We start from the raw sequence: 144,179 nt of genomic DNA, 5'->3' as shown, positions 1-144,179 counted from the left end.
GGAGGAGCATAGTGAGGCAGGAAGGAGGACTTTCAGATGTATAGGAGTGATGTGGTGAGATGAACTGATTCTGAATCAGTTATAATATGAGACAGTTTGGGGTTTAACAAACTGAATCTGTGAACAGTGGTTAAGAAAAAGGCTTGTGACATGAGCAAAACTAAGTGCAGGAATCTTAAAGGAGTGATATTTTGCCTTTTTTTTTTTTTTTAATGGAATTATTTTCAAACATTTCCCTGTGGTCTACATAAACTGTAAATGCTCTGCTTGGGTCGGAATTCTTCATTCATTCAACTCCACAGGTCCATCTTCAACCCTATTTCTGAGTAATGACACCAGAAAGGTCGTTTTGAGCGCTGGCCCTTTAAATGTACATGAGCCACTTCAAGCCCCGCCCCTTCCAGGTTGTTGACTGTGCTGCTCTGTCCCGTTCAACCAACAACTGAACATTTTAGGTCAGGGGTGTCAAACTCATTTTAGTTCAGTTCCACATTCAGCCCAACTGGATCTCCAGTGGGCCGGACCAGTAAAATAATACCAGTGAAAAACGTAAAATTCTAATATGATCAGGTTTACGTCTACAAAGTTTCCTTAAAAATCTGAATAATATGAACAACTCGAATTGTCTTAAGAAAAACAAGTGCAATTTTAACAATATTATGACTCGTTTTATCAGTTCATCATTTACACATGTGCATTACAATCGCACAAAACATTTAGTAACAGGCAGAATATTGGTCAACTGCAAGACATTTCCGTTTGTTCATATTTGTTCAGGTTATTCACATTTTTTGTAAAAGTATCATTTGGTAATCTAAATATTTTCATGTAATTTTACTTCTTCACACCAAAAAAAACAAAGAGAATATGTGGTTGTCATTATTTATAGGTTATTATGATAATATTTTACTGGTCTGACACACTTAAAATCTAATTGGACTGTATGTGTCTGTTTGTGGAACCTGAATTAAAATGATTTTGACACCATTGATCCCGCAGGCCAGATTGGACCCTTTGGTGGGCCGGATTTGGCCCCTGGGCCACATGTTTGACACCTGTGTTTTAGGTAATCGGCTTGAAGTTTGGACATATTTTCAGTTTGGACTACAACCGCTGCTGACAAACAATTATGTCGTACTCGGAGAAATGTTCGTCGGAAGTCTTGACCTTATATGAGCAAATGTCATAACTGAAGTTGTTATAAGATGCCAAAAATTAAGCAGGAATTGAAACAGGTTTTAGAAATCCACTTGATTTTTGCCAAAATGAATATAAAGATAGCTGTGCAGCACCTGGAGGGTTCAAATTCAAACTTTTGGAACTGTTAGGGTCCAAATACACACATAAATGAACCAAAGACTAATAAAAGTGGGTTTAGCAAAATATGACCCCTTTAAAATATTCTCTGTCATTATTAAAAGTGGCATTTACAGATGCTCACAGATTAGGCAGGTTATTTATTTTTGTGTATTTGTGCCTGAGTAAAGCTTTATTTTATATTTTCGAAGCATTACTGCAGACACTGACCCTTTGGATCTGTTTTTACTCCTACCGATCATTACATCTACTGCACAATCAGGATTTCTTATTTTCAGGAAAGTCAGATGTAATGCCCCTACTCATCATCAGAAATCACAGTTTGTCTTAAAGAGTCCTACATTGTAAAGCTGCGTTCTGTATACGAGGATCAGGAAAAACTCCCCAGGCTTCACTTCACATCAGCTGCTTTTAGGCTCTTACCGACGCTACACTCTGATGTGGGCTCGACTGACATTTCCAGTGGCACCTCAAGTAATCTATCGCCTTCATCAGAGTCTAATGGCACCTATTAAAGTAAAGTTCACTTTTATTTTCCCTGTAGGGTAGTTCAACCTCTGCATTTCACACATCCAGGTTCTCACAAGGAGCAGTAGCTGCTCTGCCAGATCTCCTCAGTACCCTTGAGCCCTTTAATCTAACACTTGGACTGGGTTCAAGGTTTTAGATCTTTGCCAAATGTGACATTCGACAAAGACGTGTGACATTCTTCATGTATGTATTGGCGGAACATAAGCAGGATGAATCAGCACCATATTCCATATTGAACCTGTACAAATAAAACGTGATATGTAGGATAGAATCTGGGAAGAAAAACTGGGGAATCTAAAAGAACAGAGTATTTGTTTTTCAGGTAAATTCAGTTCAAATAGAACTTGGCCATTTGTGACATGAAAATATAGCATTAATTGTGATGAAATTGGACATTTTTGAGCTGAAAACATAGTTCATATGAGCATCAACATGTTGAACAGAATTGAAATCCTGTACATTTGCAGAACTTGCATTTACCAACACAAAGTTCCTTGAGATTCCATGAGATTTTAGGAGCAAAAGTGTCATGAAATTGAATTGTGACTTCAGTTACATGCATATGATAAGTTTCTGTAGTGGAAAGTTTTAAGATGAGTTTTTCAGAGCTGTTGTGACTAGACTCAAATACTCATTCAGTCATGTTCCAGTTTTTAATTCTGAGATTTGTATATTTACTCATTAAATTGCACAGTGTGAAGCATTACTTTACCTATTCCAGAAAACAGCAAAAAACACTGTTTACATTTTCAAACTGGACTTTAATGTGATTAATGATGAGAGGTTCCTGTCACACTTTATCTTTGTTAAGATAGGAGGTTTCTCTTCAACCCACCAACCTTTTCCAGTCACGGTGTCAAGGCCAGATAACTCCAAGATGAATTGAACTACACGAAGAACAAAACAGAGTAAAGTAACATGGCAAAATTTACTGTCGAAGAGATGATCTTCCTCATCCAACATCCTCTCACTACAGCAAATATAGATTTACACAGTTATGACAGATGACAGCCTCATTATTTTTAGTAGAAAGATAAGGGAAGGGAGGAGTAACTGTGATGGGAGCTGCGTAGGTGCTATGAGGCTTTACCTAACACTGCTTCACAAACACAGACTGATTGTCTCTAAAAGGCAGAAGTATTTAATCTGTACTTACCTAAGTGAATGTAGAATGTAATTCCACAGTGTTATGGTGCTGCAGATGAAGTTGGACAGAAAAAACGGTCTGGTAACATGCCTTAACTATGATAAAAAATGAATCAGTAGGCTGTATTCTTTCTGCAGCTCAGTGTTCGCGAAGTCAGCAAATGATTGTAAACCAGCATCAGTACAGCTTCTTCTATTGATTAGAAATCTGATATCATGAAATCTGTTATTAGCTGAGACATTAAATGGAGCAGATGAACAGACACCGCCCCACCCCTGCCTTTGGGGATTTGCTGTCAACTGGTGCCAAAAGCTATTTAAGCCACATGCATGTCATTAATATGTTAATATAATAACCCGCAGTCACTGTTTCAATGACTCTAACACTTCCATGCAAACAGGTTAAAGGATACCTGTAGTGAATTTTCATTGTTAGCTATTTCAAAAGATTAGGGGTGTAACAGTACAGTAAAATTTTTGTTTTGGTACGTTTTCGGTACAGTGAAGGAGACCGGTGAACGGGGGAGTATTGGGGGGGTGCGCTCCGTAACGACCTGTGGGACACAGGACATTTCTACAAAATATTGCTCAGTCATTTGTGCATTAACAGGCACCCCACATGTTATGTATTTTCATATTGTTGAATGTTCAATGTTTGTTTATGGCAAACACTAATTTACGGAGTGTTTTTGAATGCCTCGAAAATGTGTTGGTATAGCACGCCAAATGCCATAAGAACTAATGTGACATTCAACGCCATTTATTGAGATCAGCTTAATCAGTCAGCGCTGCATTCATGGCAGAATGGCAGAATGCTAAGCATACAACTGTACAAACAATAAGCGTGAACACGTGCTTTCCACTCAGTCTCACTCACTGACTGCTGCTTGTTTACTCGTACTCCAACACCCAGAATCAACAAGGGTGCATCACTTGCAGCCGGCAATGGCTGCTCCCCATAGGTTCTGCCCCCGCCTTTAATTCATGTAATAAAAAAGTCCGGTGTGGTGCATTTATGGTGATTTTTTATTTTTTTTTATACTGAATTTGCTCGTCTCTTGCTTATAAGTATAAGTATTTAATCATTATTATGTTATTTGATGATGGGAATGGGGATGGGATTAGTAAGTTTTTCTTCTTCCCACTCCTTTTCGAGTGTAGATGAATGATTTTGGAATTTTGAATTTGCATGTATTCTGTAAATGCTCGAAATATACAAATAAAATGAAATTAAATGAAAAATATGTAATACACAAAGTACAATTAATGTCGTAAGCATGACCAGTACAGCTACAATTTAAGCCAGTTTTGCACATTTTTCTTCTGCAGCTTTCTCCTCTCAGTCCAAACTAATGAATAAACTCAAAGATAGATGAGCCTGAGACTGAATTATAAAACACTGAAAAGTAATTTGGAATTAAAGAGCATTGCAGCTTTAAAATTAAACAAACAAGTAATACACAAGACACATTTAATGATGTAAGCATGACCAGTACAGGTATGCTTTAAGTGTTTAGACAAATATTCCCATTATGGAGTCTGCAGAAACCCATCCCAGAATGCACACACATGTCCAGACAGACACTAGTTGGCCGGTTGAAGGCCTGTCAGCCACAACGACCACATTTCCTGCTGTCACAGTTCAGCTCCTCTGCTGACATATGATGGCAGACAGGGCACCATACAGGCAGCACTCACACTTATAGGGACAACGGATGACAGCTGGAACCACACAGGGCACTCAGGTACAGCTCTGCGGTCTTATTCACAGTCTTTCCATCTGAAGCACTGTGTGTTTGGAATATGTGTGCATGATTACAAGTTTAGAAAACGCAGCAAAATCATACAACCTGTACTGTAATTATTTATTTATTTATTTATTTGCACATAATAAAAACAGCTATGAAAAAAACAGCAACATTCAAACAAGTAACAAAATTGTGCAGGAGAGGTTAGAAGCCAAAAAAAGGCTTATATGAATACCTCCCCTGAAATGAACAATACACAAAAAAAGAATATTAACCCTTTCATGCATAGTGGTCACTCCAGTGGACAGTTACTCTCCAGCTGTTCTCTTGTATATTCATGGGTTTTGTTGTTTTAGTTCCATATCAACCAACACAGTGGACACTTATGCATCATCTCATAAACTGCAATTCACACCATTATTGTAACTGTGCTGTTCTTGGTTGGTTCTTGAGTGGAAATCAATTGTTAATATTTATTTTTTGCATATTATTTCCATGAAGTGAGTAATAACTAGTATTAGAATATGTTAAAATGTGAGAAAACATCAGATTAGCTGCATTAAACATGGTTTCATTTCACTGTTTTCATATCACTTTATGATATTGGGTTTTAAATACACGTTTCTTTGCTTCAAGAATAAAATTCATGGTGTAGCTGAGTGGACATTTTTGTAACTCCATGAAAAACAGGTTGATTTAAAAAAAAAAAAATTCACTCACATTGTTTTTTCTTCATGCCTAAAGAGGAATAAAAACACTCAGGAAAAAAAAAATCTTGATTAAGGTTCTCATAATTCATGCATGAAAGGGTTAATAGTATTTAATTGTATGACTGAATAAATGTGTGTAACATCTAATAACAGTAGTCACAAGTTAGGGGTCTAAGAAAATATTGGTTTTGCAATATATCGCAATATTTCATTTCACAATACTGTATCGATATTAAAAAGTACTGTATCGATATTTTTAGGTATTTATTCAAATGCAGATATTGTGGAGGTTAATTTTTGTTTTTTTTTGTTTTTCTTTTTTATTTATATTTTATTTTTTATTATTTAACACTGTTTTATTAAATAATGTTAGTTCCTTTGTTGGTATCGCACAAAAATACTGTTCTGATGTTAGTTCTGAACTAATAGAATTTAAACATTTGAACAGGATCTTAAACTGTAATGTCTGAAAAATATAATTTCAGTTTGAACACAGGAAAATTTTGTGATCTAGCATTAGATCCTGTTCTGATCACATAAAAATGTGTTTAGTATTTGTGCAGATTTCTGGTGTAATTCAATTCTTCAAGGAAATAATCATTTTTTTAAAAAAAAAGAAACAAAGAAAAAATTGCCTTTTTATCAGTATCATGATATATCGTGATATATCATATTGTGATCCTAGTGTTGTGATTTGTATTGTATCGCCAGATTCTTGCCAATACACAGCCCTATAACAAATAGGAACTGACAAGATTTGATTGATTCCTCTTAAGTTTTCTCAGTATGGAAATTAGTAAAAAAAAAAAAAAAACATTCCATCCCTGGAATTTAAACCCATGTTGCATCAAATTTATTCATTTTATTTTTTTTATTTATTTTATTTGCACAAAATAAAAACAGCAATAGAAAAAAACAACAACATTCAAACAAGTAACAAAATTGTGCAGGAGAGGTTAGAAGCCAGAAAGAAGGCTTATATGAATACCTCCCCCGAAAAGAACAATACACAAAAAAAAAGAATTAAAAAATACAATATGACTGAAATAATAAACTAAAGTAAAAACAATAAAAATGTAATCCACATTACAAATCATCAAATACAAATCAAGTGATACACAGCCTTACATTTTTAATGAATTAAAGTCCTTTTCAGATGCTTTTCAAACAATGATAAAGTAGATGTTGACTGAAGTTCAGGTCTTAGATTATTCCACAGATTTGGTCCACGATAAAATGTAACATGGACTAATGTAATTTTTACCGTGGACTTTTTCTTCGTCTAAACCAGGGGTCTAACTAAATAAAATGGCAAGAGGTCCATGAAGTCAGCCCCCCTCTGCACCTGAATTAATTTTTCAGTCAGTGTGCATTACTTTAACCCTCAGAGATATAAACAGCGCCCATCTACTGATCTAAAATGTTTAACAACTTCTGAACCACTAGTCCTATCAATACATTTAAATAATTTAAGTAAAATGCAGATTCTCAGCTTTTCACTTGCATTAGATATGACCCATTTGAACGTCCAGAGGCTTTGAAGTTAACATAATTCACCAGTAAAACCTGTGTAATTTGGGTGCAGATACTTGTTTAAAGAGTCACTTTTCCTTCAGTTTTATCTGTTTTGACGAAATAACCTATGAATTTATTCAGAATTTTAACCCTTAAAAATCCAAACAGCCATCGATGACCAAAATCCTCTACTGATGTAAAATGTTTAATACCTGTTGATTAGGAATGTAACAATTATCGGTATAATGATAAACCGCGATAAAATTGCAGACGGTTAGTATTACCGTTTAAATTCTAATTATCATGATAACCGTGTTTGACTTTTAGGTTAAAAAAAAACATGTACATATCTGCTTTTATGTCAAATATTTGAGTATAATTTTAATTTAGTACAATTTTAATTTTATATACCTAATATTTGGAACCAATTTTCACTTTTAAAGTCTTTGAAAAGGTTCGTTAAGCATCTGTGTGTTATTTATGCAATAAAGTATAAACATTTTTCAAATCGGATTTTATATTTTTTAGTGTTTTCTGGCCTTTTATGTTGATATAGTAGGTTAAAGTGAAAAAAATAATAGGCAGATTATATAGATGAAGTTGTGCTGAAAAAAAAAAAAAGATACCAAACATGAGTATAGTAAACATTTCTTTATATAGTATATAAAGGCAAAATGAAAAGTACTGAAAAACGGCCAAAATAGGCTCAGACTCCTAAGGGTTAATACTTGAATGTTTCTTCCAACAGAAAGTACATTGTGCCAATTATTTTATTTATTTTTTTCAAAATACAACTTGGTTAAATTATTTCAGTGTATGTATCAGTACTTTTTGAACATTCTGAACACAATTTCAATAATACCGCGATAATAATGATAACCGTGATAATTTTGGTCACAATAACCGTGATATGAAATTTTCATATCGTTACATCCCTACTATTGATCCACTAATCCTATCAATACATGTAAATAATGCAGTTTGCCATCTTTTCATGGTCATTAGATATGACCCATTTGGACGTTCAGAGGCTGTGTAGTTACCATGGGAACACCATCATCTTCTACAACATTGATTCACCAGTAAAACCCATGGATTTGGATCAATGTTTAGTTAATGATATACTGTACATATTTTACTGAAAAACTCACTTTTTCTTCATTTTTCAGGTTTTTTTTTTTCATTTTTCTCTGAGTTTTTATGAACATCTACATAATCTGTGAATGAAATATAGGAAAAAACAGGATTTACACAGAAAAATACAAAATACAGAGGATAATATTCTAATAAATGGTGATAAATTACTTAAGAAAGGGTAAATAGAGAGAAAAATTTATTTGGGAACTGCCTTTATTTGGGACTTAAGCATAAAAATCTACATGGTCGGGTAGATTAAATGTACAAAAATACCTGATGTTCACTGAAAAAATGTAGACTGTAAACCAATAAATGTTGATTAGTCACAAATGAAACTAATTCTTGTCTCTAAGGGTTAACTGGAAAAATCAAACAGAGGTTTTCAGAATTACATGAGCGTAACGTCCATGAGTCAGGAGGGGAGACTGTGCATGCTCCTGTTTCTGCTGTGATGCTGCTCCGTGGACACTGACAGGTCAGGTGTGGAGTTTTAATGGGATGGGGTTACCTGTCAAACCTGAACATAGGTGTCCTGACATGAGCTGACGAAGGATAAAAACAAAACAGCCCATCTGTGAAGACAATAAAAGTCGTAACTGAAAAGTGTTTTTTGTCATAAAGCTTCGCAGTCCGGATGAAAACCTCTCGTGGTCCTGATTTGGACCAGATTCCACCCTTTGGGTAAAAATGCATGATTTTACACATTATGTGCAATTGTGTTTTTGTTGTACGTAATATTTAGAAATCATCTGTATTCAATGTCTGTCTGAATATTTGCACAAACAACACTTAGTGCACCATCTGAACTGAATTGACCTTAGAAAAAGTGATTTTATCAAGAAGCTGCCTGCATCACCCCTACATGACTCTAAAAACCTCCTTTAAAAACTCAGATTTGCACTCTGTACATATTACAACACAAATTCACTGTAAATAATACATACATAAACATATATTTTTAATGGACTGGATCCCTTTACACATCCACTCCCTGTATAAAACTCCAATTTGCACTCTGTACATATTACAATATAAATCCACTGTAAAGCTCAACCCATTGTTGTCCTTGTCTCTAGTCGAATGTTTGTTTATATTAGGTCTACATTGAAGTGTGTTTGGGTCCATGTTGAAATTGTACGTTGTGAGCAAAGAAAAAACGAAGCCACATTCCTTGTACGTGTTCACATACTTGGCCAATAAACCTGATTCAGATTCTGATTCTGATGACATTTGTATCACTGTGTTGCTGCATTACACTATTTACCATGTGTTGCTGCTGCTGGTCTTATTTACTACAATGAGTTGGTATGTTATCAATGTGATTTAATTTTATGGAAAGTTTAAGCAGTTATAAGTAGGCCTGTAACGGTACACGTACCAAACTGAACCGTTTCGGTACACACCTGTTCAGTTAAGTACACAGCTGTACCGAAATGGCACAGTATGATGAGAAAAAGAAAAAGGAACGAAAGACGTCGTTCGATGTAGAACTTTAAATCCGAGCAAGTTCCACACGGACATATTGAAAGACATTGACCCGAAATATGAAATAGCAGCTGATATAAGGTTTAAAAAAACAACAAATATGATGTGAACCTGGAAGGAAGAGACTGAAGACCCTCCACCATCAGTCCAGTCCAGTTTGGGATCACATCAGGTCTCGGTGAAAGACAACAGCGAGGAAAGAGATGTTAATAAGACGAACGCTATTTGCCCCGTATGAGCTACGGTAGTTCTAAAACACACTAGCTCTGTCTGTCTGTCTCTCTCTCTCTCACACGCACGCTGTATAATAGAGGAATAGAACCCGGAGTTGGACGTTGAAAGGATGTAAATTTTCATTTTCATTTCATGCCAGCATTAGTTATGCCCCCCCCCCCCCCCAGCCCCGGCTCCGACCCCAAAAAAAAAAAAACCAAACAAAAAAACCCAAATTGTGCGTGCACGTACGCACAAGTACACAAAATGTGTCCTAAACAGTTTATCTGTCCTAAAATAAACTAGAAGCACTCGGAGAGCGCAGACCTCCACCAAGGCTGATCAGTGGCCCCCCCCATGGGCCCCCCCCACCCAGGGTTTGTTTGTCTGTCTGTTTGTCTGTCCGTTAGTGTGCAACATAACTCAAAAAGTTATGGACAGATTTTGATGAAATTTTGTGGTCTGTGCCCCCCCCACCCCCACCCCCGTGGGCCCCCCCACCCCCGATCACCACCAAAATTTAATCATTTCTTCCTTATCCCATTTCCAACAAACCCTGAAAATTTCATCCAAATCTGTCCATAACTTTTTGAGTTATGTTGCACACTAATGGACAGACAAACAAACAAACAAACAAACAAACAAACAAACAAACCCTGGCAAAAACATAACCTCCTTGGCGGAGGTAATAATTTGGTTCACTGTGTTGTCAGTGTTGCTCTTCAGTTTGTTTCAACAGAATACCAGTTTGTCCTCTTGTTAATGTTGGTCTTCATGTGGAGTTTTTTTGTTGTTATTTTTCTGCAGAATGTGAACTAACAGAACTGTGATTAGATTTTTCTTGTTTGTTCAAAACTACCTTTCAGGGAAAAGTGCAATACTAATGTTTAAAATACATTTAGTAATATTAATAATTTATTTTACTTTCTATTTGATTCATAGCAGCAGAATTATATTATTCCTGTTTTTCTATATGCTATTGTGTCCAAAAATTGAGGGAAAAATGTTCAAAAATTCATAAATGTATTAAAGACATTTTGAGGGGTTTTCTTTCTTCCAGTACCGAACCAAAAAAATCCGAACCATGGCTTTCAAAACCGAAAACGTACCGAACCGAAAATTTTGTGCACCGTTACAGGCCTAGTTATAAGACTTTCATTCAAGAATTTTCATGTCTGTCACGTAAAAGATACCAGTAATGTAAGATATTGCTGACATGATGGTAGTCTCTTTTAATCAGACTATCAGTACAGCTTTACACCATTTTTGTTGTGAGCCAACTGTTGTATTTTATAAACGACAACCTTCTCTGCAGTGCTTGACATGCGCTTTTATTACAGCCAGTATGACCTCTCCAATCTGTGAACACGGGGTCGAAATGAAAATTGACAGGTAACACGACTACCAAACATGCAAGAGGCATGAAAGGAATTCAAGGTGAAGGTTTCTGGTTGCAGTGAATGGGCAGTTTGCAGTCAGTTCTCAATATCCATCCCTGTCAGTAGTTAAAGCTGCAGAGGCCAAAATCAGGGAGAGAAAACAACAGCGTCTGAAAACCCTCACCTCCCTCTGCAGCTCTTTCCTTTCAGTCCAAATCAAAAGACTAAATACAAAGATAGATGACCCATCATTTCATGCTGTTATGAAAAAAGTGAAGCCACTATTCTAAGAGGAGAGCAATAAAATTGGATCCAGGTCACATAAACTTACCAGCAATTGGTAATTACACTTGTCAGTCACACATTAGTCCCGCCTACCTGTCTGGAAACACCTCTGATTGGACAAAATCTGCATCACAGGATTTTACAGGATGCAGAAGTATCATGTCATCTCAGACCACATGAATTACAATACGCTGAAAAGTAATTAATGATTAGATTACATTAGATTAGATTCGACTCAACTTTATCGTCATTACACATGCACAAATAAAAGGTAACGAAATACAGTTTAGCATCTAACCAGAGGTGCAGTCAGTAGATATACAGTATGTGCATGAATATACAGTATAGATTTTTGGGGTGGTATCAATTAGGGATGCAAATTATTGATTAATCCATTAATCATTAGTTGGTTGACCTTATCGATCGATTAACGATTAATTGATGAGCGCGGCGATTTTCCTTAGAACCTGAATTTCTCTTTCGACAGGGTCTATAAGAATAGAAGTTAAATATTGTTTATATACTTCATGAAAACAGCATGTCATATTCCTTAATGATTGATTTATTGAACCATTGGATACAGTACAGGTAATGACATTTATGGAGCAGAACTAAATAAATTCAACAGAGAAATTCAATAAAATAAATGGATCTGAAGAGGGGCAGTTTAGAAAAAATGGGCATTTCTGACTTTGTATCACTGACATGATGGAGCGAGATTTCAGTGGAGAATTAACCGACAAGTAATAATTTAATTGAGCAAATTCTTTGTGACAATTAACTGATAGTCGATTAATTGTTTACATCCCTAGTATCAATATACTATATGGATTGTTATATACAGATGAACAAACAGTACAATACACAGTATTAAAGTCCAATGAATATGTTAATAGACATAATAATGGATATATTTGAGTGGCACAGACATAATATAGAGATTATTGACTCTTAATACATTTAGTATTTTACAGATTTTTAAATTAGAAATGTTTTGTTTATAGTATTGTACAGCAAGTTTTTAAAGTATATCCTAACCTGATTGTTAATGTTAATCTAGTTACTAACCTGCCTGTTTTGTCTTATTGCTGTTGTAAGTAAACTGCTAAATATTTGAATTAATAAATTACCTATCTATCTATCTATCTATCTATCTATCTATCTATCTATCTATCTATCTATCTATCTATCGTTCTATCGTTCTATCGTTCTATCGTTCTATCGTTCTATCTATCTCTAGTTCTATCTTTCTATCGTTCTATCTATTGTTCTATCGTTCTATCTGTCGTTCTATCTATCTATCTATCGTTCTATCGTTCTATCTATCGTTCTATCTATCGTTCTATCTATCGTTCTATGTATCGTTCTATCATTCTATCTATCTATCATTCTATCGTTCTATTGTTCTATCTATCGTTCTATCGTTCTATCTATCTGATGCTAAAATACTAATATGCAGTGCAGCTCAAAACCACTGGGAAAAGTATTCTGAAGTATTTATTGTAGTGGGTAGGACACTGTTATGCATTTGTTCAGCCACTGTTGTAATAAAAAGGTTCTGTTACTATGAGAGCATACTCAGCCTGTTACCATGAAAGCTGAGCTAATAAATTTTGGAGAGAAGGTCAAAGGTGAAGGATGGTGCATGCCTACTAGAGTCTCAGTATCCCAACAGATGTTCTGTTTTCTGTAGCTTTTTCATTTTCAAGGAAACAAATAACAGGATGGAGGTGTAATGATACTGTAGCCCGCCTTTTACTTTGGCCTTCTTTGGCTCTGTGTCTCTCTGCTGATTTTACACAAGGATCAATTTTCTTGTCATTTGCTTCTTGTTTTCCTGAAAAAAGATTTGTGTGTTAGTTCTGAGGGGAGCTCTCTTAAGTTTAAGAAAATAATCTTAATGATATTGTTTTTATCTTCCTCAGCCTTCAGGGCATTCCAAGCACCAGGAAGCCAATGAGAAGTGCAATAAAGTTTCTAGCTGAGGATTGTTGTATCCATAACAAATAGACTGTGACCCCGACTTGGACAGGACTAAGGGTGAGGTTGTTTGTTCTGTGTGAACAAGTGGATGAGTTGGTAAACCTGGTGTTTTGTCCTCAGGGTTCAGTTAAAGCAAACCAAAATGCATGACATCAGGGCAGTGATGTTCTCCTGCTCATTAGTTAGATGTGGGTGGGAGAGGGAGAGAATGTAAACACAGTAAGACTGTCCTGAAGAAGCTAATAACCATTGATTTTGTTCACACACGCATTCCTGGCTGCAGAGCTCACTTGGCTGCTGGAGTTTAATGTGCAGAATAAACCTGGTTTTATTGAACCAATGTGAAAATGCAGGGTGTTTGCAGATCCTTAGACTCGATTGTCCTAAATTAAGGCTGTAATTATCCTTAAAACTGATAATTTATCCTTAAATCTGGCACTCGTGCATTTCAGGAAAAAAAACTGAATGTGGTAGAAGTGATATGGGATCATCTGGACCATGAAAGAAAGAAGGTGTGAAGTAAAACACTAGATTATTTAAGATAAGATAACACTTTATTGATCTGACTATGGGGAAATTTCACAGTTGACAGTAGCAACATAAAACACACCAACGCAAAAGACAGGTAGAAAAAAAAAAACACACAAGTGAGAGTGAAAATATAAAGGAAAATGAGTAATTTGGTATTTATATATAAATATTTATATAAATAGAGAATTTAGAATTAAAGAAAAGATCAACAGTCGACCCAAGATAAAAAAGATTTAATGAATTTAAATCACACTAATACTGACTTCACCTGCAGAAGCTAAGTGCTGATTGGTGTGTGTGTGTGTGTGTGTGTGTGTGTTTGTGTGTGTGTGTATTGTGCACGTATTTCTCGTTAGAGCTAAAGACACACATAAACAACTGAGCTAAAGGCTGCCTTAGACTTTTGCACAGTATTATATATCTGACAGATCATTAAGTTACTATAATGTCTTCAAAAATCCCTTCACCAGTTCTCGTCCTCAAACTAAAACACACAATATATTATTATCAGTCTGTATATTAGTGTCTGTGGTCAGTAATGAACATCTTTTTTTAAAAATTCAGGCGGTTGTTTAAGCTTCAGAAAAGAAAAATTACAACAACATTCTCCTCTTAACCCTAAAACATATCTACTGTCAGACTTACAGGTTCCATCATAAATAATAGAAATGATCCAAATAGAAATTAATATGTAAATGACTAAATGTGGAATGTCAGTGGGTCTTTGTTGGCACTTTTAGCTACATCCTATTAAATGATGACTAGTAATAGAAATGTTGATGTAATGTTTCCAGTTGATAACAGACATTAATCATAGGTGAAGCATTAAGTAATTGAACATTGAGCTGTTTATATCTATGAGCTCCATTCACATGAAGCTTTGCAGATGTTCTTTACTTAGTAATGGCTGCTAACACAGGATTGGACAGGAGCCATTTTTGGGAGGGGCTTAGCATAAGGTAATTCAGTTTTACATCACAAAACAAATACGCTAAATCATATTAAAACAGGTTTCTGGCTGTATTCTGGTGTTTGTTCAAAGGATTTTTTGACTAAATAAATGTACCAGCACGAACACATACTTTCCACTCAATCTTGCTCACTGATCGCTGCTTGTTTACTCGCACTTGTTCACCAGGAAACAACAATGGTATGTCACTTCTGTCTGGCAATAACTGTGTCCTATAGGTCTCTAAATTTGCACCTCTTTTGCTTATAAATAATACACAAAGCACAATTAATGTCATAAGCGTGACCAGTACTTCAGATGAAAATGGAGTGATTAACCTTACAGGGTGAGTCAGAAAAAAGGCTCTTTCCATTTAAAGAAATTGTACTGCTAAAACGGAAACACTGATTTTCCTTTTGACCATACAGTCATATTGATGTGGTTATTGAGCATGTCTGGTGATGTAGTCATAGATTTATTGCATTGCATAAGAGAGAGAAGGTCCATTGTTTATTGGGCACTGAAATACCTGCCAACACAATGTATGCCACAGTGAACAAACTTGAAATTGACAACAGTTACAGGAGTCGGGGCTTTGCTTTCACACTCAGGACATAGGCCTACATGACAGTGCCCAGGGTGTATCAGACTGTTCCACAAACTCTTCAGGAACTCCGAAATCGCATCACGGCTGAAATCCAAGCCCTACGACAAACACGAATGGCGAGAAGAGCTGTGTCAGAGATGCGACAACGAGCACAGATTTGCATCAGTCTGAATGGTAGCCAGGTTGAAGGTCGTGCCGGACGACTTCGTTGAGACAAAACATTTTGATGGTGAGTAAACATGCTGTAATGGTTGACAATTTCAATTTCATTCACGGTGGCATAAACTGTGTTGGCAGATATTTCGGTGCACAATAAACAATGGACATTCCCTCTGTTATGCTATGCCATAAATCAATGATTCAATCGCCAGACATGCTCAATAACCACATCAATATGACTGTATAATCAAAAGAAAAATAAGCATTTCCATTTCAGTGGTACAATTTCTTTAAATGAAAAGAGCGTTTTTTCTGACTCACCCTGGATAACGCCCAACGTATCATATTTGATACATGACTTTTGAAGCCCTCTACATGATCAGTGTGATTTTTTTTCTTGGAAATCCTGATGTATATAATTAGATACATGCAATACACAGATAATCCACCAGGGGGATGAATTCATTCACCAGAGGCCTTTTCAGTGACACTACAAGACTGACTTTAATATGGAAGGAGGCAGAAGTTTGCCAATTTTGAAAGGGAATGACCAATTTGTTAGACATGTTTGTTATATTATGTTTTTTTTTTTTGTTAAAAAATAATAATATTTGAGCACTGAGACCCGATGTATCAAATATGATACAAAATTTAAACATATATGGAAATTGATATTTGAAAAAAAAAAAAAGTATTTGGTTGTTCAGAAGGACAAATAAAGGCTCCAGTTTTAAAGAACTGGAATTTTCTGTCAATGATTTAATGGTTCAGGCTTTACAGGGTTAAAAGCTTATGCATGCACATGAATTTGAAGAGTTAAAAACAAAATGTACTCCCATGCAGGCAGTGTAACCTCTCCATTAGAACATTTAACCTTCTTCACAAAGGCAGAGCTCATCACAAACTGATTTAATTCATGTCAGATTTTGGCTTTGTAATGTGACGCGACAGATGCTTTCCAGAAGAGAAAGTTGCTGACAGGAGGAACAGGACAGAGTACCGCTCGCATTTCCCTCAACAGGATGAGAAGAGTTGGGTTTCGTCTTCAGAAAGCGTCGCTGTGGAAGTCGTTTAGGCGTGTATGTGAAGTGTACGTGGAAATATGTGAGAGTATAGAGGTCATGCTGTATGCTTGCCAGTACATTAGCTGGTCCACACGTCTCTGCCTACACGTTTCCAGCTGTGTCGACCCTCGCCCTCGTGTGCTTCTCTATGTATCACGCCACAATGTGCTTATATCATATTGATTCACATGACTTCAGCTTTTTCCACAACCCACTGGTGTATTTTTCTGCCTCTGGCGTTTGCCCTTGAGCGAGCACAGTACATACAGCATCATTATTCCTGATGTCCTTCATTTCTTTACACTCTGCCCTTCATATGTTCATTCTCCGACTGATTGGTTCAGTTTCCAACCAACTCCTATGAGCCGCACTTTCACTGAGGTCTTTCTTTTTCATGACAGTGAAAAGCAAACTGCAGCCAGAGCCGCCATATGGATTTATTAACTCATATCTCAAGTATTTTAGTCACATTTTTAGCTTACAAGCTGACAGGCCGTAAGCTATTGTCGTCGTCTGTCGTCTGTTACAAAAATTTCAATCGTCTTCTTCTCCGAAACTACAACTCCGATTGACTTCAAACTTGGTATACAGCTTCTTTATGATGATGTCAACAAAAGTTAGTGAAATTATTTGGATCCGGATCTGATTCTGGATTTGGTGCGACTTTGAAAAATTTCCCCATTATAAGAGATAGGAAGTGGATGGATGCAATAACTCAGTAAATATAAATGATCTCCAGTGTAAATTTCTACAGTCCAGCCCTGATGGGGAGATGACCAAAACATAATGTCCTCATGCTGATCAGGATCTTCTTCTGGATCTGGAACTGACGGAAAATTTAACATGGGCTCTTATGGGGAAAAAATTTCAATCGTCTTCTTCTCCGAAACTCCAGTTCTGATTGACTTCAAACTTGGTATACAGCTTCTTTATGATGGTGTCAACACAACGTATTGAAATTATTTGGATCCGGATCTGATTCTGGATTTGGTGTGACTTTGAAAAATTTTCCTATTATAAGAAATAGGAAGTGGATTGATCCAATAAATCGGTAAGTATCAATTATATCAAGTTGGAATTTGAATTTTTTACAGATCTGATCGGAATATGACGAAAACATGGACTATTTCTGTAATAGAATAAATACACAGAACTGGGTTACAATAAATGGCATCTGGATGCATTTCCCAAAGCTTTTAATTTGGCCGGTAAGATACAGGGCCATTGGTCTGATTTTTCCTTTCGTGCAAATGTTCAGGGACAAAATCCTAGCCTGGCCAGCCATCCATCTGTGTCAATGAGAAATCTGTCTGGAATCGCAGGACTTGAATCTGAATATGAAGGCGGGACTAACAGGCGCAGAGTAAACCAATTACAGATAAGACAGACGTGACTCTTTTGTCAGAGAAACATAAGAATACAGGGTGTAATCTGTAATTCCGTCCTTATTTTTGAATCAAGTAAACAACCGACAACAGTTGTAAAGAGATTTGCGGACTTGGAACTGACTTTGACTCGCAACAAAAAGAAGTCGGTACATATGACGCATTGCAAAACACCCGACCCCCAGACTTGTGACTGGTCGGTATGGAATAGATCATTCATATTTCACAGCGACTGGCCCAATTCTAGATTGTTTTCTCAGTATCGAATACACTGAGAAAACCGGATGAGTGGCCAGACTAGACAAATGCATAATTTCATTGCAAAATACAGCTCCCCAAGATTAGGTAATAAGATAAAATTAGATAAGATAAGATAAGATAAGGTAATATAAGATAAGGTAACATAAGATAAGATAAGGTAATATAAGATAAGATAAGGTAAGGTAATATAAGATAAGAACTAAATTGATCCCACCACAGTTAATGGCAGCAACATACAGCAAGCCAGTGCAGAGAAAAGTAATGTTAAGTAAGTGTTATGTGACTACTGAAATTATACTCAGATTTGATTGAATACTGATGTAAATGCAAAAGAACTGATGGGAAAACTAGATCTAAACGTACTTGTGATGCTCATAAAAGCTTAAGAGATGTTTTTTAAAGATGAAAATGAAGCCATGTCTGCACATTTAGTGTTTTGTGTTTACCTAATTGACTTTTTGTCGGTGCAAGAAAATATTTATTATATGAGAGTAGAGATGAATAAACACATTCAGACATTTTCTCATTCAACACTACAATACGTGTGCAATATAGTGTATTAATACTTGTACCTTGAATCCGTGTTTGAAACTGAGATTGAAAGCAAAATTAGAAATGAACAGATAATGTCAACAGTGTCATGAGACTCCCATAAGGTTATAACCACAAACTAAACATGTTAAGAACTTACATATTACACATTAAAGTTTTACCTTTATATCTCCAGACAAAACTTGAAACATAGTCGGAAGACTCTCTCCTTTTTTGGAGAATGTCGTTGACTAGCTATTCTTTGGTATGTCCTGAAATAAAGATGTGAAGAACGTTGTAGTTATCATTATAACCACAAAAAATTACCTGGGTGGTTTAGCAGAACCTAGATGTTAAGCGTTAAAGTTTATAGATTAACTCACTTTATTATTTCTGTAGGGAAATATGAGGCGTTTCTCATACAAGCTCTTGTCTGTTCTTCTAGTCTCGCTATCTCTTGAAACGTCATCAGTCGAGGCCCAGGTACTGTTCCATTTAAACATTTGCATTGCAACATCTTGCACCATTCTTACCAAGACCAAACTCTTGATATTCAAAAACATCTACTGTCTCTGCATTTCACTTATCCTAATGCACACAGTACCAAGCATTGGCATCGGTACTTTTATGTGTATAAAGCTTATTTGTGAGTTTGGTTGAGATCTAGTTTAATTTATAAATAAGTCACATAACTATTTTTGTCACATGACTCTTGTGAATACTTAGTGCGTGTCTTTGTTCTATTAATCTGTAAAAAAAAAAAAAAATTTACTGTGAAAGTGTTCCTTCATTTTCTTGGCATTCCAAAAAACAAATGCTGGCCTTGTTTTAGGTATGAATGTTTCAGTGGTCCTTGGAGAGTAGTTTGGTTTTGGGCTGACATCTAGTGTTTTAACATCTTTAACTCCACTCAGAAGTGATGTAACACTTTACTGATGGTAAATGTGTCTGCAGAGGAGCAGGAAGTATGAACACACACCAGTTAGAGCTATGTATTACTACTGTTTCCTGAAATGGTTCAGTCCCAATTCACAAGGTTCTAATTTAATAACATTTCTGATTCAATTTGACCCAATTTGACTTAGTTGGGGATGTTATTGTAGTATTAATGCTTGGAAATGTAAAAGATGCTCTGAGAGGTAACGCTGCAAATTATATAATAGACCTTCAAACCTTGTAAAATATTAAAAACCTTAATGACCCCACGGCAGGTGCATTAAAGCTGAAGGAACTGAGGTTAAAATTTGACAATATTCACCTTCCTCTGAGTCCAAATCTAAAGACTAAATGTAAGGATGGACTGATGACAAAGCCCAGATCAGAGCAGTAGCATCTTATCTTACTAATTAATGAGCGATTAGTACCGATGTCAATCACATATTTAACTAGGGCTGCAACTAATGATGATTTTAATAATCGATTAATCTGTAGATTATTTCAATAACTAATCAATTCATCAGATAAACACAAAAGAAAAGGGGGGAGGTATATACGTGGGGGTGTGTTCCATAGGTGCTGCAACTACCGTAACTGGCGTGAAACCGAAAATGAAACTTAACTTTGGACGTCTGACTCCTGGTTTCTATGCCTCTGTTTTACTTCGGAGCTTACATGAAATTTTCAGAAGTTCTAGCCTATATCCTTGGCCTGATAAACAGAGATGGATGAAAGCATTATAATTACGACAATAGCGTCTAACTAGTGTTACGTCCCGGCCTAGAGGTTTACCAGGGCGAACATAATATTGCTCACTTTTGTCCCCTCCCAGCTCCCAAGCACACAAGTCAGTCAAAAAAAACTAAAGTTCACAGTATTTATTTTTAAATCAACTAAAGAAGGGTTAGGGGAGGGTACAGCTAAAACAACAAACAAAATATCTTCTTTGGGAGTTCCGACTAAATTACCTACTTCAAAATGAATGGAAGAAATAAAATACAGAAAACTCACCTAAACTCCCTAACCAAAAACAGGAGAAAACGGGAAAAGCCGCTCTCCCCTACCAGAAAAAGGATCAAATCTACAAAAATACTATTTACAGCTATATACAATCTCGAATTAACACAAACACACGAAGACTGACAGTCACACATGCAGGAACACAGGGTTGGAAACTGGCAGGAGGCAAAAGAGAGAGGACCAGCTGAAGATCCAGGGCCGTTTTTAAGCCCTTTAGCCCTATCAGCCCCCCCGCGGGCTGAAAAAATTATATTAATATTCACCTACTATAAAAATATAATAAATCAGGACAATGAATGTTTTTTTCAACTTTTGCTCAAAGTTTAGACCCTAATGTTAATAAAAGTACATCAAAAGTGTATTTTAGTGCAAACTTTAATGTTCAAACATGATTTTTAATCTTTGTGGGGTGAAATATACGCTATTAAAAATCTCCGACACGAACAATGAATTTATGCATATCATCGTCAATCCAGCCGAAAAAAACAGGCGAGGATAAAAAATTCCAATTTCTCTTTTAGTTTGTTCCAGTTTACTCAGGCAGAGTAATAGATACAATATTTTAGACAATGGGAATCGATTCTGTGAGGTCTGTAAATGTTCATAGACACCAAGAACATCCATATGAACCTTATTATTGTGAAGGAATTCTTCATTTACTTTGGGTATGTCTGTTTAGGCGTCTTTCCCCTGAAAATATGGTCAGGGTTTAACAGGTTAAAGGGGCCGGGCAATCATACTCCACCAATCAGCTTCCTGTAAAGCAAACAGACACAAAAGGGCACAGCACACCTACAGGACGGGAAAAGAACACACACACTAAACAGAAAACATATATACACATACACAAAAATAGGCAAATTATGACCCAGGGTCATAACACTAGCTAGCGGGCTAAAGTAATCACGACACGTAGGCTATCTTAAAATAGGTTTATGTTAAGGTCCCGGTGGCCACAGCAGCCCCATTTGTCTGAAACGTACTGCGCGTAGCCATTTTTTTCTCCATATCCTAGTTTTTCTTCATAAACGGTGTGCTACATTTTGGCCAAACGGGGCGGCCCGGCATCCGAAGCCTCAGCCATGCTCCTCTGTGTTTTCCTCTTTTGTGCTCAAGACCGAACAAATCGACTACCGAATTCATTGCCAAAATGTTTTAAGAATCAGTTTGGATCGATTTAATCAATTCGTTGTTATAGTGCTATATTTAAGGTCTACCTCTCTGAAAATCCCACTGAATCAACAAAATCTGTGCCCCTAAATATCCTGGCTCACTGGAAGTCCTCTGGCAGATAAGGGTGAATGTTTCCATCATGAAGTGGAGAGCTTGACATTCATTCTACTCACTATCTGTTGCATTATCGCTTTGAAATCCCCCTCGCTATGTGAAAGAGCAACAACCTCCGAGCTGAGGATGTGAGACACTCATCTCTTTATGTACCATTGAATTTCGTAGGGATTTATTCATTGTAATGCACATGAATTATACTAAAACAACCTCTCTCCAGATACTGTTTTGCAGACACACTGTTAGAGTATTCTACAGTCTGCATAGCCCAAGAATGAGCAAATCAACCCAGATGACTTCTAGCCTTATAGCAGATCCATAGATGAGTGTAGCAGTGCTGTAGACAGCTTTGTGCCAGAGTTAACAGAGTATGAAGATAGATGTGGATGTATGAGACTACCCCTAAAATCAGACGAGCTGTAGATACAGAAGTATTGTTCAATTACAATAAACTGACAGGTAATGATGGCATTTTTGTCAGCTGATGTTAAAAAACTATGAAGCACTGCAGCTTTAATGCACTTTTTGATGTAACATGACAAGCCAGTTCTTTCTTTATTACAACGGTGACAGATTTAAAGCTCAATCTTTACTCGTCCACGGGAAAAGGCATATATTCAATGATTTATCTTGTGTTTTATTACTGGGGCCGGTGGACATCAGCAGAGGGAACATTTTCAACTACACTTGAAAAAATCGGGAAATTGGTGCCATAGAGGTGTCCGGTTTATTCCAGAGCAAGAGGATGAGGAGGCACGAGTGAAAGTACTGTTGTATTCTGGTATTATTGTACATTATATGGACAAAAGTATTGGGACACGTTGAATTCATTTATGCATTTGGCAGATGCTTTTTTCAAAAGCGACTTACAGGGGAAAACCAATCAAATCACTCAATCAATCAAATTTTATTTATATAGTGCCAGATCACAACAAAAAAGTTATCTCATGACACTTTATATATAGAGTTGGTCCAAACCAGACTCTAAGCCAATTTACAGAAACCCAACAGAATCCTCCAGGAGCAAACACTAGTGAGTGCTGACAGTGGAAGGAACAACTTCCCTTTAACAGCAGAAACCTGGAGCAGACTCAGACTGAGGAGGATGGCCGTCTGCCTGGACCAGTTGGGTTTAAAGAGAGAGAGTAAAGAAAGAGAAAAAGAGAGAGCGATAGAGATAGAGAATGGGGGAGAGGGGGAGAAGAGGGGAGTAGGGAGAGACACATGGAGGCAGTTATTGTTAAGTGAGTGATGATGATGAAGGCAGGAGAGAGGCAGGACCACCGCAGCAGGTCCAGAGATAATCCTGGGAAAATCTGTGATAATCCTGGAAAAACCTTATTAAAATATTTAAAATGGATTCAGGTGTTTCTTTTCTAACAGGGGTCTGGGATACAAACAATAATGACAAACTCTATTATGATAATAGAGTTTTATATTGGGATAAATATCATTGCATTGCACTAGTGAGGTTTTGTTTAAATTGTTACTTCCGCCAAGGAGGTTATGTTTTTGCTAATGTTTGTCTGTCTGTCTGTCTGTGTGCAAGATAACTCAAAAAGTTATGGACGGATTTGGATGAAAATTTCAGGAAATGTTGATACTGGCACAAGGAACAAATGATTGAATTTTGGTGGTAATTGGGGGTGGGGGCGGCCACCGATCTGCCTTGGTGGAGGTCTGCGCTCTACGAGTGCTTCTAGTTATCTTTGTGTCAACATTTTTTTTTTTTTTATCCATGACTATGATTACCGCCAAGGAGGTTAAGTTTTTGCCGGCATCGGTTTGTCTGTCTGTTTGTCTGTCCATGTGCAAAATAACTCAAAAAGTTCTGGACGGATTTGGATGAAAATTTCAGGAAATGTTGATACTGGCACAAGGAACAAATGATTGAATTTTGGTGGTGATCGGGGGGGGGCACTGATCTGCCTTGGCGGAGGTCTGCACTCTCCAAGTGTTTTTCTAGTTTTAAATGTTCTACCTCTTCATTTCTAAAATATTTTTCATGCTGTGACTGTAAATAAGCCTAATATTTTTCTCCCACAACTAGCCATCTACTTTCTTCACATCTCACTTAGGAAGACCATTTCAAACCATGTTTTCAAAATAAAATGCACTGACACCTAGGTAGCTTTTCCTGTCCCAATTTTGGTCTTATTTTTGGCTTTAATATTTTTTAACAAATTCATTAATTTTGGGATGGCTCAGAGCAAGAGTATAATTTTTTGCATTTATCTGAGGTTATTATTGGGTACATCCTGGGGGTAATATGTCTAAATTTCTCTTTTATTATTGGGTCTAAAAAAGCTGGAAAAGTGTCAGGTACTAAAATAAACCCAGTTTCATAGAAAGACTCACATACGCATGAACTATGGATGTTTAGATTATCGTCTGTGTAAAAAATACAAACCAGGTTTAGTGTCCACATGTTTTGTTAGATATTCTCCTGTGCAACTCAAAGAATATTTGCTCGTCAAAATGCCCAGTGGACATTTATGAGGCAGCATTCATTTAATTGACTCCTCAGTCATCACACAAATAATGTTTTCCTCTACATTGTAAGTGCTCTTATTGTCATCCATGTACATTTCTGAAAGCTACCAGGCTGGGATCTACGCGACAGCTGCACGCTTTTTTTTTTTTTTTTTTTTTTTTTTTTTTAATCTTTCATGTGTTGTCATCATCCTCAGAGTCAAACACTATGAGACAATGAACGGAGCCGTGGCTGAATGCATTCAACGTCTTGCTACATCAGTTTGCTTTTGTTGCATTGCCTTTGCATCTCTTTTATCTCCGCTGCTCTTATCTGTACTTGTGGATGTGAGAGAGTGTGTGCAGAGAGGGAGAGGATCTGACTGGTTTCATTAAGGTTTGGTCTGGACTGACAGCTGAGGGAGGACACACACATTTCCTCTGCAGTGGATGTGTTCAGATGGGGAGATGGGTTTTCGCTTCCATATATTCCCTACTCTCATTACTCCCCCTTATCTCACTGCCCTCTTTTCTCCTATCTCTTTAAAATGATCAGCACTGATTTTAAACAGGTTTTCGTAACATGAAAGTGTATTTATATCAAGTAGAATGGGCCGATCTAAAAGCATATGCATGGATTTAATTTCACTGTGGAATTTCTTGCATACAGAGCGAGAATATACAATACAAAAATGGTGACTAATAGCATCAATGACAGCAGTTTTCGGCCGTTTCTGAAGTAAAGCAACATTTGGAAAACATCTGATTAAATCCTCCTCTTCCACCTCCTCAAGGTCAGTCTTCTGAGTCACAGCTGGTTCACTGTGTTCTGTTTACAAGGTGACTTGTAGCTTGTTTTGCTGTATTGACTCTAAGAATACGATCACAGAACAGACGAGACACAGCAGAATGTTAACTTCAGAAACTCCCTGCTGTACGGCACCTGTGATAGTCGCTATCTTTTCAAGCACAATAATAGTCCAGCATTATTCTGAGTATGCCAGATAGTAGAAACGACATAATCCTTATTTTTAAAGAAGCTTTTTTGGTTGAGATGGAGGATATACCACAGGTTTCTTTGGACACGTGTGCAGCACATTCTAAATATGCGTCTCATCTGTTTGCAATATGTGGCCTCTTTGGACACAAACATACTAGCATTTTACAAGGCTTGGATAGACATACATGCCAAAATTACTAGTTTAAAAGAAAATATGGCTACTTTTAGAGAGTAAGACTCGGGCATTAACACTGAAAATCTTGAAGGAGGTGATTGAAGAAAGAAAAAAAAGAGGAAACTGTTGTCACATGGCTGCAACATGTGGAAAACTTTAAAAAATGCCTAATAAGCAGCTTAGTTTTAATATTGTCTTTTTCAGAATAAGTGCAAAAGCTGAGAAAAAGATGGAAACTACAATCACCGTCCACTTTATTGGGTACACTTTATGTGTACTTAATAAAGTGGCCAGTATAACCCATCAACTTCAAGCTTTGACATGTTGTGCATTCAGAGACGCTCTTCAGCAAACCTTGGTTTTAACCAGTAGTTATTTGAGTTGAAATTCTTTTCTATTAGCTCCAACCAGACTGGACGTCCTCCTCTGACCTCTGGCGCCATGTTCAAAGTCACTTAAACCGCCTTTCCTCTGATTTCTGATGCTCAGTTTGAGATTTATCAAATTATCTTGACTGTGTCTACATGCCTAAATGCACTGATTTGTTGATATGTGATTGACCTATTAGAGATTTGTGTTAAAATACAGTTGAAGACATGTACCTAATAAAGTGGCCAGCTAGTGTATATGATTCTCACTGTGCACCATCACATATTAGCTTCAGCTTCTATTGTACAGTTTTGCTATTTTTTCTTCCTTAAACCTGCAGTACCTCATAGTTTTTATATTCACTGGGCCAAAAAAAATCTGTAATTTCCTTTTAGCGTATTGTAATCCAGGTGATCTTAATGGATGTGCTCCTTGCCTGTGTTTTCAGGCTGTGGAAAATCTACCCAATGTTGCAGATATTGACAAATCACATGCAGGTGGGGGGAGTTCAATACATGATTGACAGATATAATTACGGTTCGCTGATCAGATTCTCTCAGGCGAAACCTGGATGTGAATCTGCTGCTCTAGTCCACATCTCAGCACAGAAGCGTGGAAAAGTGGATTCATTTTCTTCAGCGAATGAAACAGTGAAACAGCAGGTCCTCTGTCTTTACACTCAGTGTTTTTATTTGGACCCTGATTTCAGCTCCTGCAGTTTTAATAAGTGTAATAGAGCTGGAGTAGCAGAATAGTCATTACAGGCTTAACATCAGTGTGCAATCATCGTCAATGTGAACGCGTTAGCATGTTAACAGTACCATTTAACGCAAAGCACCACTTTGTCTAAATACAGCCTGTTTGTACCACATGGTTATAGACTCCAGGTTCTGTTGCAGGTTCACGTGAAATGGGTATTTTAGGAGTTTTTGATGACATTCCAGTTACTTGTGGGTCATGTGGCCCTTGTGGTTATGGCTGTTACTGTTATTTATCTTAATCATTCATTCATTCATTCATTTATTTGTTTATTTCGAGCATTTACAGAATACATGCAAGTTCAAAAATTCCAAAATCATTCATTTACACTTGAAAAGGAGTGGGAAGAAGAAAAACATATTTATTTAATCCCACCCGCATTCTCATCATCAAATAACTTAACATAATAACGTTACTCACTCAGAATAAATACGCAGTGTTTTTAAGAGGTAGACCGATATATCAGCTAGCCGATATATTGGGCCGATAAGTGTTATTGTACTTTTAGAATGTAAGCCCCTTTTTATGTATTTGGTTGTAACTGTTCAGCCTGAGCAAACTTTCCTATATCTGTCAAGTTTAATGGTTTTCTTCCAGTATATTAGTGCTTCGTAATCTATGTGATGTTTTATTATGTTGGTCGTTTGTCCAAGACAACAGATGGAAATTAGCTCCTCTGCTATATCTGGTGCATACATCTTGTTCTTTGCAGTTAATGCCAACACAGACTGTCCTGTAACTGAATGAATAAATATAAATACAAATATACTGATTTTTTTCAATGTCGGCCATCAGGCTTAATTTTATTTTGAAAGCCAATATTTGATTAGTAGTAAAAATGTTATAAGATATTTGATCAGGCACTTGTGTGGGCAGCACTTGAAGTTCAATAAATGTTAAAAGAGTACTATGTGTACATGTATTGATCATTTTATTTATATTGCTGCATAAAAATCTTAATTATCTGAGTGTTTCAATTGTATTTTATGGCCAGTGTGCTTTAAAGGGGTCATATTTTGCTAAACCCACTTTCATTAGTCTTTGGTTCATTTCTTTGTGTATTGGACCCTAATAGTTCATACAGTTTGAATTTGAACCCTCCAGGTGCTGCAAAACTATCTTTATATTCATTCTGGCAAAAATTGAGTGGATTTCTACAACCTGTTTCAATTCTTTATGTGTTTCATTTTATAACAAGTTACATCACGACATTTGCACATATAAGGACAAGACTTCCAACGAACATTTCTCCAAGTACGGCATAATTGTTTGTCAGCAGCAGTGGTTGTAGTAAAAACTAAAAATATGTCCAAACTTTGAGCCGATTACCTAAAATGTTTAGTTGTTGGTTGTATTAACAAACACAAGTGGCTGAACAGGACAGAGCAGCACAGCCAACAACCTGGAGGGGGTGGGGCCTGAAGTGGCTCATGCGCATTTAAAGGGCCAGCGCTCAAAATGACCTTTCTGGTGTCATTACTCAGAAATAGGGTTGAAGATGGACCTGTGGAGTTGAATGAATGAAGAATTCAGACCCAAGCAGAGCATTTACAGTTTATGTAGACCACAGGGAAATGTTTTAAAATGCATAATTCCATTTAAAAAAGCAAAATATCACTCCTTTAAAAAAAAAAAAAAAAATCAGCCTTAAAGGTGCAGGAGACTTTCGTGACCAATTTTTCATGAAATTTGTAAAACCTCAGTCATAACCTAAGTATCACACATCCGTAAGTCTTTCTGTGATTACTCTCCTGAATCTCTTGCATTATGGTGAACAGTTTCTTAGTTCCATCCACCAGAAACAAACCATGTGTTTACAAACAGAGCCAGGTGGGAACTCGGGCATCTTCGGAATTTTGTTGCGACATGCATTTTGGGAAAGGGAGGTTCGCATAGCCACCTGCACTGGCAGCAGCAGCGCAACCATATGATATTATATGGATGAAACAAACACGATGCGGAAATGGCTGAAACGTGGAAACAGCTGGAGGGATATGCATAGAGGGAAGGGAGTTCCTGCCGTTTCCACCTCGTGTCTGTTCCAGCTGCCACTGCCATGCGGCTGCACGAACCTCCCTTTCCCACAATGCACGTTGCGACAAAATTCCGAAGATGTCCGAGTTACTTGTCGGCTCGGTTTGTAGACACGTGGTTTGTTTATAGTGGATGGCACTAAGAAATTGTTCACCATAATGCAAGAGATTCCGGTGAGTAATCACAGAAAAACTTATGGATTTGTGATACTCAGGCTGTGACTGAGGTTTGACAGAATTGATGAAAAATTGGTAATGAAAGTCTCCCACAACTTTAAATATCGGCCTCAAAAATCGGCTATGATATCGGACATCAGTTTACCAAATTTTACAAAATCAGCATCGGCCTTAGAATAACCCATATCGACTGACCCCTAGTGGTTTTTATGTTTTTATACATGCTCAGTGAAGCAGATTTATGCTAAATTTTATAAAGGAATACAGCTAATACGATTGGCTGTGTTTTGTACTGCAGTTCCCTCCGTTCCCTGTAAAGGTCGGCTCTGTCAGCGCTTATTACACATGGTCAACAGTGTGAATTCATGTGTCAAAGTGCACCTTAGTCAGACTAAGCACAAGCGTGGTGTTAATGTGCTTAGTCTCTGTGAGCATATCAAGCCACCGCCAGGAAGTCATTGAAATGCGATGATGTTAGAATGTGCCTCCTGTTTGGAAACACACAGTTACTGTTTCATGGCGCGTGCCCATTAGGGAGTGCATGATGCCCATTAACACATGCATGATGTATCTCTCAGGGGACGAGTGTCTCTCAGACTAAATTAAGCCAAACTCTGTTAACTGATTACTCTTTCTCCACGAATCCTCTTTGATCCAGCTGGAGAGATGTTCTTTGCTCAAGCTGGGATTTGTGTGTCAGTGTGTGTCTGTGTGTTTGCCGGCTAATAATTGAAGTGAGCGCAGACAGAGACCTCCTGACCTCATAAATTTCAAACATAATTCCAGCTTTTAATAGCTCTATTAGACCAATCTTGACTACCGGCTCATATTAACAACAGTGTGTAATATCCAGCTCACAGCCCGCTAATGCTTTAATCGATGTCTTATCATTTACACCGGTTAAAGCCCCTTTTTAAACCTTTTTAAATATGTATTTCCAGCCACTGCGCAGCATCCTCATCTGTTTCATGTGTCGTCTCTCTCACTTTGTTGCCATATTTGTGTACTGTCTTACCCGGGACCATGTAGGACAGAGTTTAGAACACTCTTCAGTTGACATTTGACCTTTAGATCCTATTACATAGAACCTGAATTAAAAATAAAACTACAATGCAATGCTTTCTATCAGAGAATAAGATGAATACACAGTCTGGGCTGTAAGTGCTTGGACAGATTTAATTAATTTTGGCCACTGCACTGAAGGAAGAATGACTCACAAACAAGCTTTAACTGAAGGAGGCTGTAGTAAAGGCCTGGAAATGGAGCCCAAAAGCAAGTTCTGTGTTTGGTGAAGTCCATGGGATCCAGACTTCTGATTTATGTCAAATATTGAAACAATCTTCATATTTATAACAATCTTTGCCCAATTACTTTTGAGCCTCTGAAAATGGAGGTACATTGTTTAAAATGGTTGCAATTCTTAATAGTTAAAGGAGTCATATTTTGCTAAACCCACTTTTATTATTAGTCTTTGGTTCATTTATTTGTGTATTTGGACCCTAATAGTTCAAAAAGAATTTGAACCTTCCACGTGCTGCAGCGCTATCTTTATATTCATTCAGGCAAAAATCGAGTGGATTTCTACAACCTGTTTCAATTCCTTCTTAATTTATTACATTTTATAACTAGTTATGCCACGATATTTGCACATATAAGGTCCAGACTTCCGACGAAAATTTCTCTGAGTACGACATAATTGTTTATCAGCAGTAGCAGTTGTAGTAAAAACTGAAAATAGGTCCAAGCTTCGAGCCGATTACCTAAAATGTTCAGTTGTTGGTTGTATTAACAAACACAAGTGGTTGAACAGGACAGAAAGCACGGTCAACAACCTGGAGGGGGTGGGGCATGAAGTGGCTCATGTGCATTTAAAGGGCCAGTGCTCAAAATGACCTTTCTGGTGTCATTGCCAAGAAATAGGGTTGAAGATGGACCTGTGGAGTTGAATGAATGAAGAATTCAGACCCAAGCAGAGCATTTACAGTTTATGTAGACCACAGGGAAATGTTTTAAAATGCATAATTCCATTGAAAAAAGCAAAATATCACTTCTTTAATACAATATTTTAGTTTAACCGGTTGAAGTAAAGCTTAAAATCCACACTTCAGTCATGTGCCACTGTCCAAATACTGACAGATCTGCTGGATTTACATAAATTTCATGTGTTTTTTGATCAGTGAGCTGGAAACAGGGTGTGATTTAGCATAACACCACTATGCACTTACACTCAAGTATAATAAAAAACACTACTGGTAAATCTTAGTTATTCTTTAGTAAATAATAAGGTTTCATATATTCATAGACTAGTAATTGGAGTATATATGATCAACATTAAGTTACACAAAAATAACCAGCATTGCACTCTTGCATGTTTATAGTGTTGCTGATTGGATGGATGGAAATTAAGTGTTTTAAAGCCTTGGATTTCTGCTTCTTTCAACACTATTGTCAATGATGCCCGATGGAAACTGGTGGAGAAGCTGCCAACTTGTTCCAATATTGTTTTGTAACCCTTAACAACAGCAATCTCTGTATAATTCATTGGTCTTACCTTATTTAAGTTACTGTTTGGAGGTATGGGGAAATACATATGGAAGTTCATTACAAAGACTTTTCATACTGCAAAAAAGAGCAGTAAGAATTGTTCACAACGTTGGTTTTTGTGAACACACCAATCCACTATTTTTACTAAAACTTTAAAACTCATTGACCTTGTGCAGTTCAAAACTATTCAAACAATGTGTAAAGCAAAGAATAACTTACTGCCGGGCAATATTCAAGAAATGTTTAGTGAATGAGAGGGAGGTTATGATTTAAGGGGAAAGTTCAATTTAAAGATTCATAAAGTGCGCACTACGTTAAAAAGTTTCTGTATGACCATCTGTGTCATGAAGTCGTGACCTTTTATGTGCAATTGTCATGACGTAACTAGTTATAAAATGCAACAAGTTAAGCAGGAATTGAAACAGGTTGTAGAAATCCACTCGATCATTGCCAGAATGAATACAAGTGTTCAGAGAACGCAAACCTCCACCAAGCACCCCAAACGGTGTGCATGTGTGGATCGACTATTTATTTTTAAATTCAACAGTTTTCAGGTTGTTCCATACAGCAGAAAAAGTTGAAGCTTTGTACCAGTCAAGTGTATGTCAAATTATATTCAATTCCAATCAGTATTTGTTGAGTTCTAATTTTAAATGTGTGGCAAATGGGATTTTCAATGTTGAATGTAAATGTCCACAGAGTCCACATTCCACAGTGGATATGGACAATTTTGTACCAGATACAAGATATGATTATAATCAGGTGGATTAAATTGGAGGCTAATCGCAGGTGTTTTGAATTTTTAATGAATTTTGGAAAATTGCTCAATGATGACAGATAGGAAAATTGTAGATGTTGTGACCTTGCTGTGACCTTGAACTTTGGCCTGCTTGGCCCAAAATTGAATGGATTGGTCCCAGGGCCTAGGCCTATCTGTGGGGAAGATTTGGTAAAGATGGTTGGAATAGTTTTCCCATAAAGCTGCTTAACAAACAAACAAACAAACAAACAAACAAACAAACAAACACACAAACACACAAAGCAAAGTGATCACAGTACCTCCTGGCTGAGGTAATAAAGATACCCTTGCAGCACCTGGAGGGTTCAAATTCAAACTTTATGAACTATTAGGGTCCAAATATACAAATAAATGTACCAAGGACCAATAAAAGTGGATTTAGCAAAATATGACCCCTTTAAAATAAATGATTCAGAATTGGTTGTTTGACACATGCAGAGAGAATATGATCCAACTGCTGTTTTTCTTCCATTTAATTAGAATAAACTGTGTCACTCAGCCTAACTGGTGCAGTTATTATTCATATAGCCTATTTTTTTTTTCATCAGTTTTTGAGCTTTGGCACAACTGTACCTACAATCCCCTATCTTGTTAGCGAAGCATTAGGCGTCTTTGTTCCAGCAATGTAACACCAGCCACAGCGCAGATGGTTAGCTAATGCACTCCCAACCTGATCGCCTGTAGCCAGTTGTTGATGTGAGGACCTCCATCTGTTGTGCTTTAGCGCCTTGAAGCTCCCTAACCAAGAGTGTTACAGTGATTCCCTGTCAGTTTAATGTACAGTTTTTTGGAGAGATCACAATTATTTTTGTCAACGTGCTTTTTGATCATTGCCCGGCTTCATGTCCGTCCTGTCTCTTTAAGGAGGCTGATAAAAGGTTTCATGGATGAGACGCTGTAATGAGACAGTTTTCCACCTCCAGACATCCTCCTCCTCCTCCTCGCCGTCCTCTCCTGAGCTTCGCCGGCTGCTGGCTGTACACCTGTGGCGTGCCTCGACCTAATGCCGCATACCTCCCCTGCAGCCTTCAGCTGGGAAAGAAGAGAAGGAGGGATATTAAAAAGAAAAGAAAGAGAAAAGAGACAAGCTGCGGAGCTGTCAGATAGTCAGACACCTGGCCTAGGAGGGGGGGTGTTATAGGGGGAAGGGTATGAGTACAATGTGTGGATGTGGGTGTTTGAGGAGGAGGGAGGGGGGAGGTGCTGGCCTTCGGCTGTTGTCAAAGCAGAACAGCGAGAAGAGTGGATCCAGAAAAAAAGGGAGGAACGTAGACACAAATAACCTGTCAGTAAGAGAGAGAAGCCGGGGAGATAACAAGTGGAAAATATCTTTAGCTTGCCAGTAATAGTGTCATTTTTCTCTTTGAAAGAACAGAGAAAATGTTACAATAACTTCCGCTCTGTAACCTAATCTCTTTAAAGAAAATGTGATCCCTATCGCAGCTGAATGACTGTGTTTCCTTGCCCACAAATCTGCTCTTTCTGGATCTGTTTATGTGATGTGGTTTCAGTCTGCTTTTCTTTCAAAGTATTTATTCTGTGGGTCAAAGTGCGTGAACGCGTAGAGAAAACACAAGGAGCCTAAAGCACCGCGAGCCACATCATATAAAAACCTCCAGCGGATGGCGAAGCAGCTGAGTGCTTTCTTATCTCCAGCTGCGAGGACGGCTCTCGCCTGTTGACCTTCGCTGTTGTCTGGCTGAGTGCGATCCCTGCACGGAGGTGTTGAAGACAGAAGTATCAACAACGCTCTCTAATGTCGACACGTTGGCGCTCACCTCCAGATGCACGGACCCTAATTAGCGGCGCTTGGCGAAAACAAGCGAGAAAACAGAGGAGAGCGTGGCATGAAAGGAGAGGTGACATTAGGCCGACAGTGTACAGTTTGTTATTGTGATAATGAGCCGTGTCCTCGTGTCAGGACAGATTGCCTTTGTGCTTTTTTTATTAATACCGGTTGAATCTCGTCGGTCCGAGGCTCAGGGGAAGCGAGCAATGATGCAACGTGGCGCTAACCTCAGGTGACCTCGTGGGACGATATCAACCATCACGTGAGGGTGTAATTACAGCCCTGTGATAATTGCAGTTTATGGCAATTTAGGCTTGTTTTCATGGTTTCATCAACAGAAGCAGATTGCATGTTTCAGATTTGGAGTTTGACTGAGTACATCTCAAAACAAATTAAAAAACCTTGCAATTAAACCGCTGCTGAAATGTGTTATTTAGGCAGAAAATTAGCTGCTGTATTACCGATACACATGACATGCATATAAGTGTACAGGCACTCACAAACCTCTACTCATATGTTCTCTGAACATTTTGGATACTGATTTTTCTGGAGTTTATCTGAGACTGAGATATTCTAATGGATTTCAGAACATTTGCATGATTACTTATCTTTTCCCTGCACCAGTGGTCTTAACTCCCTCAGCTCATGAAGTATTTCTTTTGCCGCATGCATTTGGATTCTGCAGAAATGGTAGATATTGGCAGAACTGTGGTTTACAATATTCATTCATCTTCTGAACCCGCTTTATCCTCACTAGGGTTGTGGGGGTACTGGAGCTTAACCCAGCTACCTATGGGTGAAGGCATGGGGACGAGTCGCCATTTTGGTTTACAATACAGGTCTTTCCATGAAACTGGGTTTATTTTGGTATCTTTTTTAGACACAATAATAAAAGAGAAATTTAGACATATTTCCTCCTAGGATGTACCCAATAATGACCTCAGATAAATGCAAAAAAATTATACTCTTGCTCTGAGCTGTCCCAAAATTAATGATTTTTTAATAAAATATTGGGACCAAAAATGGGACTAAAAATTGCGACCGTGAAAGCTACCTAGGTGTCAGTGTATTTGATCTGAAAACATGGCTGTAAATGGTCGTATATAGCGCTATAAATAAAGACACTGTTAAATTTGGTTTTTCTAATCCAGACATGCAGGTTTTTCATGAGTCAGCAGTTTCATTCCAGAATTCATGCGTAACCCATCGTGTCCACTTGTGTTACATGCAGAACCTGCCAGTTTAAACACAAATAAATCGTGAGTGATTTTGCAACAGTGGTCATTTTTGTGAAACACTCCACCTTGCATATTTACTTAAGTTCCCAAAATGTACCTGTGAGAGAATATAAAGATATTTGAAAAAATAGTAACGTGCTTTACATTTTCACACTTTCTCTTCCTTCTGTCGTTGGTTTATCTGTTCTGTCCAGTTCAGAGGAAGGTAAATAAAGACTTATGTTGATACACAGCTGAGCATGAAGTTTAGTTAGTTTAGTAGTAGTTTATTCAGTCGTTAACTACTTTAAACAACAAACAAAACCATCATATCCATTGTTCCATACACAATGCGACCGAAAGGGTTTAGGCTGAAGTTAAGGTCCACAGGTCCATGGACTCTGTAGAGAACTTTAAGAAACACCTCAAAACCCTCCTGTTCAAAAAGGCTTTTTAGTCTCCCACCTGACCCAGGACCACCACAGACTGATTACACTCTATGTATTCATCATAACGTACTCCATGTGTCATCCCCCCCCCAGTCTCTCTATATCTCTATCGCTCTCTCTTTTCTCCTCCTTTACTCTCTCTCTCTCTCTTTAACCCCAACTGGTCAAGGCAGACAGCCATCCTTCAGGAGTCTGGGTCTGCTCGAGGTTTCTGCTGTTAAAGGGAAGTTTTTCCTCGCCACTGTCACCAATCACAAGTGTTTGCTCCTGAAGGATTCTGTTGGGTCTCTGTAAACTTAATTTGATTCTGATTTGAATTGATAAAGCACTTTGTGACTCTGTCTGTGAAAAGTGCTCTATAAATAAAATTTACTTTACTTTACTTACTTTAAGACTTATTTTGCTTAACCCTATTTACAATTAACAGAATGTTTCCATGTGACAACAAACAACCAAACAAAAACATTTTCAATGTAATCATTGCTAAATATACAACAGAAGAAATTATATATTTAATTTGATTCAGGTAAATCATGTCCTTATCTCAACTACCAATATTGATCCTAGTCTTTTAAACAACTATTTTCTTTAGTCACCCCTGAGCTCTATATTTTTGAACAATAATTAATTTGTACATCTTTTTAAAAGTTTTAATTGTTTTTGACTGTTTTAATCGATCTTCCAGGCCATTCCAAAGATTAACCCCTCTAACGGAAATACATCTACTTTTTTTATTTGTTCTTGTCTCAGCTTTTTTAAAAATGCCAAAGTGAAGTGATGCACTGCTGTAAATTAACCAGGACATTAAACAGTATTTAACCCTCCGGCATCCCGTCCAGCAAGGCCCTTACTAAGCACCAAGTGTGCGTTTTTCGCACACGTGTGTAATAGTGTCAAAAAAAAATCCTACAGTTTGTTTTTTATTCTTTTACACTTTTTACTATTTCATCAACTTGAGCCATAAATAAAAATGCCAAGTACTCAATAATTGTCACATTTTTTAACCCTTAAATGCTGTGTTTGTAATGTAAACTAACCATTTTTTTGGATGCAAAAAACACAAAAAATATTTGTTTCAATATACTACATAAAAAGTGGATCGCATATTATTTAATTTTTTCATCCTTGCATATGTCAGTGATTAACTCCAACATTGGGTAATGTGCATTATTACCTCTGCCAAGGAGGTTATGTTTTTGCCAGGGTTTGTTTGTCTGTTTGTTTGTCTGTCCGTTAGTGTGCAACATAACTCAAAAATTAAGGAGAGATTTTGATGAAATTTTCAGGGTTTGTTGGAAATGGGATAAGGAAGAAATGATTAACTTTTGGGGGTGATCGGGGGTGGGGGGGCCCACTGATCAGCCTTGGCGGAGGTCTGCGCTCTCCGAGTGCTTCTAGTTATTTTTGGCACAAGGTCAAATGTTCAAAAATACTAGCATCTGTCACCAAGTGTGCCAAAAATGCACACCTATAAATCAGACTATTAAATATTGTATATTGATTTATTTTTCTGCTCTAATTTGATTTTATTGTTTGTAATCAAGGGTCAGCCCTAATCATACAGATCAAATGGAAGAAATAGTGCGTTTTAGGCACACTTGGCAGACAGATGCTAGTCTGGTCATTTTCTTTTGTTGACAATGTGCACATTTTAGTTGGTGGCCAGAATTTTAACGATCATGCAAAAATGAACAACTTTTGAATTCTAGCCTTATTTAAATTGTGAAAAATAATATGAAGTTTTATAACACGAAGTGCAAAGTGTTCCTAAAAGACGCACCCGAATACTAGAGGGTTAAGACACTGAAAATCAAGTAAAACACTGTCTTTGGTAAATAATCACTGCATTTCAGTGATAATTTTAAGTAAATTTAACCCTCAACTCTAACTAGTGCCTCATTAAAGAAAGAAGTTAACTGTTGTTGACTGTTTGGACCCCGATTTGAGTTTTACGGTTTGATGACGTCAGACTTATTCAGATACAGTAGGTTATGAAAGAATATGTCACTTACATCTCTTTTTTATATGTATAATTTAAGGTATTGGCCACCTTAGGCTGGAGTGTGTAAAACAGGGAGGTCGGACCAGGTAGGGAGTAGGATTGTGTCGTACATAAGTTCACCATATACTCAGCACATGTAAAATACATTCATCACAAGCCATTAGTGTGCTCCAAATCCTGTCACACAGTCAGAGAAAAGCCGGAACACAGATAACTGAGCCCAAAAACTGCTGTCCACATGTCCTCCACTACAGGAAAAAAACAACTTTATTACCAGAGCAGTTATCTGAAGTTTAATGTTTTATTTTATTAGTGAGAATGCAGACACAGTGAGTTTTTCTCCTTATATCATATACATCATGTGGGTGGAAAATGTGTCCCATAAGGAGTCATCTCTGGGGTCAGAATGCATTTGTCTGCTATTCTGTCAAGTCCTTCTTCTCGGATCCAAATGGAGCAGTTTTAGATCCAGAATCCATATGGAGCAGTGGAGGGAAATTCCCAGAATGCTTTGAAAACATAACCACCATTGCAGTCAAACAAGTCTGTTAAGGTAATTGGGATTGGACCTTAGTGAGAATTTAGTTTTTCTAAGTGTGTTTTTATCCTCTGGGAATGTGGCACAGGGGATATAGGAGTCTGTATGTCTGTCCAGAGTTTTCACATTCAATATTTTTCCGCTGAGCTTTCTGTAATTTATTAGTTATGTCTTGGAGTTGTGTCTTTTGCTATTTACCAGCCTCTGAAGCCAAAGAAGGCACCAGAACAAATATAATCATTTTCTTTCCAGATCATTACAGAGAACTATTCAGTTTTTTCTGCCACTTCTTTCCACTGCTGCGGTTTATCAGTTGTGTAGAAGTGATTCCCTTTTCCGTTGTTCTTGTTTTTCCGTCTTGTGTATAGATATTGTTGGCTGATTCAAAATGCAGTTTTCTGAAACCACTGATCTCTGCTTTCAGTCGACTAAGGCAATGCAGTGTTGTAGCAATAGCAATAACACTGCAAAATAGGGTGGTCCTTATATGGGGTCAAAAAATTTTTTTTGGAAATGTTCGACTCTCACCTCCTAAATTTGTTAGGATGCCAATAAAAAAAACCTGTGCAAAATTTCAGATTGTTTTGAAAATATCTGGGGGTAGCTCAAGGCCTTTGATTCCAAAATCGTTAAATATTGCATAAATTTCACCGTTCTTACAAATGCACGCCACATTACAAAATGGAATGCAGCATAGCTTTTATTAACACTCACACATTAACTACATGTGCACAGCTACACAATATATCCATAAAAAGGAACAAACAAGCCAAAAAAGTTCATGCATGTATTCGCAAAAGATCGTAGAACTCAAGTCAGAATTATCGTCTTGTCTTCAGTTGAGCAATCATAACTGTCATCACATGTATATTACAAGTATGTTACAAAATAGCAAGAAACAAATGAACAAAAATAGTGTCCTGCATTCATGACTGAATGTTTAACTGAAAGATGCATGATGATAATGTTGATGAACAACTACTGTCACTCTGGAGCACTGAGCAGCGTGGCCTTTCTTGCATCAGAGTATTGTCTGTGCTTCACTCAGACTGATGTGTTTTTACTGCCACAGACATACCACTGCTGAAACAACTAAACAGTGATTCCACACAAACTGTGCACAACAGCACCTTTTGGGGGAAACCCAAAATTAGGAGATGAGGTCAGCAAATCCCAGTGATATGGACATTTTAAGCTTTATCTAGTGATGTGCTGACTGGGTAAAACCACCACATGTGGTTACCAACAGTCAGAATACGTAAGGCCTAGATCTACATGATCAAATGAACCAATTTCAGCCATAAATCATTAAACAGCATGGCAGAAGCCTGGCACACAATGCAGCATATAACATGCGAAAAATACCGAATACGGTTAACTGTGTTATATTTTAAACTTCTTGAGCAACCTCTAAATATTGGTTAATGTTCCTAAAATTTTGCCAGAATTTTTTTTATTCATCCTAACAAATTGGTGGGGTGAGAGCATGAACATTTGAAAGTTGAAAAATAAGGACCACCCTACTGCAAAAATCTAAATCTTACCAAGTGTATTTTTCTCATTTCTAGTCAACATATCTCATCACACTTTAAATAAGACACAGTCACCTAAAGAGTAACTTTTCAGTGAGATATAAGAACTGATTTTAAGACAATAGATTTTGAAAATCTTATTTCAAGAAATCTTACCAAGATAATTTTCACTTGTTCCATTGGCAGATTTTTTTTTAGCTTGAATTAAGCACAAAAAAAAAAAAATCTTGAATTAAGAAAAAAAAATCTGACAGTGGAACAAATGAAAATGATCTTGGTAAAATTTCTTGAAATAAGATTTTCAAGATCTATTGTCTAAAAATAAGTCCTTATATCTCACTTATATGTTACTCTTCATGTCTCTTATGTCTTAGTTTAAGTGTGATGAGATATTTTGACTAGAAATGAGAAAAATACACTTGGTAAGATTTTAATTTTCGCAGTAAAGAACCAGCTTTCAGTTTTGTGGAGGCCAGGGAGATACAGTATGCCACTGTCTAATGCACAGGTGTCAAACATATGGCCCATGGGCCAAAACCAGCCTGCCAAAGGATCCAATCTGGCCCGTGGGACGAATCTGTGAAATGCAAAAATTATACTGTAGGTAATAACAATCAAGGATGTCAAAATCATCTTAGTTCAGGTTCCACGTAAAGACCAAATTGATCTAAAGTGGATCAGACCAGTAATATACTATTATAATAACCTATACCGGGCTTTGCAAAAGTTCTGTTACACTCGGTTTCATGATCTTCAGAGACGTTTCCATGTCGGAGTGAAAAATTCCATTAAACAAACTGAAAGTTCTACCTTATAGGCAGGTGTCATTAATACAAATTTGTTCGCCGGTGAAGTTGTATCAAGATGGAAGTCAAAAGAGTTGAGATATCTGCTCTCCTTCGTGCTGGCCACAACAAGTCTGACATAGCCAAACAGCTGAACATCAGCCGGATGACCGTCCACAGAGTCGCGGAGAGGCTCAAGAATGGTGAAGACCTGAAAGATCGACCACGATCAGGCAGACCTCGAGTTGTCAAGCGTTCGGTGGTGAGAAAGGCCTTTGAAAGCAATCCGACGCTTAAAATGACTGAGTTCGCAAAGAAAAAGAAGATCTCGGCGGCCACAGTGTCCAGGGCTGTCAAGGAGGAAGGTGGCAAGAGCTTAAGGCGTGTACCAAGGCCTCTGCGAACCAACCGTATGGCGAGAACAACGCCAGGAAGCGTAGTCGTCGCCTCTTAACGACTTGAAGAGCCTGGCATCAAGTTCTGATTTTTCTGATGAAAAAGACCTTCACAGTCGATTCCAGTCATCAATAAGCAGAACGATCGTGTGGTCAGCTTCGGCCAGGATGTCTCCACAGTCCGATACGTGTCTGCGACCAAGCACCCAGCCTCTGTGATGATGCTCGGCGTTGTGGCTTCAAATGGTTCAAGACTGGCTACAGGCTCAACGCAGCTGACTACAGGGACATCTTGGCCACAAAAGTCCTGCCGTGGGTGAAAAAGATCACAAAGAAGGGAGACTATGTCTTCCAGCAGGATGGTGCACCAGCCCACACTGCCAAGGCTGTGCAAGAGTGGTTAGGGTCCAACTTGAGTTTCTGGCCGAAGGACATGTGGCCGTCGCAGTCACCTGACCTCAACCCCCTCGACTACAGCGTGTGGGCGCACGTTGAGGGTAAGGCCTGCAAGGTCCGGCACAGTAGTGTCGAGGAGCTCTAGACTTCCGTCAACCGTGTGTGGGCAGGAATGAAGAAGGACTATGTCCGCAAGGTGTGCACAGCCTTCAGGTCTCGTCTGGAGCGTGTGATTGCAGCCGAGGGTGGCCACATTTCTGATTAATATTATCATTAACACATATATTGAACTATTTGGAAATAAAAAATTATCTTATTGCACCAAAAAATCTTTGTGTTCATTTTCGTGAATGTCTTAACAAGTGTAACAGAACTTTTGCAAAGCCCGGTAAATAATGACAATTCCAATTTTTTCTCTTTGATTTAGTATGAAAAAGTAAAATTACATGAAAATGTTTACATTAATTTCAGATCATATTGGGCTGAATGTGGCCCCTGAACTAAACCCCCCCTGCTCTAATACATCCAGCTAATAGTATGGTGATGTGACTTCTACTTTTATAGCGCTTTTCGACCTTCAAAGTAGTTTACATGTCACATTCACAGATTCACACAAACACATCCACACATCAGTGAAACAGTTACTAGGAGTAACTTGGAGTTCAATGTCTTGATCATGGAGACTTCAACATGTGGACATGAGTATGGGACTGAACCACCAAACCACCGTCTGGTTTGTGGACAACCCACTCTACCTACTCAGCCACAGCCATGTCACCCATTGGTTTGTGAATTGGCTGGAACCATGTTGATTTTTGGAGCCCAAGTGACCATATTTGGACACAGATTGGCAAAACTGTGGAAATTCTCAGGGGTCAGAGGTGAGCTATGCGAACTAGCTTAGTGACTGTGTAAATGGTAACGTCATCATGTAGTTGCATAAATAATGTCGTTTTCAGTCTTATTAGTGCAGCCATAACTACAGTGAGCTGGATGGTGGGAAAATATGCATTTAGTTAATAAATGGAACTAAGTGATTTTACTGGTGAGGAAAATTGACATACAACCTGATAATAAACCCCAAGATGGCACACATCACGCTTCTATTTAAACCTGAAATCTTTTAACCCATAAGGGACCCGGTGTGACTTTGTGGCAAGTTACTTAAAGGAATTTTCTCTCTATTTAAACTTTCTCAAGGGATTTATCACCATTTATCATAATATTATCCTCTGTATTTTTGTATTTTTTTCCAGTGGAAATCATGTATTTTCCCATGTTTAATTGACTGTCAGGTAAATGTTCATTAAAGCTCGGAGTAAAGTCAAAGGTTATTATATCAAAACAGGAAAAAAAATGAAGAAATGGGGACTTTTTCAGTCCAATCTCTCACTAACTGAACTTAAACCTAATGTGGTCCATACCACTGTCAATGATACCAACTCCATGGGTTTTACTGGTCAATCAGGTTGTAGAAGAAGATGGTGTTTCCACAGTAACTACAGAGCCTCTGAACGTCCAAATGGGTCATATCTGATGACCATGAAAGGTGAATAACTGTATTACACTATTATTTACATGTATTGATAGGATTAGTGATCAACAGTTTAGATCAGGAGATACTGTTGGTCGACGGTTGGAGGTTTGTGTCTTTATGGGTTAACAGAGGAAACATTTAAAGATCGACCCTAACCCCAAGCATTTAAATAATAACTTAAGTATAAACCAGATTGAGTTTTGGAAGAAAAACTGACTTTGTATTTTTAGAGAGAAGTTCAGTATACGTATGGGAGCCAGGGTTTTGGAGCCACACCTAGTGGCCATCAGCGGTATTACAACTTTAAAATATTTGCGCGTTGGCTTTGTTTTAGTGTCTATTATTTCTGTAAGTTACATAATAAGTGGAAACAGTTACCTCTGCCTAATGAGCTCATCAAAAATGTCAAAGAATACAGTTTCCTGTAGGGATTAACGATTACTGGAATAACGATTAACTTGCAGTAAAAATTGCAGACAGTTATGTTACCATTTAAATTCTAATTATCATAATAACCGTACCTTTAGGGGAAAAAAAAAAAACCCTATGTAAAGATCTGCTTTTATGTCAATATCTGAGTATAGTTTTATTTTATTACAATTTTGATTTCTATACCTAATATTTTGGAACCAGTATTCACTTTAAAGTCTTTGAAAAGGTTCGTTAAGCATCTGTGTGTTATTTATGCATAAATTATATACATTTTCAAATCGGATTTATATTTTTTTATGTTGATATAGTCGGTTAAAGTGAAAAAATAATAGACAGATGATATAAATGAAGTTGTGCTGAAAAAAACAGATCCCAACATGGGTATAGTAAACATTTGTTTATATAGTATATAAAGGTAAAATCAAAAGGACTGAAAACAGACAAAATAGGCTCAGACCACTAAGGGTTAATATTTGAAATGTTTCTGTAACAGAAGGGACATTGCACCAATTATTTCACTGTTTTTTTTTGTTGTTTTTTTTTTAAAGTATAACTTGTTTAAATTATTTCAGTGTGTGTATCAGTACTTTTGAATATGTTGAAGCATAATTTCAATAATACCGTGATAAAATGATAACCATGATAATTTTGGTCACAATAAGCGTGATATGAAATTTCATATGGTTACATCCCTAGTTTCCTGCTAACTCTAATCTTAACCTTGAAGGTGTCGCATCTTCAGCTCCATCCATCTTCCATCATCATCACCACCAGTATCCAGGCTCTAGTGGAGTTTCCTCTGTAACTTAACTCCATATATGGTCACGTCTCACGGTCATCTTCCGTTTTTCCTTTTTTGTTCATTTTCTTTTCATTTCCTGATTGGAACTGCCAATTCTACTTCCAACACAACCAGTCGTTCCACCACAGACTTCCTGTCCTTTCCTTCTCCTCTTGCAAAGAGGATGTTTCTGATGAGAATGTTTTCTGATGGCAAAAACATGACCTTCATGGTGGAAAGCCCTGTAGAGGTCAATAGCGGCTGACAGTCCACTCTGCACTGATGCCATGTATTAGTGTAATTTAGTAAAGTGTCACAATCATTGATTCTTTTCCTTTATGCAGCGCTTTTAATGCATTTGGATTGATTAGTATTCATGGTTTGTCGTCTTTAAAGTCCTTTAATCACTGCGATAGTCCAGGTTGTTTAGCTTGGTTAAATATATGTCTGGTTCGGCACATTAAATCTCAAAGTGTGGAGACCCCCAGCTGTGTTCATACATATGTGTATGTAATATGTCAGCCACCTTCTGTGCTTATACTGCCAGCACAAGCAACCGGCTTCAGGGCATTCCAGTCCAGGGAAGAATAATGGGATCCTTTCACAGGTGGAGGGATCTGGGAATGCTGTTAACGGCTCAGAGACGGGGAAGACGTCTCAGGGGTCTTAAACATTCCTTCAGTCCGTGTTCACCCCAAATGGAGGCAAAGAGCAAGCCATGGCCAGAGCGGAGAGGCTGCAGTTATGTGGGTCATCCTAGGGGGAAACGGCAGCCTTTTCACCTATGGATGTCCTTATAGGTGAGCATCGGAAAGTGGGTCACTCAAATAGCTTCATCTTTCAGCTCCTCCTGTTACTTGGGCACCATTCCAGCTTTTAGGAATGAAAGGATGGTTCAGCATGGGCAGCCTAAACTTCCTCTATTTTCTGTTTATCTTTCCACTTGTAGGAGCTGCCAGCCTTTCTTAAACTATTTTATTTGTAGGTTCTATTCAGAAGGTTGCTGTCACATAGGATATGTTTTGCTATGAAGATTTTTTTTCCAGACAAACGCCAGAATGCAAGACAATAAATCCGTTGAAGGCTTTATCTCGGTTTTATTATTTTGATGTCAGTTTTATAGAGCCACAGTTTTGTGGCAGTTGCGCTGCCTCTGTTTGAAGGCATCAAAAGAAAGGGAGGAATAATGTGTCAGGTATTACACAGTCACACTCCGCAGTAAATAAAGGGCCAGCGCTTTGAATTCTTATAGTAAAATCATTTTTATGGAGCCTTCATTGAGCGTACTGTAAGCCATAGCAGGGCAGTGACAGCATATTGTGTGAAATATGGCTTTTCCGTTGCGGTGCGTCGCATGCAGAAGGCAGCGCTGACTTATGGACATGCCACAATAGTATTGGTCTCAGCTGGATAAGTCCAATTCTCTGCTGTAAGCCACTGGAAACACACAGCAGCCTGACACAAGCTCTATACTCTGCAGCTTCCATATTCAGATTTGTGCCGCATAAACAGGATGCTTTTAGTTGGTGATTAAATTGTTTTCTTATTCATTGCAGTTGGCAGAAGAAAATGTGCTATTGTGCATTTCCGCTAGTGATGGATATAGATAATTTCAGAACCAAAAGTGCATTTCATCTCTGCATTTCTATACAGTTGTGTGCTTATGTGAAGCCTGTGCTGAGCTAGATGTGCTAGTTGTTTGCTGATGTTGCAATTTAACAGTAATGAGAGATGCACAGTGTTGCTGCTGTAGAGGAGCAGAAGATTAGCAGCGTGAAGCATGTCATGAGGTGAACCGAAGTCACAAAATAGGAATGAGATTTAGAAGAGTTTCCATTAAGGGGTTTGGATCAAGTAAACTAGTATGTGTTGTGTTGCCAGTAGATGGTGACGTAGGCAACTTTACACATGACTAATAAACAGAGTAGAAGATGCAGTGTTGTTTTTCATTAGGGATGCTCCGATACCAGTATCGGGTATCGGCTCCGATACTCAGTGTGTGTACTCGTACTCGTAAAAATAATCCGATACAAATGCACCGATACCACTTATGGCCGTGTGACATTCCCAGTTCAGTGCAGCAGGTACGAGGAGGAGGAATAATGTGTGTGGAGTGTGAAGAGTGTGGAGATTTTTCGAAATAAGCGACGGTGATAAAAGTAACGCTGACTGCAAGTAACATTAAAGACAGACAGATACAGACGCAGCGTTCTGTCCATCCTCTGCGTACATTCCATCCGTTTTCCAGGTGCTGGCGGAGACAGAGAATACCACCGGGAGTACGGAGTGGTGCGGACCGCCACCAGTGGAAGTGAAAATGAAACTTCTCACTCATTTCTCTTTCTCTTCCTGCTGAAGTTAAGCTTTTAAACCTTACCAGTGAAAACGCTGCAATATTAGTATCACATCAGTGTTGCCTCTGTCATCTTCATGTTTGTTATTACTGACTTTCTTCTTCTTCTTCTTCTTCTTCTCAAAAAACTTTCCTCTTCTTCGTGGTATTTGTCCAGTATGGTTAATTCAGAGCGGCGCCCCCTGGTGGATTAATTGACAAACGCTCATTCCAACACATTAAATGTCAGTAGCAGCACTTTGTTCCAGTCAGACTAATGACAACGACAATAAAGCACATTTACAAAAGGAACTAACAACTGGAATAAGATTATTACGTACTCGTATCAGTACTCGGTATCGGTAAGTACTCAAATGTAAGTACTCGTACTTGGTCTGGAAAAAAGTGGTATCGGTGCATCCCTATTTTTCATGGATGTGACAGAGTAAATCGATCATTCTACACAGCTGTTCTACCGACATGTTTTTACACTTTATCAGAATATCAGGGAAGATGCAGGGAACAGCTGGTCAGTCATGTGAAATAAATGTTCACAGCATCAGAATTCAGTCAAAAAATGGTGTTTTCCATTCACTCTATGGTAAAAAAAATGGCATATTTTACCATAAAGCAAGGCAAGTTTATTTATATTTTAGTTTATTTATATTTTGCATGTCATAGACTAAGCCAATTCACTGTTTTATTTAAATAAGAAGAACATCCAGAAAATAAAAAGCAAACTGCCTAAATAGTAGGCCAAAGATTAAACGTTTTCCAGTGTTAAAGTTCAAAATGTGCCTGAAATAGAGAAGACGCTTACATGCTGTATGTAAAATATTAATTCTTGCCTGCAAAAAGGTTGTCACAAGGAACTGGTTAAAAAGTGACCCGACCACAGCAATGTCTGGACATTATAGAGGAAATATACACCATAGAAAAATTAATGTTTCATCTGAGGAGTAAGGTGGGAACTTTTAATCGCAGATGGGAGAAATGGACCGTATTCAAGGACACTAATTCTTGTTGGGAAAAGCAGATGAGTGCATATGGAACAGCACCCCCCACCCCTTGTTGTTTTGTATTCTGCTATCATTGTTACTGTGCTGTAAAAATGTTTAAAAAAGTTAAAATAAAAAGTAAAAAAAAAATAAGTTCTGGAAAATTTACTGAAGAAACCTGTGGACAAATTGATATCATGGAAAGTTGAGGAAGGTTCTAAATTTCGAGGTTTGTTACAGTCTATTCACAGTAATGCTGCACAGACCAACAGTGATGCCACCCAAATCCAAAAACTGAGCCAGAACAGTTGAATTTAAACAGATGTAGCTCCAGAGTCCAGTCAGGTTTCGGTCCCTGTATCAGTGAGAAGTCGTTCATTCAGAGTTCAGCTTCTTCCATCAGTTTGTTTATGACTGAGCCCATTTAGAAGCTGCTTCATTCATGTTTCCTGTTTGATCTGCTGTTAATTAAGGAAATAATCTGAATGGAAGCAGAAGCGTCATAACTTGAATACCCTGTACACATGTTTTTCTAATGGATATTTCACCGCTATGATGTCAGAAAGAGAAGCTGCCACTGTCTTCCACCAAACATCTAACACTCTATCCAAATTCTTGTATTTAATACTAGTGACGCTCTAAGATAAGATAAGATAAGATAAGATAACAGAAGACTTTATTGATCCCACCACGGGGAAATTTAATAGTATACAGCAGCAATATGCAACACACCAGTGCAAAAAAAAAAAAATTCTAACTCTAATTAATATTTTTCTCATTGATATATTTTGTCACCAACCTGAAGCTCATCCATGATTAGTTATAAATTCTTATAACCCAGCTTGTCTGATTTACAGGGATGTAACTGTGATCCACATGTCATTAGTTGACACATTAGAGATAAAAAAAAAAAAAAAATAATGAACACATACATTTCTTCTTGTGCTATGATGCTTTTTAACTGTATTTATTCAGTATTTTTGGTAATTATTGTACTTATGTCTTAAGCAGGACTTCAGGATTACAGGGTTCAGTTCAGTACAGAAGATCTGTACTAAAAAATGACTCAGAGTTCATTAATATTAAAGTTCAACCAACCCTTTACTTTTTCTTGTGTAAAACTAAAAAATGATTGGTGTTTGGATGTCGATTCTACTAAGTCATGTGTTTCCTTTGTCTGTCATCCCCTTAAGTTCTAACTGAAGAAAGGCAACAACCATCTGGTGACCAGGATGGTTAAAACAACACAAAGCTGACTTTTACATGACACGTATTGAACACAGCTGATACGAAGCATATTTTGGTTCATAAACATTCAGATAAAACTTATCCGTGGTTTTCAGAAACACAGAATAGTAACAGGTTTTTTCTCTGCGTTGACTTATTTCCTTTTTGGGCGATAAACTCTCAGAGGTCACATATCAGGGTTGTGATATCACACAGACTAACAGACTAACATGCCAAAAGCCGGTTTGTTTTTTCTTCTGTTCTCGAGCAGAGCAGGACTCATGTACACATTGGCTTTCCGCATGTCTGGAGCCAAGAGATCTCAGCGCAGCCTCTGGTTAACCCCGCAGGAATCTGGGCGCTCCATTCACTTCAGTAGAAAAGCTATCTCTGCAGTTTATGGAGCCGCTCGGTTATAATCATGGTTTTAGTGGCTTCGCTCTAACTTGTTTTTCTTTTCTTTTTGTCTGTTTTAGGCCTGGCGAGTGTGGGTCAAAGCTCTGCTGTGGTCAAAATGGATCCCTCCTCCTCTCCCCGCTTTCCTCTCCTCTTCCTTACGATCTACATGATGACGATCACCCTCCCTCTGCCTTCTCCTCCTTCCGACGTCGACCGGTGGCCGTCGCGGGCCCTACAGCTCCGCCCGGGAGTTCAGATCCAGGCCAGGATCGGGGACCCCCCTCCAGCTGCTGCCTTCCAGAAACCTCTCAGTCTGATTCTGCCCAGCATCCACAGCAGGGCGTGGAAAACCAGCAGCGGAAAGGAGATCTCCAGACGTTCAGTGCCAGCTAAGCCTGTTGGGGATGCTGCCGGCGATGACAAAAACAGGCTCAAGAAAGAAGTCACTGAACCTGAGGCAAAAATAAACACCAAAGTAAAGGCATTGGGTCCAAAAGAAAAGAAAGGGCAGGCGCCATCCAGCATCTAACTAGTCATCATCATCTCCATCTACCAGAGTTTACAGTCAACAACTCAAGGCCAAAGCATAGAATTAAGCAAAGCGACCACAGCTCTGTGGTGAGGAACAAAGCTGAAACATACATTCATCTTGAAAGGAGTAAATCCACAGTAACACACATCCCCTCACCGACAGATACTCTAATGAGCGACAGGAGAGCTGCAGGCAGATGGGAGGATAGACACACTAACTGGAACGCACACACACAAATACACGGCAGACACACAAACGCAAAGCCAGCGGAAAAACGCAGGCACAGTGGGAAATCTGATAGAGTCAGTAAGGAGCAGCAGGCTATGAAAAAGCCCTCCAGGAATCTGAAAAAGCACCATAATCTCTCAGAGGATCCCTCAGAACCCAAAGAGGATCCGGGGTCAGTGGACCGTACAAAGACCTCGTCCAAACTGAAGACGACCGTGAGAAGAAGATGATGGACGCTGGTGTGGGGAGCTTTAGAGAACAGGACTTCCCAAAGAGTGACCCCAGGAGGATCTGATCAGTCCCGATCTGAGGCCTGTTCACTGGTTCAGCCACGACGACATCCAGAGATGGAGCTCCTCGCAGGGGTGAGGTGGTCAGCAAGGCCAGGGTTCCTGCACACGGACAGGTCCTTCAGGTGGCGCTGGATCCCCCGACGAAGCACCAGGTAGATGTTTTACTTCATTAGAATCAGGAGATTATGTCATAGACCAGGGCTGGAAAAGTCATTCTAGTTCAGGGGCACATTCAGTCCAGTATGAGCTGAAGTGGACCAGACCAGTTAAATAGTAACAGCGAAAAAAAGTACAATTACACCATGAAAATGTTTGCATCTACAAAGTTTCCTTGAAAATGTGAGTAACATGAACAACCTGAAATGTGTTTAGAAAAATAATTGCAATTTTAACCCTTTTATGTTTCAGTTTATCATTTACAGATCACAGTGGATCTACAAATACACAAAACATTTAGTAACAGGCAGAATATTGGTTAAATTACACTTCTTTTTATTAGGACATTTCAGATTGTTCATATTTGTTCAGGTGATTCATATGTTTTAAAGGACAGTTTGTAAATGTCAGCATTTTCATGGAAGTTTCCTGTGTTTTTTAGACTAAATCAAAGAGAAAAATGTGGATTTATCATTATTTATAAGTTATTGTGATGATGTTTTCTGGTCTGATCCAATTTTTTTTTTATCATATTGGTCTATGTTGGAGCCATTTTTTGTATTTCAGTTGAAAATTCATATTTATATTTGGATTTGATATCTCATTAATATTTTATGTCTAATATATGAATATTTGAGTAATAATAGTATCAGTCTTAATGTCATATATAGGATGCAATCCTGTTGGCTGATGAATTTATAACTACGTAATGAAAGAGAAGCCTGAAGCCCAGGAGCATCACAGTCTGTTGACCGTCATGTAGCTTAATTTAGGAATTCATCCTTTGTTTTACATCAGTTTGAGTTTATAGTAAAGAAAAAAAAACTGAAAACTTTGGATTCCAGGCCTTTTATTTTCTGATACGTGTCGCGTATAAAAGAACTCCGAGGTCCAAGGTCCACGCTGCACTCACAATCTATAACGTGAACCTGAACTAAAAAGATTTAACATCCTTGGCTGTTAACGTCAGTTGTCGCTTTTCCATTGGCCCTCAAATTGTGCGAGTATAACATAAAATTTACCTAATGGAAAAAACATCAATTTTGCCAAAACTCTCGTTTATCGATTAAACATTTTTGTGCTGGCATGAGGTGGTTTTTCGGGCGTAGCGCAAATGGTATATCACACAAAACTGCAATGGAAAGACCTTTTTCTGCAACTACAGTTACGTGAATAAAACAACGGATGTTGACGGACATTACAACAAGTGAAGAAGAAGAGTTGTAAAAGAAATATGGTGCGGTGTATGTGGACACACCAGGAAACCCAATCATTTTGTAATTTAGTATGGGATAGAGGGGTAATATTTAATAATAATAATGAATATATCTGTAAATCAATATGATATTTACGTTGGTCACCATGTTTGTGGAATAACTTCTTGTGTCATCTCGTGATAATAAATAAACAAATCATCGCATTTGTGATTTAATGGAAAAACCAACATTATGCACTTCTGTTTTTTTGATATTTTGTAAATATTGGTAAAGTTTTGCACAGATGTCCAATGGAAAAGCGACTACTGTAATTTTTGCATTTCACAAATTCATCCCACGTGTTGGATTGGACTCTTTGGTGGGCCAGTTTTTGTCCACAAGCCGTATGTTTGACACCTGTGTTACAGATTGTACAGTAGATGAACGTCTTTTAAAATGTGCAGTGATTGATGAAAAAGTGTTGCGTGTTCGTCAGACATGACAGACAAACAGCCGGTTTCATCCTGGTTTAAAGCGGCCTGTGCAGACGGTGACTCAGGGATTTGTGCGACTACTCAAGGTTGACAGTGCATGTGGCAGGAGAGATGTTGTGGGTGGTGGAGGAAGACTGACTCGAAAATGAGCTCATTGAATACAAAAATATCCAGACACATTTTTTGGACATGTCTTCATCTTACTCTGAAACAGCATTTTTTTGTTAAAGCTGCAGGAGATGAAATCATAGGGAAAAAGACCAGATTCCTTCATTTTGGTCCAAAATAAAAAAAAAACAAAACTAAATATAGAAGGAAAGAAGAAGAAGCCATGGAGTACAGACGTGTAATGACATTTGAGGAAATCTTAAGAATAAATGGAAAACACCTGTGATTAGCTAAACATCTGCATCCACAGGGTTCCTGCAGGGTCTTAAAAAGTCTGAAAAGTCTTGAATTCACACATTTGCATTTATTACCTTAAATAGTCTTTAAAAGGTGTTAAATTTGATATTCTAGGTCTTAAGTTATGTTGCCATAAACTTGTTGGCTGTATTGTGTTTGAATGTGTCTGTTAAATGTCCAAGCTGCAAAGAAGGTAACGTTAGTTTATTCAGTTCCAACCCAACAATTTATATTGAAATTAGGAACCAGTTATCTCTAACTTTGCAGCCCCCTATGAAAAATGACTCGGAACATTCAGTTGTGTGTACGGTATGTATGCAATATTAAAAATCTACTGATATAAATAAATACATTTTAATAAATTCTAGGAGTTATGGATTTTTGTGGCAAATGGGCTGTGAAATGGGCGTTAAATTTTGTTCTAAATAGTCTTAAAAAGGCCTTAAAAAGTCTTAAATTTAACTTGTGGAATCCTGTAGGAACCTGCATCCATAGACATTCATAGGTGTGACTCATTTCACCTCAGACCACCTGAATTGAAGACACTAAAAGCTAATAACTGAATTTCTGCCCAGTGACACTGAAAAATATTAAATTATCATTCATTTGTCTATTTATACAACATGTACACTGGAAAAAATCTAAATCTTACCAAGTGTATTTTTCTCATTTCTAGTCAAAACATCTCATCACACTTATAATAAGACATAATCACCTCAAGAGGAACTTTTCAGCGAGATAGAAGAACTTATTTTTAGACAACAAATCTTGAAAATCTTATTTCAAGAAGTCTTAAAATATAATTTTCACTTGTTCCATTGGCAGATTTTTTGCTTGAATAATGCAAAAAAAAATGTTGAATTAAGCAAAAAAAAAAAATCTGCCAGTGGAACAAATGAAAATGAACTTGGCATGATTTTTTAAAATAAGATTTTCAAGATCTATTGTCTAAAAATAAGTTCTTATATCTCACTGAAAAGTTACTCTTTAGGTGATTATGTCCTTTTTTAACCCTTAGGGGTCCACGGTCATGGACGGAAAACTGGAGAAAACGCCTATGTAAAGATATCTAGTTTAAATATGGATATATGAATATATTATTACTATATTACTATAGAGGACAATATAGAGTATTATATATATATATATATATATATATATATATATATATATATATATATATATACATACATATATATATATATGTGTGTGTATATATGTGTGTATATATATATATATATATATATATATATATATATATATATGGTTTTTTTTGTTTTGTTTTTGTTTTTTAGTTTCTATTAATATCTGGAAGGATAACTTGTGAATGGGTATTATCATATTAGTGTATATAGGAAAAAGGATGTATGATATTGTTAAACTATTTATTATTATTATTATTATTATTATTATTATTATTATTATTATTATTATTATTATTATATTCATGCAAAATAATAATCGCCATATAGTGATCATAAGGAATAGTAATTGGGGGTAGGAGTACATAAGTTTTTACTTCTTCCTACTCCTTTTCGAGCACGTATAATTCCATTTCCTTTGTTTTCTTTATTATTATTATTATTATTATTATTATTATTATTATTAATAATGTATTTATTTTTGTGGTTTGTTTGCTTATCAATCATTTATGTACCAGTACTTATATTTTGCTGGTTGATTTTTGTTTTTATTTCATTGTCTACATGTTCGAAATAAAAATTTAATTCATTCATGCTTTTATGTCAAATATTTGAGTATAATTTTAATTTATGACCATTTTGATTTTCTATACCTAATATCTGGAACCAATATTCACTTTCAAAGTCTTTGAAAAGGTTCGTTAAGCATCATTGTGTTATCTATACAATAAATTATATACATTTTTCAAATCGGATTTTATATTTTTTGTGTGTTTTTTGTCCTTTTGTGTTGATATAGTAGGTTAAAGTGAAAAAATAATAGGTAGATGAGATAGATGAAGTTGTGCTGAAATCTTTTTTTTTTTACCAAACATTGGTATAGTAAACATTTCTTTATATAGTATATAAAGGCAAAATCAAAAGTACTAAAAAAGGCCAAAATCAACTCAGACCACTAAGGGTTGAGAGTGATGAGATATTTTGACTAGAAATGAGAAAAAATACACTTGGTAAGATTTAGATTTTTGCAGTGTAAAGAAGCAACATTAGCATTTTTGGCCAACTCTCATCTCTGTTTTCTCCATCTTTCTACTAAATAAAGTCACGTCTGTCTTCTGTTGATGGTTTCCCAGTGATTCCAGCCTCTAACACTGGAAGTTGCTCTCGTTTCATGTAAAACTGACACAAAAAAGGCCAAGTAAGAGTTAATAAAAAATGTATGATAGGTGATGCAGGTAGCTCATGTCACATTATGAATGCATGTCATGAATGTAAAAAGGCCGATGCAGCTTTTAAAAAAATATGGGGTTTACGTCAAAAGAATCAAGGAAAGAAAAGCAGGATAGACGTTGTTGTATGCGCCTGTTTACGAAACAACATATGCACGAACTGAAACAGCAGAAAATGTGTTTATGAATTTTTAATGACTACATCTCCAAATGTCTGAATAATGCAAAAAATTGCTTTCCATCTGGATGGAGTGTGTCAATATTTGTGTCGGGACAAAGTTTAGATCAGATGACGGGTATTTTATGGTATTGGGCATCTGTTGTCTGCTGTTCGTCCAGAACGCAGCGACACGACTTTAAACAGGGGCCGAAAACATGAACGTATTAACCCGATCCTTGTATCTTTGCACTGGCTCCTTGTTAATTTTTAAATTGATTTTAAGATTTTATTGTTCGTTTTCAAAGCTTTGAATGGACTGACCCCACAGTACATCACAGACCTCATCCAAATTTATAACCCAGCGTCCACTGAGGTCCAAGGGCTCATGGTGCTCTGACGTATGAATAGTCTGTTCTTTATTTGGTACTGTATAGATACAAATTTTTGGTTGATCTATTGAAATGCACTTAATACAGTAATGGTAAGTGTTGTGTTAAATGTCCCACTGTACATAAATTGACATGTTTTATTTTTTTTAATGTTATAGTTAATGTTATAGTCTAGTCTGCATATTTATTGTCATTTTCTCAAGGCAGTAAATAAACTCTGACAGCTGTTTTTCACTACTGGCTAAAAATATGTTAGTGATTTTTTAATGTAAATATATAGAACAGAATAGAATAGAATAGAATAGCCTTTTTGATCATTGTGTGTACACTAAAGCAATATGTACAAACACCAGTGCTACAGAAATAAGAATAGAGCGAATATAAAATTATAAATACAAAAAAATAAGATAAGAAAATTTAATTAAAAAATTGTACAGTTTAGCAAAGTAACATAAGAAGCTCTAGCTTAGTAGAATAAAAAAATTAAAACTGGATAAAATATGAATAGGCGCAATTTACAATGTAAACAGTATGTATATCTGTGAATAACAGTCTGTGTTTGGGTCAAAACACGATGTTTGAAATCTCTCTGAAGGGACATTTTAAAGACAATTTGACAGATTAGTGTTGCTAAATGACCCACATTTTACTTTTAAATTAATTTATGCTTTAGTTGGACCATAAGGGATTATCCAAAACAAGGAGCTACTTTATATTGAAATAAATGTTGGAATGGCAATCAATTCAAGTTCGCTCTCTGACGGGACATTACTGTGTTTTGACCCGTTTCCTATAAAAACAGTATGTATATCTATGTTAAACAGTATGTATACCTATGAAGCAGGTCTATATAAAAGCAGTGCATTTATTTTTGTTAACTCTCTGGTATCCCGTCCAGCTAGGCCCTTACTAAGCACCAAGTGTGCCTTTTTGGCACACTTGTGGAATAATGTCAAAAAATTCTCATACAGTTTGTTTTTAATTCTTTTACACTTTTTTCTATTTCATCAACTTGAGCCATAAATAAAAATACCAAATACTCAATAATTGTCACATTTTTTAACCCTTTAAATGCCATGTTTGTAATGTAAACAACACTTTTTTTTTTTTTTTTGATGCAAAAAACACAAAAAATTAATTTTTTTCAATATACTCCATAAAAAGTGATCACATATTATTTGATTTTTTTCATCCTGACATATGTCAGTGATTAACTCCAACATTGGTTAATTTGCATTTTTATTTTTGGCACTAGGTCAAATGTTCAAAAATACTAGCATCTGTCACCAAGTGTGCGTAAAATGCACACCTATAAATCAAACTATTAAATATTATATATTGATTTATTTTTCTGCTCTAATTTGATTTTATTTTTATAAATCCAGGTCAGCCCTAATCATACAGATCAAATGGAAGAAAGTGCGTTTTAGACACACTTGGCAGACAGATGCTAGTCTGGTCATTTTCTTTTGTTTACAATGTGCACATTTTAGTTGGTGGCCAGAATTTTAAAGATCATGCAAAAATGAACAACTTTTGAATTCTAACCTTATTTAAATTGTGAAAAATAATATGAAGTTTTTTTAAAACGAAGTGCAAAGTGTGCCTAAAAGTCACTCCTGGATACCGGAGGGTTACATTTTGTATAAATATTGCATTGTTATTGCAGGACAGAAGATTATTGCAGTTATATTTATTGCATATAATTCACATTTGGGGGATTATTGCACATACTGTGTCATAAGTGCGTAAATGTGTTTTTCTGAGGCCTGAGGCTCTATACTGTGTTGTGTTTTAATGAACAGGGAATAAAAGGGGAATGTTTAATAAGTCTATCCTCACTAAACCCTCTTCAATCCTGCAGACGAAGAGTCCTGATCCTGATCCTGATCCTGATCCTGATCCTGATCCTGATCCTGATCCTGGTCCTGGACTCGTACGAACCCACAGTGATCGCTGCCATCGGGGACGCTGCTCTCTGATCAAACGCACAGACGACTGGTTCGAGGTGTTCGCCTTCCACCTGGACCGGGTTCTGGGACTCAACAGGAGCCTCCCCGCCGTTCTGCGGACTTTCCACAGCGAGATTCTGCCGTATCGGTACACCAGTGGGACCCCGAGACCCGTGGTGTGGTGGGACCCGGATATTCAACACCTGGACGACAGCGACAACGACCAGAACTCGGTGCCGCTCAGTTTTGTCCAGTACCAGAAGCTGCTGAAGGTCGGATGTGGGCGGGAAGTGGATCTGAGGTCAGCGCCGTGCGTGGGAGTCCACCACTCGGAGTGGGGCCGACTGGCGCTGTTTGACTTCTTATTACAGGTAAGAGATTGAAAGATTCCCATGCTGCGACTGCATCCCGTAGGAAAGACATTTAACTCCACACATGATCTTTTAATTATTGCACTGCGGAGAATAAACGCCTTTTATCCTAAATGGGAAGGAAACTGTGGTGAGGATAGACCAGAGTGAGGCAGCTGTTATTAAAATATGGAAAAAGGCAGAGACAATTATTACAAAGAGGAATTCATAATAAGCAAGTAGGGTCAGGGAGAGCTTTGGTAACCATGTGAACCTCTCATTCCCTTTAAAAACTGATAAAACGAAGCTTGAAAGAAAGAGACTGAGATCTTTGTGGAAGAAAGAAAATCAAAGATTCCGTCTAGACATATTGTATGAAAACAGTATTCTGATTTTTCCGACACAAATAGTATAATTACCTTGTTAAAAAATGTGAAAATGACATGTCCTCCTCCTCTTTTGCTGTAAAATTCAGACTTTCTAAATGTGCAGTTTTTGTGTTTTCAAAGTCTGAAGCAGCGGTGGAAGTGGTCGTCTGATCCTTTCCTTAAAACTGCAGGGTTTCATTGTTTTTTAGTATCATTGGGTGTAAATTCCATAATTACTTTTCTGAATCGTGCAGTTGAAGGGTTCTGTATCTTGTCTTGCTGCTGTAGAAAATCTACCCCGTTATAGACTTACATTTGTTTTATCTCCATAAATACTAAGTCAGCAATTTTTCCAGGATTCATTCCGGTCTCATCCATTTTATAAGTGATTTGGTTCGTCTTTACATTTTTTTCTGTTAACACTGGTCTACAGTTTTTTAGAAATGATCTGCTTCAGAGATGAATGTTACGTATTTTAATCAGATTAATTGGAAAACAAAAAAACAAATGACAAAAGTGCTGGTCTGATGATGTTTTCAAGGTATATGACACTGGTCTACAAGGAAAATGCTTCCAGAATAAAAGTAATGAAATTTTACCACATGAGAGTCACTGATAAAGAAAAATCAAGTCAAAAATGCTGGTTGGCTGAACTTTCCAAGATACAGCCTTGGGTCAAAATGTGAAATTCAAGAATTATCGAGAGAATGGGTTTGACTCAAAAGGAATATTTGTCTCAGAGCTACAAGATCTACTTCAAAACACTGTCTGCACATTAGAATACATTCACTTTACAGGTTCTATTTAGTGGAAGATTTATAAAACTATTATAGAAATGTACATAAACCAATATATATGTGTAATAACACTTAATCATATACCTTGAAAACATCAGCAAACCGGCACTTTTGTCATTTATTTTCCAATTAATCTGATTAAAATACGTAACATTTAGCACATTTAATGTCTGAAGCAAATCATTTCTAAAAAATTATAGACCAGTGTGATAAAATGTTATTACACATATATGTTGGTTTAGGTACATTTATACAATAGATTTATAAATGTTCCACTAGATAGAACCTGTACAGTGAATGTATTGTCATGTGCAGACAGTGTTTTGAAGTAGATCTGGTAGCTCTAAGACTAATATTCCTTTGGAGTAAAACCCATTCTCTCGTTAATTCTCAAATTTCTTTATATTGTTAACCTGTTTTTTGTTGGAAACTCTAAGGACGAGTCTGGATTCAGATCGGTCTCAAAGTTGACAAAATTTATTCAGATCACAAATAAGGTGGACACTCAGCTCTGAGGACTCAGAGAACAATGAGCCCCGAACATTAGGTGAAGTGTACATTTATGGACCCTATGGGCGGGCTGACCCGTACAAATGGGTTGGTCTTTAACTCAGCGTTATCTAAAAAGATCAAACAGATGTGGGGCCTGAACTCTAAGTAAACTTATGCCAACAATAAGTTTACCCTTATCACCTATATTTGACAACACTATGTGTGTGAATGTGTGTGTTCAGACGTGGATCTAGAAGAAGAACAGAACCTAATTAACTCTTGTGTAGACAGATGGTTCCTATCTTACCAAGCTTAACCTAGAGATAATATACATAAACTACAACAGAGTACAACATAATCCTGGTCACAAAGAAGTCACTATTAACATTATTGAAGTAAAACAGATTAAACAAAAGAATCCTGTGTTAAAACAATAACTACTTAATATTAAAACAATTCATCCTAAAACTTCAATATCTAAAGTAAAATATATTTCAGTATTCTTTTATTTTGGTTTTATTTATTCTTCTGTACAGCACTTTGGTCCACCGTGGTTGCTTTAAAATGCTTTATAAATAAAGTTGGATTGGAATTTCACATTTTGATCCAAGACTGTATCTTGGAAACTTCAGCTGACCAGCATTTTTTTTTTTTTTAACTCAGTTTTTGTTAGATTTTCTTTTTTATCAGTACAATACAACGTATACATTTAAATACAGTTCAGTTAGTTTCTTTTCCTTTTTCTCAGCTGTATGTATATTCCTACAAACCTCCATAGGCAACCAGCATTTTGACTGGATTTTTCTTTTTTAGTGACTCACACATGGTAAAAATTCACAACTTTTTTTCTGGAAGCATTTTACTTGTAGACCAGTGTAATCAGATCGAACAACAGCTTTGACTGACAGGTTGGTGTTAACCCTTTTATAGTTCACTCAGAAATACTCTGAAATTCAAAATTTCAACCTTAAAGTGTTATTAGAGGGCATAACAAGACTTTATTACTTTTGTGAAATTTTTCCAAATTTTTTATTATGTAGAAAATCAAGGTCAAGGAAGTTACCATATTTGGTTCCTTGCCCGTAAGTGGTAAAAAATAAATAAATTAATTAAAAAATCCAAGAAGTATATATAAAAAATACCAAAAAAAAAAAAAAAACACTTATAAGGTGAAAGGAACATGTGTTTTAGAAAATTGGAGCATCACTTATAGAACATTAGAACATAATCACATGATCCCTTTGAACACCATTCCTTACATTAGTACCATTACTTCATGGTACCGAACAAAGCAGGTCCACTCACTGTTAATAATAATAAATAATAATAAACTTTATTTGTATAGCACCTTTCATACAGAAATTGTAGCCCAAAGTGCTTCACATTGATTGAAAAAAATACAATATTAAAATACATTAAGATTTGATTAGAAATACAATAAAATAAAAATAAATATAAAAACAGCGCATATTAAAATATTTGATTATGCATAGAATTTTTGAAGTGCAAGAAATAATAATGTCAGAATAAATAATGTAAATGTAATAAATGTAATAAATAATGTTCATGCAGAGGTGGACCTCACAGACCCTGGAGACCACATTGGACCTCACTGTCACTGTCGCTGTCACTGTCTTGTAATGTGTGTGGAAATTACCAAAAACAGTCACTTACCTGATAAAGGGTTAAGGCTGACTTTCCTGCTGAGTCGCACTTTCAGATTTTTAGTTTTTATCTAACAGGAAGCTCCGCTGTACTTGTGTTTGCTTAGTTTCTCTAACTACTTTGCTACACAAATGTTTGATGAAATCAATAAGCTAGCATTTAGCATTAGCTCACCTCTGACCTCTTGGTTTCCTATTGTCCAGCCCATTTTGTCCAAATATGGTCACTTCAGGCTCCAAAAAAAACCACACTGTGATGGCCAAATTCTAAAGTACTGGCTTCAAAACTACAGTTCATAAACCAATGGGTGACATTACAGTTCCACTAATTATATACGCTCTCTGTTTGGCACAATGTGATGATTTGGATGATCCGTCCTTGAGCAGATGTAAATATTACATCATACCTCATTCTGCTACATCTGCTGTCATGAAAAACCTCTATTTTCAACCACATGCACCAAAAATGAGCAGGTAGAATTAAATTACTTCCATCCTTTTCGTTTCAGTTGTGAAACTCTACATACATGACAGGTCTTATGAGATTTTTCCGAAGCCTCGTCTTTCAACTAAGCTAAATTTAAGATAAAAGGTGCCCACTGGAGGCACAAAATTTGCATCCAAATGGCACCGGGGAAGCTAAACTGACTGAGGATTATTCAGTACTGTATAATTTGCACCACCACTACCTTTGTGCCCGCAGAAAAATGAGATTCTTTCACAGCCCTAGTCAGTGTTGTAAGTCATTTTTCTTCATTTCTTGTCCTTTCTAAGGTTCTGGCAGTCATTGCTCAGACAATGACTGGTGCGTTACAGGATACAGGTGTTGAAAAGGCTGGTGCAATGGCTTCATATTGTGGCTATCAAAGCATACAAAGCACATGGGTGTATAAAGCCCACTCTTTGATTCTGTTCAGCGAATGTGAAGAGAAGAGACTGAAGAAAACTGAACATAACTCATATCGGCAAGAATACACAGTGCATGTACCCACGTGTCTATGCCGGCTTCTAAAATGTAGGATTTTAACCTTATAACGCCAAACGTGCCATATTTGATACATGAGTTTTGAAGCCCTCTGCATTAGGGGTGTCAAACTCATGTCAGTTCAGGGGCCACATACAGCCTAATATGACCTGAAGTGGGCCGGATCATTAAAATAATAACATAATAATATATAAATAATATCAGTTCCAAAATTTGTATGTCTAACTTCTATGTTTTAGAGTGAAATTACAGGGTGGGGAAGCAAAATTTACAATATTTTGAGGCAGGGATTGAAAGACAGTTTATGACCAATTAGTTTATTGAAAGTCATGAGAATTTATTTGCCACAAGAAAATTTCCATAATAGAAAATGTTTTTATTCTATGTGTCCTCCTTCATCCTCAATAACTGCCTTCACACACTTCCTGAAACTTGTGCAAGTGTTCCTCAAATATTCCGGTGACAGCTTCTCCCATTCTTCTTTAATAGTATCTTTAAGAAAGTCGACATTGCTGTGTGATGTTCTATTGGTAGCATGTTCTAAAACGCCCCAAACAGCAGAATCCAGAGGGTTTAGATCTGGGCTAGAAGGCGGACATAAACATGATTCCCAAAAATTGCTCAAGTTGGATTTGCACAAATCTTGTATTTTTCTAGCTGTGTGGGCTGGAGCACCATCCTGTGTCCATACATAATTTCCATCTGGGTAGTTTGCTTTAAGCCATGGCAATACCTGGTATCTCAGAGTCTTGTAGTAAGTATTAACATTGATTTTTTCATCAGCTTTGTAGAATTTTATAGGCATGTTCTTTCCATCGGAAGCCACAACACCAAAAGCCAGAACTTGAGCAGGATGTTTTGTTCTTAATGTCCTCTTAACCTCAGCTTTCAATTTTGCGATAAATCTGTCATTTCTGCGGTTCAGAACAGCATTGACAGTGAAGATCTTTTCATCTGAAAAGATCGTTACAATGGAGGACTTTTTCTTGAACCGTGTAATAATTTTCTTGCGCCTTTCCAATCTCTTTTCCTTCATAGCTGTTGTCAACAAGTGTTTTGGTGTTCTTGTGTAAGATTTTAACTTCAAATCATATTTTACTGCATTTCTAACGGTCTTGTTGTCTACCTCAAGTTCAGTTGCCATTTTTCTCATGGATTTGGTTGGATCCTTTAGGATTTTGGATTTGAGAGCTTTAATAAAAGCTTTGGTACGTTTTTTGTTGCTTCCTCCACTTCCAGACTTTCTGGTAATAGTTTTGCTCATAGTCATTCTCTTCTTTCCATTATAAACAGTCTTTATGGACACTCCAACTATTTTTGAAATCTCCTTTGGTGTGACGAGTGCATTCAGCAAATCACACACTCTTTGACGTTTACTTTCCTGATTACTCATATGGGCAAAATTTTATGAAAAGGTATGGATAATAGTGTTAGGTATGATTATGACATCAATATATGTTTGGGTTCAAAACAACTGACGTAGTGCCTGCTGAGAAAAAAAAACTAAATGTTCATTGTAAATTTTGCTTCCCCACCCTGTATATTATCAAAATGTTTATGTTTACAAACTAACCTTTAAAAAAATGAAAAACACGAATAACCATGAACAAAATGAAATTTATTAAGAAAAAAAAGTGCGATTTTAACAATTTATGCCATTATTTGGCCTCAGCTTCTCATTTTCACATGTTCATTACAACTTACAGTGGATCTACAAATACACAAAACATTTATTAACAGGCAGAATATTAGAACAATTACACTTAATTCTCTGAAGACATTTCAGGTTGTTCACATTGGTTCAGGTTTTTCACATTTTTTGTAAAACACTAGTCTGTAAATGTAAACATTTTTGTGTAATTTTATGTTTTTCTACACAAAAACAAAAGAAAATTTGTTTTCATTTCATTATAGTTTATTATGATAGTATTCACTTTAGATCAAACTGACCTTTATTTTAAAATCCTTGATTGTTAATGTTTTCAGTGTAAATTCTGTATTTCACTAATTCATCCCGTGGGCCGGATTGGACCCTTTGGCGGGCCGGTTTTGGCACCCGGGCCGCATGTTTGAAACCCCTGGTCTACATGATCAGTGTGATATTTTTTTTCTTAAAAAACCTGACGTATACAATTAGATACATGCAATACACAGATAATCAACCAGGGGGAGGAGTTTATTCACCAGAGGCCTTTCCAGTGACACTACAAAACTGTCATTAATGAGGAAGGAGGCAGAATTTTGGCAATTTTGAAAAGGAATTACCAATTTGTTACACATGTTTGTGTTATGTTTTTGTTTGTTCAAAAATAATAAAATTTGAGCATTGAGACCCGTTGTATCAAATATGATACAAAATTGAAACTCATACATAGAAATTGATATTTGAAAAAAAAAAATGTTTTGGTTGTTCAGAAGGACCAATAAAGGCTCCAGTTTCAAAGAACTGGAATTTTCTGTCAGTGGTTTAATAGTTAACTCAGGGGTGTCCAAATCCAGTCCTCAAGGGCCGGTAATCCTGCATGTTCCGGGTATTTCCCTCTTCCATCACACCTGGAAGCCATTACATCGTTATCAGACTTCTGCAGAGCTTGATGATGAGCTGATCATTAACTGACCCAGGTGTTCTGGAAGAGGGAAATACCCAAAACATGCAGGATTCTGGCCCTCTGGCCCTCAAGGACTGGACTTGGACACCCCTGATTAAGGCTATACAGGGTTAAGCATTTTTGAGATATTGTTCATGACTTACCCTCAGATGCTTCTTCTCCATCTGGTCTTCAGTGAAAGCAGCAGAGCGTCTATGATTCACTAATGCCTTCTCGTGTCTTTAATCTTACTTTAATGTCATAAAACATCACATTTACAGGGTAGCACATTCTACAGTCAGTAAAACATCTAAGTAATTAGGACTGAAACAACAATTAACTCTGTTTTATGGAACCATTTAAGGATTGTAATGGTGCTAATGGGTAGTATAGATCCAGCAAATTAATAATTGATTAATAATAAACCTGTGTACACAAAGCTTTCTGCATCATGAGCAGAGCTGCTACTGGGTATAAAATAATCGTCCACATAGTTTCACACATTGAGTCATTTATGTTATAAAAGCCAAATGGCCTCTGTGTGCGTGCTTGTGTGCATGTGTGTGTGTGTCTCGGGATTCACACAAAATCCAGAAAGAGGTGACTGCTGCAGTTTGGTGTACTCATGTATTTTTGGTTAAGGAACAGACTAGTGAAAACGGCAAGTTGATAGGACCAACATTTTTGAAGATATTAGTGATTTTGGAATGCAATAGCTGTATAATCACGTTGCTTTGCCCAGAACACTTTGGCGGTGCAGGGCTCAAAATTAACTTTTTGACCTAGGAGCACTGTGCTCCTAACCCTAAAAAGTTAGGAGCACAGGCTAAAATCTAGGCGCACCACTATTATATAAAAAATTTGGAGAACAAGCAAAACTCTTGGCCATACCAAGTAATATTCCTATATGTATTTAAGCAATGTTAACAACCTAGAATAAAGTATTTGAATAGAGTATGAAAGAAAAAGCTTACATTGACACAGGTGCAAAACAATTGTCAATGTGTGGTATATACTTTAGTTGGTTCTTGGAGAAGAAAGACGAATCACACCATTATTTGCAACAACCAACTTTTTTATTTCATGGCCTAAAGGCCCTTAGTCACTGTGGTCTACACCATGCCTGAAGTCAAGTCAAACTTTTGACGAATCATGTACACGTCTGGATACCGCTTGTTGTTTATTCATTAGCCCCTCGATTCGCTGGTTACGGTCAGCTGATCGTGTAGCAAGTTGATTCGCACAACATGATCATCTGACTTGCAGGATACATTACGTCATGGGAAAATACTTGGAACAACGCCAGCGCTACTAACCGGGTTTGGCGGGAGATTGTTTCAAACGTCGGTGGAGTTATTTGATCCCTTTGTTTATGCCGCCTGCGCACGCGAGGGGGCGGGGACTAGATTTTCCGCTTCAGTCAGCGGGGCATGGAGCTTGTTTATTTCCAGCTGACGAGTTATTTCTGCAGCCATTATTCTAGGCGCACGTATTAATTTTCGCTCATTTTTATATTGGCGCACCGTGCGATCGTAATCTCAAAAACAGTCGCACTACCGAAATTCTCAGGTGCATGCGACCGTAATTCAGTCGCAGTCACGAGCCCTGCGGTGACTGCTGGACAAATGCGGTACAGCATGCACTAATACACAACAGCATAAAAACTGTCATGTCTAGAACCTGTGGATCCCCATACACAGAAGATGGAACTAACATACGAAATGACTGTTTATGTGTCAGCGTCTAAACACAAGTGTTTTAGGTCAAAGCACAGCTGAGCAATAAGGACCAAAATCATTTTATAATGATTTTTGATAATCATAATGTTTAATTTTAATTTTACTTCTCATTCTATATTTATATAAAGATTTATATAAACACTAAATTTCTTTTTTTTTTTTTCATAAATATATATTTCATTTTTCACCTGTTTGTGGTTTTCTCTACCTGTCTTTTCTCTGCACTTGGTTGTTTGTTGCTGCTGGTAACTGTGAAATTTCCCCATGGTGGGATAAATAAAGTCTTACCTTACCTTACCTTACCTTACCTTACCTTACCTTATCTTATCTTATCTTATATAATGATGATTAATAATGTTTTATATTTTGATTCTCATGCAGATAAAGTTTTATTTGTAAGACAAATACATACCAGATGTCGTTATGTTACACAAACTACTGCAGGTTAAAGTGGTCCAACACTATGTCCTGTGGATTATTAAATATAGTTTGATTAAAGATGCCAAATGTATATTTTCAGCATTGGATGGAAGTTAACACTGCCTGCCTTTTAATTGGATTATCAGTATTCTTCAGTATATGTGCAAGAATGAAACAATTAATTAATTGATTCTCTAATAAATATAGTTAGGATAAAGATATCATAACATTTACATTTTTTTAATATGCTAATGAAGACATTCATTTTCCAGCGAAATGTGTTTCTAGGGAAGACTTCGATATACATGAGCAGTATGAAACTGAAATGTAGAAAATGTGATTTTTTTTTTTCCCCATTATTTTTATTATCTCATAAATCAGATAACTTTATGTCTTTTAGAAAAAATAGTTATGAACCACAGTAACATTACAATATGAAAAATAAATTGTGCAAATGTCATTTTTGTTTTGTTTTGCAGTTGCCAGCATGCTGTAATTTATCAAATATTCAAATGTAGATCGTTGTTTCCAGAAGTTAAATACATCTTGTTTCTTACAGCAGTTCCTGTAATTTCTTGCATCAATGATGACTAGTCAAAAAATACTGACTTATTGAACTTATTGAACACATCTTTTTCTGAACCACACATTTTTATAGTAAAACCAGTAACAGTGCATTTCCAAAGACTCAGTATCAGAAACTAATGAGGATATAAAGCTGAAGTCGTGTCTGGTGTTTACAAGGACTTATGATATTATTTTTTGAAAACATGAAGTAAATCAGAGGTGGTCAGTGAAGCAGATATACCTCAGTCCTCACTCCATATAATTTAAAACCATGTCTGTGAGACGAAGGGAGTGAGAAAATGAAAATACTGGATTCTACTGCTAGGAGCTTAAAAAACCGGAACATATTTTGAACTGAATGTTCATTGAACTTTGAGTCATTTATCACATCCCACGTAGAACAAGTTGTGATTCACTGAATGTATTTAATGTACTGCCCAGTGCTTGGTCAAAGGAGTGTGAAGCAGTTTTTTTTAATTCAGAAAGTGATTAAAACGGTAATTAATCATTAATAAGAGCAGATCTTTATTTAAGGGTCAAATCCTCTTCTTTAGATCGTGGAAGCAGAATATCTTACCACATTAGATTTAACACTTGGTTAAACTGATACAGTAAATAAAGTGTATATTTTATTCACTATCTTCTTTGTGTAATTCTACCCCTCAGTTGTTTCATACTCATGGTTCAATAAGCACCTTTTTCAGACCAAAATTAACAATTACGTTGGTGAATTTGTTATGTCTTCAGTGCAGTTCAGTGGTGTTAATGTGTGTGAACTGGACTGACCTGCAACACAGTGTGAAACTAGATGCATTTATTCAGCTGAGATAATTCAAAGCTCCACTGGCCTTGACTTCTCCTTATTATTAGTGTTTAGAGTGAAGAGCCAATGTATTGGATTGTATAAATACGAACTGAATTTATTTATAGTAACAGTTCGGGGGATTTTGTTTTCATGTATATGTGTAAGTTTTCTTGTTTTCTTGGAATCTGTTTTATTTAAACTGAACTGAACTGATTTATGTGACCACTAGAGGGAGTAGTGAGTCAGAAAAAACTTTGTGGGTGGAAAAAGTCGATGATAAAAGTTAAAAGCACTGTTGTTGTTTTCACCACTGGACACAGCCCTAAATGAAAAGACTGGAGTTTTAGTTAGTTTAGTTTTATTTTGATCGCATAGAATCATCAGATAACAAAGAACCATACAACATAGTCAAGCAAAATTTTTCGGCAGACAAAAAGGAGTGGGAAGAAGTATAACTTATTGACTCCCACCCCCTTTTTACAAACTAGTAATTAAATCAATTCCGCTTCCTTTGCTTTAACACACTTTTTTTTCTGTATATTTTTACAGTGACTCTAAACATCCATACTAGAGCCCCACCGATTAATCGGCCAGCTGATTAATCAGCCAGCTGATTAATCGGCTGGCTGATTAATTGGGCCGATTATAGTGTATCACCAATTAATGAACATCGGCCAATATGTAGCCGATGTAGCCGATATATTAACTTTCTTGCTGCGCGGAGATTCTGTCACTCGCTGCTCCTGTGTGTGTGTGTGTGTGTGTGTGTGTGTGTTGCCCGGAGAATAAGAGGAACTTTAAAGTGTTAGTTTCACTTTCACTCCTGCTCGGACAATGACGCTATCACCCCCACACACACACAATCCCCCCCACCCCTCCCACCCCGCTCGTGCGCTCTGACAAGGATGGACTGCTTATCCACCCCCCCACCCCCACTCCGACCCCCCACCCTGGCAAAAGTCATGGTCCGCTACCATGCTCTCTGACAAGGATGGACCGGTAACCCCCCCCCCCCCCCCCAAAAAAAAAAATCATGGCCCCCCCCCTCGTCTTATGAAGCATTCACCCCCCCGCACACACTCATGTCTGTGCACTTCCTGTCTCCCCCCACAGTTTCATTCTGTGACAGGCTTGGGTGTTAATAGTGTAGGGGAGACTGGGGTCAGTTGTAACTCTTGCAGTTGCTCCAATCAGGAACAACTTAGTTCCTCTTAATTCACTCTGCACATGCTCAGTTTAGTCCTTAGTCCACATAAGAAGTTGTAGTGCCATGAGGCAGACATATCAAAATTTGTGAGTGAAAACATAATTGTGTGCTCAGTCATATTTTTTGCTCTAATTCTTTTTGTGATTGCATAGTTTGCATTTGAAAGTTGTGTAAATTATATTTGTGAGATAAACAAAGATTTATGCAACTGTTTATCCACCTGTCCCCAATTATCTAATATAAGATTACACTGGGTTACAAAAAAATGTTTTTTGCAAGTTGTCTAGGTTTTTTCAACTGAATTAGGACCATTTTGCACCGCTAAATCCAAAAATGACATCTGTTTTTCTCAGTCAGGTCAGGTTTTTTTGCTAATTTGATTTTGAAAAATTTGATCTCTCATAAAATTGATTACATTTTTGTGACTTTAGCCGTTGATTTTTTATGTAGTTCTCACCCAAAATAGGTTTTAAGAGAAAAAAAATCATTTTCACAAGCACACTTTATGAAACTTGTGACTTGATTCCTGTTAGGTACAATGGTGTATTCAGTGCAGATGTAGCAGAATACGTCAGGCTTATTTTTGCAAGATCTTCTAGTCGAAGCCATTTCATTCACCTGTAATATTAAAAAAAACAATCATAAATTGGCAAAAGTCAAATTTTCAGAACTCGTTTATTGCAAGAAATATGAAAGAATTTTGTATCATATGATGTGAAAATGCCCATAAATGTAAGCAAAAATGTTCAAAAGCTAATATGTAGCATAGTTCAGAAAGTTGACCTGATTGAGCAAAATTAATGTGATTTTTGGATTCAGCACACCAAAATTATCCTAAATCAGCTCAAAAACTTAAACAATAAATTTGTTGTTGACCAGTGTAATTACATCCTGTGTAGATCAGTGTTCTTACTTCATATATCAGTTATCGGCCAATATCGGATATCGGCTGATATATTGGATATCGTCTTTTTTTAGTCCCCAATATCAGTATCGGCATCGGCCCCAAAAATCCCATATCGGTCGGGCTCTAATCCATACAAACCATTCACATACGATTTTCAGTCACCTCACACACAATCAGATTTGCATAATCAGTCTTTTTTAATATGAACTGTAATGTTTAAATGCACTTTACATATTTACTACTAATACAATCATTAATAAACGTGATAATATTTTCTAATCATGATAGTCTGTATTAAGTAATAACAATAATATCTTATTTTATGCATTCTTCAATATTCTAACTAGATATCCACTTATTCAGATAATATTCTATATTTTGTTATTATACTGGATTTATACATCCCCTTAAATGCAGAAACTGAAGAAGACATTTTTTCTTCCAGATTATTCCACAGATGTACCCCTCTAACAGAGGTACACTGGCTTTGTATGTTTGTTTGTTCTACACTTAATTTTCTTGAAGATTTCAGTTCCCCTTAAATTATAGTGTTAGTTCCTAATCCCTGCTTACTTTGTTACATCTATAACTAGTTACGTCACGACATTTGCACATATAAGGTGAAGACTTCTGATGAACATTCTCCGTGTACGACATAATTGTTTATCAGCAGCGGTGGTTGTAGTAAAAACTGAAAATATGTCCAAACTTTGAGCCGATTACTTAAAATGTTCAGTTGTTGGTTGAACGGGACAGAAAGCACAGCCAACAACATGGAGGGGGCGGGGCCTGAAGTGGCTCATGTGCATTTAAAGGCCCAGCGCTTAAAATGACCTTTCTGGTGTCATTACTCAGAAATAGTGTTGAAGATGGACCTGTGGAGTTGAATTAATGCAGAATTCAGACCCAAGCAGAGCATTAACAGTTTATGTAGACCACAGGGAAATGTCTTAAATGCATAATTCCATTTAAAAAAAAGTAAAAATGTCACTCCTTTATTACGTTTGAAATTCCCCCTATAAATCCTGGGTTGTGGTTATGAGTACGTTCCTAAAATCCTTGAGCTCTTCTCAGAGTCTTTGCATGTTCTGGGTCAATATCAGCTCCTGCCTTGTTCTAATTACAGTATCAATCTGATTATGTCATCAACTTGTATTGCTGTATCTGCACTTTCTAATTCCATCCCTTCTTACACTCACAGGGATAATCTGTGATTTTCTATGTGATGTTTTTAGGCTTGGTTAGTCACTTTGTTTTTTTGGTTTTTTTTTGAAGTTGGAAAAACTCACCAGAAGCAAATCCATCAGATCAGAGTCAAATTAATATTGCAAGCAGCTTTTTTATGTTGTAAAACTAATCTGGAGGGGATCAGACACCTAAAAGTGATAAATTATTCTCTTTTTTTCTGTCTTGGTTCAGGCTGTGTGATAGCAGGCCTTTAGATTACACCTTGGCTGGGCCGACTAACGGTGTGCCCAAATTCAATGTCCCCAAATTAGTGTCCCCAAATTAAAAATAAAAAAAGGCCAGAGCAGAGTGTAAACGAAAGTATTGACTCACTCGCCCCTGCTTTTTTCCTCCCGTAAAACACATCGGTTATAATATACAAGGCTTGTTCATAACGACAGAGAAAACATTGACAACAACACATATGTACCGAACAGGAAAGCACAAGTATTCATGCTTCCCGCAGAAGTCATATTTTGTGATAACGTTAGCACAAACACAGAATCCAAATGCAGAACTCCGACAACAAAAGTTAGTTCCAAAAGGTTTATTGTTCACACACACACACAGGTGAAAAAATATAATGAGTGACAGAATCTTGAGGATAATGGTTGGGGATTTTCTCCTCAGATTCGTCCTCCGGATCGAGGGCAGCAGCCCGTCTCCCCGAGCGGTGTTAGGAGTCTTTTCCCCGACTGGGGAAAAGCAAAGGGAGGTCAGGGACGGAAACAGGTCATATACAGGCAGGCTAACAATCGAGCAACAGGACATAAGGACTAGGCAAACTCACGTGCCGGTAGTCAGGGCGAGAAGGTCAAAACCAGATCAGATGAGGCAGACAAAAACCGACAGAGATCAGGCAGAAGACGAAAAACCGAGGAATCCAAAACAGGTCAAAAAACAGGCAAACAAACGAGGTCAAGTACGCTGGTCTGAACTACTGGAGTTACAAACTGGCGACTGACAAGGGGAAAAGACAGGGTTTAAATACACAAAAGGGAGGGAAGACAACTAGACACAGGTGAAGCAAATTAGGGTGGAGACAGGTAATCAGGACAGAGGTCAGGATGAGCGGGGAACAGGAAGTAAAGACGACAGACAAGACACATGAGGGAAAACTTAACAAAATAAAACAGGAAGTGACACACAAAACATAAAAGACAGACAAGACCAGACTATTGTCTGGCAGCAGGTATGACATATTTGCGCCGTTTGATTGGTCTAAATCACCCGTTTCGGCCAATGAGAGGTGATGAGAGCTTGGAGATTGACTCGTACGTTGTACGCCAAAGGTTTTCTCTCAACAACCATGCCTCGTGGGCGACCTATAAGTTCAGGCCGCTCACATAACAAACGCAGTGAAACATATGACATATGAATTATCTGCCTGCATGCAGTCCTGTGATTTTGGAATTAAAATCAGCTGGCCATATGCTGATCAATACTTCTGGAAATTAGACTTGTGGAATCCATGTCTTCATACTCTTGAATATATCTGAAATAGTCTGAGAAAACAGGAATTACTGTTGAAAAATCTAATCCCGCACCCACCCCCTCCGCCGATTCCAGCATCTGATGTGCCCAAATTAAGGTAATCTAAAGCCCTGGATAGGGATTAAGATCATAAAATATAATTACATACATACATCAGCATTCACTCATCATAACAGTCACATTATTATAAATAGTCCGTCTAGTTAAAGCTGTTGAAATTATTACTAAAAACAGATGTTATTAGAGCTGTAAAGAAGATACTTCCACACTTATATGTTTTGTTTTTAAAATGGTATATAAATACTAAATGTCCATTTACACAGACTCTCTAGAAATGTTTCAGAAATAGCCGTTGTTTATTCTAAGATTAATGAAATACATGTTATATGAAGAGACAGCTGATAATTAAAGACACGTCAAGAACTCCAGCAGCACTTATTAGATGTATAAATAATGGAAGGTCTATATTTAGAGTGAAATAAAGTTATCTTATTTAACCCATAAAGACCCAAACATCCATCACTGACCAAAACCATCTGAACTATTTAATACCTTTTAATCCACTAATCCTATCAATACATGTCAATAATTGGTGTAAAATACAGTTTGTCATCTTTTCATGGTCATCAGATATGACCCATTTGGACATTCAGAGACTCCGTAGTTACCGTGGAAACACGTCATCTTCTTCAACATTGTTTCACCAGTAAAACCCACGGAGTTGGATCAATGACAGTGGAAGGAAATGCTTGGTTTATGTTCAGTTAATGATGGATTTGACTGAAAAAGTCACTTTTTCCTCAGTTTTCTCTGCTTTTAATTTAAAAACCATCAACTTTAATCTGAGTTTTTATGAACATACATCATCAGTGAATTAAATACAGGAAAAAACCTGATTCAGACTGATAAAATACAAAATACAAAGGATAATATTATAAATAAATGGTGATAAATCACTTAAGGAAGGTTAGATATAGAGGAAATTTTATTTGGGAACTGACATAAAAGTGGTGCTGGGTCTTTTTGGGTCAATTTCTCTAAGATTTAATCTGTCATTAAATTAAGCAACAAGTGCAGTCATAAACTTCCAATTCCATGTCCACACTAACGTGGATATTATTGTAAACAGATATTATCTTAATCTGTTTTACTAAATGTGTGTCCACAAAACTAACTCCAAACTGGTCCAAACCCTCAAACAGACCACAGTATGTGTTGTCAAACCTGTGGACACTGTGAAAACCTAAAACACTGTATATGTGTTTTAGGGATGTAACGATATGACAATTTCATATCATGGTTATTGTGACCAAAATTATCAGTTATCATTATTATCGTGGTATTATTGAAATTGTGCTCAGACTGTTCAAAAAGTACTAATACACACACTGAATTAATTTAACCAAGTTGTATTTTGAAAAAAAAAAAAAAAAAAAAAAAAAATTGGTACAATGTACCTTCTGTTGCAGAAACATTCAAATATTAACCCTTAGTGGTCTGAGCCTATTTTGTCCATTTTTCAGTCCTTCTGATTTGGCCTTTATATACTATATAAACAAATGTTTACTATATCCATGTTTGGGATCTGTTTTTTCAGCACAACTTCATCTATATCATCATCTGTCTATTATTTTTTTCACTTTAACCTGCTGTATCAACATAAAAGGACAAAAAACACAAAAAAATATAAAATCCGATTTGAGAAATGCATATAATTTTTTGCATAAATAGCACAAAGATGGTTAACGAACCTTTTCAAAGACTTTAAAAGTGAATATTGGTTCCAAATATTAGGTGTAGAAAATTAAAATTGTAATAAATTAAAACTATACTCAAATATTTGACATAAAAGCAGATCTTTACATAGGCGTTTTCCCCTAAAAGTGCAGTAATCAAACAGGGTTATCGTGAGAATTAGAATTTAAGTGGTAATACTAACTGTCTGCAATTTTACCATTTTTATCATTACACTGGGTTACAAAAAAATGTTTTTTGCAAGTTGTTGAGGTTTTTTCCAACTGAATTAGGACCATTTTGCACCGCTAAATCCAAAAATGACATCTGTTTTTCTCAATCAGGTCAGGTTTTTTTGCGAATTTGATTTTGAAAAATTTGATCTTCTCACAAAATATAATAATTAATACCAAAATAAGATTGGTAAGCACACTTTATGAAACTTGTGACTTGATTCCTGTTAGGTCCAATGGTGTATTCACCGCAGATGGAGCAGAATACGTCAGGCTTATTTTTGCAAGATCTTCTAGTCGAAGCCATTTCATTCACCTGTAATATTAAAAAAAACATTAATCATAAATTGGCAAAAGTAAAATCTTCACAACTCGTTTATTGCAAGAAATATGAAAGAATTTTGTATCATATGATGTGAAAATGCCCATAAATGTAAGCAAAAAGGTTCAAAAGCCAATATGTAGCATAGTTCAGAAAGTTGACCTGATTGAGCAAAATGAATGTGATTTTTGGATTCAGCACCAAAATGATCCTAAATCAGCTCAAAAAACTGAAACAATACATTTGTTGTTGACCAGTGTTATCATTATACCAGTAATCATTACATCCCTAATGTGTTTACAAGAGGAGCAAATGCAGACAAAGATAACTGTTTTACAAAATATCCTTATCAGTGTGGACGGGGCAGAAGTTCATTAATAGTAAACTGAAGAGATTTACACTTTTATTAAGGTTTAATTCTTTATTAGGAGAAAAATGTAAGAATAAAGCTAATATTTTACCTCTAATTTAATCCACTTTAATGATTAAATCCAAACATTTATCGTGCTTAAGTGAGAAGAACACGTTACCAGAGTCACTCTTAAACTGTCAGTTATGGACATTTATTACAGGACATTGTGGTGCATTAATAATACAGCTGAACGTGGACGTATTAGGAGGGAATCTGCCGCCTTGTCAGAGCTACACCAAGCATTAAAAAACAAAGAAGAGCTCACTACGCTGCTCATTATTGAAACAATGTAATGCAGAAAAGATCCTGACTGTCGATGGTCAGGTTTAGTTTGCGTAATTAGATGTCAGATAATTAATTTCTGACTGATGAAAAAGTAAAAGGGTTCCAGCGGGGCAGAACTGGACGCCTTATTTCAACATAATGGTTAAACCTTAATGAGCAGTAGAAGCATGTGTCTGTGTGCGTTTCAGTGTGCATATGGGTGTGTGTGTCCACGGTTTGTGTCCTGTCAGTTCAATTAAAAATCCAATACAGCTCTGGTTGTCTGGATGTCTGCGTATGAGCCGGTCTGGGTGGATGTGTGCGTGCATCCATGCATTTCCATTTTGGGTGGAGGTCAATTATAAGGTGTCAGCTGCTAATGATTCTGCCAGAGGTGTTGTTTGTGCGTTAAACGGCCAAAGGCTGGTGAAGATACAGCACGTTAAGCAACATTACGGATGGATGGATGGATGGATGGATGGATAGATAGATAGATAGATAGATAGATAGATAGATAGATAGATAGATAGATAGATAGATAGATAGATAGATAGATAGATAGATAGATAGATAGATAGATAGATAGATAGAACGACGAATAGAACGATAGAACGATAGAACGATAGATAGATAGATAGATAGAACGACAGACAGACAGATAAGTAGAATGATAGATAGAATGATAGAATGACAAATAGAACGATAGAACGATAGATAGAACGATAGATAGAACGATAGATAGATAGATAGATAGATAGATAGATAGATAGATAGATAGATAGATAGATAGATAGATAGATAGATAGATAGATAGATAGATAGATAGATAGATAGATAGATAGAAACAATAACAAATGTCATAATATACATTTATATTGTGGTAAATATCATTGCATCGGTTAGTTTTGTTTGAATTGTTACCTTTTCTTCTAAAATGCCTCAGAGATGTTTTTTACTTCATTTCTCTCAACATTAATTGTGTTTTTGTTTTGTTTTTCATCCATGATTATGATTTTAAATCTTCTATCTTGAATGTTCATATCTAGATATCAATACGATAACGATATATCTTTTAGCCCTAGAGTCGATGCAGGAGTCTCATTTTGTCTCAGATTACAGTTAGGGGTGTTAGAAAATATCGGTTCTGCAATATATCGCGATATTTCATTTCACAATACTGTATCGATATTAAAAAGTACTGTATTGATATTTTTAGGTATTTATTCAAATGCAGATATTGTCGAGGTTCATTTTAGTTTTTTGTTTATCTTTTTTGTTTATATCTTATTTGTTATTATGTAACACTGTTTTATTAAATAATGGTTATTTGAAGCATCCTAAAAGCACTTTTTACCGTCTGAAAGGCAGTTAGTAGTTCCTTTGTTGGGACTGAACTAAAATAATGTTCTGGTGTTAGTTATGAACTAATAGAATATGAACATTTGAACAGGATCTGAAACTGTAATGTCTGTTAAACGTAATTTCAGTTTTAACAGAGGAAAATTTTGTGTTATAGCATTAGATCCTGTTGTGATCAAATAAGAATGTGTTTAGTATTTGTGCAGATTTCAGTGTAATTCAGTTCTTCCAGGAAATAATCATTTAAAAAAAGAAACAAACAAAAAAATTGCCTTTTTAACAGTATCATGATATATCGTATTGTGATCCTAGTATTGTGATTTCCGTCGTGTTGCCAGATTCTTGCCAATACACACCCCTAATTACAATATGCTGGAAATTGTGCCTAATGATACTAAATCATCTCATGCTCTGCAAATGCTCCAGTTGATAAGCTTTGACAAACATGACACACACAGGTATATAAATGGATTTATCGGAGGAGTTTTCAGTTCTTAATAGTTAAAATAAGCGTGTCTTTGACTAAAAAAAGACTACACAGAGGTTTTAAATGAAATAAATGTAAGAAAAGCATCATATCTGTCTTTTTTTATATATCAGGTGTTTGTTTTTATTGACGTACATTGCCAGTGATAGACTAACGTCGGGTTGCAGAGGAAGTAACGCTGAAGCAAATTAAAAGAAACTCTATGAAGTTACTGCATCGAGCCAAACAACACAAGATGAAAGAACAAAGATGTCACTGCCAGTTATTTTTCTATACAATAAACATTGTCTTTGATCAGTGTGTGTGTGTGTGTGTGTGTGTGTGTGTGTGTGTGTGAGCCACAGTGGAGCTCAGTCAGTTCATCTCATCACTGAGCTGATGTTGCTTCAGAATCAATCAACGTGAAGTTACAACCACAGACATCTACATATGAAATCAGATGATTGACAGATTCTTTTATTTTTATGTCATGCACACATATAGACAACCCCGACAGGATCAGAACACACCAAAAGTACAGTCAACCATTTCATCTTATTTGAAGATTACGGGTTATTTTATAGCTCATTCACAGGTGAAATATTGTATCTTCTCTCAGTCGTGGCAAATAAAGTCTGTGCAACTCAAGGTTTTCACAGACATCCAGTCAAGAGAAATATATATATATATATATATATATATATATATATATACTTCATATCAGCATTAGAACTGCAGTATTTTTGCACATTTTTAAGAGACTACATGTAGTGCTGCAACGAATTGCTTAAATTGATCCAAATCGATTCTTGAACGAATTGGCAACGAATTCAGCAGTTGATTCGTTGGGTCTTGAGCACATAACAGAGGAAAACACAGAGGAACATGGCTGAGGCTTTGGATGCCGGGCAGCCCCGTTTGGTTGAAATGTAGTTGGCTGTTTATTTATATAACAAAATTTAAATATGGAGAAAAAAAGGGCCAAAATCCTACGGTGCAGTAAGTCTCAGGCAAACTGTGGCCACCGGGAACATAATGTAAACGTAGCTTAAGATAGCCTACATGTCGTGATTACGTTAACCCGCTAGCTAGTTAGACACTATTGTCGTAATTATAACGTTTTTCTCCGTCTCCGTTCTCCGCTGGGTGGCCTGAGGATATAGGCTCGAAGTTGTTAAAATTTCATGTAAACTCCGAAGTAAAAGAGAGGCATAGAAGCCGGGAGTCAGTCAAAGTTAAGTTTCAGTTTCAGTTTCACACCAGTTACGGTTGTTGCGGCACTTATAGAACGCACCCCCACGTATAAACCTCCCATCCCCCTTCTTTTCTTTTGTGTTTATCCAATAAATCGATTAGTTGTTAAAATAATCTATAGATTAATTGATTTTTAAAATTGTTAGGTGCAGCCCTAGTTACATGTAATATTTCTACATTCAAGTCTTTAAAAATAACCTTACATTATCATTAGTGTTTAGATTAAAGAGCTGTGAAGTTTTGCCAAAGATGCTATTGTATTGTATTGCAGAGATGTGAACTGAATTATTTGCCAGCGACACTCTAAGGATGTATGTGACCACTAGAGGGAGTAGTGAGTCACTTAATCATAACTTTTGGAGTTGGTGAAAGTAACGTGGTGATAAAAGGTGGAAGTGCTGTTGTTTTTTCACCACTGGACACAGCTTTAAATGAAAAGAATGGAGTTTGATGCTGAAATATCAGTGTTTCTTCTATTTATTTATTTTTATTTTGTTTTGAACATGCCAAGAAAATAAGACAAAACAAAGCAAATTAAGACATAGACAAAATAACATTTAAATGGACAGAATCCATCTTCAAGCACATTCATTCATTCTTTCATTCATTTTCTGAACCTGCTTTATCCTCACTAGGGTCACGGGGGTCACTTGGAGCCTATCCCAGCTACATAGGTGCGAAGGCGGGGTTCACCCTGGACAAGTCGCCAGTTCATCGCAGGGCTGAACATATAGAGACAAACAATCACTCTCACATTCACACCTATGGGCAACTTAGATTAACCAATTAACCTATTAGTGCATGTGTTTGGATGGTGGGAGGAAGCCGGAGTACCAGAGAGAACCCACGCAGACACGAGGAGAACATGCAAACTCCACACAGAAAGGTCCCACACCCACTGGTGTTGGAATCGAACCCAGGACCTTCTTGCTGTGAGGCACGAGTGCTAACCACTGCACCACCGTGTCGCCCAATGAGGCTTTTTTTTTTTTTTTTAACTTTATTTCGAACATGCAAAGAAAATAAGACAAAACATTATGAAACTTATGATGGTGCAAAGTTATTATGGGATGATATTATCTTTGCTAATTTTCCGTTTGTTGATCCACGGTTCAGACTAAACTGTGACAGTTCTGACCTTGTTTATTTGATTTGAAACAGATCTTTAGTTCAGCTACTGACAACACAAACCGTACAGAAAACAGAGGTGATTAGTGGTTTTACTGTGGCTGTTTTTCAGTCTATAAACAGAGCTAAGCTAACATAATATAATATAATGTATTGCTATAATGCTATAATGCTATAATGTAAACTATCAGCTGATGCAGCACATGAAGATTATAAAACGGTGTTATTATGAGCAATGATACCATAATACAGATGTGTGTAAACAATGAGCCTTATACTTTATTCAGTGAGTGATGCAGTCTGTGGATATATAGTGTTGATTTGTTAGTTTTGGTCCTAAATGTGTTCTGGTACCAGACTGCCCCCTGCTGGTGAGAGTTTGGAATACTACATAGAACCAATTGAAATGAAAACCCTGAGGTTTTAGAGTGATTTAAAAGCCCTGAGGACAGATTCCAATGAAAACCTTAAATTGTGTCGAAGGAGTTTACGAGTCATTTTCCCAAAAAAATTAAAATAAAAAATATTCCACAGAGTAATTTTATCCGTGTGCTTTCATCCAGGTTGAGCAGCTGAGTTTGCATTCGTAGTGCGAGTCACAATCCCCCACTTTCACAGTTATTTACCACCTTCTGTACAGAGGCGCAGTGACAACATGGCCCTGCCCTGCATCACATGACACATTCACAGCTCCACAACCAAAATGATTTAAAGGCTGTAACCGTACATTAAATGTATACTCGCTGTAGCACTGAAGGAAATTCATCTAGTCTTATTAGTAGTTTGTCATTTGCTCTCATATGTTTACATCCATATAATAAACTGCAACTACTCTGAGAAAAGTAATACAGTGGCTGTTTACATGAGCGTATATGGAGCTTTACACAAAAACCCTGTTTACACCCCTGGATATAAGATTGGTATTATCCAGAGAAAATGGTGTTTGACTTCTGCTTCAAGGAAAAGGGAAGTGTTCCAGTAGTTTTAATGAAGCTCAGTGTGCAAATAACTTCACCGTATAAATGTAGGACCTGTGTGGAATAATTAACCAGCCTGTTGTGGTTAGAAAACAAGGAAAGTTTGTGTAGTTGAATACTGGCAAATGTGGTTGATTTTCAAGGAGAAGCTGCTCTTACACCTGAGCTCGCTGTGTAAATGTATTTCTTTTCAGCTCTGGTTTTCGGCAGGAGCATTGTTCAACGTTTCAGTGTTATTTTCACACCTCTCCCCCTCAGTGTTCAGCTCGCTCCAGCACTGCTGAAACCTGTCACTGATTTTACAACCTCCAGTAGTGTTTTGTCTTGCTTTGTTCTGTCCATACAATGAGTTTGGATTTGTATTTAACACCTGTCTACATTGTGTGAGCCTAATTATGGATAATCCATAAAGAGAGCGGCGTGGTGTTAGCGCCGCTAGACAAAATGTTTCTCCCTTTTATTATTCCAGCAGTAGGAGTTTCATAAAAAAAAAAAATATCATTCACCATTTGATTCACCATGTTTACAATTACAAGGAGACAATAGGCTTTTGTTGGGATGTTGAAAAGCAGAATGACTGGTTTTGATTGACTCATTTTTTTGTTGTCCTGCAAATAACGCCCTCAAACCTTCATTGGTTTTTCACCAGACGTAAAAAAAAAAAAAAAAAAACATAATTGTAATGGTCAAAATATTACATTATAATATCACTGGTACCTTTATGGCACAGGTGTTAAACATGCGGCCCAGGGGCCAAATCCGGCCCACCAAAGGGTCCAGTCTGGCCCCTGGAATGAATTTGTGAAATGCAAAAATTGCACTGAAGATATTAACAATTAATGGTGTCAGAATCATTTTAATTCAGGTTCCACATACAGACACATACAGTCCAATTAGATTTCAAGTGGGTCAGAACCAGTAAAATATTCTCATAATAACCTATAAATAATGACAACAACAAATTCTCTCTTTGTTTTTTAGGTGTAAAAAAAGTAAAATTACATGAAAATGTTTACATTGCCAAACTATACTTTTACAAAAAAACGTCAGTAACCTGAAAAAATATGAACAAACTGAAATGTCTTAAGGAAAGTAAATGCAATTTGACCAATATTCTGCCTGTTACTAAATGTTTTGTGCAATTGTAACGCACATGTGTTAATGATAAACTGATAAACCGAGGCAGAATATTGTTCAAATTGCACTTGTTTTTCTTGAGACAATTCAAGTTGTTCATGTTATTCACATTTTTAAGGAAACTTTGTAGATGTAAACCTGATCAGAATAGAATTTTACTTTTTTCACTGGTGTTATTTTACTGGTCCGGCCCACTGGAGATCAAATTGGGGTGAATGTGGAACTGAACTAAAAAGAGTTTGACACCCCTGCTTTATGGTTTGTTCCAAAATGAAATACTGCTTATTTTATTCTAATCAGTTACAGAAAAACAGTGAATTTCTCACCTAAGTCTTCAAAGGTGTTGTTCAATCTGACTGAATCCACCTTTTAATACCAATACTTAAAAAAACCCCACAATATAATGGTATGGTATAGTATGCTTTTATGTGTACCGGGACAGCGCACAACAATACATTGACCTAGACAGAGTCAGAGGAAAGATGCTTGGTGCCAGGTTGGAGCATTAATGCTAATTTACACCTGTAGTCCCTGGACAGGTTGATGGTTAAAAATACATAAATAATGACAGAGTTTGGTGTTTGTAAATTATGAGACCAATTCATAAATTAGCACAGAACAAGGTTACATATGTGTCACATCAGTCAAACAGTTCCTCTAAAATCGTTCACACATCCTTTCTAACATTCTCCATGCACACTCCCTCACTCTCCCGCTCTCTACAGGACATTTCAACATATACAAGTATATCACATCGAATCAATGTGAAATATGATCAGACAAACGCTGTAACATACAAATACTTATATGTCTTTGCTGTTTTGGTCGGTTATATGGTGTGGAAATACTGTTTTTGGGTTTGTGTGTCTATGTCGTAGGTTATTTTTATGAGTAATGTGCTGTATTCTAGTGGCTGTACAGATCTATCTATCTATCTATCTATCTATCTATCTATCTATCTATCTATCTATCTATCTATCTATCTATCTATCTATCTATCTATCTATCTATCTATCTATCTATCTATCTATCTATCTATCCATCCATCCATCCATCCATCCATCCATCCATCCATCCATCTACACTACTGGAATCAAGATGAAAGATAGGAAATAAACAGAATAGACTACTGGGAATAATTTCCTACAAGTTCATGGCACAAATATAAAAATCTAGGGTGTAAATGTAGGTCAGTGATTCTGATTCTTTACGCCTTGTTGGTCTTGATGACACACCACTGCTCAGATCATTTTATTATAAAACCACTGGTTCCTTCATGGTTTATTCCCAAATAAAACACTGCTTATTTTCTTCTAAGTTTTGTAAAGTAACTGCAGCAAAAAAACACATCCTGAATCCCCATGTTCCACATGTGACATCAATTGCAATTCAGAATTATTATATTATTATATCCAACTGGGTCTTAAAAAGTCTTCAAAGTCTTGAATATCCAAATCTGCATTTAGTATCTTAACAAAGTCTTTAAAAGGTATTAAATTTTCTATGGCAGGTCTTAATTTATGTTGCCATAAACGTGTTTGCTGTATTGTGTTTAAATGTGTCCAAGCTGCAAAGAAAGTAACGTTAGTCAACTCAGTTCTACCCATTCCAACCCGACAATTTACACTGAAATTAGAAACCAGTTATTGCTAACTTTGCAGCCCCCGGTGAGAAATGTGTGGGAGAAAGGCGTTGGAGTAAATAAATACATACAGTACATACTAAATTCTAGGACTCACACATTTTTGCCAGTGAATGAAATAGGCTGTGAAAAAAGCATTAGTCTGTTCTAAGTAGTCTTAAAAAGTCTTAAATTTAACTTGCAGAAACATTTAGGAACCCTGAGATATACACACACACACATATATATATAATATATAATTTGCCAGATGTCATGTAAAGGTCATCTTCATGCTTAGGCTTTTGTTTTTTTTTTTAATTATCTTTTTATTGGAAAGGCAAATGTCCTTTACATACATTAATTACAGCCTTAATCATTAATAAAAATAAGAAAATATACATATATACCTATATATATACTGAACAAAAATATAAATGCACGACTTTTGTTTCTGCTCCCATTTTTCATAAGCTGAACTCAAAGATCTAAAACTTTTTCTGTGTACACACAAGGTTTATTTCTCTCAAATATTGTTCACAAATCTGTCTAAATTTGTGTTAGTGAACACTTCTTCTTTGCTGAGATAATCCATCCACCTCACAGCTGTGGCATATCAAGATGCTGATTAGACAGCAGGATTATTGCACAGGTGTGCCTTAGGCTGGCCACAATAAAAGGCCACTCCAAAATGTGCAGTTTTATCACACAGCACAATACCACAGATGTCACAAGTTTTGAGGGAATATGCACTGGTCATGCTGACTTCAGGAATCTGCACCAGAGCTTTTGCCTGTGAGTTGAATGTTCATTTCTCTACCATAAGCCATCTCCAAAGCTGTTTCAGAGAATTCATGAAGAAGACTGTGTGAGGAAAATGGTGGTCACACCAAATACTGACTGGTTTTCTGACCCCCCTGGACCACCCAATACAGTAAAAGTGCACATTTTAGAGTGGCCTTTTATTGTGGCCAGCCTAAGTCACACCTGTGCAATAATCCTGCTGTCTAATCAGCATCTGGATATGCCACACCTGTGAGGTGGATGGATTATCTCAGCAAAGGACAAAGGAGAAGTGCTCACTAACACAGATTTAGACAAATTTATGAACAATATTTGAGAGAAATAGGCCTTTTGTGTACATAGAAAAAGTTTTAGATCTTTGAGTTCAGCTCATGACAAATGGGAGCAAAAACAAAAGTTGTGCGTTTATATTTTTGTTCAGTGTATGTAATAGGATGAATACAGAAAGTTTCATTGCTTATATCCATAGTGCCCTTCTAGAATTTTTCTTGATGGACCATTAATTTCTGGTGAAACATTTATACAACAGAACAGAACAGGGGAGCACACCACCTCACACAATCTCAGTTTCACATAACAGCAAATAGATTCACACAAAGCACACATCACAAATACGATCAGATGAAATCAGATCTGGTTGGTTTTACGTACTCAGTCCATTTGGACCAGATAATATAAAATTTTTCTTTTTAACTTTGAGGGAGAAGGATATCTTCTCCATAACATGAATCTCATAGACAATTCCAATCCATTCTTCAATGGTGGGTGGTTCTGCTTTTAACCATTTCCTCGTGACACATTTCTTACTGGCTGCCAACAGTATAGCTAATAATTTTTTGTCTTTAAAGTTCCATGACTCAAACTGTAGATTGCCCAAATACATAGTTTCACATTTAAACAGAATGTTTACATTAAATACATTTTGTATGTGTTTGTGAATCTCTTTACTTCGGCTTTATTTCTGTATGGAGCATCCTCCAGTGTAATCATGTGGAATACTGGTATCTTACACTGGTTTTATGAGGATTCCTTGAACATGTTCACAGTGATTTCAGAAAATTGAGCATTTTACTGCAGGTTGTGTCCCATTTCTAATATATTCAGCTGAGGTGAAGACAGAGAGCATGTCTGGTAAAGATGGACACTCCAAAGAAAAGTCCACTGTTCTCATCAGAATGAGAAACACATATACATGCAATTAAGCACAAAAGAAACAGACTTAGTGAATATTTAATCATGTAAGTTTTCTGCAACGTTCACTGAATTAATACAACAAACATAAAGGCTGTAGTAGATGAATGCAAAACACTATTATGTCTGCAGAGCTGCAGAAATGTCAGCACACACTGTGATGATCCGTGGAAGAGAAAATGGAAATTGGACCAAATTTTATATGATCCAGATCAGTGGTTTGGTTCGGATCAGGAGGCAAAAGCTAAATCTGCCTCAGGTTTTCACACAAAATAGCTCTTTCACTGTCAGGGAATAATATCTATCTGGAAAAACTTTAAACCATTATGATCACAATGCACAACTTTCTCAAGAAATGTAACTCAGACTGACTCTTACCTCCAGAATCAGCCAGTTTCTGTCAGTAGTTGACTGTGTTGTCGCCACAGTTACCCGCCTACGGTGGCCCTGAGGGTCAGAAAACAAGACATTTACAAAAACACAGCAACACTTCAGAAGACTAGGCTTCACAGAGCAAAACATAAGATTTGAGAAAAACAATGACATGCTGGGTTCAGTGTCATTCAATGCGTTTCTTTCCGTTGAGTAACATCTCAATAGACTTGGGTTTTTCCACCCTTTCATAATCTGAAATGTTGTGTTTCTTTACCGTTGGGACCTCTGTACTTGCCACCTGATGTTTAACTACCTGCTCCTTCTCATTTTCTTTACTCCTGGTCTCATATAAAAGCCTGCACATGGTACCAGACATCAGCTTTGTAATGCTGAGTCAACTTTCACCAGCAGATTTCCACATATGTAGACGGCAAAGTTCATTAAAAGAGGTATATGACAACAGAAATGTCATATTTTAGGTTATAATGCTCATATTCGGTCATTTAGCAATTTGACAGAAGGGTTTTTTTTTAGTGTTTTAGTCTTTTTATTCCAAAAAGTTGTTCATTTCACCACAGACACTCGTAAAACCACATACACCGTAAACTCTGACTTTATTCAATGTAGATATAGAGCAAATTGTTTATATAGTAAGTTACTCCACAAAACTCACACGTCAGATGTCCGTCTAAAAATTAAAAGTATGAATTGGATCCCTTTACCACAACAGTTCACTTTTCCCCTTTAAAAATAGAAAAAACAATCCACTGTATTACCAATATCTGACTATAGCAGTGTTTTTCAGCCTTGGGATTGGGACCCCACATGGGGTCGCCTGGAATTTCTAGTAACTGATAAAATAAAAATAAAAACTTATTGATAAAAAATAGATGGTGTGTTGACAGAGACAATCCCAATCCATAAAAGACATGACAAATTCTGAGTCTGAAACTGCAGCACCGTGGTTCTGTTTATCTGTCAAATGTTCTTTGTGGTCGGTTTAAGATGCTGCAGCTCTTTCATAATTCATAGTTTGAGTTATTTTTGTTCAATATTAGCCACATTCTGTAATAAAATTCTTGAACACATATAATAATAAACTTTGCTGCATTATTACGTATTGCAGCAGTTATTACAAAATGCAGGTGTAGCGCTATTTTTTTTTTATAGGAAACGTAATAATTTGGTGCATTATGTAATAAACCATCAAAATTGATGCTTTGATTGGAAAAAAAACATCATATCAGCAGAACAACAGTAAGCATTCCAGCTTAATTAGAATTCATTTTAAAAAAATAGTAGGATGTTTCACTGGTCAAACTTAAATCAAATGTAAGTGGGAGCTTCAATGAAAAAAACCAGATGTAGACTAATGTTATGAAGCAAGTGTGGAAGCACTTTAGGTCTATTTTAAAAATGACTGAGAAAGAAGAGAAACTATTTTTCAGATAAAACACATTTTTCTATTATTTTTATACGGAAATCTGCATGTAACATGGCAGAAAGGACACGAAAATTACACACTACTATTTTTTGAACATCTTTTTATTCTCTCACAGGTACATTTTGGGAATCAAAGTAAATATGCAAGGCAGAGTGTTTCACAAAAATGACCGCTGTTGCAAAATCACTCGCGATTTATTTGTGTTTAAATGGGTGCAGCTACTGACGACACAAACCAGGCAGTAAATGGAGGTGATTAGTGGTTTTACTGTGGCTGTTCTCTGACTATAAACAGAGCTGAACTAACAGAGCTATAATGTAAACTATCAGCTGATACAGAAAAAGAAGATAAGACAGTTTTTATATGAGCAACTATTAAAATAAGCGTCTATGAGTTTTAGTTTTAAGAAGAAAACTTGATGATACCATAATACAGATGTGTGGAAACAATGAGATTTATACTTTATTCAGTGAGTGGTACAGTCTGTGGATACATAGTGTTGATTCATTGGTGTTTTGGTCCTAAATGTGTTCTGGTACCAGACTTCCCCCTGGTAATAAAGAGTTTGGAATATTAATACGACATACAACTGCTGTTTGTAGCTTACCAGCCGACAGGCCGTAAGCTGTTGTTGTCCGGCAGCGGCATCTGTCGTCCGTTACAAAAATTTCAATCGTCTTCTTCTCTGAAACTACAGTTCCAATTGACTTCAAACTTGGTATACAGCTTCTTTATGATGATCTCAACAAAAGTTAGTGAAATTATTTGGATCTGGATCTGATTCTGGATTTGGTGCCACTTTGAAAAATTTCCCCATTATAAGAGATAGGAAGTGGATGGATGCAATAACTCAGTAAATATAAATGATATCCAGTGTAAATTTCTCCAGTCTAGCCCTGATGGGGAGATGACCAAAACATAATGTCCTCATGCTGATCAGGATCTTCTTCTGGATCTGGAACTGACGGAAAATATAACATGGGCTCTTATGGGGAAAACATTTCAATCATCTCCTTCTCCGAAACACCAGTTCTGATTGACTTCAAACTTGGTATACAGCTTCTGTATGATGATGTCAACACAAGGGATTGAAATTATTTTGATCTGGATCTGATTCTGGATTTGGTGTGACTTTCAAAAATTTCCCCATTATAACAGATAGGAAGTGGATTGATCCAATAAATCAGTATCAATGATATCAAGTTGGAATTGGAATTTTTTACAGATCTGATTGGAATATGAGCAAAACATGGACTATATCTGTAATAGAATAAATACACAGAACTGGGTGAGAATAAATGGATCTGGATACATTTCCCAAAGCTTTTAATTTGGCCGGTAAGTTCCAGGGCCATTGGTCCTATTTTTTTGTGTCTGTGTGTGTGTAGATGTGTGTGATTGCTGATCTGTTAGACTGAACCATTTTATGATGCATATGTAAATAAATATATATGCTGTTCTCGTCTTTTGCAAATGAGGTCTTGATCTCAATGACACATCCTGACCAAAAAAAAAAAAAAAAAAAAAAAAAAAATGAAGTGAAACATATCTGTGTGAATGTTCCCAGCTCACTCTATGAATGTATTTCTGTCCGGCTGAGGTTTTCTTCAGGCGCACTGCTGAACATTTCTCCGTTATTTTCACACTTCACCCCCTCAGCGCTGACATTCTGCACCCTGTCGCTGATTTTACAACCTCCACTAGTAATTTTGTCCTGCTTTGTTCTGTCCGCACAGCGAGATGGGATGTGTATCTAACACCCATCTACAGTGTGTGTGTGGGACTGAATATGAATAACCCATGAGGCTCTCTTCCCCTCAGTGCCAGAAGTCAATCCCTGTAACAGGGCCAAGCTCTAATAGCCTCCTATTGATCTGCTGAGAGCCGATGAGTGCGGCTCTGAACACTTGTTCCTACCTGCTCCTTTAACACCTCCCTGGGCTCTGATAGCAGGGAACCAAACACCGAAGGCGCAGGAAGAGCAGTGTGAAGGGCACACACTCGCTCATTGGCACTCAGAGGACGCCCCGGGGAGCAAAGGGGAACCGAGGATAAGGTGACAATTTGAGAACAGGCTTTAAACTGAAAGGTACACTGCTCCAGTCTGCTACCTGGCAATTCCATCTCCGCAGTTCCCCGAAAAAATCGACCAAAGCCCAGCGTGGTCAGCGGTTTGCGATAGTTTATATTTTAGAATCAGCTAAATGTGTGATCAAACACCGAATATTCTGGGGTGTTGATTCGCGGGGTTAATAGAATAAAGAGTTTACCCTCCTGGGAGCGTGAATGTGCTTAGCTGATTATTGGATTATGGATGTGTTTTGTGCTGTGTAATTATTCTTGTAGGAGACGCTAGAGAAAGCACATGAAGTGTCCAACTTTGGGAGAATGAATCCTTTAGGGAGCATGACTGACTGGATTTTGACAAGAGCCAGATGGTAAGGAAAAAAAATATAAGATTCTGGTGTGTAATTCTCTGCGCTGGTGTTGTTATATCTTCCACTTTTTTGATTAATAGCCTCTTCATTTGAGTTTACATTCCTGGCAAATCTGTCTGACATTCAGAATAAATCAAAACCAAATGAAAGAACAAACTAAAACCAAGTGTTTGAAAACTTTTTTTTAAAAATAATTTTGTGGATTTTCAACAGCATAACACAGATGCATCATACAGTCTGTACATTTCTACTGTCCCCACCCCCAACTTAAATATAAACATGTAAATATATCGACCAAAATACATCAGGATTATGAACAGGAGGCATATAGCATTCATACAAAATCTACGTGTGAAAACATAGTAAAAGCAAAAATAAATACATAAAATGAAATTGAATAGATAACTATATATATATATATATAAATATATATATATATATATATATATAAAAAACACAGAAATAAAATATGTACCATGTGTGATGAGTGGTGATTTGGTGTTAAAGTCATAATATATTGCTCATTCTATAAGTTTCTGTGAATTTTAGAAAAGGCTGCCATGAAGTGTTTGAAAACTTTTTTTTTTTTTTATAATTTTATTTGTGGATTTTCAACAGCATAACATAGATGCATCATACAATCTGTACATTTCTACTGTCCCCACCCCCAACTTAAATGTAAACATAAACATGTAAATATATCGACCAAAATACATCAGGATTATGAACAGGAGGCATATAGCATTCATACAAAGTCTACATGTGAAAACATAGTAAAAGCAAAAATAAATACATAAAATAAAATTGAATAGATAACAATATATACAAAAAAAAAGACAGAAATAAAATATGTACCATATATGATGAGTGGTGATTTGGTGTTAAAGTCATAATATATTGCTCATTCTAGAAGTTTCTGTGAATTTTAGAAAAGGCTGCCATGAAGTGTTTGAAAACTTGTGTCCTGTACCGAACAGGCTGAAATTCTGTTATTCTCTTTTGCTTTTATGAGCAGCTGTATCTCAAAATAACTCTCCTGGACTGCTCTTTGTCCTGTCAAATGAATTATGCATTCACAGTGCACAGTGTGTAACTTATAGTCTGTTTCTAGTCGCTCATTGTTACACAGTTGTACACACCAAACTGGATGCATGTTGTACTTTTATCTGTATTTTCTGCACAGGAGATAATGCTTGTCTTTTGTCTGCACTGGTTTAAATGAAACCTGGTGGCACGGGCCAAGGATGTAATGACTTCTTGGCCCATGTTCTACCATTGAATAAATAAACCAACCGGCAGAATGTTAGAGGAATATCAGGCCTTGTGAGGACCTTTTTGTTCCTCTTACATAACCACACATGTCTTATTTTAATACTGTTCCACTGCTGGAGAAAAGTCAAGCTCACCCATTATCACTTTGTAGTCCGAGAAAACTGTTGCTTGTTTGAACCTCTTTAACTTCTGTAAATCACAGTGGACTTAGGTGTTGTTAAGCCATTGATGCAGCGTTGGTGTCAGGGGGAAACTTGCTCTGGTGGAATATTTGCAGATAAATCCTTACAGAATAAAGAACTAAAAAGGGTTACCGTATTGCACCATCCAAATCTTTATGAATACCTGGCATTGTCAGTATTTATTTACAGGTTGTTTGTTCACACGATATGACTCTCCGAACAACAATAAGAAGAAAATGATGAGTGGGTGCATTGTCATATGGACAGAGATATACTCAGTGCCAATGAAAACACAACACTTGAATGTGTTTTATTGTTCCTGAGCTGCATGAATATGTTTCAGTTTCACCTGGATAAGATAATCCCAGACAATTTCTTAACAGCCTGAGACGGGTTGAGCTATTGTCACACTTGAATGAACTTGTCTGCATTCATAAGACTTGTTTTTGTCATTGCTCAGCAATGAACTGCTCAACTTAAGGAACTGTGGTCAGTTAAGGAGTGCTCATGTTCTGGATATAAAGGCAAACTGAAAAGCACCAAAATCATTTGCAATAACTCAGCGATGCCCAGACTGACACCTGACCACAGATGCCATGCTATGGGGCTCCTGGAGGCCGGAATCTCTGCTCGGCAGGTGGCGCGCCGTTTTGGATGCAATGTGTCCACCATAGTCAGGATGCAACAGAGGCATGAAGAAACTGGCTCAGCTGCAGACAGACCTGGTCCTGGACCAGCACGTGTGACCACGCCACAGCAGGACCGCTACACTGAGCTGCAGCACCTCCAGGACCGCTGTGGGACTTTTGGTTTGGGGGTCCTTGAGTTTCTTTCTTTATCCTTATTTTTTTTCAACACATTTGGATGTGATTTTTTATTTTTACTGTATAGAAATGGCCTATGATTAATTCCAAAGAGCTTATGGAATAAAAATCCTCACTGATTTAAAAAAATATAAGAATCTTCAAGTGTTGTGTTTTCATTGGCACTGAGTATATTTTGTAGAATAGAGGGAAAAAAATATGTGCTAAGAAAAATATCCATATTAGTGTTGACAAATACAAAAAAACAAAATATATCTTTCAAAATTGCTCCAAAGGAGAACAAAATTTACTTCCTGTACTTTTAACATGCTGAGTAGTCCTTTTCTCTAAACCATTTTACCTTGAGAAGCAGCTGAATTCACAAGATTGCAAAATCATGCAACATCCTGCAGTAGAAGGGTTTTTTTTTTGCAGATCCAGTAGACACATGACCACTGGTTATATACTGTAATATCACCCTAACTCCAACAGACTATTACCTTTGAGTCGGACTAACTTACTAGTTCGTCTGTGCAATCATGTCGTGGGTATTTACTTTAAATGAGAAATGATATTACTGTCAGTCCACACACATTTAAACATGGATTTGAGAACATGCTCGGTAGATTTCATGCAACTTCCGTTATTAGATTTCTATATTTAGTATTAATAATATTAATATGTCATATTCGTTATTATTCATCAAATCTCTAGCAGGTCTAGTTTGCAGATTGAGTTTATTGAATGCTTATTTTTATGACTTTGTAAGCATGAGCTCACTGCAGAACTGGGGCAGAGTTAAGAACTGGGCTGAGCTTCAGTAAATCTGTCCTCTGAATAGACTCAGTAGCTGAAAAAAAAAAACAGCAACTCTGACTGAAAGTGAAATTTCATAAGAATAAAACATCATGAAAAGGCAACGTACAGCACAGAAATGGGGTAAAAAGAGACGTAAAAACGGCTCTGTAACGCAATGGAGTAAAAAACAGATGATTTATGTGCATTTGTGTGTTCAATTTGATTTGATTTGATTCAACTTTATTGTCACTGCCGTCACAAGTACAAAGCAATGAAATGCAGTTTGCATCTAACCAGACGTGCTTAAGCAGTGATTAAATATTATGTTACAAAATAAAATGGCATATGATACCGTATTTTACATATTATAGTGTATACAGGAAGTGTGGTATGAATGCTATATAGTATACATCTACGTGAATGTCTATTATGTACAGTAGTGCAAAGAAAGGCTGCACGATATTGGAAAAAACTGATATAGCGATTTTGTTTAACCCTGCTATATATATTGCGATATGAAAAAATACTCCGGAGTATTTAACAGCTGTGTGGTGCTGACACTAATGGTCCAACTAATTAGTTGTGTTTCCTCTCGTGTCAACAGGTGGAAGGCACTGTCGACACAAAACACGTTTCAGTTTCATCCTTCTTGTAGCCGAAATAATTCCAGATAACTGACGTTGCTTTTCTTTTTGGGCACCAAGTTTTCATTTACAGTGATTTTGTCTTGTTCGTTGCTCATTTTTCAATGTTGTTACCAACGACAAACTGATTAAGAGCAGTTGTGATTGGTGGGTGCTGTGTGCACTGTGTGTCACATATCCTTGAAATTAGATGAGAACATGTTGAGTTCATTTACCTCCTACATTACAGGACCTGCGATGTGACTATTGCGCACACGTACATCGTGATGTCGATGCTCAAACGATATATTGTGCAGCTCTAGTGCAATGGGATACTTCCAATATATACAGAATACATATATATATCAATAATTATATACCGAATATATGTCCAGAATGTATATTTATACGCAGAACATCCACAGAGAGTGGGGTGGTGGGTTGTGGTTTGTTGGTGGTTGGTGGGTATGTGTGTGTGTGTGTGTGGGGGGGGGGGGGTTAGGGAGCCTGGGAGCAGAGTTCAGCAGGGAGACAGTTGTAGGAAAAAAAACTATTTCTGAATCTGGTCGATCTGGTTAAATCAGTGTTTTTCAACCTTGTTGTCGTGTCTGATTAAATGTGTGACTTCACGTTTCTGTTGCGATGAAGTGACATTGAGGAGAATTATCATTAGATTTGACTGAGTAAGACTCAAGTTGTAATTACAAGAGATCATTTTTAACTCAAATGTGTACCTCATAGGGTTTATAGAAAGCATTTCTACTTTCAAATATTAAAACTAGGGCTGTCGAAATTAACGCAGATTAATCCATTATCACGGTGTTTTTCAACCTTGGGGTCAGTCGGGGTCGCCTGAAATTTCTAGTAATTGATTAAAAAAAAAACAAAAAAAAAAACTTACAAATAAAATCTATATGGTGAGTTGATAGAGACAATCCCAATCCATAAAACACATGGCTAACTGTGAAGCTGAAACTGCAGCACTGTGGTTCTGTTTATCTGTCACATGTTCATTGTGGTCAGTTTCAGATGCTGCATTTTTTTCATAATTCATAGTTTCAGTTCTTGTTTGTTCAGTATTAATTGTCCTCCTTGTAAATCACAGTTGGACTGACTGGACATATCCTGACCAAGGAAAATCCAGTTCTCCCTTTGTGCAGGAATCTACACCTGGATTTGCTGCCTCTGTCCATAATAATATACATTATATAGACTAAATGTGTCTAAAATTAACATTTATTTGCAACATAGTATAGCAAACTATTACATGATCAAAAACAAATTAATTATAGAAAAAAAAATTCTGGGGTTGCCACAAATTTGTGATGTTAAAATGGGGTCACAAGCCAAAAAAGGTTGGGAACCACTGAATTAAATAACACTGAAAAATGTTTTTTGCAAGTTGTCTAGGTTTTTTCAACTGAATTAGGACCATTTTGCACCGCTAAATCCAAAAATGACATCTGTTTTTCTCAATCAGGTCAGGTTTTTTTGCTAATTTGATATTGAAAAATTTGATCTTCTCACAAAATTGATTACATTTTTGTGACTTTATCAGTTGATTTTTTATATAGTTCTCACCCAAAATAGGTTTTAAGAGAAAAAAAATCATTTTCTAACAGGATTCCTGTTAGGTACAATGGTGTATTCACCACAGACGTAGCAGAATATGTCAGGCTTATTTTTGCCAGATCTTCTAGTCGAAGCCATTTCATTCACCTGTAATATTAAAAAAAATAATCATAAATTGGCAAAAGTAAAATCTTCAGAACTCATTTATTGCAAGAAATATGAAAGAATTTTGTATCATATGATGTGAAAATGCCCATAAATGTAAGCAAAAATGTTAAAAAGCCAATATGTAACATAGTTCAGAAAGTTGACCTGACTGAGCAAAATGAATGTGATTTTTGGATTCAGCACACCAAAATGATCCTAAATCAGCTCAAAAAACTGAAACAATAAATTTGTTGTTCACCAGTGTAATCATTAAGTGCAATCATACGAATGAGATAAATTCACATTGGTCATAAAAGTACGAACGCGGTGCATTTTATTGTGTTGAATACAGAAGCTTCCAGAATCAATAGTACATTTCAGCTAATCAGACTCCCCACAAACACTTAACAGTTTGTTCCACTTTAATTTTATGTTGACTCTGACCACAGCAGAACACCACATCTTGTCTTTTCCAGAGGCTCGCTGGTGTTCAGTGGCAGCGCAAGTCAATATTGACCGAGGCCGCACAAGTCTCCTGGACCCGACCCAAACTCAGTGTATTCCGGTGTGGGAGTGTAATGTAGCATCAGGGTGAGAAGTCTCCGAAAAGCACCACACGAGTGAAGAGAAGCGGTGGAGGCGGCGTTTTACCGTACTGCACACAAATATTTTATTCTCCAGCGCCGACCCGAGGGCGGCGAGGTTTTGTGAGTCACACCACCCTGTAAAAGCGCACTAATGCACACAAAGAACCACAGAGGAACCCAGACCCCAGAGTCGACCTGAGGGTGCATCCTCCTGAAGGCTGAGTGTGTTTCTTGCTGTGTCAGTCTTCAGTTTAACACCGGGGGGGTAAATCACACTGAGAGCTTCCTCTGGAGCTGTTAATCATCTGAACGGCTGCAGACTGGGAGAGCTCACTGCAGGTCCTTATTCTCCACAACTGAAGCCTGTGGAGAATTGATAAACTCTAATCATGGTGTCTGTGTTCATTTTTGAGGGGTCAGCTATAAAGTCGCTGTCAGTGGAAGATTTAAGGAGTCGTTACGTATTATGTGTTTTTTGGAATGAGACTGGAAACACTGCAAGAAAGAAACAGAACCAAAAACACAGAAACACACCAGTTCTGGTTTCATTCTTAACCCTTTCATGTGTACTGGTCGCTCCAGTGGACAGTTCTTCTACAGCTGTTCTGGATGTGCGTTTAATATTTTATTAACTTGCAAATCTTAAAAAAACACCTACAAAAGGGCTGAATGACTTAGAATGAGCTCATAAACAAAAAGACAAAAAATACTAACACCCATTCAGACGGTCTCACACACACACACACACACACACACACACACACACAGGCACGGTTCCCATGGCTCAGATTCCTTCTCTGATCACTTGTGTCTCCCTGATTGAGGTTTTGCACAAATGTCACATGATCACGTGGTTGTCTGTTTACGACGCCGTATTGGTAGGCAAGCTTTCCTTGGATCGTACAGCGTGTTAAACAGTGGACCTGCTAAACTCCTGTGTGCCCTTTATTATTTGGCTTTCACCAGTATCAGTTCTGCATACAGACCGCTGGGTTCTATTGGTGGCAGCGGTGGTTCTGTTCTGCCGACCGCTGTTTATAGTTATTACAACAGTTAGCCTAGCTTCTCAGTACAGGGTGGGGAAGCAAAATTTACAATATTTTGAGGCAGGGATTGAAAGACAGTTTATGACCAATTAGTTTATTGAAAGTCATGAGAATTTATTTGCCACAAGAAAATTTCCATAATAGAAAATGTTTTTATTCTATGTGTCCTCCTTCATCCTCAATAACTGCCTTCACACACTTCCTGAAACTTGTGCAAGTGTTCCTCAAATATTCCGGTGACAGCTTCTCCCATTCTTCTTTAATAGTATCTTTAAGAAAGTCGACATTGCTGTGTGATGTTCTATTGGTAGCATGTTCTAAAACGCCCCAAACAGCAGAATCCAGAGGGTTTAGATCTGGGCTAGAAGGCGGCCATAAACATGATTCCCAAAAATTGCTCAAGTTGGATTTGCACAAATCTTGTATTTTTCTAGCTGTGTGGGCTGGAGCACCATCCTGTGTCCATACATAATTTCCATCTGGGTAGTTTGCTTTAAGCCATGGCAATACCTGGTATCTCAGATTTTATTTGCCACAAGAAAATGTCCATAATAGAAAATGTTTTTATTCTATGTGTCCTCCTTCATCCTCAATAACTGCCTTCACACGCTTCCTGAAACTTGTGCAAGTGTTCCTCAAATATTGGGGTGACAACTTCTCCCATTCTTCTTTAATAGTATCTTCCAGACTTTCTGGTAATAGTTTTGCTCATAGTCATTCTCTTCTTTCCATTATAAACAGTCTTTATGGACACTCCAACTATTTTTGAAATCTCCTTTGGTGTGACGAGTGCATTCAGCAAATCACACACTCTTTGACGTTTGCTTTCCTGATTACTCATATGGGCAAAAGTTTCTGAAAAGGTATGGATAATAGTGTTAGGTATGATTATGACATCAGTATATGTTTGGTTTCAAAACAATTGACGTAGTGCCTGCTGAGAAAAAACAACTAAATGTTCATTGTAAATTTTGCTTCCCCATCCTGTATAGTTAGCCTGCGTGTCTGTTATGCTTAGCGGCGTGGAAAATAGGTATAGTCATCATGTGGTACGGTGATGAAGACCCCTTTAAACCTACAGGAGGGCTTCCCCTGGACTATCACCTATACAGACAGAGTGATTGTGGATCTACCTTCTCCCTTTGAGTTTCCTCAGCTGGGTGAGGCAGATGGAAGTGGGCGGAGCTACGGCGGGCGACACCACTGAGTTGAGCAGGCAGCTGGTGACAATACTGCCCACCCATCTGTGCCAGTCTGCTTTAACTATGGGACAGCCTTCCTGATGCGGTCAAGTCAAATTATGCGGCCGTGAAAGTGAAAATGGGAGGGGCTTTTGGACAGAGACAGTTCATGGACCGTTTCAGAGCTAACATATGGGCTCGTTCACCAGTTCAGGGGCAGAGCCTGGAGGTGTACGGCTGATGTGAGCCGGCTGGAGCTGGTTCTGGTGTTTTTGCCTCCGAGTTGCCTGCGCATCGCTGTTGTTAGTCAACATGTAAACTCATCTCTGGTGCCTTTATCACAAGCAGACATACTCGCAAATAACAAAACACGCAAACACCAGTCCAAAGAAAAACACGATATAAAGCAACAGTTCTGACTTTCTGGATCCAGATGGCGTGCCCACCACTATGGCGGTGTAAACAACAATCACATGACCAGTGACGTCAGCTGCAAGTCCTCAATATAACCTCTGCCTGGCTGATTACTACCTATGCCCACAGGTGTGCAGGTAACCCTAGCAACCAAGTGCCTCACCACAAATACACGCCCACTTTCACACATACAAACACACACACGCAGCACAAGTCTAAATGGGCTACAACAGAAGGAAAAGGCTGTTTTTCCAAAGTCTGTCAGAACTCAGGGAACAGTCAAAAGCAACCACTTGGAGAAAAGTAAATGAAAACTACTAGAGCTAACAGATAGAAGATTACTGAGGTGTTCTGGGAGTTCACCCAGCAGCTTTATAGATGAACATAAACCAGTGTTTTTGTCTACGGATGGTTAATGATGTCCAGCCCACTAAGTCTTAGAGAATGCAGTGGTGAGTCAGAGATTTTGCATTAGAAACTAGAAAAGCACTCGGAGAGCGCAGACCTCCACCAAGGCAGATCAGTCGCGCCCCCCCACTCACACCACACCCCCGATCACCACCAAAATGTAGTCATTTGTTCCTTGTGCCAGTATCAACATTTCCTGAAAATTTCATCAAAATCCATCCATAACTTTTTGAGTTATCTTGCTAACAGACAGACTGACAAACACCGATAAAAACATGATAGATAGATAGATAGATAGATAGATAGATAGATAGATAGATAGATAGATAGATAGATAGATAGATAGATAGATAGATAGATAGATAGATAGATAGATAGATAGATAGATAGATAGATAGATAGATAGATAGATAGCACAATGAAAATGGAACAAGAGCAAATACTACACACTATACATAATAAATTAGTTGTATAAAAAGGATCTGGGTGAAAAAACGACCTGGATAATAACTGTAATATTCAGAATGAGAAGGTGAAAAATGACATTTAACCCTTAAAGACCCACAGCTACTTTTGTGTCAGTTCCCAAATGAATTTTCTCTCTATTTAACCTTTCTCAAGTGATTTATCACCATTTATTATAATATTATCTTCTGTATTTTGCAATTTTCTCTGCAAATCATGTATTTTCCTGTGTTTAATTTCCTACATGTAATTTGGATGCTCATGAAAGCTCAGAGTAAATTCAGAGGTTATTATATCAAAACAGAACATAACGTGATGCGCACTTTTAATCCCCCTGAACCAAATGTAGTGTATGATTTTGTTGAAAGTTACGGCCCTATAATTTAGATCAGACTGTCTTTACGTAAATTTGGTGCAGAAATGTCAATGCATTTTTCAGATATTATTAGATAGGTGGGTGGGTGGGTGGGTGGGTGGGTAGGTAGGTAGGTAGGTAGGTAGGTAGGTAGGTAGGTAGGTAGGTAGGTAGGTAGGTAGGTAGGTAGGTAGATAGATAGATAGATAGATAGATAGATAGATAGATAGATAGATAGATAGATAGATAGATAGATAGATAGATAGATAGATAGATAGATTTACCTTATTAATCCCCTAGGGGAAATTCAAAAAATAGAAAATGCGGTCAGCGCTCCACAAACACAGCCGTACCACATCAACATACAATAAATAAATAAATCCAGAGTATAAGTAGCTGTGAATAATTTAGATTAAAAAGAGGTAGACTTAAAAGACAAGATGTGTTTTCTACCTGTCACATAAAAGCATAAAAGCATAAAAACATTAAATCATAGAAATCCACCTGAGGACAGAAGTATTCCTGAGCTTCTACCTCCTATAACCTCCACCGTTCCTTGGCTGAGGTAATAAAACGTAAAGAAGTATGTTAATGCGTTAATTTTGATAACCCTAGTTTTAATATTTGAAAGTAGAAATGCTTTATATAAACCCTATGTCAGTGAAAATCAGGGTCACGTGAAATTCAAATGAGTTCGCCTGAAATTTCTAGTAATTGATAAAAAAAAAACAAAAAAAACTTACTAATGAAAAATATATGGTGAGTTGACAGAGAAAATCCCAGTCCATAAAAGACATGACAAACTGCAGCACTGTGGTTCTGTTTATCTGTCAAATGTTCATTGTGGTCAGTTTCAGATGCTGCAGCTCTTTCATAATTCATAGTTTCAGTTCTTGTTTGTTCAGTATTAATTGTCCTCCTTGTAAATCACAGCTGGACTGACTGGACAGATCCTGACCAAGGAAAATAAAATTCTCCCTTTGTGCAGTAATCTACACCTGGATTTACTGCCTCTGTCCACAATAATATACATTATATAGACTAAATGTCATCTAAAATTAATGTTTATTTGCAACATAGTATAGCAAACTATTACATGATCAAAAACAAATTAATTTTAGCAAAAAAAAAAAGTCTCAGTTTTCAGTGTCTGGGGTCGCCAGAACTTGTGATGTTAAAATGGGGTCACGAGCCAAAAAAGGTTGAGAACCAGCGCACTACGAGGTACACAGTTGAGTTAAAAACGATCTCTTGTAATTACAACTGCAGTCTTATTCAATCAAATCTAATGATAATTCTGCTCAACATCACTTCATCAGCAACAGAAACATGTGAAGTCACACATTTAATCAGACACGTTGTGAAGGGATGTTTGTGTTGGATGTTCACAACTAAAACGGTTAAATTTAGCTTTGGCAGAATCGCACAATGCTGACACTTGACGTAGTACAACTAGTCTGTCAGGTGTCGTGTTCCTCCATGTATGAGATAAGAAAGAAAAAATCTGATTTATCGCAGTGAAAAACACAAATGATGCTCATATAGAGTTTTTACATCTGGGGAATAATTTATGACACAACAATATTCACTAACACTTTAAGTATTAAGTTAAATCAGCAGTTCTCAGTCTTTTTCTGTCCGTCCCCCCTATGGAAGACGAAAAATCACTAGCCCCCCCCCCAACCCCAGCAACATTGTAACAGTGGTGCAATTATACGTTTTATTGAAAGAAACGTCAATATTATAACAATACTTTTTGCTTTTCCATGAATAATTTGTTGTTCAAATTAACAGTAACTTAAATTTATATTTTTATTTTATTTTTATTTATTTTTTAATAAATTTTTGCTTGAACAATACAAATAAACTCAACAAGACTGCTCCAAGACAATATTTTTCCAAATAAAAATTGGAAATGCGCAATTATCTGACAACTATGACAATAAAGTTACTTTTTTTAGAACAACAAACAAATTTTGGTAATGAAGATGAACATTTTAACAATATCAGTGGCTGCAGTGAGCCTGTTTCCATTGCACATCTCAGAACATTAAAGTGCAAACTGTACAAATTGTGCAAAAACAGAAACATTCCACTTTTTTGTTTTCCAGTCCAGTCCTTGTCCACTCTCCAAACCTAAAATCTCGGTCTAGTCTAGTGACAGATCACCATGGCAGTAAATGTGTTTGTTGTACGTCCCTAAAATGAGTGCAGGGTGCTCCAACACTAAAATATTAGTTCCACCTGATACATGTTTGAACCTGAAGGAGAAAAAAAAAAAAACAAACAACCACCCGGGAGAGATCCCATGCCCCCCCAGCACGCCTTCACGCCCCCCCTGGGGGGCCCACCCCACACTTTGAGAAACACTGAGTTAAATTAACATATGTATTAATACCCTATTGGCTGTTTATTTTTTTATAAAGCAGTAATTACCACTTTATTTTTAATGATCATTAACATATTTGCCATTAATATCCTAAACGATGCATATTAACAGTAAATATGAAAGTAATCTGTTGTATGTGAACTATACTTAATATGTTTTCCTCAATTATAACAATATCACTTCATGAATATTATATTATTTGGTGAGAAAAAACAAAACTACATGTCCTTACAGTCTCCAAATGACCATTTCCTTTTGTGAAGACCTTCCTTCCTGTTACAAAACATTATTAAATTTCTTTTTTTTTTTTTCTACAGATGCCAGTGCCTTCTCATGCACAACTGTTCACTGTGCATGTGTTGAAACGTTACCATCATTTGTTTTGTTTTTTTAATGTAATAATCCTTTGTGCATGTCTTTGGATGGTGGGAGGAAGCCGGAGTACCCGGAGAGAACCCACGCAGACACGGGGAGAACATGCAAACTCCACACAGAAAGGTCCCACCCACACAGAAAGGTCCCTATGTAGCTGGGATAGGCTCCAAGCGACCCCCGTGACCCTAGTGAGGATAAAGCGGGTTCAGAAAATGAATGAATGAATCCTTTGTGCAAAGTGCTTTTTTTCTTCTTTTTTCATCTAATATATGGAGAAACAAAGTAATAACCTGACAGACTAGTTGAAATACATTGAAATTCAATTAATTTGTCAAGTCTAAATTTAATGGGTTCAACTGTGAACGCACTGTCGCTTGTTCACAACCTGTCAGACTGAATTTTGGATTATATATTTATTTATCCATATGTAATTATCTCAAGATACGTAGATATTGGGACACATTGAATTCAGGTGCTATGAAACCATAAATACTACAATAAATAACACTGCAATAAACATCTGTATTTCATCTATAGGGTTTATTTTGTCATGTATGTCATGATTTTCTTTATCTTTGCAATTGTTTTAAATGTTCTACCTCTAGATTTCTGAAATAAAATTATACATATGGAGAAAAATCAGAATAAGGTTAAGAATTTTCCTTAAACATGAGGAGATCTGGGAGCTTGTATGAGTAAATAATATAATCTCCATTTTCTTTTTTATCATTATAATTATTTTTTCTGTCTGTGTTTGTTTCATTCTTTGTCAGGACTGAAGGCTCGGATAGGGGAGGATAAATACTGTATCATAAAGCTATCCATTTATTTGTATTTGAGAGGAATGATTGCAAAGGGATTTACGTCTCTGTACTGAATAAAAAGTATCAGACCATGATTGATGAAAAACAGCAGAAATAAGACTCAAGTTGTAAAAACCATCAATATTTTTCAACTCTTTTGTCTCGAACTGAACCAAACCTTCATTTAATATGCACATAACGGATGTGAGCGCCCACGCTGCAGGAATTTAACCCATAAAGACCCAAACAGCCACTGGCAACCAGAAGCATCTACTGATCTAAAATGTTGAATAACTTCTGATCCACTAATCCTATCAATACATGTTAATAATTGGTGTAAAATACAGTTTCTCATCTTTTCATGGTCATCAGATATGACCCATTTGGACGTTCACAGGCTCCGTACTGAATGTGGAAACACCGTCAGCTTCTCCAACATTGATTCACCAGTAAAACCCATGGAGTTGGATCAATGACATATATATATATATATATAGAGAGAGAGAGAGAGAGGCTTGTTTTTATGTTCAGTCAATGATAGATTTGCTGGAAAAGTCACTTTTTCTTCAGTTTAATCTGAGCTTTTATGAACATCTGCATCAGGGCTGTCAAACTCACTTAAGATCAGGGGTTACATTCAGCCCAATATGATCTCAAATGGGCCGGATTAGTGAAATAATAACAGTGGAAAAAGTAAAATTACATTATGAAAATGTTTACATATAAAAAGTGTCCTTAAAAAATCTGAATTACATGAACAACCTGAAATGTATTAAGAAAAATAAGTGCAACTTTAGCAATATTATGTCTCAGTTTATCATTTACACATATGCATTACTACTTACAGATCATGGTGGATCTACAAATACACAAAACATTTAGTAACAAACAGAATATTGTTAAAATTACACTGGTCAACAACAAATTTATTGTTTAAGTTTTTTGAGCTGATTTAGGATAATTTTGGTGCTGAATCCAAAAATCACATTCATTTTGCTCAATCAGGTCAACTTTCTGAACTATGCTACATATTGGCTTTTGAACCTTTTTGCTTACATTTATGGGCATTTTCACATCATATGATACAAAATTCTTTCATATTTCTTGCAATAAACGAGTTGTGAAGATTTTACTTTTGCCAATTTATGATTAATGTTTTTTTTAATATTACAGGTGAATGAAATGGCTTCGACTAGAAGATCTTGCAAAAATAAGCCTGACGTATTCTGCTCCATCTGCGGTGAATACACCATTGTACCTAACAGGAATCAAGTCACAAGTTTCATAAAGTGTGCTTACCAAATTTTATTTTGGTATTAATTATTATATTTTGTGAGAAGATCAAATTTTTCAAAATCAAATTAGCAAAAAAAACCCTGACCTGATGGAGACAAACAGATGTCATTTTTGGATTTGGCGGTGCAAAATGGTCTGAATTCAGTTGAAAAAACCTAGACAACTTGCAAAAAAACATTTTTTTGTAACCCAGTGTTATATTTACTTCTATTAAGACATTTCAGCTTGTTCATATTTGTTCAAGTTATTTACATTTTCTGTGAAAGTATCATTTGTGAATGTAAATACTTTCATGTAATTTTACTTTTTACACTAAAATAAAGAGGAAAATTTGGAGTTGTCATTATTCGTAGGTTATTATGATGGTATTTTCCTGGTCTGACCCACTGTAGGTCATACTGGTCTGTATGTGTAATCTGAACTTAAGTGTTTGTTAATATCTTAAATGTAATTTTTGCATTCTACAAATTCATCCCAGGGGCCAGACTGGACCCTTTGGTGGACTGGTTTTGGCCCACAGGCCGTATGTTTGACACCTGTGATCTACTTTATCAGTGAATTAAATACAGAAAAATACAACTGGAAAAAATTATTAGACAATCAAGTCATCAAAAACAATGATTATGCATTTAAGTACTAACTCCTGTGTGTATCATGTAACTAAAACAGACAGAAAAGAAAACATGGAATGAATAAAAGCACTTTTTGTCAGTACAATGCCATAGATACTGATGTAAGAACTGAAGTGACGTTAGTTATTATCAAGAAAACATGTTAAATGGATAGATATCAGCTCTGAAATTAAACTACTATGAGCTATTTTTGTTGTTATCATTATATTTGTCCAAACAAGTGGACCTTTAGTTGTGTTATGGAAAAATAATACTCTACTAATTCATCTTCAATAAAGAAGGGTTAGTTCAAGCGTTCAGTGTCAAAGAAATCACTTTATTCGGAGCTCCACAGAACGAGATATCACTCAGACAAAAGACTGAGACGGTCTGAACCCAAAAATACACATTACAATGTAGTCTTCTGTCTCCCATGAGAAAATTATGATGTGTGGAAAGTGTTTTGGTTAGTGTCAGGAACTTAGAGATAAGACCCCTGTGAGAAATGTTGGTTTGGCCTTCTACTGTGGACGCAACACAAAAGAGGTCAAAACTGCTCTATAATACACAGTGACATGAATAGATCTGAAATAGAGTTAGAAGCCTATATGATATATGAAATATATGAAAATATATATGAATACATATGGATATAAGTAATTTTGCCATTACAGTTGTACCAGGCATTAAAATGAACAAGAAAATGGAAGAAAACAAGGGTGGTCTAATAATTTTTTCCATGACTGTACATAATTCTCTGTGGAAAAAAAAGCAAAATATAGAGGATGATGTTATAATAAATGACGATAAATCACTTAAGAAAGGTTAAACAGAGAGAAAAAATCATTTGGGAACTGACATAAAAGTAGCACTGGGTCTTTATGGGTTAATTCCAAAGTGTGTTTTCAGTCCGCTGACCGATGATTTATAAGCCGTATTAAAAATCTCCAGAGCAGGCGTTATGTTGGTGGAATTTTCCCAAACCTCAGCCACATCCTGGTGTTTTTCACAACTGTCTTTTCACATTTTTGGCAGCGTCCAGGTGGCGTTTGGAGAAGTCTGGGTTTTAGATTCTGGTTGTAATTTTCAGCTCCTCCGGTCCTTAAAGCCTTTAAAATTGTCCTCTCATGTATGACTTGATATTTATCTGATTCCACGTCGGCAGAGACACTAATGTCAGCCTGGGTTTCATCTATTTTCTGCACATAGCTGCATGGGATTATCCGCCCCGCTCGGAGCCAGAAGCAGATTACAGAATGGGCTGATAAGACAACACTGGCACTGGTTCTGCCTGTTTAAACAAGATTTACAGTGGAGATCACTGCACACTAATCAAACCAGTCTGTGGGTTTGAAGACATGTTTCTGATCTGTATATTGAATTGTGTCGTCAAAAAAAAAAAAGTGGTGCAAGTTTAGATGGAGATGAGAGAGATGAAGAAGAAGTAGGAGCGGGTGGGAGTTGGACTCAGATAAAATAGCAGCGCTCCTTCACATGCAGAAAACCTAACCTCTAGCCTACATAGACTCTTGTTTGTCTTTGTTTTTTATTCATTTGTTCTTAGAAGATGTTAGATCAGAATTTCATACACCCACTCAACAAACATGCTAACATATTTTTTACAGTAACATTTGGTTTGTTGGGACCTGATCTTTTTAATTCATGAACATTATTTTTATAATTCTGGTAGTTATGTAATTGAGAATATTTGATTTGAGGTTTTTTTGGGGGGTTTTTTTTGGTTTTGGTTTTTTAACTTGTCTTGTCCAGCATCCTAACAGCAGAATGGTAGTCTGGCTCCTTTTGGTGCTGAACAAATTTGCTTTGCCAAGGGAAACTTCATAAAGTATATGAAGCTCCCCTTGATAATCTGCTGTCTTTATTATGAGTTTTGTTGAACCATATTTCGATGCCGGACCTGACATGGGGGGGTGGGGGCAAGAAAGGAGAAGGTGGTGAAGACCCTCACAAGAAAATATCAACAATACAAACAATAACAACTATGGAGATAATTATAATGGTAACAATAACTAGAACCAGAACTGCACTCAGAGAGCGCAGACCTCTGCCAAGACAGATCTGCTTCTCGCGCATGCATGTTTGCGTGTTTGTTTGTTTGTTTGTTAGCAAGATAACTCAAAAAGCCCCCCTGTTGAGCCGCATTATGTAATGAATTCCCATTATGTAATAAAAGTTCAAAATGTAACAAGAATGTCACGTCATCTTGTAATTAAGCCGCACTATGTAATAAACTGACGCATTTTGTAATAAACTACGTCGACGCATTATATAGTAAATTTTTACACATTATGTAGTAAGTTATTACAGTTTGAGAAATTTATTACAAAATGCACTTGACACATTTTTATTTTTTAAAAAATGTAATAACATGGTTCATTATGTAATAACAATCCAAATTAATATAATTTCAGAGCAATTTAGAAGAAATTAATCACAGGAGCTACAGGTAATGGAATCAGAACTTTAACCACAGTTTAAAGATTAATTTAGCACATTGTTATTCTATTGCCGTGTCAGTTGTATCTGATACAGTATCTTATGATCTTGGAAATGAACCATGTTATTACATTTTCCTGAAAATAAAAATGTGTCAAGTGCATTTTGTAATAAATTTCTCAAATTGTAATAACTTACTATATAATGCGAAAAAATATACTACATAATGCACTGAGGTAGTTTATTACAAAATGTGTCAGTTTATTACATAATGCGGCTTTATTACAAGATTACGTGACATTCTTATTATATTTTGAACTTTTATTACATAATGGGAATTTATTACATAATGCGGCTCAACACCCCCCACCCCTGATCACCACCAAAATGTAATAATTTCTTCCTTGTGCCAGTATCAACATTTCCTGAAAATTTCCTGAAAATCCCTCCATAACTTTTTGAGTTATCTTGCTAACAAACAAACAAACACGCACACACGCAAACACACAAAGCAAAGTGATCACAATACCTCCTGGTGGAGGTAATAAACTGGGCAGAAGAGAAAGGAAAAAACAGAACACAAACAAACAAACAAACAAAATTACAATAAAATAAAATACATAAGACCTCATTGAGAATATTTGTGAAGTTACACTATATCCCTGGTCCTCGACAGCCACTATCCTTCAGGTTTTAGACGTATCCCTCTAACAGCACACCTGATTCAAATGATAATCCTATCATCAAGCTCTGCAGAAGCCTGATAACGACTGGCAGGCATGCTGGAAGAGGGCAACATCTTATATGGACAAAAGTATGTGGACATGTTGAAATCAGGTGTTTCTTTTCTAACAGGGGTCTGGGATAAAAAACAATAATGACAAATATCATAATAGAGTTTTATATTGGGATAAATATCATTGTATTAGTTTTGTTTAAATTGTTATCTTTGCTTCTAAAATGCAAGATAGTTTTTACTTAAAGGGGTCATATTTTGCTAAACCCACTTTTATTAGTCTTTGGTTCATTTATTTGTGTATTTGGATGCTAACAGTTCAAAAAGTTTGAATTTGAACCCTCCAGGTGCTGCAAAGCTAGCTTTAAATTCATTTTGGTAAAAATCGAGTGGATTTCTACAACCTGTTTTAATTCCTGCTTAATTTGTTACGTTTACAACTAGTTACATCACGACATTTGCACATATAAGGTCAAGACTTCCGACAAACATTTCTCAACATAATTGTTTGTCAGCAGCAGCGGTTGTAGTAAAACTGAAAATATGTCCAAACTTTGAGCCGATTACCTAAAATGTTCAGTTGTTGGTTGTATTAATGAACTCAAGTGGCTGAACTGGACAGAGCACACAGTCAACAACCTGGAGGGGGCGGGGTCATGTACATTTAAAGGGCCAGCGCTCAGAATGGCCTTTCTAGTGTCATTACTCAGAAATATGGTTGAAGATGGACCTATGGAGTTGAATGAATGAAGAATTCAGACCCAAGCAGAGCATTTACAGTTTATGTAGACCACAGGGAAATGTTTGAAAATGCATAATTCCGTTTAAAAAAGCTAAATATCACTCCTTTAATTCCTTTCAACATAGATTTCTTTTTTAATGCATGACTATGATTTTAAATGTTCTACCTCTAAATTTCTTAGTGAGGCTGCGTTCAGACTGCAGACATCCATCCATTTTCTTCTGCTTTATCCGGGGCTGGGTCGCGGGGTCTAAAGCAGGGATGCCCAGACTTCCCTCTCCCCAGACTCCTCCTCCAGCTCTTCCGGGGGGAACCCGAGGCGTTCCCAGGCCAGACCACAGACATAATCTCTCCAACGTGTCCTGGGTCTTCCCTGAGGTCTCCTCCCGGTGGGACATGCCCGGAACACCTCCCCAGGGAGGCGTCCAGGAGGCATCCGAAACAGATGCCCGAGCCACCTCAGCTGGCCCCTCTCGACGCGGAGGAGCAGCGGCTCTACTCCAAGCTCCTCCCTGGTGACTGAGCTCCTCCCCCTATCCCTAAGGGTGCGCCCAGCCACCCTGCGGAGGAAACTCATTTCGACCGCTTGTATCTGGGATCTGGTCCTTTCGGTCATGACCCAAAGCTCATGACCATAGGTGAGGGTAGGAACGTAGATTGACCCGTAAATCGAAAGCTTCGCCTCTCGGCTCAGCTCCTTCTTCACCACAACCAACCGGTACAGCGACTGCATCACTGCAGACGCTGCACCGATCCGTCTGTCAGTCTCACGCTCCATCCTTCCCTCACTCGTTAACAAGACCCCGAGATACTTAAACTCCTCCACTTGGGGCAAAGACTCCCCACCGACCAGAGGGCAGACCAGACTGCAGACAAATGTGGCTCAAATCAGAATATTTTTACCCATATGTGACCTGTATCCAATCTGTTTAAGACAGTTTGAACAGCGCTTTCATATGTGGTCCTAAATCTGATATGTATCTGATATTTTGTAATGTAACTTCAGTCTGAAAAGCCAGGTCGCATTTATACAACCTTTACGTCATTGAAATGCGACTAACGTCACAATTCTGCGTCCCAGGAGTGTTACTTCTGTAAACACAGTGCGTGCCTGCGTGGTCACGTATTATGTCAGGACCTCTTTTGCGCATGCAATTCACTTTAGGGTCGCATTCAGTTCAGACTCAAAACTGATAGAAGTCGCATTTAATGTGTAATATGAACGAGCAAACAAAAAAATCGGATTTCACCAAAAAATCTGAATTGTGCATCAAGACCTGCTGCCTGAACGTAGTCTTAGTTAGTTAGTCAGTTAGTTAGTCAGTTAAACTTTAAGGAAATATTGATGTTCATAAACTACATGGACAAAAATATTGGGACACATCATGTCTACAGCTGTAAGACGTCCTGTTCATGATGATTTGAGATAAAAACATTAATATTTCCTTTGTTTAATGGGAGATTTTTCTTCCAAAGTGAGATGTGAAGAAAGTAAATGGTTAGTTGTGGTAGAAAATTATCATTTACAGTCACAGTATGAAAAATATTGTAGAAATTTAGCAGTAGAACATTTAAAATCATAGTCATGGATAAAAAAAAAAAAATCAGTGTTAAGAGAAATTAAGTAAAAAATGTCTATGAAGCAAAGATAATTGAAATAAAATTAAGTACTGCAAAAATTATTTACCACAATATGAAACTATTTTATGACATTTATCATTATTGTTTTGTATACCAGACCACTGTTAAAACAGAAACACCTGAATTCAACGTGTCCCAATACTTTTGTCCATATAGTGTATTTTATGCAGCTGCGTTGTGTCGTTTATATACGCTGTGCTAGAAACATTTCAGTGAATAAATGAATGGTAAATGCTCATTTTTGGTGTTATCTGTGTGTTGGTGCAGGTGAATGACCGTCTGGATCGGTACTGCTGTGGTTTCAGACCCGACCCTTCAGAACCCTGTGTGGAGAACCTGCTGAACACCAAATGTGGGAACACCAAAGACCTGCTGCTGGTCCACATCCTGGTACTGATCAACTCCGCTGCCTCCTCCACGCACTGAACATGACACATTCTCAGAAATGATTTATGTCCTCAAGCGCAGCAAAGCCTTTTCTTTTTATTTGCATTGAACGTATTCATTTTCATAAATTCCTCCTCGTCTCAAAGGTCAGATTTGCTGATTTGTGTCTTGACTGAAGTGTCTATGAAAGAATAATGCGACCTCTTCTCCCGTGACAGATTGTTGCGTAGTTTCAGAGCTTTAAATGTCATTGTTTACTGTAAAATATTCATTCAACAAATGTGTGAAAATATGGAAAACAAAGAGCAGCCCGGTCGCTCTGTTTGGTGTTTTGTTGCTTACATTTCTTCCATGGCAACACAGGAGAACGGGTCTAAATTTAACATGCATCATACAAAAGAACCATTACCATGCTCCCACTGGTTTTGATGTGTGTGTTTTCAGAGCGACTGCAGCGAATGAGATCTCAGACGTGCAGATGTTTTGCATGTTGACATGATTGTTTCACAGGATTTGGGCAGAACGTAGAAATAGACCCGTTAGATGTGTTTGTGGAAGGAAATTACAGCAGAGGTGCGCAACAGTCTGATGTAATTCCACAGTTTCTGAAAAATCCTGACTGAAAATCTTGCTTTTATGTGTTCGTCATATGTTGTTTGGGTTGATGATTGATATGTGATATATGATTCCAAGTTAATTTTGATAATATACTTAACCCATAAAGACCCAAACAGCCACTGGTCACCAAAACCATCTACTGATCTCAACTTTTAATTACTTCTGAACCCCTAGATTTATTAATACGTTGAAATAATTGGTCTAAAATGTAGTTTGGATGTTCGAAGGCTCTGTGGTTACCATGGAGACACCGTTATCTTCTACAACATCGATTTGATTAACGACAGTGGATGGAGACACTTGGTTTATGTTCATTTAATGATAGATTTTAGTTTAAAAGTCACTTTTTCTTCAGTTTTGTGTGTTTCTGATATAATGAACTCCAACTTCAGTCTTAGCTTTTATGAACTTCTACATGATCAGTAAAAGTAAATGTAGAAAAACACCAGATTTACACTGAAAAAAATGCAAAATATAGAAGATGATATTTAAATAAATGGTGTTGAATCACATAGGAAAAGTTAAATATAGAGAAAAAATCATTGTGGAAGTGCTGCAAAAGTAGCAATGGGTCTTTATGGGTTAATGAGAAAATTACATTGTTAGAAAGAATTGTAAATTCGGGAGTAGGAACCTGGATGTGGTACCCAATTTGTTCTATATATGTTTAAGATTACTACTAAGTAATTTACATTAAAGACAAGGAATATAAAGGTGTTTTCATTTAGTAGCTACAAAAACCTATGATTAATTTTTAATCAAATAGTTTCACATTTTTTCCAAACAATTCATCATTAACATTAGGTAGCGAGCTAACAGTGGCTGATGGTAGCTAGCATGCTAATGGATGTTCACTAGTTCAGTCAGACTGATAGGAAATTACAAAATAAGTTTTTTTGTTTTTTGTTTTTGTTACAAATAAAATAAAAAATAAAATCTCTAATAGTTTTGGGGCTTTTGAAGTTCATGACTGTAGCTCCAGTTAATATATTTAATCTCTAAAAATAAGTCTAAGTAGAAAAGGAAAAAACTAAGAGACCACTGCAAATGTTTGTGAAATCCTTCTTTCCACGTGTATGACAGCCATTCCAATCAGCTGTTATTTTTGTTATTTTGACCATTTGTCATGTTCTGCAACTAAATGATCTAAATGACAATATTTTGATTTAGAATTTGGGAGAAATGTTGTCAGTGGTGTATAGAATATAACAAAAATGTACTAATACCTAGAAAGAGAATACAAAAAAGAATTCTACTTATACATACCCTTTAAATAAAAAAATCTGAGAAACTGCCAATTTTGCGTTGGTCTTTACATTTTTTCCAGAGATGTATTGCAAATAATTCCTTTAAGGCACATTACTGGGACCTATTATGTTGATTTTGCCAATATCTCTTTAACTTTAAAATTCAATACAGACAAATCAAACACTGGCTGTAGGGAAGAGATTTTTTTTTTTTTTTCAGATTTTTATTTAGAAATACTGAGAAAAGTTCAACATACATTTAAATTACATTGTGGTCACGTAACAAGTATGTGACCAATGACCAATCTTTTCATTCTCAACATTTCAGTTTTTCTTTTTTTTTTGTGTTAATAAACAAAACAATTGAACAATGAACAATGGATGCATTGTTACATAAAGAAAACACATACGAAAGACCAAGAGACTTTGACCTCCTCTTTCTAAAGAAAAAAAGAAAAATAAATAAATAAATAAAATATGAAAAGTAGAATTAATTAATTATACAAAAAACAAGACAATTCCAGATCCATTGTCATTCTATTGTCATTTCTTGTACATTTAGAGTTCCAACAGATTGTGTTTGGTAAGAGTAAACAAAAAAATATCCACTTTGACCACAGATCTGAAAATTTGTTCATTTGTAATCAAGGGGAGAAGGTTAGTCTTTCCATCTGATAAATTTCATTCACAATATCGACCCATTTTTCCAGATGAGGTGATTCAGGTTGGAGCCAGTGCCTGGTCACAGCCTTTTTGCCAGCAGTTATTCAAATTCTATACAAGTAGGCATTGTTCACTAAAATTTCAGTTTTTCCCATAATTAAGGTGGCGGGAAGAGATTTTGCTTTCATGTTTTTAGCGTCCACCATAGGGGACGGTGAGGCGATGGGTCTTCACTTGGTTTCATTATGCAACTTCACCACTAGATGCCACTAAATATCACACCCGAATAGGGATGGGAATCAAGAACCGGTTCTTTTTGAGAACCAGTTCCCATTAGTTCAATTCCTTGGAATCGTTTGCCGGCCTGCTTAACAATTTCACCTTCGTTGTGCATGTGTGATAACATCACACATGCTGCATTGTTTTGGTCAGGATGTAGCCAACATGACGTTGAGGCAGAAACGCTCCAAAAAGATGACACCAGGGCCACTTGTAACACTGGCTAAGCTTCCATTTCTTCAAAAGGGTAAAATCCCTCCAATCTGCGCAAACATTTGTCCACACAGCATGTGATTCGTTTACAGGAATGTCACGTATTCCATGTGCTACTTTACGACGCTTGTGAATCTAGCGGCAGAGCGAACACCAGGGCGTCATCCAGTTCCAGTGTGGGCAACAAACGTCCTGCCCCCTCAAATAAAAGTTTCTGAAGGTAAAGGAAAGGAAATGAGGTGCACAACAGCAGGAGACAGAGGAATTAGTAAAGCAACTTACACTACCAGTCCAAAGTTTGGACTCACCTTCTCATTTAAATGACATGAGACGGACCGCAGATGACCAACCAGTGCTCAGCATCACTGGGAACTCCTTCAAGACTGTTGGAAAACACTTCAGGTGACTACTGCATGAATAGGGCTGTGTATCGGCAAGAATCTGTCGATACGATAAAAATAAATACTAGGATCACAATACGATATATCATGACACTATTAAAAAGGGAATTTTTTTTGTTTGTTTCTGTTTTTTAATGATTATTTCCTGGAAGAATTGAATTACATCAGAAATCTGCACAAATACTAAAGACATTTTTATTTGATCACAACAGGATCTAATGTTATATCACAAAATGTTCCTGTGTTCAAATTTAAATTCTGTTTTACAGACATTACAGTTTCAGATCCTGTTCAAATGTTCATATTCTATTTGTTCACAACTAACATCAGAACAGTATTTTTGTCCCAACACAGGAACGAACATTGTTTAATAAAAGTAAATAAGTAGGAAGTTAATAAGTAAATAATAATAAATAAAATATAAACAAAAAAGAAAACTAAAAATGAACCTCCACAATATCTGCATTTGAATAAATACCTAAAAATATTGATACAGTACTTTTTAATATCAATAAAGTATTGTGAAGTGAAATATTGCGATATACTGTCGAACTGATATTTTCTTACACCCCTACTCATGAAGCTCATCGAGAGAATACCAAGAATGTGCAAAGCAGTAATAAAAACAAAATGTGGATATTTTGAAGAATCTAAAATATAAAACATACTTTGAGTTATGTCACACTTTTTTTAAACTACATAATTCCACATGTGTTCATTCATAGTTTTGATGCCTTCAGTGAAAATCTACAATGGAAATAGTCATGAAAATAAAGAAAAACCAGGTGAGTCCAGACTTTGAACTGGTAGTGTAACTTTCAGTTCCAGTGTACAGTGCCCCCCCCCCCCCCCCCCCCCCCCCCCAACCAGGCCTGTCTTCTGTTATTATTATTATTTGTATTTGTGCATACTGTATATGTTATATTTTCTGTGCAGAGATGGAAATATAAAAGACAGTTGATGCAAACACGCCCGTTTTATTCCCTCACCCAATGAAAACTGATAAGGAATCTGAATCGTTAATTTCGATTCCCATTCCTACACCCAGAACCATTAAAACATTTCTTTCCACTTTGACTAAACTATTTATAGACCCAGTAGAATGAGTCATGTTTCTGGCAGTCTTATAGCTGTAAACCCAGTATCCACTCTGCTTTTCGCCCCTTTTTTATCTTCAGTTTCTGGTAAGAAAAAAGAAAAATATCCCACTTTGTGCTGCCAAATCGAAATCCAGGGTTTGAGTCCATCTGGAGACGTTTATCTGTGTTCTGTCCGTATGTGGAAAGCACCTAATTCATTCATTAATTTAAGATAATAATTAAGTCTTTTGAGGATTAAACAAAATGAAAACAAATGTGTGAGATAAAGCAAAATTGCAAAGTAATAAAGAGAAGAAAAAAGATTACAAGTCTGATGATAACCATAGCAACCAGTAACCCTGGAAGGATCCTCATGTATCACCTTTGTATTCTCTCCTCTGACAGTTTGTCTGTTTTTGTTTGTTTGCGTCCAGGTGAGGAAGGCAGATCCTTCCAGACTCGTCTTCATCGACAACGCCGGCAGACCAGAGCAACCCGCTGACAACCTCAACTTCAGGCTGGTTGAGGGCATTGAAGAGTGAGTACAAAACACTGTTTGGTGCAAGAGGATGCAAATTCTACTTTTTTTTTCTTCTTCGCTCCAGTGCACAAGCTCCATAAATTACACCACACAGCATCGGGAACTCATTTTGGCTCACAGCAGGCACAACTAACTATAGGAAGTGTTTCACAAGAACATAAAAAACATCTAACAACATATTTCCCTGGTGAATAGGTGGGAAATCAGCACCGCAGAAACGTCCACTGGAAGCTTGTTAGGGTTTTGTTACAACGTCTGTCTGATTAGATTAGTGTTCATTCAATTAGTCTGCTATTCAATATGCTGAATGAATCAGGTCTGATAGAAATTCCCCTTTGTCTGTCACTTAGGATTACTAAGCCGCTCTATAAAATGCTCTTAAATATCTTAAGCCTGGACGAGAACTGAATGGAAATAGAATGTTAAAATCTTGTATTATTTCTCATCTCTGAATAATATGGAGCCAAATAAAAGAGAAGTCTGTGATTTTCCAGAGGGGCAGAGTGACTCATTTCCGTTGCCTTTCAGTCTAACAACATTTTGGAGTAGTTTCATGTGAGACTTTTTCTATTAACGCTGACAAAATAATACAGGACTCTTAAAGGAGGCAGTGAGCTTAGTGGTTCACAAAAGCAGCTGATTCAGACGTGGCAAAAGTGGCCTCGTAAAGTGTCGGAAAAGTTATGACCCCGCCCCCAAAGGCGAGGCAACGGGGATTGTTTTTGGTTCTGTTTTTTTGTTTGTTTGTTAACGCTTTAGCAGCAAAACTATTGGTTGAATTCATACCAAATTGGGTTTATAGATTGCCAGGGACCCAGAATAGATGTGATTACAGTTTTTTTTTTAATTTAACCTATATTTAACCAGGAAAAAAAGATCCCATTGAGATTAAGAACCTCTTTTCCAAGGGAGTCCTGGCCGAGAGGCAGCACTGTGGGAAAAGTAGGTCAAAGTTCAAATTTTTTATTCATTTTATTCATGGCCCCCCCATTTTATTCATGGGGCAGCCGTGGCTCAGGTGGGAGAGCGGGTCGTCCAATAACCGAAGGGTTGGCGGTTCGAATCCTGTTCTATCCTTGTCAGTCCGTTGTGTCCTTGGGCAAGACACTTCACCCTCCTTGCCTCCAGTGCCACCCACACTGGTGTATGAATGCATATGAATGTTTGGTGCGAATTGTCAGCCATGCTTCTGTCAGTCTGCCCCAGGACAGCTGTGGGTACAGATGTAGTTTACCGCCACCAGAGGGAGAATGTGAGAGCGAATGAAGAATGGATCAATAATGTAAAGCGCTTTGGGTGTCTAGAAAAGCACTATATAAAATCCAATCCATTATTATTTTTAAAATCTTTTTTCTCCCCTTGATTTATAATGGGCAAAATTTCAAATGTCTAGAAAAATATCAATTTTGTTTCAATTTACTTCAAACTTGACACATATATAGAGGCAATTGTTATACATCACTCTGACATAAAGCTTATATGCATATGTCTTTTTTCACATTTTGGGTTACCTTATTTCAATTTTAGTTTTCCATCATTTACCCAACATTGTGGTGCTCCGCCATTATAAAGGATAGGGAAATCAGTCAAAAAAAAAACATCCATAAAAACTTATTAATTAACTTATTCTGAAAAAAAAAAGAAAAAGAAAAACTTGTTTGAATTAGAAAGGCACTCGGAGAACGCAGACCCCCACCAAGGCAGATCAACCCCCACCAAGGCAGATCAGCCCCCACCAAGGCAGATCAGCCCCCACCCCCCACCCCCTGATTACCACCAAAATTTAATAATTTGTTCCTTGTGCCAGTAAGGCAAGGCAGATTTATGTGTATAACACAATTCACACACAGGACAATTCACAGTGCTTTACAAAAATGGAAAAGAGACGGGTTAAAAACACACAATTACAATTAAAACATCATCAATAAAACAAATAATAATCAATTAAAACAAAGTAAAAGAGGAGAGTGCAGATAGAACCTGTATATTTCAGTATCAACATCTCCATCAGAAACCACATCCTGCATCTGTTCCACTTTGTAGTAGCAGAGTCCTGGTCCTGACCCGGCCTGAAGTCCAGACCTTCTTCAAACAACATAAACAAAAACATGATGAAGACCATGGGCTGCAGCAGCTATAGTCTGGTATCAGATAATTATGAGTCAACACCCCCCCCCCCCCAAAGTCCACCAACTGTTCCAGACATTGACAGACTATGGAAAACATGGACCTGGAACAACTTTATGGAAATGTACTGCTGCCATCAAATTAAAAATCCCCCTATTTTGGTCTTAAATGAACAAATGGTTTATTTTCTCAGCATTTGATTTATCTTATTACATATTACTGTATTTCAACTCTATTTTTGAGCTGAAATAAATTCTGGGGTTATAATTACTGATAGAACTATTTCAATTACTTCATTAGAGTACTGTGACTTATTACATTTCATTAGTTTTTGAGCTCACTGTTGTCCGTAAAGTTGGAATAAGTTATTTTTCAGACAAGCTCCTCTATTTATTCTCACCACATTTAAAAGGATGTTTAAAACTGAGATATTCAATAAATATAAAATATTAGAATAAAGGAAGCCAATTATCAGTATGAATCTAAGATTTTGCTTAGATTATATTATTTGTTTATCTATATTATTGTTTCAAACTGTGCCATCTTGTTATCTTGTTTTGTTTTTGCAGTTTTCCTTCTTGTAAATAGGGTAGGTATAAATAAGCTGTTGCTTCAGCTGTTACAACCCAAAAGGTGAAACATATTTACACAGGACACCGGAGTCAAAGGGTATAATTCAAAAGAACATTTTATTAGATTTGATCCATTTTTGTTTCGTTCTTCGTCGATTCGCTTCTTTCATTGGAAGCAAGCTGCTTTTAATTGAGCATCGTCCAAACCCCTTTAAAACCCTGAACCCAAAGTAACAAAAGAAAAGACCAGAGTGGACCAGTAAAATAAACATAAGGACGGTGCGCTGGACAGGCCAACCCTATACAGGGCTGTAGAAGCTGCCAGCGCACCGCTAGCCTATCAAAAAACAAACCATAAAATAAGATAATAATAACATCTGGATCCACCTGGCCAAACAAAAAGACAAAAGCTAACAAAAGCCCCGCTGGCGTGGAGCAACTTACGTGGATTGGAGTGGAGCGGATGCGTGCCTCGACGTGCACACTCCGGACGCCGGCATCGCTGGAGGAGGAGGAGAGAGCAGGAGGCAAGAGAGAGAGAGTCCAGCGCCGGTCCAGTTTATAGGCTTTGCCGGCGGGAAAACCAATTGGCCACCTGTTAAAAAAACACACTAAATATGTAATATTTTACAAAAGTGTTATCAAGGCAAAAACATGAGAGCAATAATCACCCAAAAGTGTAGAGTAAGAATTAACAAAACCCACAAAAGACAAAGGGGGGAAAATAAAGGTGCGTCAGAACATAACATCAGCCGACACCTTTTCGCCCAGGTTTAACCCTTTCATGTATACTGGTCACTACAGTGGACAGCTATTCTACAGCTGTGCTCTTGTGTATTCATGGATTTTTTTTTTATTTTTTTTTTACATATATCTTTATTAAAAGTTTGAAGACACTACATATCTTTTCTGACATGAATTGGTAAAATTATGTAGATCTCCCCTGAGCATAAACCCCCAGAATCACAAGCCCCCCCATAGTTTTCACACAATTTATCAGTAAATACATGTTTCGTTGCTTCAAAAATTAACGCATGGTGTCCAGCTGATTATTATTATTTATTTATTTTTTTTACTTTTTTATTTTTTAATGTTTTTTTTTTTTTTTTACTTTTTATTTATTTTATCTGTTTATTTATTTATTTATTTTTTTAATAAGAATTTTTTTCAATCACATTGTTTTTTTCATGTTTAAAGAGAAATGAAAACACTCAGGGAAAAAAATCTTGATTAAGGTTCTCATAATTCATGCATGAAAGGATATAGAATTTAATATATTTAATATATTTAGATTTTATTGTTAAAATCAGATTTTATTGTTATTATCTTTTATATAGGATTCATTTTATAGGTTTTTTTTTACCATGTACATTGCTGGACCTGAGTACTGATTTCATTTCATGTATACACTACATGTAATAACAATAAAGTGAACCTTGAACCTTGAAATCCAAACTCTATGTATGTATATATTATGTTTTGTTAAATGGACAAATAAATTACTACTTCTACTACTATTTCAACACATCAGTATCACCTTTGACCAGGTGCAGTGATCACATACTGAGTCCCACTTACACTTTATCTATTTAGAATAAATCCCACTGACACCATCACTTGACAAGAAAAGGTAAAAATATTTTGTTCAGTCTCTTTGGGCAGCAGTGTATTTTTTTTTTATTTACTCAAATGAAACATAAATACATCAACTTCTGAAGCTATTACATCTTGCAGACATAAATGACATGGAGGTCCATATTTTATTTGACTGATTGCGGTTACACTGTTATCTGTAGACGTTTTACTCCAGTTTTCCATGTTGACACTGTAAACAAGCCTCACCCTAACATTAGAGCGCTTTTCTGAGTATCTCGCACTGAAAGGTTGTCCATCCTCCCGGACGTTTTCGGCTGTTACACATGGAAGACTCCGGCTGCTTTGAGAAATGCGCATCGATTTTAATTAGAAGACAAGAGGCTAATTCACAGAAGAGAATCAATCGATAACACGGCTCAAAGTTTGAGAGCGTACTGTCAAATAACTGGAGTTTGTCTGGACATAAAAACAGCTCCTTGTGCGTCATTTACCCTTGATGGTTCTGCTCGAAAAATTTTCCCAAAGTCTTGGCTGCCGAGTATTGTCCAGAGACAATCCTGCAACAATAAAAAGAGAAAACAGAATGAAAAGAGAAAAGTTTTCTATACGATTTTCTATAATCACATAAAAAACACATATAAGATTATTATCACTTAACCTGTTTAACCCTGACCATATTTTCAGGGGAAAAACGCCTAAACAGACATACCCAAAGTAAATCACTAATCACTGATCGCTAACCCTAACCCTAAACCTAATCCTAACTGCTAATTGCACTAATGGCGTGCTATTTCACACGGCGTAAATATACACGCTGAAAGCTTATAATGCGTACAGATAACATGCCAGTTAAAAGTGGCGTCTTCTCTGTACACAGTTCATGATATCACATTGCATGGTGAGATAAATAAAGTCTTATCTTATCGTATCTTATCTTATCTTATCTTATCTTATCTTATCTTAACATAGACATAAACTATACTGGAAGCAGTGACCTAGATAAAAGTTACTCAATAAATTGGGAATTGTTTAATACACCTTCATGAAATAAATATAAAAATGTAATTCTTTAGACCAGCACAGAAGGATGTGCTGGACCTGCTGGACCAGACCAGACCAGCCCTGCCTCATAAACAGGCACTGATGGATAGATTTTGATGCTGCTTTTGGAAAACACAGATATTTTCCAGTTCAGTTTCATCCTGATAATACTGATATCACTTGAACCACAGAAGTGATCCACCAGTAAGCGATGTAACAATTTCTTCATACAAATGAAGAGGATATTTTTCTTCTGCGATGAGGACATGAGTCATTTCACTCACGTCCTGCTCCTTCAACAGCAGAAGAAGTCATCCATAAAAAAACCTCCACCTGTGGCTGTGGAGGTTTGTTTGGATCCACAGGGAAACACATTAAAAAACACACACACAAAAAAAACCTTGATCCAACTAAAATGTGCGTCCTTAGTCTAACAGTGATGCTTTACTGTTTGGAGAATAATATACTACATGTAAATGTGCTTTAAACGTACTGACCTGTTCTCTCTTAGTTAGTAAATCTAACTTTTACATGATACATTAATCAATTACAAAACACCAGGACCCAGTGGCACCTGAAAGAATTCCTCCTCCTGCCGTAAAGTTGTTGTAGGTATCCAGGGATCCAGAGCAAAAATTCCCATTTATTTCCTACATAAAATATATTGCGGTCTCTCTGCTGAACAGCTTTTGATGGATGACCCAGCAGAGCAGCTCTGTAAAATATCCAGTCATTTGATATAAAGTAGAAGGCAGAAGAAATGAGGAGCCTCGCAGCTTCAACCACTTTCTGCAACTGGGTAGAGATTAAATATAATGGTGCAGAAAGTGATTTACAGTCAAGTTTAATTAATTCATTTCATGCTGCTTTATTCGTTTTGTTTTTTTCCTTAAAATGATTATCATCTCCAGCTGGTTTGTTTCCTATCGCAGCAGTAGCCGACACTTGTAGGTGTAGTTTTTACAACCGTTTGCTCCACAGCTGAATGGGCAAAAGCATGAAACAAATATGCTCAATTTGCTATCGAAGCTTAAAACTATTTACTGAAATTCAAACAGGTTCAAAGACAGTTTCTTCCCACAAGCTGTCGCCACACTTAACTGCAATAACTGTAATAACTCTGGTGTCAAGTAAGAAATCTGGTTTCTTTCTGTTCTACTGCATGCACTCAGAATCACTTCCCATAATGTTCATTACATTTACATGTCGGCTAAAATTTACTTAGGGGGTCAAATGAGCGGCCATTTTTGTCCCAAAAAAAAAAAAAAAATGGTCGTCATAAATGCATAGAAGTGTGTGTAAATAATGCTAATCCATTTGTGCACAGACTACTGATATTCTTTGACAGTGGAAGCTCTATTTTCATAAATATTGGATTTGGAATAGCACGTGTATGTGAAAACTTTTGCTGGTGGACAGACGTGACATTACCCATGATGCTCTGGTCAGTACCAGTACTTAGTTAGGAATAAACTTCTAGACTTCCTATTGCTAATTGTGCTCTTCTTCATAAACGTTAGTATTGTGGATCTAAAACAATCCCAGCTGACACAAAAACACTAAATGTGTCATTGGACGGATGTGACATGGTTGTTGTGGATCCCATCATACTGATGCTCTGCAGCCATGTCAGCGTTTACACTAATGATCCCTGTGCAAAAACTAGAAGCACTATTATTTATTGGATAGTTTATCATCAGACTAAAGAGGAAAGAACAATATAGAATTGTTATTTCTGTATAAAAATGCTTCTTATTGTAAAAGTGTTGATGTAAACAGTGCTGTGTGCCATTCTTCATGTATGTATTGGTGGAACAGAAGCAGGATGGATCAGCACCATACTCCAGACTGAACCTGTACAAATAAAACATGATATGGAGGAGAGAATCTGTAAGAAAAACTGGGGAATCTAAAAGAAGAGAAGATTTGTTTCTCAGGTCAATTCAGTTTAAATAGAACTTGGCCATTTGTGACATGAAAATATAGCATTAATTGTGCTGAAATGGTTCATTTTTGAGCTGAAAACATAGTTCATATGAGCATCAACATGTTGAACAGAACTGAAATCCTGTCCATTTGAACAACTGTCATTTACCAACACAAAGTTCCTTTGGGGGTTCACTTAGATTGATTTCTTATGCACAAAGACAGAAATAAGATCTCTAAGCAAATTTTAGCCGTTGTATGCATTTGGCAGACGCTTTTTTCCAAAGAAACTTCCAAGGGGAGGATTAACAATTAAACTCCATAAAGGAACTCTTGAAAAGAGACCACTGGTTTGGAAAAACGGGGGTTCCAGAACGGTGAGGGTGCAGAAGTGCAGACAAGTCTTCCCTGCCCCAAACCTGAATATGACGTCTGCGGTCTGCCTTTAACGTTCACCGTCCCCCAAATTCCTTTAAATCCATGAAAAAATTCCAGCATGTGTCCACATGTACTGTGTGAGAACCGTGTGATGTCTTATATTTGTGCTTTGCATTATCTTGTTCTTCACTGCAAATTTTGAAGAAAAGGGTTCTATGGTGGCGCACCAGTTGCAGCGGCCCGATGTCTCTAATCATCGATCAAAATCTCATTTGATGTACTCTGTGCTGTATGTACATGTACTGTCAAATGACAATAAAGAAATCTGTAATCTGTAATCTGTAAGTGCAGAAGGAGACAGAGGGAGATACAGGAGGGCATGCCTGGGGTAGGGAAGTGCTAGGACAGGAGGTGGTCTCTGAAGACCTGGGTCTTCAGGAGCTTCTTGAAGACAGGCAGGGCCGCTCCTGTTCTGGTGGTGCTCAGTGGGTCATACCACCAGCGTGGAACCACCCATGAAAAGAGCCTGGGTTGTCTTGTGTAAGACGTTGGGACTGCCAGACCACATTCCCTAGACGGGGGGCGTGGTCCTGGGGTAACATAAGCCTTTATCAGAGCACTTAAATATTTAGGAGCAGACCCATTAAGTCCTTTGTAGGCTAGCATTAGTGATTTGAATTTGATGCAGGCAGCTATGGGTAACCAGTGTCGCTCAGTGAACAAACAGGAGCCCTTTAAGGCTGGTAGAAGACCAGATGCACCGCTGCCTTCTGGATCATTCATTCATTCATTCATTCATTCATTCATTCATTTATTCATTTATTCATTTATTTATCAGGGACTATGCAGTCAAATATAGTTGCAGCTGATGTGATGCATATAGTTTAGAACTAGTGCTAATTCTCAGCTCCATTCCCCAGTTTGGCTCTTCCACAACACTGCAGTACAATATAAAATATACATTATATAAAACAATCAGACCATACAATTCAATAATCCAGTGTTGCATTTATATGATGTGAGGCATTAACCCTCTGGTATCCGGGTGTGCTTTTTAGGCACACTTTGCACTTCGTGTTAAAAAACTTCATATTATTTTTCAGTTTAAATAAGGTTAGAATTCAAAAGTTGTTCATTTTTGCATGATCTTTAAAATTCTGTCCACCAACTCAAATGTGCACAGTGTAAACAAAAGAAAATGACCAGACTAGCATCTGTCTGCCAAGTGTGCCTAAAATGCACTATTTCTTCCATTATAACCACTGTTTTTGATCTGTAAGCCATTAAGGCATAAATCCTGCTTTTACTGATATCTGGGTTTCATTTGAGAGGTGAGGGTTTAAATTAATTTCTTAACGTTGTTAATGTTGCTGTTAATCATTGCCATATGGCAGGCTGCAAAAATCAAATAATATGTAATCCAGTTTTTATGTAGTATATTGAAAACAAATCATATTTTGTGTTTTTTGCATCAAAAAATATAGTGACATCATGATGAAAAGAGATCGTTTAAAGGGTAAAAAAAAATGTAAAACGAATGATTATTTGATCTGTATGATTAGGGCTGACCTTGATTTACAAAAATAAAATCAAATTAGAGCAGAAAAATAAATCAATATATAATATTTCATAGTTTGATTTATAGGTGTGCATTTTTCACACACTTGGTGACAGATGCTAGTATTTTTCAATATTTGGATTAGTGCCAAAAATAATAATGCAAATTAACTGATGTTGGAGTTAATCATTGACATATGCCAGGATGAAAAAATCAAATAATACGTGATCCACTTTTTATGGAGTATATTGAAAAAATAATAATTTTTTGTGTTTTTTGCATCTAAAAAAATGGTTTGTTTACATTACAAACAGCATTTAAAGGGTTAAAAAATGTGACAATTATTGAGTATTTGGTATTTTTATTTACAGCTCAAGTTGATTAAATAGAAAAAAGTGTAAAAGAATTAAAAACAAACTGTATGAACATTTTTTTGACATTATTCCACATGTGTGCCAAAAAGACACACTGGGTGCTTCATAAGGGCCTTGCTGGACAGGATACCGGAGGGTTAATTCACTCACTCACTCACTCTTCCACACAGTCTGCAGTGGTTTCACAGCTCAGACTTGAAGGCCTGTTAGAAGGACGTCCCAGTAGCAGAGGCAGGAGATAGCCATGGTCTGTACCAGGAGCTGGGTGACCTGTTGGGTTAGGTATGGACTGATCTGTCTTATACTGAATAATGTAAGAGACATGATCGGCTGAATATGGCAACGTGATCTGTAAAGGTCAGCTGATCGTCAGTCATGATGCCCAATGTGTCTTGCTACTTTGGTTGGAACAAGAGATGAGGAGTCCATGTTCAATAATCCTCCAAATGTGAATGATGTGCAATAAGTAAAACCGTATAATAATGTTCTGTCCTGCAGTAACAATGCAATATTTATTCAATATTTGTCCAAAAAGAATTGCACTGTTTTTATATAGACCTGGTTTGTAGGTATACAGACTGTTTTACATCGATACACATACTGTTTTTATAGGAAATACATACTGTTAATACTGTTAATTCTATCAATTGCACCTATTCATATTTTATCCAGTTTTATTTTTTATTTTTATTCCACGAAGCTCTATTCTTATGTTACTTTGTTAAATCGTAATTTTTTTTTTTTATTATATTTTTTCATCGTATTTTTTTAGTTTTTGAAATTTTATATTTGCTCTATTTTTATTTCTGTAGTTCTGATGTTTGTAAATACTGCTGCACTGACTGGAGTTGCACAAGTAATTTTATTGTACATACAAGGACAATAAAGACTATTCTATTCTATTCTATTCTATTCTATTCTATTCATTTCTATTCTATTCTATTCTATTGTGTTCTATTCAATTTTTTTCTATTCTATTTTATTCTATTGTGTTCTATTCTCTTCTATTCTTTTCTTTTCTATTCTATTCTATTTTATTCTCTTCTATTCTATTGTGTTATTTTCTGTTCTTTTCTATTCTGTTCTATTCTTTTCTGTTCTTTTCTATTTTTTTCCTATTCTGTTCTGTTCTATTCTTTTCGATTCTATTCTATTCTTTTCTGTTCCCTTCTGTTCTTTTCTATTGTATTCTATTTTATTTTATTCCACTCTGTTCTCTTCTATTCTGTTCTACGCTAATGTGTTCTATTGTGTTCTTTTCTTTTCTATTATTTTCTTTTCTATTCTGTTGTATTCTGTTCTCTTCTATTTTATTTTATTGTATTCTATTTTATTTTATTCTATTCTATTCTGTTCTATTCTATTCTGTTCTATTCTATTCTATTCCATTCTTTTCTATTCTGTTTTATTCTCTTCTATTTTATTTTATTTTATTTTATTCTAAATATCGTCTGATGTGCTATCTTCTAACAGGTTTCCAGAAAAGGCTGTGTCCGTGCTCCAGTCCGGTTGTCTGGAGAGTCTTCTTCTGCGCTCCTTATACACCGACAGGGAATTCTGGGACGTGGTGGGCAGGGCCGGCGGTCTCAGGCCTTTCATCCGAACGGTGGAGCAGAGAGGAAAGATTCTCCTCCAACACATCACAGACAAAAAGCTGCAGCTGAAGAGGGACCTGTGAGGATGGAGGCCACGTCCACAAGTGGAAGTCCAAGTGCCAGAGCCGGGGTTTGATCAAAGGCAGATCAGGCTTCAGAGGAACAGACTCAGTGTCGCTTTTGCACCGACGGTAACAGCTCAACTCGACTCCACTCGACCGGGCATTTCCATTACATGAGGGCAGCCGCTATCAGGAACCATCAGATACTATTTCTAGTGTCACCTTGGCTGAGTTGTGACGGAAAATCAAAATACCGCCGTGTCAGTACGTGCAGTTCGAAGTGGCAGCTGGTTAGAGAGCTGTTTAGACGTATTCATCTGAGCAAAATGGTCTCTGAAATAAAAAAATATGTTTAAATTATTAACATGTAATACTTGTCACGTGTCCTGTAGTTTATGTCATCATCTGCTGGAGTGGTTTTTAACTGTGTTTACTTCATTTCTGTGTGAATATGTTCATTTCCTGGTCACATGACGCCGGTAAAATGACTGAGTACACTGGTCTACAATTTTTTAGAAATGATTTGCTTCAGACATTAAATGTGCTAAATGTTACGTATTTTAATCAGATTAATTGGAAAATAAATGACAAAAATGCCAGTTTGCTGATGTTTTCAAGGTATATGATGAAGTGATATTACACATATACAGGGGTTGGACAAAATAATGGAAACACCTTAAAAAAATCAACAAAATATAATTTAATATGGTGTAGGTCCGCCTTTTGAAGCAATTACTGCCTCAATTCTCCGAGGTATTGATTCATACAACTTGTGAATTGTTTCCAAAGGAATTTTAAGCCATTCTTCAGTTAGAATACCCTCCAACTCTTTTAGAGACGATGGCGGTGGAAATCGACGTCTTACTTGAATCTCTAAAACTGACCATAAATGCTCAATAATGTTGAGGTCTGGGGACTGTGCCGGCCATACGAGATGCTCAACAATTCTAGCTGTATGGATTGGGGCATTATCATCTTGAGGTGAAGGTGTTTCCATTATTTTGTCCAACCCCTGTATATTGGTTTATGTACATTTATACAGGGTGACACAAAAAAACGGGAACTTTTTAACAATCCAATAAAACCAAGAGTGATGGAAGAAAAATATTTTATTCATAGTAATTGAAACCTTAAAACATGCCATTTAAGAAACAATGATGGAATTTTCATTTTTTAAAAATTCCTTCCTGTAGATGGCGTCCTCCTGTACGAATGCATTCTTGAAATCTGCTGTTGAGATTCCTCTTTGACCGCTGCAACATCTCAGCTGGGATACTGTGGATTTCATCCTGAATTCTCTGTTTTAACTCATCCACAGTTCTTGGTCGAGTCGTGTACACTTCACTCTTGAGATAGCCCCACAAGAAAAACTCACAAACGGACAAATCTGGCGATCTAGGGGACCAGGGAACGTTACTGAATCTGGAGATCACACAGTTAGCGAACAATTCTTGCACAGCCGCCAATGGTTACTAAAATGGGGGTGTGTTTACTTGCTCAAGGTCACTATCTCGCAGTGCTGCCACTTGCTCATGTCTGCCAATACACACTTCAAAAATTTGTGGGTCACCCTGTATAATAGTTTCATAAATCTTCCACTAAATAGAACCTGTAAAGTGAATGTATTCTAATGTGCAGACAGTGTTTTGAAGTAGATCTTGTAGATCTGAGACAAATATTCCTTTTGAGTCAAATCCATTCTCTCCTTAATTCTTGAATTTCACATTTTGACCCAACGCTGTATCTTGGAAAGTTCAGCCAACCAGCATTTTTGACTTGATTTTTTTTTTTATCAGTGACTCTCATGTGGTAAAATTTCATTACTTTTATTCTGGAAGCATTTTCCTTGTAGACCAGTGGTATTATTCTGAAGCAGGTGACTCGTGGATGTGATCTGATTGGATCAGTAAAAATCACCCTGGGTTAGAAGTTTTGGTGATGGTAGCCAATCAGAATTGTTTTTATTTTCATGTCCTTCTGTGATTGGATGATTTTCACTGGGTTTGCAATCAGTTCAGCCCGAAAAACCACATCTTGCCAGCACAAAAACATTTAATCGAAAAATGAGTTTTGGCTAAGTTGTTGTTTTTCCATTAGGTACATTTTTATGCACAAGTTACATTCACACAATTTGAGGGTCAATGGAAAAGCAACTAGTGAAAACACAGATTTAGGGAAAATCTCATTAATGGCGGGGAAAGAGTTAATTCACCAGATCCGTCCAGGACTCCAAACTGAACATAAAGCAGATGATTAAACCACTCTAAACATCACAGAGACCAAACATTTGTCCTGTTCAGCCTGTTTCACATCCATTTAGTCTCATCCACCTCTGGGTTTTACATGACTTTAATAGAATATGAAGAAAATGCTATTTGCCTTTTCATCTACTGAGGTAGTATAGGACCCTAACATACGTAACAGGATGACACAAGCTCTAGTTCTACAAGAAATAATGTCTTAATTCATTCTTTTTCCAAAGTATATACCTAAAGAAGAGGTGGATTTGACCTAAACATTAAACCATAAAGACCCAAAAATCCACCGTCGACCAAAACCATCTACTGAAATAACAAGTTATAACCTGTTGATCCACTAATCCTATCAATACATGTAAATAATTGGTGTAAAATGCAGTTTGTCATCTTTTCATGGTCATCAGATATGACCCATTTGGACGTTCAGAGGCTCTGTAGTTACCATGGAAACATTGTCATCTTCTACAACATTGATTCACCAGTAAAAGCCATGGAGTTGGATCAGTGACAGTGGATGGACACACTGGGTTTATGTTCAATTAATGTTTATGTTTATGCATTTGGCAGACCCTTTTTTCCAAAGCGACTTACAGGGGAAAACATATCAAGTCACTCAATCAATCAAATTTGATTTCTATAGCACCAGATCACAACAAAAGTTCTTTCATGACACTTTATATAGAGTTGGTCCAAACCAGACTCTAAGCCAATTTACAGAAACCAACAGAATCCTCCAGGAACAAACACTAGTGATGGTGACAGTGGAAGGAAAAACTTCCCTTTAACAGCAGAAACCTGGAGCAGACCCAGACTGAGGAGGATGGACGACTGACAGGACCAGCTGGGGTTAAAGAGAGAGGGTAAAGGAAGAGAAAAAGAGAGAGCGATGGAGATAGAGACTGGGGGAGAAGGGGGGGAGTGGGGGGAGACACATGGAGGCAGTTGAGGATAAGTGAGTGATGATGATGAAGGCAGGAGAGAGGCAGGACCACCGCAGCAGGTTCAGAGATAATCCTGGGAAAATCTGTGATAATCCTGGAAAAACCTTATTAGAATATTTAAAATGGAATGTCTGACAGTGCTAGGACAGGAGGTGGTCTGTGCAGGGCTGGGTCTGCAGGAGCTTCTTGAAGATAGGCAGGGATGCCTCTGTTCTCGTAGTACTCGGTAGAACGTTCCACCAACGTGGAACGACCCATGAAAAGAGCCTGGATTGTCTTGTACAAGGTCTGGGGACCACCAGACAACGTTCCCCAGACGAGCGGAGTGGTCGTGGGGCAACATAAGGTTTTATCAGTGCACCTGAGTAGGTAGGAGCAGACCCATGGAGGATTTTGTAGACTAGGATTAACGATTTGAATTTGATGCGGGCAGCTATGGGTAGCCAGTGTGACTCAATAAGTAACGGGGTGACATGATAGATTTGACTGAAAAAGTCACTTTTTCTTCAGTTTTCTCTGTTCTGATATAATAACCCTCAAATGTAATATCAGAGTGGAGATTAAACTACATGATTAGTAAATTAAATATAGGGAAATAACAGATTTTCACTGAAAAAGTGCCAAATACAGAGGATAAGAAAATAATAAATGGTGATAAATCCCTTAAGAAAGGTTAGTTTTTCTTCAGTTTTCTCTGTTTCTGATATAATAACCTTTGAATTTACTCTGAGCTTTAATGAACGTCTATATGATCAGTGAATTAAATATAGTAAAATATCTGATTTCCACTGAAAAGAATGCAAAAAAACTGAGGATGAAATTACAATAAATGAGATAAATCACTTAAGAAAGGTTAAATGTACAGAAAAAAATCATCCAGGAACTGACACAAAAGTAGCTCTGGGTCTTCATGGGTTAAAATCAAAGGCTCATGACAACTATTATAAGTTCTTTTTAAGTACCAGCTGCCACTGATAGTCCATTCTCACCTGGAAAAACCTTAAAATACACTGTATTTTGGAAATTGTAACCAACAGTTTTAGGTTTCCTCCTTTGCCACTGTACTGTTCACAGCTGCAGTCACAGTGAGGATAATTGTCGTGGAAGATTCTATCTGAGCTGCATTTTCTGGACATTTTTAATGAGCACACAAACCACTGACTGGGAGGAAGGACGCTATGTTATAATTACAAAGAGAACATAGAGTTGAATACAGAGATGTCTGAGTGATGTGCCACAGAACCAGGTTTTTAAAGGCGATATGTGCACATGTTTGTGTCCATATGAGGCTGGTCCATCTGCTGTAGTAAAGAACTCCCAGTGGACAGAAGCTATAAATGCCTTTTGTTGTCAGGTTAAGTTCATTACATTACATTGCAGATGCATCTCCTTTAAAGTCCACCCTGTATAAGCTCTAACAGACTGGTGACAGCAGGTTCATGTAAACAGTTCCAGTTCTTTTCAATGACAGCAGCTGTTGTGTAACCATAAAACTGCACAATTTCAGAACCAAAACTGAAGCATGTTACGTAAAGTCCAGGAAAGTTGATTCTGTGGAAAAGTGGCATCAGAGTGGAAACCTGACAGCTTACATATTTAACAGACAACTGACAAAAGGACAGTTTTGGTCCAAGAACAACAAGAATTGTGTTCAGGAATTTTCTGAACACCTGAACAAAGATTCACAGACTTCCTACTTGGTAAATTCACAGACAAGGATGCTATAAGAAAATGAATGAAGACCCAAACAGCCACCAGCGACCTGAACTGAAATCTATAACTTCTGATCCACTAATCCTATCAATCCATGTAAATAATTGGTGTAAAATACAGTTCTTCATCTTTTCATGGTCATCAGATATGACCCATTTGGATGTTCAGAGGCTCTGTAATTACCGTGGAAACATCATTATCTTCTACAAGATTGATTCACCAGTAAAACCCATGGAGTTGGATCAATGACAGTGGATGGACACACTGGTTTTTACATTCAATTATTAACCCATAAAGAGCCAGTCCTACTTTTATGGCAGTTCTCTAATAAATTTTTCTTTTTCTTTCACCTTTCTTATGGGGTTTATCATCATTTGTTATTTTCTTATCCTTTGTATTTTGCACTTTTTCAGTGCAAATCAGGTTTGTTCCTATATTTAATTTACTAAACATGTAGTTTAATCTCCACTCTGATATTACATTTGAGGGTTATTATATCAGAACAGAGAAAACTGAAGAAAAAGTGACTTTTTCAGTCAAATCTATCATTAACTGAACATAAACCCAGTGTCTCCATCCACTGTCACTGATCCAACTCCATGGGTTTTACTGGTGAATCAATGTTGTAGAGGATGACGGTGTTTCCACGGTAACTATGGAGCCTCTGAACATCCAAATGGGTCATATCTGATGACCATGAAAAGATGATAAACTGCATTTTACACCGATTATTTACATGGATTGATAGGATGAGTGGATCAACAGGTACATCAGTAGATGATTAGAGTAGCCAGTGGCTGTTTGGGTCTTTATGGGTTAATATTTTTGCTGAAAAAGTCACTTTTTCTTCAGTTTTCTTTGTTTTTGATACAATTACCCTCAACTTTAATTTGAGCTATTGTGAAATTCTACATGATCAATGAATTAAATATAGGAAAATACATGGTTTTCACTAAAAAAGGACAAAATACAGAGGATAATATTAAAATAAATGGTGATAAATCACTTAAGAAAGGTGAAGTCTGGAGAAAAATTTATTTGGGAACTGTGTTCCACCCCGGCCTAGGGGTTCACCAGGGTGAACATAATATGCTCTACTTTGTCTCCTCCCAGCTCCCAGGCACATACGTCAGTCGCAAACTAAAGTTCACAATATTTATTTTTTTAGCAACTAAAGGAGGGTTAGGGGAGGGCGCGGCTAAAACAACAAACAAAATATCTTCTTCGGAGTTCAAACTAAACTAGAAGCACTCGGAGAGCGCAGACCTCCACCAAAGCTGATCAGTGGCCCCCCCCGTGGGCCCCCCGACGCCAAGGAGGTTATGTTTTTGCCAGGGTTTGTATGTTTGTTTGTTTGTCTGTTTGTTTGTTTGTCTGTCCGTTAGTGTGCAACATAACTCAAAAAGTTATGGACAGATTTTGATGAAATTTTCTGGTCTGCGCCCCCCCCCGTGGGCCCCCCCACCCCCGATCACCACCAAAATTTAATAATTTCTTCCTTATCCCATTTCCAACAAACCCTGAAAATTTCATCCAAATCTGTCCATAACTTTTTGAGTTATGTTGCACACTAACGGACAGACAAACAAACAAACAGACAAACAAACAAACAAACAAACCCTGGCAAAAACATAACCTCCTTGGCGGAGGTAATTACCTACTCCAAAATAAATGCACAAAATAAAATACAGAAAACTAACCTAAACTCCCTAACCAAAAACAGGAGAAAAGGTGGAACAAAAAAAGGCCAACCTCTCCTACCAGAAAAAGGACCAAATTACAATAATACTGTTTACAACTATATACAAATACAAAGTCACACTCGAACACACAACGACTGATGATCACACACAGGAACACACGGTTGGAAGCTGGCAGGAGGCAAGAGAGAGCGAACTGGAGATCCAGGGCCATTTAAAGGGGCCGGGTAATCACACTCCACCAATCAGCTTCCTGCAAAACAAACAGACACAAAAAGGGCACAGCACACCTACAGGACGGGGGAGAACACACACACTATACAGAAACATATATACGTGTTAACAAACAAGTTATGACCCAGGCTCATAACAACTGCCTCAAAAGTAGCACTGAGTCTTAATGGGTTAATATGTGAAGTTCTAATAGAACATGTTAATGCTGAAACTGAAATGCAATCAAATACTGAAGGAGCAATCCTATTTCTATATCAGCAGAAATTCAAACATGGTTGTGAAAGTGCTGGATTGTGAGTTTACATGAACTTATGTCATTGACGATGAGTGAGTTTGGTCATGAAAACTGCATATTGGTACACACATCATCAAGTATTGTTAAAGTTTTTAATAATATTCGCTGATTTCATTCTTTCCAGAAACACCAGACCGTCGTCGTCAGCACAAAAACTCTCCGTATGAACCGTACAATACCTGCTCAGCAAAGTGAGAGGCTCTTTGGCAAACATAGTGAAATTGTAAGCAGCTAAAGAGCCAGATATGTACTCGAGGATCTGCAAAGGAGCCAAAAGGACGAGGGATAATACACTTACACCAGCAGTAATAAGGAAGTTAAAAGTTTTACAGCACTTCCACTTCCTCTAAAGATCCACACTTTTAAGGATTATGAGGGTTGGATCTTATTTATTGCTTTTTTATTTCTTCTGAAAAAACAATATAATATAATGCAATAATACAAAAGAGGGAGCAGTAACACGATTTGGAAGTAATCAATAAAAGTGAAGACATCATTTACTTACATTACTGCTGAAAAGTTGGAGGTTATATAATATACATCATTTGTCAATTTTTACATTAAAGTAGTATTAAAAAATGTTTAGATTAAGTGAAGGCGTTAAAACTTGTACTTTTGAGGGATGCATGCACCACTATAGATAGATAGATAGATAGATAGATAGATAGATAGATAGATAGATAGATAGATAGATAGATAGATAGATAGCAGCATAACACATTGAAAATAGAACAAGAGCAAATACTACACACTATACATAATAAATTAAAAGTATAAAAAGGATCTGGGTAAAAAAACGACCTGGATAATAACTGTAATATTCAGAATGAGAAGGTGCAAAATGACATTTAACCCTTAAAGACCCACAGCTACTTTTGTGTCAGTTCCCAAATGAATTTTCTCTCTATTTAACCTTTCTTAAGTGATTTATCACCATTTATTATAATATTATCATCTGTATTTTGCAGTTTTCTCTGCAAATCATGTATTTTCCTGTACTTAATTTCTTACATGTAATTTAGATGCTCATGAAAGCTCAGAGTAAATTCAAAAGTTGTTATATCAAAACAGAACATAACGTGATGCGCACTTTTAATCCCCCTCGACTAAATGTAGTGTATGATTCTGTTGAAAGTTATGGCCTTATAATTTAGATCAGATTGTCTTTATGTCAATTTGGTGCAGAAATGTCAATGCATATTTCAGATATTATGTCGTTGAAAGGACATTTGACCTTGAAAAAGTGGATCAAGGTCACCTATGGTCAAGAGGCCCAGATGCATCCACAGTATAAATCTGGTGCAGATATCTCAATGCGTTCTTCAGATAATGTGATTACGTTGCTGAATACACAGACAGACGACAAAATGATGACAATTTTTCTCCAGATTTCGTCTTTCTTAAGTGATTTATCGCCATATATTATAATATTATCCTCTGTATTTTGTACTTTTTAAGTGAAAATCATGTATTTTCCTGTATTTAATTTACTGATCATGTAGATCAGGGCTGTCCAATCCTGGTCCTGGAGAGCCACTATCCTGCATGTTTTAGACGTATCCCTCTTCCAACACACCTGATCCTAATGATAAGTCTATCATTAAGCTCTGCAGAAGACTGAGAACGACCGTCATGTGTCCTGGAAGACGGAAGCATCTAAAACATGCAGGATAGTGGCTCTCGAGGACCAGGACTGGACACCCCTGATGGAGATGTTCATGATAGCTCAAATTAAAGTTGAGGGTAATTGTAAAACTGAAGAAAAAGTGACTTTTTCAGCAAAAATATTAATAACTGAATGTAAAAATGAGTGTGTTCATCTGCTGTCATTGATCCAACTCCAGGGGTTTTACTGGTGAATCAATCTGTGCGTTTCCATGACAACTTTTATTCCTGGTTTAATCTGAATAAACGTTAGATCCTATTTCAGATGTCCATGTAAACACCTTATTCCAGTTGAAAAAGAATAGTTGGGATTAAATTTAAATCCAAATAAAGTCACTGGTTTAATCCCCTTTTGAATGCGGTCTAAATTCTTCCTGGACATGTAAAGCCTTTATTCCATTTGGACTTTATTCCTTCCATTCTGCACATGCTCAGTGTCTTGTCCTGTGGCGATGACGCACACGTTCTGCGCTGGTGGAAGAATATGCACTGCAGTCTAGTCTTCCCAAAGCGTTCCAGTGGAATATTCTGATGGGATCTACCAGCCTGGAAAACCCTGAAGGAACAGTTCAACACCTGTTTTTTTATTAATTCATTTGTCATGCACTAATGAGTTCCATAAGGGGGTAAATCAGTTTACACTGCAGTGCACCGACTGCCCTGTTCTCGCAGCCCTTCCGTTAGCTTAGCTTAGCCTAGCTTAGCATAATTGCTTCATTCTTATGGTCAGACGTAGCCAGGCTTTTAGAGGTGATTTGTAGTATTTTATGAGTGATTTTGTTTAATTCAGTTCTCCCTAATCATTCCTTTAGTCCGCTGGGGTCAATATGATCACAAACTGAGGCTCAGATCATGGTCATGTGACTTACTGCAGGAAGAAAATCTTGGGAAATTAAAACTAATGCAAAGTTAAAACAGTAAAGCAAAGCTAATTTAGCGCATGCATCCCTTCCAACAAAAAGATTTTCAATTTTCGTCAACACAACAGTCCCAAGATTGTATGAGTGCAGTAAGTCGCAGATCTAAAGAAATAATTTGAGAGAATCGGATTTCACAAAATCACTGACAAAAGACGACAAATGACCTTTAAAAAAACTGGCTACGTGTGACCATGGAAATGCAGTGACTATGCTAAGCTAAGCTAACAGAAGGGCTAAGCTAAGCTAACAGAAGGGCTAAGCTAAGCTAACAGAAGGTCTGCCAGAACAAGGCAACATGCGCACTGCAGCACAAACCCTTCTGCTCACTGACCTGCCTCATTAATACCTCATGTAAACCTTTATTCAGGTTTAACATTTCCATGGAAACAGAAGAGAAAATACTTTAGTTCCGAATTAATTTCTTCTGGAAAAATAAATCGGATTTAAAAACATCATGTAACCGTACCCAATGTTGTAGAAGATGACGGTGTTTCCACAGTAACTATGGAGCCTCTGAACGCTGTTATTTACATGTATTGATAGGATTAATGGATCAACAGGTGTTAAACAGTTCAGATCAGTAGAAGGTTTTGGTCGCCAGTGGATGTTTGGGTCTTTATGGGTTAAGTGTAAATACATTTAAGACCAGAAATATCAGATGGAGGTGAGTTACTGTAGAGTGGAATAGAATGTGGCAGGGAAGATTTCAATTTCAGTGCATTTATTTGAACAGGACAGTGAGCATTAATGAACACACATGTTTTCACAGGAATGTAAACACTCCAGAGTTTAGCCAATGCACTGCAAAAATCTAAATCTTACCAAGTGTATTCTTTTCATTTCTAGTCATAATATCTCATCACACTTAAAAATAAGACATAATCACTTAAAGAGGAACTTTTCAGTGAGATATAAGAACTGATTTTTAGACAATAGATCTGGAAAATGTTATTTCAAGAAATCTTACCAAGATAATTTTCACTTGTTCCATTGGCACTGGATTTTTTTTTTTTTTTTTTTTTGCTTAATTCAAGAATTTTGTTTTGCTTAATTCAAGATTTTTTGCTTAATTCAAGCAAAAAAAATCTGCCAATGGAACAAGTTAATTTTCCAACCAAAATAATTTTCACTTGTTCCATTGGCATTGGATTTTTTTTTTTTTTTTTGCTTAACTCTTTCATGCATAGTGGTCACTACAGTGGACAGCTATTCTACAGCTGTTCTCTTGTATATTCATGGATTTTGTTTTTTTTTTTTTTTTTGTTTTTTGTTTTGGTTTGGTTTTTTTTTTTACACATATCTTTATTAAAGTTTTAAGACACTACATATCTTTTCTGACATGAATTGGTAACATTATGTAGATCTCTCCTGAGCATAAACCCCCAGAATCACAAGCCCTCCCCAGAGTTTTCACACAATTTATCAGTAAATACATGTTTCTGTGCATCAAAAATTAAACGTGTGGTGTCCAGCTGAGTGGACATTTTTGCAACTTCATGAAAAATAGGTTCATAAGATTTTTTTTTTTTTTCGTTATTATTATTGTTTATTTATTTATATATATTTTTAATTATTTTTATTTTATTTTTTTTTTTTTTTTTTTTTTTTTTTTCAGAAAATTTTTTCAATCGCATTGTTTTTTTCATGCCTAAAGAGGAATAAAAACACTCAGGAAAAAAATTTGATTAAGGTTCTAATAACTCGTGCATGAAAGGGTTAATTCAAGAATTTTTTTTTTTTTTTTTTGCTTAATTCAAGCAAAAAATCTGCCAATGGAACAAGTGAAAATTATCTTGGTAAGATTTCTTGAAATAAGATTTTCCAGATCTATTGTCCAAAAATCAGTTCTTATATCTCACTGAAAAATTCCTCTTTAGGTGATTCTGTCTTATTTTATGTGTGATGAGATATTTAGACTAGAAATGACAAAAAATACACTTGGTAAGATTTGGACTTTTGCAGTGTGGCTAGTTTCCATCTGTTGTCCCACAGCAGATGTTCCATAAAAAAAACAGTAAAAGTACAAACAACTATAAAATTCTATACAATAGCCAGATCTTTCAACCATGCACATATTATTTACACCATACTCAGTACTTTGCACATTATTCCACCAGAATTCATGCGCAGACCAGCTATCTCAGACAATTTCCAGCTCAATGTCCTTGTCATTATTTCCAAAACTACAGTGAAGTCAGAGAAAACCTAACTTGCAAACTTTCCATAAAAGACCAAAAACTGTCTCTAAATTACATGTAAATAAATTCCATTGGATGAAGTTTTAATTCCCACAGTGTCAACAAAGTCTGAGTGTGTTTTATCATCGCTGTCGTAGTTCCTCCGTTTCACCTGATTTGCCCCGGCTGTCATTAGCATAGCTCACAGACAACAACATCATTTTGTTCTGGAAAAAGAACGGAGCCTAACCCTGGTGGATCGACGCCAGTGCTTTTAAACGTGTTCAGGGCCTTTGGCGTGTTGCACTGGCACAGAGCATCAGTAAACATACGCAGCCTCTCATGTCCAAAGCATCTAATTCATGCTAATCGTCGGATCGTCTGCCTCAAATTAAAGGCCCCTGTAGCGCCGTCGGTTGATGCTTGTCACTCCAAACAGCAACTTGTTTTTTCATGCAGTTTTCCATCTGCACTCACTAAGATGGCACCAAATGTCCCGTCTCTGAAGGGAAATGTGAGGCAAATTATTCCTCCAAGGGCTGTTTTTTACATGGCCTGTCTTTTTACTATTTTAATATTTTACAGAGAACTAGCAGGAGATGGAGTGATTGATTTCAACACGTCTGTTTTTCTGAGATAAGCTTTTCTGCTTTTAATCGAAGGATTAAAATTTGCTGTCAGCAAATAGCTTTTGGACTGGATCCAGGAAGCTTTTGATAAAAATGAGCCCAAATATATAAATATAATTTTTTTTTTTTTTCTTCCACAAAGGCTGTCCTTGCTCATAGTTGAAATGTGCAGCAGTGAATGGAAGGAAACACCAAAAGAAAAAGGATAAAATAATTGGATGGAAATCAAGTGTCATTTGGGAAAGAGTGGAGCTTTTAAGTGGCATAATATTCTTTAGCTACATGAGTCTTCTGAAAGACACAGATGATATCACTTGAAGCTGTTTCATGCCTTCGCCGCCTGCATTAAAATTCCAGTCATACTGGTAGTTCACGGATTAATGACATTTTCTATGGCTCCCTTTTCATCACAAAATAAATGGCTCTAATGAGAAATGGTTCAAATGTGTGATCCTCTCTTTATCCCCACTTGATCTCTCTTACATGAAATGTTGCGTTTTTTTCATGTTTCAGACTCTACCAGAGGCTGCTGCTGCTTTAGAATCATCTTTCTGCTTCGGTTTGAACGCATTTCTGTCCAGCTCATTAAGTTCCATCTGGATTATAATGTACTTAATGCATTCATACATATATTACAGAACCTCCACAGCTCAAAGAGAGCGATCTACAGCTGGAAATGTGGAAAAGGTAATATGTTATATAAAAATAAAAACCGGAGACAGTGATGAGTGGATTATCTTTGACTCATAACACACTGAAAAATTAAAAACACCTCATCTGCAATTTTGATTCTTGCAAGACAGAAATAAATAAAACATAGGACCAATGACCCTGTAGCTCACCAACATGTTCTATCAATAATCAATAAGTTGAATTTGTGAGGTTGTCAAGTTCTGTCTCTAAGTTAGAGTCCTATGGTCTGGATGCAGAAGATCAATCTCCCAATAGAAGTGGGCGGTACTTCCACTGGAGGAGAACTCAACTAAATGAACGTCCATGTATGACTTCCTGTTAGTGCTTAATAGTAAATATGTCCTCCTGAGACCCAGTAATGTGTTTTTGTGTCCTCTGTAGGGGACAAGAGTTTTGTAGTTTTATTTATTAACAAAAAAAAGAAAAAAAACAAACGCTGTCCACTGCTAAGGACAGTCCATCAAAAAAAAAAAAAAAAAAGAAATCTATCTGAAAAAACTGTTGCATCATGTTGTTTCCAATCAAGACAATTATTTAATGTAAAAAAAGCCATAACTTTTCCTTTCCTGGGTCTCAGGAGGATATTAATATCTCTGACCATTTCCATGTTATAAGCCATTAAAATACAGACCATTATAAGTAAATGTAAAGTTTTAATATTTAAAAAATTCTGCAAAAATGTAAAATCTAAATTTCTTAAAACTGTGAACAGACTTTGTAGACACTGTCCCAAGAAAGCTACATAACAAATTTGAAATGAATCAGACCACTAGTTTCAGAGAATAAGATTGTTGAAACGAAGACATTGGTGACCAAGTTGAGTTTGACCTTTCAGGGTTGCTCAAGGTCAAAGGTCATGGCACCAAATGAAAGCCCATATGTGACTTCCCATCTGTTGCCAGTAGTAATTATATCAATATCTTCAATTGTTTTCAAGTATTAGCACTTTGAGATTTGTCCCATTATAAACCTATAGGGATTTTTTTTATTTAAAAAAATTCATTAAAAATTCAAAAATCAATATTTCACAATTCTTTGAATAAACTTGGTAGACCCTACCCTAAGGAACACCCGCCATGAATTTCAATTGATTCTTACTGACAGTTTTGGAGAATGAGTTTGTAGAAATCTGGACAGAGATGACCTTGGGTTTGACCTTTCAGGGTCACTCAAGGTCAAAGGTCACGGCACCAAACGAAAGCCCATATGGGACTTCCTATCTATTACCAATAGTAATTATATCAATATCCTCAACTGCTTTCAAGTTAAAGCACTTTGAAATTTGTCCCATTATAAACCAATAGGGATTTTTTTAATTTCAAAAATTTATAACAAAAATTCAAAAATCAATATTCCACAATTCTTTGAACAAACTTTGGTAGACCTTACCCCAAGGAAACCCTGACATGAATTTTAATTGATTCTGGCTGACAGTTTTGGAGAAGAAGTTTGTAGAAATCTGGACAGAGATGACCTTGGGTTTGACCTTTCAGGGTCACTCAAGGTCAAAGGTCATGGCATCAAGTGAAAGCCCATATGTGACTTCCTATCTATTACCAATAGTAATTATATCAATATGCTCAGCTGTTTTCAAGTTAAAGCACTTTGAAATTTGTCCCATTATAAACTGATGGGGATTTTAAAAATTTCAAAAATTCATTAAAAAAAATCAAAAATCAGTACTTCCTAATTCTTTGAACACACTTGGTACACCTTGCCGCCAAAGAACATCTGCCATGAATTTCAGTTGATTCTGGCTGACAGTTTTGGAGAAGAAGTTTCTAGAAATCTGGACAGAGATGACCTTGGGTATGACCTTTCAGGGTCACTCAAGGTCAAAGGTCATGGCCCCAAATGAAAGCCCATATGTGACTTCCTATCTATTACTAATAGTAATTATATCAATATCTTCCACTTCAAAAAATAAACAAACAGAATTTTCCGAATTAACGAGATACTGTTTTCTGAAAAAAATTAAATTCGGCTCTGTATTTCTGAATTAATTAATTCAGAAAAACAGAGCCAAATTAATTTTTTTCTGTGAATGCAATACACTTCCGTACGGATCAAACAGCAGCTTAATTATAGCAAAATATTCCTCCAGTCCGGCCATGATTCCGTTTGTTTATTTTTTCCCTAGTAATGACTACTTCCGGGTCAGACAACTGAACTATATTGAAAATAGCTAAATCGGATGAAACGGTCGTTATCCGTTTTTTCCATTTTTCATCTGAGCCCAAAATTGGGAAATGGAAAAACAAACCATTTTCAGTTTTTCATTCTGGTTTTGAAAATGAAAAACAAAAAAATAAGTCATTTTTTTGTTTTTGATTTTTGGTTTTAAATTGAAAAACGAATAAACGAATGATACACGGATTTTTTTGCCCCTTGATTTGGACAAATTATCGCTTTTCAACACTGGCTCAAGTGCATAACACGCCAAGTATGAATCAGTCGGAAAAAAAAACAAAGTGGCTGCAGAGGATTCATTTCTAAAATGTGACGTTCATGCAGGCGACTTGTCTTGTGTAACTCGGAGCGTAAGTATGTGCTACTGTCACCATCATTTTAACTAATGCATCTCACAGGTCAAATGTGTCTGATGAATGGAACAATATGTGCCGCTGCTGGAACACATTAGCCCTCTTCCTGTTTCCAGTCCTTTCCATTATATGAATATATGTCGGTGCTGAGTGCATGTGCACGGTGGTGGATTGTGTGTTTTAGAAAAAGGGAAAGAAAGAGGCGAGAAGACAGAAGGAGATGGATGGCACACATAAACGACCGGTCACCCATGACTCATCCATAATAGCTATTATCATGGAGCGGTACGCTGAAGGTCATTATCCGATGCAGAGCTAAAAGAATGGACTATTACAGAACGTGAGGCAGCCACAGGTCGGCTGTTCTGCCTCGAGGCTGTGATGTGAACATGTGAATCACAGACTGACTCCCAGGGAAAAGACGGAGGCAGCAGGTAATGAGGATACGATGCTTCTCTAATTAGTCTGATGTCTAATTTTACTCTGGCTCCACAATGAGTGATATTACAGCGAGGTTATTTATCGAAAGGACGGCGGTGGATTCTGCAGGTGGATTTGGGTGGAACCTGAATGACAGACAGTCAGTGGTGGAA

The 144,179-nt window shown here is 36.9% G+C and overlaps 1 protein-coding gene and 1 long non-coding RNA gene across 2 annotated transcripts; both read left to right on the top strand.

The window, feature by feature from the left end:
• The first annotated feature begins 50,171 nt into the window (after positions 1-50,171).
• Positions 50,172-128,301, top strand: gask1a (golgi associated kinase 1A). Its single transcript, XM_030157533.1, has 6 exons — positions 50,172-50,259; positions 50,388-50,521; positions 57,405-57,863; positions 111,429-111,551; positions 116,483-116,586; positions 127,635-128,301. Exons 1-6 carry the CDS (start codon positions 50,172-50,174, stop codon positions 127,837-127,839), a joined length of 1,113 nt encoding a protein of 370 aa, XP_030013393.1. The 3' UTR covers positions 127,840-128,301.
• LOC115436434 (uncharacterized) lies at positions 65,339-83,971 on the top strand. Its single transcript, XR_003937816.1, has 4 exons — positions 65,339-65,348; positions 67,455-67,462; positions 72,585-72,589; positions 83,820-83,971. It is a non-coding gene; the product is annotated as an uncharacterized LOC115436434 (long non-coding RNA).
• Positions 128,302-144,179: the final 15,878 nt, after the last annotated feature.

Source organism: Sphaeramia orbicularis, chromosome 16 (genome assembly GCF_902148855.1).
Source record: "Sphaeramia orbicularis chromosome 16, fSphaOr1.1, whole genome shotgun sequence".
NCBI classification, from domain to species: Eukaryota; Metazoa; Chordata; class Actinopteri; order Kurtiformes; family Apogonidae; genus Sphaeramia; species Sphaeramia orbicularis.
Note: the sequence above shows the minus strand (reverse complement) of the source record. Positions and strands in the feature narration are given on the sequence as shown.

Excerpts from the sequence above, each read along its gene's own strand:
- gask1a (XM_030157533.1), top strand. The coding sequence starts at position 50,172 with ATGAAAAAGCCCTCCAGGAATCTGAAAAAGCACCATAATCTCTCAGAG. Across the intron at positions 111,552-116,482 it reads TGCTGCTGGTCCACATCCTG|GTGAGGAAGGCAGATCCTTC; the intron begins GTACTGATCAAC and ends GTTTGCGTCCAG. Across the intron at positions 116,587-127,634 it reads CTGGTTGAGGGCATTGAAGA|GTTTCCAGAAAAGGCTGTGT; the intron begins GTGAGTACAAAA and ends ATCTTCTAACAG.